This window comes from Diadema antillarum, unplaced genomic scaffold (genome assembly GCF_040938485.1).
Source record: "Diadema antillarum isolate AM-2024a unplaced genomic scaffold, OU_Dant_1.0 seq00000862_RagTag, whole genome shotgun sequence".
Taxonomy (NCBI): Eukaryota; Metazoa; Echinodermata; class Echinoidea; order Diadematoida; family Diadematidae; genus Diadema; species Diadema antillarum.
This window is the reverse complement of record NW_027271732.1, coordinates 424,329-553,328: the sequence shown is the minus strand read 5'-3', so window position 1 is coordinate 553,328 and position 129,000 is coordinate 424,329. Positions and strand designations below refer to the sequence as shown.

General features: G+C 38.5%; 1 protein-coding gene and 2 long non-coding RNA genes across 3 annotated transcripts; 2 read left to right on the top strand and 1 right to left on the bottom strand.

Annotated features, from left to right (window-relative positions):
• Positions 1–5,994: 5,994 nt before the first annotated feature.
• Positions 5,995–9,093, top strand: LOC139740603 (uncharacterized). The gene is made up of 3 exons (XR_011711568.1): positions 5,995–6,131; positions 8,417–8,514; positions 8,959–9,093. It is a non-coding gene; the product is annotated as an uncharacterized lncRNA (long non-coding RNA).
• A 49,059-nt stretch (positions 9,094–58,152) lies between these two features.
• LOC139740588 (fibronectin-like) lies at positions 58,153–116,935 on the bottom strand. The gene is made up of 21 exons (XM_071651175.1): positions 116,722–116,935; positions 99,191–99,382; positions 95,119–95,220; positions 94,118–94,393; positions 93,176–93,457; positions 91,859–92,140; positions 89,480–89,761; positions 87,169–87,441; positions 85,987–86,334; positions 85,039–85,311; positions 80,018–80,305; positions 79,386–79,697; positions 78,263–78,422; positions 74,238–74,383; positions 73,706–73,822; positions 68,563–68,778; positions 66,341–66,488; positions 64,287–64,366; positions 62,948–63,152; positions 59,711–59,791; positions 58,153–58,361 (listed from the first exon to the last, which is right to left on the bottom strand). The coding sequence occupies exons 1-21, from the start codon at positions 116,795–116,797 to the stop codon at positions 58,355–58,357; spliced, it is 4,146 nt and encodes a 1,381-aa protein (XP_071507276.1). The 5' UTR covers positions 116,798–116,935; the 3' UTR covers positions 58,153–58,354.
• On the top strand, positions 106,516–112,080 carry LOC139740602 (uncharacterized). Its single transcript, XR_011711567.1, has 3 exons — positions 106,516–106,716; positions 107,696–107,788; positions 110,977–112,080. It is a non-coding gene; the product is annotated as an uncharacterized lncRNA (long non-coding RNA).
• Positions 116,936–129,000: the final 12,065 nt, after the last annotated feature.

Sequence of the window (129,000 nt, the reverse complement as noted above, 5' to 3'; positions counted from 1 at the left end):
TCAACACAAATCTATGTCAGATCAGATTAATCTGATATGCCTTGTAGTGATGAGCACTTGTATGCACAAAGGTAAAATGATGTGTATTGAACAGCAATTGATATGGCAGATGTCATGTGGAAGTCAGAGCTACCAAGTCTCACGCATTCTGAGTGAGACTCAAGCATTTAGGGGTTGTCTCACGATCTCACGCACGACACCCATTTTTCTCACGCATCGGGCAAAGTCTGCAATTTGGGCCCATAATAAGGAGCATAGCTCAAAGGATTAAAGTGATAGTTACAAATGAAGGTATATTTTCCTTTTGTCTTTCAAAATAAGTAAAAAATAGTCACTTAAGTATGCACCTGATCGCACCATTAAGAGCTAAAAATTGAAAAAGGTCCCTACCGTGGGAGGCCATGGTGGTGTGGGGGGGCCTCTCCCACATCCTCGCTTGCGCGCACATTTGCTCGCCGAGATGCCGAGTCGTGAAAATCTCACTCATAAAAAATTTTTGAACTTGGCATCCCTGGGAAGTAAAAATCCACTCAGTGCTCAGATTGACTTTAATTCAGCAGAATAGAGTCAAAGATGACAACAGAGGTTTTATCAAAATGATGTGATTATGTAATCTTACCACAACTTAAGAAACTTAGCATTCCATAACTTGATTTCATGAAAGTTCCATTGTTCTGTGAATGTATGTGATTGTAATTTGAAATCTGAGTGGAACTGCATGGCTACAGCTGCAAATTCACAACCATCATGCATTGCACACTGAAGTACCAGTCTCTGAAAGATTTTGTTGCAGTGTGTAATCCCATCATTACGTTCAAGGTGCCCATATTGTGCTGGAAGTGTTTCAGGTTGAATCTACATAGGGGCAGGTACAGCCCACAAGTACACCCTTCTCTGTCATGTCCAATTTGTCCCTAATGAAAGAGTAGGAAGCATTTCAGAGGCAGTTGGCGATTCTCGCTGTTAATTTTGCAGGATAAAGATAAGCCCATAGTGTTGGTAACCATGAAAAAAAAGAGAAAAAAAAGAAAGATTTCAGAGTCTATTTGTTTCTTGATTATATGACCAAAAGCTTATAGAACATGTGTGCAAGTAGGATTAAACTTTGTGAATGTTGTAACAGTATCTGAGCTTTCAAAGACTAAATTTCAATACCTGTATAAGGTATTCAAATAAACAGCAAATATGGGAAAGTTTCACTTCTCCGTATCAGAAATGGCCGGTGTTTCCATGTCGTTCTTTTGCACAAATTATGAAGCCTGCAAGACATTCGACTTTGGTGCTTTTGCAGGCAGAATTGCTATACATGTACCAGCACTGGCACCAGCAATAATTATGAATTTGAAATCAGTCAGTGTTAGCAGGTTAACCCAAAACTTTGATAGTTTGATAATTGGTAATTATGATCATTGTCGCTTGCATTGATCAAACTGTGAATGTTTGAGCTTGATTTAATGCAGCCATTTTGGAGGCAACATCAGCACTAGCACTAGCACTGAACATGAAATCACCCATTTTAACTGTAGAGGCTTTCCATTTGGCTGTCTACTTGAATCCATTTTTGCATCAATACATGTACTCTATCTGAAAACCCAAAACAAATTTTAGTGAAGAGGAGAGCAGCATCACCGAGTGAGGGCTCACCATAAGAATGCATAGTAGGAGGCGCACATATTTTAGAAATGTAGCACGGCAATTCCTTTACAATGCTGCTTGCATAGCAAGGCCACCTGTGTAGAATATAAAATATGCATGCTTTCTTCTCTTGTTATGCTTCCTTGAATCCCCGCTCATGCGTTCTTATGGTGAAGCTGCAATGTCATCATCCTTGTTCATTGCGATTTGTTATAAATTTTGAAAACATTCTTATTCCTTAACTCAATCACTATAAATTCTGATACTCTCTACCCAGTATTACCAATTAATAGTTGTATTTTATTAATTGTATTTTATTATTCAAATTATTTAGATTACATCGTCAATTGTGGGTCATGGGGTCAAGGGTCAAAGCTCAGGTGAATATTTTCAAATTCCCAAATACTTGTTCTCTTAAACAAGTCAGCCATCCATCCAAATAAAACCTTGCTCAAGGAAAGTAAACACAAGTAAAACAAAGATGTCATTTCAGTTTTTGTTTTTTTTTTTTGCCAGTTATGAGAAATTGTCATCTCACGTTGTCGGGACGTACACCTACACTATACCTATAGGGAGAACCATGCATTTTGGCGAAGGCATACCAATTTAATGTGGAATGTAACTAATGCCTGCGATTATCACCTTGTCTTCTTTATTTAAAAAAAAAATGGTGTAATTTCTGTCTTAAACTGCATGTTTAAAATGGGGAGTAGCCAAAAATATAAAAATAGATTCTTACTATACAGGATGGGTAAAAAGAAAAAAACAACAAAAAGATACACACACACACATGCACATAGGGAAGACACACACATATGGAACACACTCACTAAACAGGCAGACACATTCTGTACCACTGTAAGTGCAGACTGACCAAGTATGTTGGAAGAAACAATTCGTGTTGTTAGTGCACCAGACTTAAATGATGGTACTGGTATTGTGATTTAATTTAAATTCTATTTATTTTTATGTTAGATGGGATATTCATAATTTTACAGACGCCTTTATTATGTAATGACTTTGTTTCAAGTAGGTAACCACAAAAATTATGTTGTCATGCACCGTCATGATACAAGACAGAGAGAATAGTCAGACATTGCCACATTTATTCCCATAAGAATGTCAGCTTTCAATAGGCTTTGTCCTTTTCAGTGAGCTTGTGATCCAAAGCCTTGCCTGACTTAGCAGGCATCACATAAGCACTGAACAGGCAAATGATTCACAAAGAATGGCACCTTTCAGTGGGCTTTTGTCCTTAGGTGCGAGCATGTACTTCAAACGCTTGTCTGACTTGGCAGGCATCCAGGCAGTCAACGATCAGCTAGGTGTGTGAGTACGTATGTGTGTGTGTGTGTGTGACTGGCTGAGTGTGACTGTGGATGTTTTGATATGTGTGGCATCATTCTGTTAGGGATGCTATTTGGATCTGGAAAGACCAAATGGATACCTAAATCCCAGTTCATGGGCGTCACAGGGGGGGGGGGGGGGGGGTGCGCTGTGTGCTGGACATCCCTCCCTCCCCCCCCCCCCCCCCCGAAAGTTACCATACACCCATTGTAATTTTTCCATAAGTTCATAACACCATATCAGAAGACTAAGCTCATGTAGGCCCTACATTAATGCACCTTTCTCTTACACTGTCATCATTTACTCTTTTGGCTTGTCATTTTCTATCATTATAACACATTAGACGATAAACATAAGAAAAGGAGAGTTGATTTCACTGCAATTCATATTCCCTTAACATTAGCGAGGGACCCTTCGATATATAAAGCCATAGTTTCTGATAGGATCCGGGCACGGTTTTATGAAAGTTATCAGTCCTGACAAGCTGTCAGTTCCACACAATTACCAATCGTTGTAGGTCGATCAAAGCAGGTCCATGGTAACAAGTCAGTGACTCGAGCTTATCAATCAAGCAGAACCCATGGTTTTATTGAAATTATTAGAGACTAACAAGATGTCATAACTGGCAACTTTTATCAAACGGTGCCCTAATCTGTCATTTGAGTAAAATTACAGCTTATTTTACATACAAGTAGAATTGTGCTAGTTTTCAAATTAAATGTTCTCGACACTTTAAGGGGAAATCCAGTTCAAATATAAGCTAGTCTGATTAGAAAGAGTGAAATATTACGAGTTTAACGGTATTTTTTTTAATTTTTTAAACAAAACACCCCTTGTTGTTAACGAAGTCTTTTGTCCTGCACCCTCTTTTTGAATAGATCTAGAGAGTTGTAGTTGACAATACTTTTTACATTAGGGCTGCTCAGCAGCTCTGTTTTATCCCGGCCATTTTAAGACTATTTTTTTTTCACAAAAACTTGAATCCTTCTTGGAATAACATGCTCTTTAATATTTCGTAAGGGGTTTCTAATTATCTCACCCAAAAGATGTTAAAAACTTGAAGTTAGGTCTCGATCAAAACCAGACGATATGAAAAATTGTTGTTTTTTTTTTCAATTCAAATAGCAAACGTTGTTCGAAAATGACAATGAGAGACGTAATTTTCTGGGGGGGGGGGGGGAGTTATTGTAAGATGGGTGATTGTTTGGAGCCTAATTTTAATAAGGAGTAATTGTCAAGGGAGGTAATGCTCTGCGGTGATCATTCCAAGGATATGACAATCTCTTCCCGCATCCTTGATATACTATTTGTTAATGCCCAATGATGCAGTAGGGCAATTCTGAAATGAGCGTTAACGGTATAATAGTAAAACAGTTACAAAATTGATGAAACAATGCAAAGAAAGCAAATTAAGACAGAGACGAAGTACACAAATAAAGTTACAGTGTACTCCCGTTACAACGAACACGGTTATAACGAAATTTCGTGATAACGAAGCAAAACTTCTGATCCCCAAATTATCGCCATTAAAGTCTATGGTACAAAATTCGCTTATAACGAAGACGGTTATAACAAAATTATCGTTATCACGAAGTCTTTTCTGAGCGCCACTATGACAAAGAAAAACAAAAGAAATGTGCTCCGTTACAACGAAATGCGGATCGCATTCGAAAATGCGTAGCGGAACAAGCATTTTTATAGCGTCTCTGCATGCATGAGCTAACGCTTCACATCATTGTATGTTCACTCCGTGTATCACGTAGTTTCCGAGGGGAACTTGCGTTATTGTAATACAGTAATCTGAATTCAGATAAGGTTTGTTTCATTGTTCCGAAGTCCTTTAATACAAAAACACACAGATTCTGATACAATTAAATGTCCGTAATAGTTCGGAAATGAAATATTAAGCACATTTTGGCGTTTTTCCAAAGGTTCGTTAATCCGATAATAAAATATTGATAATGGTTCTTATTCTTATTCTTATACGGTTCGTTAGTCCGAAAATGATAGGAATTCAAAACGTTCGTTAATCGGAACATTACAAAAAGAATCGTTAATCCATGGTGGAAAAAGGTGAGCACACTAACAAAACTTAAGAATTGCAATCCTTATAATCGTCTTAAGATAAATAAATCTTCGAAATAACTAACCTTTCTCATTTTTTTTTAATTAACAAACTTTCTTCGGAATAACGAACCTTATTTCATTTTCGGATGAAAAAGCCTTCGGAACAACGGACTTTCTGAATAGTGAACCTTTTTCATTTTTTGATTTATAATTAATATTCAGAATGACGAACCTCATTTCATTTTCAGATCAACGAGCCTTCGGAAAATGAACAATATATTATTTTAATCTAAATTATGAACTTTCGGAATAATGATTCTTCGGAAATGCGAACCTTCAGATAAACAAACCATCGGAATCCCGGGAATGGCGAAACTTCGGAATGAGGAGCCTTCGGAGTAACGTACTTAAGTAAGAAAAGAACCTTTGGAATGGCGAACTGTAACCAAATCCTACACCGTCATTTTCTACACATGTGTGACAACACAAACAACTTTATGCTCTTTTAAAAATGTAATATTTAAACGAAATTAAAAAGGTACTCTCCCATTTCACATAGCTTCCCAGCGTATGATGAGGATTCAACAAACAGATTTTTTTTTTTTTTTTAATGCGTAATTTCCTTCTTTTCGTTATACATTGCATATTATATTTCGTCGGCGTTTTCACGAACCGACGCTATTTCGATTTTGGTCAAAATTTTCAAAATCGAGATATTGGTACCAAATGAAAGTGCTTTCAAAACTCTACCAAATCCCAAAATTTTAGATCACAAAATTAATTATTCTTAATTTTATCAAAGAAAGAAAAAAACGACGGTACCCGAAATATCGAGAAATTGAGAAAAACGGGTCTCACGAACCGACGCAGTAAAGATACGCCGGTTCGTGAAACCCGAATTGCGAGGGTGAAGAGCAATGCGGGTTTTACGAACCGTCGCGGTTGCACTATTTTGAGCTTTGTTCAACTTACTGGCCTAGAATTAGGTTTTGGCCCTAATCCAGATCTCAGAGTGAGAACCAAACCTTCTGAAAGATGAATGACGACCTAAGCCAGCCCACTGTCCACTAGTGAAGTGAATGGTAAGCTATAATCCTATTAAAATCATGCTCAAAATAACAGTTTCAGTTGGACTACCATAACCGTTAACTGCGGTAGAGTGTAGTCCCATGTATTCAATCGCGTGATGCTTATGAAGCCTAGTCTGTAAACGCCATCCAATTTCAAATTAGATCCCAAATCATATTATTTATAGTTTCTTTTCGACTTATGTCGTTACTTCTGAGACTACTGAGTACTGTAGTCGTAACGTCTGTGTGCAAGACATGCAAGATGTCAAAGTCTCGAAGACACTCATTGCTATGCCTTGACTTGAGTTGAAAATGAAATCATGAGATTGACAAAGTACTGTAGGCCTACTAAACTAAAAAAAAAGTAAAAAGTCTAAAAGTAAAACTCAAAGGAAGAGTAAAGAATAAAGTTAGACATGTTAGACTTTAACTTTCAAGTTTAACTATTAAGTCTAAGTTAAGACTTTACTTGTAATACCAGTTACTAAAACTAAGATCAGCTGAAGTCTAAGACCAAGTCAAATTAACTAGCTCTAGATCTACATCTCTAGACTAGTGGTAATAGTAGGTAGAGTCCACCCATTTTCCCCCCAATTTTTACTGGTCCATTCCTGAAAAAGTTACTGGTCAGTGTCCAACAGTGATTTTTCCTGGTCAGGGACCGTCGGACCAGTGCCAGTGTGCAGCGTTGGTGTAGATGTCATCTATGACAGTATGCTAAACACTACAAGTAGTACTCTACAGGTTAGGTGGCTTTCCTGTACAGTGCAGTGTTATAGTATACTTGTGAATTCAGCCCTAGTACCGTACTGTGTGTAGATATGTGACGTTATGTCTAACGTTAGTTCGAGTGGAGTACCTTTGAAGCACAGCGGTGGGGCTTTTTTTCCCTAAAACTTGTGAATGCGGCCCAACCAAATGGCATTTACATATTTACGCGTGATTGATAGTGATACAGTAGCGCTGTCGTTATCCACAGCAGCCATACATAATCTTTTGTCCTTTCTTCTTTCCTTTTTTCCCTTTGTTCTTTCACCCTTTTTATTCTTGGAATCGAAGGACTTCTAAGAAATGTCCCTCGACTGATTTAACCAGGACTCTTGAGTCCTGGTAAATCTAACCTAACCGAGTAATCGTTAACGTTTGTTAGGCCTAACATAACAGTAACACTGACTTAGCCCTGTATTGACTTTGTCTTTGGCCGACTTACTGAGATGGCGAGTCTAACTCTTTAACGTTAGTCTAAACGTAGTCGTTTCTGTCAGTGTCAGTGTCACCGGTTATTGTATATGGTGCCATCGCTAACGTACGTTAACAAGTTGATGTTAGTTATCTATGTCAACTTACTGATTCAGTAATAGTGGTACTGTCATCCTGTTGGATATCGCCGCAATATCATCCGTGACGTTTTAATTTCGTGTCACAAAGACAAAAGTTGCCAAGATCTAATAGTATTAGATGTCTAGATCTAGATGTTGTCTAGATCTATAATATAAATTCTGTGTACCACTGGTAACTTAAAAGTGAAAGGTCTAGACTTCACTTAGTCTATAATTAGACCAGACATTCATGAGGCAAAGGCCTATTTAGTAGATCTATTCTTATTCTATTTTAACGTCAATTCCTAATAACTCGCCACGTGTTATTCCTAAGGCCAAGGACTTCCGGGTTAGTGATTTTTTTTCTTCATAAATACCAAACAGCAGACGTGTTTCATTTGCATTCTTGCACAGACTTCATGAAAATATGTGCAGTATCAAAGAAATATGATGCACATGACAATGCCAGTGCTTTATAGGTGAATGGTTAATACCTTTAAAAGCTGAATGATAATGTAGAGTCTAGGTCTAATTAAGATGTTACAGTCTCTGATAAGAAACAGGTTTGATTGTCATAGACTGTTTCCCAAATGCAGGTACAAGTAGTAATATTCAGCTATTTCAATGCAATGCCTTGTTTACAAATACAATATTTGTACATGTAGATTTATATTCATGTGAATGATAATTCAATTTCTACATGAGACTTACTAAGTGCTAAACATAATATCTTGCATCAGTAAAATGTGTAAATGACGAGAAAATTTGAATATGCATCAAATACGAACAGCAGCATTTTTTGACATTCTTTGATCCTGCATAGGCCTACCATTTTGTTTTATGTTTGATATAAATAGAGCAAAATAATTTCAACTTCAGTTTTGTTGGCTGATTTTTTTTTCTTCTAAAAATTAAAGTATCTTGTACCATGATGTTTGATTTTAATCAAAAGTTCTTAATTTCTTTCTTTTCTTTCAGATGACTGGTGCCATGTAGTAGCGAAGAACTGGACTGTCTCAGAAAAGAAAAGGAAAAGTACAGGGTCGTGTACATCACCAACGGATGTGAATACAATGGTAATGTAGAGTCTAGGTCTAATTAAGATGTTAAAGTCTCTGATAATAAACAAGTTTGATTGTCGTAGACTGTTTCCCAAATGCAGTTAGTATTATTCAGCTTTTTCAAAGCAATGCCTTGTTTACAAGGACATGTAGATTTATTCATGTGAATAATAATTTAAATTCTACATGAGACTTACTAAGTGCTAGACATAATATCTTGCATCATTAAAATATGTAAAAGGCGAGACAATTTGAATATGCATCAAAGACGAACAGCAGTATTTTTTTGACATTCTTTGATCCTGTATACCGTTTTGTTTTATGTTTAATATAAATAGAGCAAAATAATTTCAACTACAGTTTAGTTGGCTGATTTCTTTTTCTCAAAATGAAAGTTGTATCTTGTATCATGATGTTTGATTTTAATCGAAAGTTCTTAATTTCTGTCTTTTCTTTCAGATGACTGATGCCATGCAGTAGCGAAGAGCTGGACTGTTTCAGAGAAGAAAAAAGTACAGCATCGTGCTGATCATCAAGGAATGTGAATACAATGGCTTAGGAAAGAAGACAATCTACAGATAGGATAGAAGGGAGAAATTGGGATGAAGGGCGACAACTTAAGTACGGTATATCTACAGTGAAATGTGATTGTGAAGTGGAAACATGAAAGGAGAGCCTAAGATTGAAGGTGAAAACAATGCATTCCATTCTGTGATGTCGTAATTACAATTTTGCTACACTTTAATAACACTACAGAGAGACATTTATATCAAGGAAAGCTTCATGTGGATATGGAATGTTAGATTTTTTTAAGGGTTCATTGGTATGTATTTCATGATAATAAATCTTGAAGGTTTTGTGTGGTAATCATAACCTTGTGATAAATCTTGATAGATTTCTAAGTGCACATTGGCAATATTTAGATGATGCTGTAATCAGATTAAGTTCTATTCTCCTTTATTCTTTTATTTATTATTTTGTTGTCTTCAACCCACTTTGAATGTGTCACGTATGATTCTTATAAACATGGGAACATGCACTCCATGTAACTGATAGGACTTATAACAAATTGACATAATTATTCAACCATCACTAGACAGTTCTGTTATAAGATGTTCTTTATTTAACTAAAATTGTAAATTATGATACGTGTATGTTCCCATGCAAACACAACAAAATACAGAAATATGATTTCTTTTAATAATAATTCATTATGTCTCTAAATTTACAATTAAAGAAAGTGATTGCAATAAGGATGTCAAACATTGTATATTAAAATCATAGATTATTCATTTGTCTCCATCCGTAGTAACGCACGCAACTGCAGGGTGCAGTTTGTAGGCTGCTGTGAAAAAAAAAAAATCACAGGCAGCCCAAGCACAATTTGAACCCACGACCTCTGGATTACTAGACCAGCGTCATAACCACTAGACCACCGGAGTGCCCTGGCGCTACCTTTACACATGAATAATTAAGTATAGAAGGGCTTGGGGGCGCTTCAAAGTTTACTGCTCTTATTAAATGTGTACATGTCATTTGCAACTCAACTAAAGATGATTAAACACACTGAAATTCTTACTTTAAATGATATTCATAATCTTTTTTTTTTCTTTAATAGCTTGGGATGTATACTTTATACACTGTATCGGTCTACATTTCGCCTACAATATGGAATTCTTTACTTCGAGACGTTTGTTTTTAACAAACAAAAAATTAAGAGTCCTTTAAAGGTGCTGTAAAACAGTGGTGTTTGTTTGTTTGTTTTTTGGTGGGGGGGGGGGGGAGTCAAATTAGCCTTGGCCCCTCTCCGCCGTCTTTTTTTTTTCCTTTAGCTGCATTTTTTTTAGTCATCACATGAAAATTCGTCTGCATCCACCCCGTAGTTTTGCTGATGACCTTTCTTTTTAATTATTTTAGCCACACACAATTTTGGCCGAATTTCCCCACCCCTCTTGTGAAATTGCTAGTACATGTACTAAAACACATTCTCAGAATGTGTTTATAGTACTGGTGGATTAAGGATTCACGGGGGGGGGGGGGTCGGCCAAAATTTCTCTTTTCTCATATGTAACAAGCCTACGGGGCGAAAGGCTGATATTATGGGCTTTCTACACACATTTTTAGATGCTAATTATTGGTTAACATGAGCACGATCATTTATGTTGTGATTAATTTGTTTCCTTATATATGTATGACTTCTATTAGAGACTTAATTGGCTTGGCACTCCTTACATCGACCTATTTTAGACACCCATTTCCTTCTCTCTCTCTCGTGCTTTTTCTCTACTGTCCTGTGAATAGTGTAACTACATGTACATGCAGTACCTCTTCTCTTTTGTATGATATACATCAAGTTTTTATCTGAGCATATGGGTGTTGCAGCACTCTCAAGCTTCATGCATATGCAGCAACATCTTTGTGTGTTCATATACATAGTTATGCTTGATATATTAATTTGAGAATGTTATTCTTTCTCTTGTATATGTTCCGTCCGCACTCTATAGATGTAAATGTACGATGTAAGATTTGGTGTGCATGTTCGAACTGTGTTCCTCTTTTTGTGAACACACAAGAACTGATATAATAATGAACTTGAATTACACATATTCTTGAATCTTGATTCCATCTCCATTTGCCATTAGATATGTATTGATTTATGGAGCTCTTCCACAATTGTTATCCTTCCCATTGTCATTACTCATCTCTGAATAATTCAAATTTGATATTTTATTGAGGACCTATGTTTCTTCGATTACATAATGTACCTCTTCAATATATTGCTGCAAAAGGCATAATAAAACATGACCATTATTATATATTTAAAATGAAGCTTGAAATTCTGATAGTGTTGATATTTATGTATTTTTAGGAGTTTATCAGTTTCGAAGAGTGCATGCAGGATGAGTTTTATGTTTTTATATGATCAGGTGCAGCTATCATAGAATCTGTTGAGCAGGAAAGAGAAAGATGGAAAATGAGGAATTATGAGTGAATTCGCATGCGAGCCAAATGACAATAATGACACTGATAAAAATTGTGACAAAGTAAATGTCACAAATATGTGGAATAATAAGAAATAAAGAAATTAATAGATTATTTCAGAGAAAGAAATAACAGAGTGCATGCATGAGTATGAAAGATGAGTAAATACAAGTAATTATTACTGACTGGCACGTCTTTTTCCCAAGATTTAGCGGTATCCTTCATCTTAGAACAAACATTCATAATTATTATGAAAGAAGTGAACTGAATTTGAATTAAAAATAATGTGAAAAAATAAAAAAGTAAATTAAAAAAGTTATAAAAAAATAGTAAAAAGTAAAAAAAATATGAAACACAGTATACCGAGTACATGTATTACCAAATGATAGATGTCCACATGCAAAAGTGTTAAATAATAATATATCCACAAAAAAGGGGGGGGGGGGGCACAGAAATCTTTGGAACGATCAACCACAGCTATAATAACAATACATGCGTGAACTAAATGAAGATGAAAACAATGACAACACTCTTTTTAGAACAATTAAAGGACAAGTTCACCTTCATAAACATAAGGATTGAGAGAATGTAGCAATATTAGTAGAACACATCATTGAAAGTTTGAGGAAAATCAGACAATCCGTTCAAAAGTTATGAATTGTTGAAGTTTTTTTGCAGTACCCGCTGGATGAGAAGACTACTGCAGTGTATGAATAACTTAGATGTCACATGCGTACAACAATATAAGGAAAATATAAAGAGAATTTCACAAAATTCCATCTTTTGAAAAAAGTACACATTCCCCTACCTCGTTACCGATAAATGTTATGGGTAATATTATTCCCCCTGCCTTTAGAAAGAGGCAAGTCAATTGCTCTTTTATTATGCGAAAAAAGTGAAAATATGTTGAATTTTCTTTTATATTTTCTTTATACTGTTGTACGCATATGACTCACAAGCTGTAGTAGTCTCCTCATCCAGCGGTTCCAACACAAAAATTCAAAAAATTCATAACTTTTGCATCGATCGTCCAATTTTCCTCAAACTTTCACTGATGTGTTCTACTAATATTGTTGCATTTTCTCAATCCTTATGTTTATGAAGGTGAACTTGTCCTTTAAGAGAAACTGGCTTGTATTATCATCTTAATTATCACTAAATGTATTGTAATCATCACAACAATCATTACATGACAATTAATTTCAATTAATAAGGTTATTGTTGATAAGCAGGTATAGCCCTAATAGTATTTGTGTGTAAACACATACGAAAATGAAATAGCGACGGTTCGTAAATACACGCGTATTGCACGTTACCTATTGTACAGGCCCTACAGCGCGGGTCTCACGAACCGGCGTAATACAACTTACGTCGGTTCGTGAGACCCGCGCTTAAGTACATAACCTATGGTGCGCGCAAGAAACGATGGATTTACGAACCGACGCAGTGAGTTTGAAGACAGATATATCGTAAATTTTTTGAATTCACACTAAAATTACACTATGGATAGGAAGAACAACTTCCACTCTCATCACCCTGTCAAAATTTTCACACACAAGACAGGAAAAGTCATTGAAAACGTTGTCTAAAACTTGTGAGATCTTTAAACGCGATTTTCTCAGAATTGCATTTTCGCTCAAAAACGAAATAGCGTCGGTTCGTGAAAATGCCGACGATTTGTTCGGTTATAACGAAATTTCGTTAAAACGAAGAAAAAAATACAACAACAACTGCCGGTCCTGAGCATTTCGTCATAACGGGAGTGCACTGCACATGAACACACACGAGATAAATCCCTTGTAATGAGAGAAAGAGGAAAGGTGAGTAATGAATGACAGGAATAGACTACCTTCACGGTACATGGACAGAGAAAAGCGAGAGGGAAGAGGAAGATGATGGGTCAAAACCAGGGCACGTGAGGCATGAGATATAAGCTCCTCAAATTAAAGAAGTGTTACATGGAGTTGTGGTAAACGATAGACGATTGTGGTTAAAAAAAAATATTGCAAAAAGTGAAGTGTAACATTTCTTCAAAATGTCTTTAGTTCAATGGTAAAGGCAGTCAAACTTAAAACTTCTTTTATACTACTATCAAGAGAAATCCGAAATTTCGGAACAGTAAAAGAAAATACAGATTTAGCGAAAATAGTTTTGGTTAAAGGTATTGACATTTACTGGATTACCGGGTAGGACATGCAGGGACAGTTTCGTTTTTGATGAACATAGAGTCAAAATACAGAAGGGAGAAATTAAGCTTGTATACATAAATCGATAAAAACGATACAAATCGTAAATCCTTAAGATGTTGTTTTCATAAGATGAAGTATCAGTATGGCATCTCCGTGATTCCTGGCAAATGATACAAAGAACTTCGTTTCCTGTAGTAATAATATTCTTTTTATTAAAAGTAAGAGTGGGGGGGGGGGGGCAATGACCCGGGGGGTAGTTATCCAGGGGGTAATTGACGTGGTGCACGGTCCTGGGGGTAATTTTCCTTTTGATAGTTATATAGGGGAGGGGGAGTTGTAGGCCTACTTATCCGGGGTAATCATCCATGGGAAGTTATCGGAGGGGGTAGTTATCGGGTGGAAGTTATCTGGGGTCTAGTTATCGGAGGAGGGGGTAGTTATACATGGGGATAATTATCCTGGTGGTAATTATCTGGGGGGTAGTTACCCGGAGGGTAATTATCCGGGGGATAATTATCCGGGGGGTAATTATCCGGGGGGTAGTTATCCGGGGGGTAGTTACCCAGGGGGTAGTTCTCCGGGGGGTAGTTACCCAGGGGGTAGTTCTCCGGGGGATAGTTATCCAGAGGGTAGTTCTCCGGGGGGTAGTTACCCAAGGGGTAGTTCTCCGGGGGGTAGTTATCCAGGGGGTAGTTATCCGCGGGGGTAGTTATCCAGGGGTAGTTATCCGAGGGGTAGTTATCCAGGGGGTAGTTTTCCTAAGGGGGAATTGCCCGGGGGGGGGGGGGGTGATTGCCCTAGGAGGGTAGTTGTCCGGGGGGTAGTTGTCCTAGGGGGTAATTACCCTGGAGGGTAATTGCCCTTGGAGGGTAGTTGTCGGGGGGGGGGGGGGTAGTTGCCCTAGGGGGGAATTTTCCTAGGGGGTAATTATCCGGGTGGTAGTTATCCGGAGGGTGGTTTTCCAGGGGGTAGTGTTCCTAGACCCTGGCAGCACTGATACTATACATACAGTGTTTACTATATATCTATCGACCGTACTGTATACGTAAGGTTTATTGAATTCATTGTGCAACGGATTATCAATTCAGAAAGTGCAAAAGCTCCGTCGCATGGGACGGAGATACCCCGCCCACACCCTCCTCCCCCGTTATCGGTCTCCAATCAATGGCGTAACTGGGGGGGGGGGGGGGGTGCCCCCCCCCCCCATCCGCTGGTACCAAAAAAAAAATATCAAAATGGTAATTCAAGGATTAGTAAGCTGCTTTTGAAATTGACATTTAAAAGGGTGAGCAAGATTTTTTTTTTCTCTAAGATTTCTTTTAACCATAATTAAAGAGGCATCAATAGTGTGAAACATTGTTCAAAAAGCCCGGAGCCGACAAAAGATTATGATTCAGCGTAATTCCTGGTTGGCATTCTGAATGATAAAGAGGATGGAGCAGTGTACTCAGAACATCCGAACGGCAAAGAGTCGCTGCAATGTTGCGCAATGTGATGTAGAATGTACACCTCTGTACCTTCCACTTTGTTATATCAAAGCTAGATCACCGAGTGTTGCATTACATACTATAGTCTACATTAAAATGCCCTGCATTGCTAATAATAAGACTTGATCTGGGCTATTTCCCAATTTTTCCATGTATAAAAACACACACACACAAACACAAACAATAATTAGGGGATGCTCTAAAGTGCAGATTTTGGACATCCTTCCCCCGCTTGGTCATACCGCCCCCAATCATGAACATAAATCGACATCCTTGACTACCAGTGGCGCACCTTCCCACCTTAATTTCCAAAGCGAAAAAACAAAGCTACAAACGGCAGTTTTTGGACTGTAAAATGTCAAAATGTTCACGCTCGCTCGCTCCGCTCGCTCGTATTTAATCGCTGTGCCATTCTCCTGATGTTGCTGCCAGTATTAAATTGCAAGCAGTTGCACCCGGTGCGCCCCCCCCCCTCCTTAATTTCCAAAGCGAAAAGGAATAGCTACAGACGGCAGTTTTTAGACTGTAAAATGTCAAAATTTTCAAGCTCGCTCGCTCCGCTCGCTCGCATTTTAATCAATTCAATTCAATTCAATTCAATTCAAACTTTATTTCATTTTTCGAAAAGAACATAAACATTTCACTTTCTTTGGTAACATAGAATAAGGTTGCATAATCAAAACAAAGTAAATTGAGAAAACATAATTGTGGAACCTTGGGGTAACAAAAACGTTGTAAGGAAAATTGATTGACTGAAGTGATACGGACGATATTGTAATCGTTATGCCATTCTCCTGATGTTGCTGCCAGTAATTGCCAGCAGTTGCGCCCGGTGCGCCCCCCCCCCTTAATTTCGAAAACGAAAAAATATAGCTACAAACGGCAGTTTTTTGACTGTGTCAAAATTTTCAAGCTCGCTCGTTCCGCTCGCTCGCATTTAATTGTTTTGCCATTCTCCTGATGTTACTGACAGTAATTGCCAGCAGTTGCGCCCTACGCGCCCCCTTTAATTTCCAAAGCGAAGAAATATAGCTACAAACGGAAGTTTTTTTGCCAGTAAAATGTCAAATTTTTCAAGGTCACTCGCTCCGCTCGCTCGTATTTAATCGTTATTCCATTCTCCTGATGTTGTTGCCAGTAATTGCCAGCAGTTGCTCCCGGTGCGCCCTGCCTAATTTCCAAAGCGAAAAAATATAGCTACAAACGGTAATTTTTTTGCCTGTAATGGGTAATTATCCGGGTGTTAGTTATCCGGAGGGTGGTTTTCCAGGGGGTAGTGTTCCTAGACCCTGGCAGCACTGATACTATACATACAGTGTTTACTATATATCTATCGACCGTACTGTATACGTAAGGTTTATTGAATTCATTGTGCAACGGATTATCAATTCAGAAAGTGCAAAAGCTCCGTCGCATGGGACGGAGATACCCCGCCCACACCCTCCTCCCCCGTTATCGGTCTCCAATCAATGGCGTAACTGGGGGGGGGGGGGGGGTGCCCCCCCCCCCCATCCGCTGGTACCAAAAAAAAAATATCAAAATGGTAATTCAAGGATTAGTAAGCTGCTTTTGAAATTGACATTTAAAAGGGTGAGCAAGATTTTTTTTTTCTCTAAGATTTCTTTTAACCATAATTAAAGAGGCATCAATAGTGTGAAACATTGTTCAAAAAGCCCGGAGCCGACAAAAGATTATGATTCAGCGTAATTCCTGGTTGGCATTCTGAATGATAAAGAGGATGGAGCAGTGTACTCAGAACATCCGAACGGCAAAGAGTCGCTGCAATGTTGCGCAATGTGATGTAGAATGTACACCTCTGTACCTTCCACTTCGTTATATCAAAGCTAGATCACCGAGTGTTGCATTACATACTATAGTCTACATTAAAATGCCCTGCATTGCTAATAATAAGACTTGATCTGGGCTATTTCCCAATTTTTCCATGTATAAAAACACACACACACAAACACAAACAATAATTAGGGGATGCTCTAAAGTGCAGATTTTGGACATCCTTCCCCCGCTTGGTCATACCTCCCCCAATCATGAACATAAATCGACATCCTTGACTACCAGTGGCGCACCTTCCCACCTTAATTTCCAAAGCGAAAAAACAAAGCTACAAACGGCAGTTTTTGGACTGTAAAATGTCAAAATGTTCACGCTCGCTCGCTCCGCTCGCTCGTATTTAATCGCTGTGCCATTCTCCTGATGTTGCTGCCAGTATTAAATTGCAAGCAGTTGCACCCGGTGCGCCCCCCCCCCTCCTTAATTTCCAAAGCGAAAAGGAATAGCTACAGACGGCAGTTTTTAGACTGTAAAATGTCAAAATTTTCAAGCTCGCTCGCTCCGCTCGCTCGCATTTTAATCAATTCAATTCAATTCAATTCAATTCAAACTTTATTTCATTTTTCGAAAAGAACATAAACATTTCACCTTCTTTGGTAACATAGAATAAGGTTGCATAATCAAAACAAAGTAAATTGAGAAAACATAATTGTGGAACCTTGGGGTAACAAAAACGTTGTAAGGAAAATTGATTGACTGAAGTGATACGGACGATATTGTAATCGTTATGCCATTCTCCTGATGTTGCTGCCAGTAATTGCCAGCAGCTGCGCCCGGTGCGCCCCCCCCTTAATTTCGAAAACGAAAAAATATAGCTACAAACGGCAGTTTTTTGACTGTGTCAAAATTTTCAAGCTCGCTCGTTCCGCTCGCTCGCATTTAATTGTTTTGCCATTCTCCTGATGTTACTGACAGTAATTGCCAGCAGTTGCGCCCTACGCGCCCCCTTTAATTTCCAAAGCGAAGAAATATAGCTACAAACGGAAGTTTTTTTGCCAGTAAAATGTCAAATTTTTCAAGGTCACTCGCTCCGCTCGCTCGTATTTAATCGTTATTCCATTCTCCTGATGTTGTTGCCAGTAATTGCCAGCAGTTGCTCCCGGTGCGCCCTGCCTAATTTCCAAAGCGAAAAAATATAGCTACAAACGGTAATTTTTTTTGCCTGTAAAATGTCAAAATTTTCAAGCTCGCTCGCATTTAATCGCTTTGCCATTCTCCTGATGTTACTGCCAGTAATTGCCAGCAGTTGCGCCCGGTGCGCCCCCCCCCTTAATTTTCAAAGCGAAAAGATGTAGCTAAAATCGACATTTGTAGTTTACTGTAAAATGCCAAAATTTTCGAGCTCCCTCGCTTCGCTCTCTCGCATTTTATCGTTGTGCCATGCTCCTGACGTTGCTGCCAGTAATTGCCAGCAGTTGCGCCCGGTGCGCCACCCCCCCCCCCCCCTTTAATCTCCAAAGCGAAAAAATAGAGCTAAAAACGGCAGTTTTTGGACTGTAAAATGTAAAAATTGTCAAGCTCGCTCGCATTTAATTGTTACGCCATTATCCTCATGTTACTGCCAGTAATTGCCAGCAGTTGCGCCCGGTGCGCACCCCCCCCCCCTTAATTTCCAAAGCGAAAAAAATATAGCTACAAACAGCAGTTTGGGATTGTAAAATATCAAAATTTTCAAGCTCGCTTGCTCGCATTTAATTGTTGTGCAATTCTCTTTTTTTTTCTTTTCACAAAAAGTCCCTCCGTGGGAGGGGTGTCCCCCTCCGTGGGAGGGGTATCCCCCTCCTACACCCTCTCCCGCTCGGTTGCTTCGCTCCCTCGCCGAGGATCTCACACCACACCGTCACATAAAATGTACCCCCGTAATAGTCCTTCATAGTATATTTATTTTTACTATGCTCTATAAGCGCGACTTTTACACTCTTGTTTTTACAAAAAGTTCCTACCCTGGGAGGGGGGTATCCCCCTCCCACACCCTCCGCAATGAAGGAGCGGAATAGATCATCGCCGAGGATCTCACACCGTCACATAATGAACCCCCGTATTAATAGTCCTTCATAGCGAAAGATTCGTGTCTGTATACACACTCATGTATGATGTACAATATACAATTGTATAGAGTATGTGTAAATGTACATGATGACACAGGAGCCAATAAATCAAATTAAAAAAAAAATCTCACAGTTTACATTTACTGTCAAAACGCACCCCCTTGAAAAAAAGCTGGTGACACCCCTGCAGTGGGATTAATATTCAAACATCACATTAGCATTACCTCTTATTAAACAATGTCTCCTGTTCATCTAAGCGTGGACACATACCACACGAAAATGCTACCAAATAATTTCTGATGCGACACTCTTCAAAACATGTATGATATAAACCTTCTGTTCATTATTATTTTTTTTTTGTGTGTGTAAATGAATGACAATATTGTCTGTGTATTTTTTTTTTTTGACTCACCTTGCAGATATCCAGTGGGTGAAGATCATTGCTTTCCAGTACTATTTGACTGCCATAAATTCAGGGTCAAAGATCTGAATGTTTTGAAGGAACCTGACACAATAACAATGTCCTTGTCAATTGAAAACTAACTTTTGATCCAGATAATGTAGAATAAAGCTGATGTAAATTGTATGGTAGGCCTATGGCCATATGCTTTTAAACCCACCACAGAAGTACAGTATAACTGAATGAAGAGCAAAACATTTGAAAGCAAAGCATTGTCTGAAGTATGCTTTGTATGTAACTTTTGAATATGATTGTTGTCTTTATTTGAGAAAGGGCCTTTATATTTATATTTATTATATGTCTGATTAAATTGCTGTTCAAGCTCTATGCAGACAAAATTTTGCTGCTGTGTGTGTTTTTGTTTTTCAAGGTTGTATGATCATTGGAGAAAAATACATATTTACACATGGTCTTTGCTTGCTGACCAGTGTTCATAATCATGTAGTATCATGGCTTTCTGATACTTTTTTATGCCTCCGCCACGAAGTGGTGCCGGAGGCATTATGTTTTCGGGTTGTCCGTCCGTCCGTACGTCCGTCCGCTTTCGTTTACGCGATAATATTGACTAGAATTTTACCAAACTTGGTCCAAGTGTAAAGTATGATGGGGAAATTACTTAATTAGACTTTGGGTGAAATCGACCAGAGGTCAAAGGTCAAGGTCAAATCATGAAATTGTATCCGTTTACGCGATAACTCATGACTGGATTGAGCAAATTTCACCAAACTTTGTCGGAGGATGATGTATGATGGGACAATTACTTAGTTATTTTTTTAGTGAAATCGGACAGAGGTCAAAGGTCAAAGATCAAGGTCAAATCATGATATTTATCTGTTTACGTGATAACTCAAAACTGGATGAAGCAGCTTTCACCAAACTTATTCCAAGGATGATGTATGATGGGGCAATTAGTTGAGTAGATTTAAGTGACATTGTCAAAGGTCAAAAGGTCAAGGTCAAATGCTAAAAATGTTGCTATTTCCCCCATATCTATATGCAATGCCCAAAGGTATTTTCTTGAAACTTAGTGTAGACATGTACTACTGCGTAAAGATTCTCCAGAGAGAGTTTCATGTCATAAGGTCAAAGGTCAAAAGGTCAAAGGTTAGGTGAAAATGTTGCAATATCACTTATCTCGCAAATGGTTCAATGTATCTTCATGGAACTTGGTACATACGCACGTACTGACTGGCAGGGATTATCTAGGGAATTTAGGGGTCATGGGTCAATAGTCAGGGGGTCAACGGTCAAGGTCAACTCCTCAAAATTTTACTATTTCCCTCAAATACTAGTATATGCAATGCTTGCATTATTAGTTTTAAAATTTAATATGTACATGCATTACCTAATGGAGATTCTCCGGGAAATTTCCAGCCAGAAGGTCAAAGGTCAAAGGTTAAGGGTCAAAGGCCAGTTTTCAATGCCCCCCCCCAAAAAAAAAAATATATATATATATATATATCTATTTTGTACTGTAATTACACTTTCTTCATACCTTGGAAATTACTCAATGCATAAACTTATGAAAGGGTCCGTCAGAAGTCAAGTAAAAATTCTCAATTCCTAAAATATGTGTACCTGCACTCTTATTAGACAATTATAGCAAACCCAGTTCAAGGAAAGTGAACATTCAAGATATTTCTGACAAACCTGTCATTTCATTATTTTGCCAGTTATGTGAAACTGTCATCACACATTGTGAAGACATTGTACTATACACCTACTGGGAGAATCATGCATCATGGCGGAGGCATCAGTCGCCATAGCGACATTTCTAGTTTTTCTCAAGTAGCTCATTGGCACCAATCTATGGGGCTTATCAACTGAATCTTTCATTGACCACAAGCTGAATTCCTCTTAGAGTTATAAATTAAGATTGTATTGCTTACTTGATAATTTATCCAAACCAGAGTTGATATCATTATAATAATGTTGAAACTTACGTGATTCAAAGTTCCTTTAAATATTATGTACTCATGTAAGCGTGATGTATACATGTATTACTTTGTATTACTTTACATGGAAATAGAATCATTTTGAATTGAACTGAAATAATTTGTTCTTCGGTGATGTTTAGTGACACACAAACTTTAAGGTTCTCTAAAATACAAATGCATGTTGATATGTGTTGATTTATGATACCCTCAAGATCCCTTTTTGTCGAGCCCACCGGAGGTGCGGGGAGACTAAGGAATCCGTCTGTCCGTCCGTAACGCTACAAAAAATTTGAATAACTCTCTACTAAGGACTTCAATTTCAGTCAAACTTGGAGGGAAGAGTGGTTATGCAAAGTTACACATTTTACCAAACATGAAGTACACCTCAAGGTCAAAGGTCACAGGCAGTGGTCAATGAACTTTAGGGCCCAATGTTGTTTTTATGGCGCGTTTCGATTATGGCTCATAACTTTTGATATGTATGTCTGTTTGTGACCAAACTTGGATGGTAGATGTCCCTTGGGGAGTTGAAGGTCACCACAAGGTCAAAGGTCATAGGCGGGATCAATAAATTTCTGGGACTTAGAAAATATTAATTTCTTCTACGTGAATGGGCGAGACACATTTTGACACTTGCCTTGTGTGGTGAAACGAATATCTAGAAACATTCCATATATTTTTAATCAATTTTTCTTCTAATTTTCTTCAGATTACTTGGATACGCCCACAAAAACGCCTTCCAAACCAATATTCTTGTGACCTCATCTGTCAACCATTGCTAAAGACATTAGAATGCACCTTCCCCTCGACTCAGCATAACTTGCATGTTCCCTCGCCACGTCTTTTGTTAGTCACATTAATATCACAAAAACATGCAATTAACCTTATAGCATATAGAAACTATGCAATGCAAATGAATGCTGACTTAATTGTGTTGATTCATGATACCCTCTACATCCATCATATGGCCAAGTAAATATCTAAATAAATACGTGCCATATATTTCATAATTTTTTCTACTATTGTTCTTGAGATTACTTGGATACGCCCCCAACACTCATACACTTTCCAAACCAAGATTCTGCCAGTTACATATCTGTCAATCATTACTAAAGCACTAATATGTCTAAGTACTCAGTAATATAAGATTGCAACGCACCTTTCCCTAGACTCAGCAGAATTTGCATGCTTCCATGTTACTACGGGTGTAGATAAGATAAGATACTACAGGAAAACACGCAAGTTATGTTCGTTCGTTCTTGGAAATTTGACAAACTTTACAACGTTGAGTTGTACCAAATATTTTGACTCATGGGGAACAATGGAGATGATGTGCATATAACATATGATTTATGAAAATGATTACAATAAGGAATAGAATAAATGTCGATGGAGCATGATAAATGTCTCGCAGCATTTGTCGAGGAGAATTTGTCGCAATGTTCAGAGTTATTGTCGGCGGAGCATTTGTCGTGTCACAATTCCAGGAGAATATATTTTGTGGACCTACCTTGCAGTGGTTTCGATGGAAAAATTACAACAAGAATAAAACAATGCACAGAAAAGATGGCACCTTGCTAATCAAGGCAGGCATAGGCGCCGGAAGTGGGGGGGCAGGGGGGGCGGCCGCCCCCCCAATCCAAAAAGTGGGGGGGGGGGGGGCAAAACGCATTTTTGCCCCCCCAAAAAATAAAATAAAATAAATGAATAAACAAAGAAAATAAAATAAATATGTATATATATGAATAAAAGGGAAAAAACATGGCTACAAACGGCAGCTTTTGGACTGTAAAATGTCAAAATTTTCAAGCTCGCTCGCTTCGCTCGCTCGCATCCAGCAGTTGAGCCCGGTGCGCCTCCCCCTTAATTTCTAAAGCGAAAAACATAGCTACGACGGCAGTTGTTGGACTCTAGAATGTCAAAATTTTCAAGCTCGCTCGCTTCGCTCGCTCGCATTGAATCGTTATGCCATTCTCCTAATGTTGCTGACAGTAATTGCCAGTAGTTGCGCCCGATGCCCCCACCCCTTAATTTCCAAAGCGAAAGATAAATATAGCTACAAACGGGAGTTTGAGGACTGTAAAATGTCAAAATTTTCAAGCTCGCTCGCTTCGCTCGCTCGCATTGAATCGTTATGCCACTCTCCTAACGTTGCTGCCAGTAATTGCCAGCAGTTGCGCCCGATGCCCCCTTAATTTCCAAAGCGAAAGATATAGCTACAAACGGGAGTTTTGGGACTGTAAAATGTCAAAATTCTCAAGCTCGCTCGCTTTGCTCGCTCGCATTGAATCGTTATGCCATTCTCCTAATGTTGCTGCCAGTAATTGCCAGCAGTTGCGCCCGATGCGCCGCCCCATTAATTTCCAAAGTGAAAGATAAAGCTACAAACCCCAGTTTTGGGACTGTAGAATGTCAAAATATTCAAGCTTGCTCGCATTTTATTGTTATGCCATTCACCTTATGTTGCTGACAGTATACAATTTGTCGATCGTTTCACACCGTCATTCCATAATCCATGTATGGAAAACTTACAATGTTCCTCAATGACTGCGTTGTTGAATGTATCACATTCCCGTTATGTATTGTAGTCCCATTATTGCTCACGCACACACGCACAAGCATACAGACCGTCAAAATTACTTTATGGTTCCCACCATGTTTCGACCCACCGTACGCCACTTTACATATACATATATATATATATATATATATATATATATATATATATATAATATATGTGTGTGCGCGCGCGTGTGTGTATGTGTATATTGTGTAACATATGCATGGTCTAATCTTGAGCCCCCTCCAATGTTTGCCCCCCCAATCCAAAACTGCTTCCGGCGCGCCTGAAGGCAGGGTATTGTTTTCATGTTGCACGTTCTTCGTTTTCTCCAGGGTCCCGTTGCATAAAACTTTTTTAGCAACCTTAAAAAATTCAGGTTGGGATTTGCCCAACCTGAATTTTTTAAGGTTACTAACCTAAGAATGTAAAATCCGTTGCATAAAAACTCTGGTTGGGAGCTTCTAACCGGAATTTTGTGATTTCAACCGGAAAAAAAATCCGGTTGGAGTTTTATGCAACGGGCCCCAGGTGGTTCCAACAATGTTAGCGAAAGCAGCAGATTAACTTGCTGATTTTAACTGACACGCTGTCACATGACACTCATATGCTGACTTTGTGTTAGATTCCTGTTGAAATATAATAGACAAAAGTCGTGAACTAAACATTTTCAGCCCTGAGGAAAAAGGCAAGACGAAATAAGTCATGTTGAGTGCTTGCCATTGATCAGTTCTCACAATCATTCCAGCAACTCGCTGAAGTCGTTCAATTTCGCGGTACGATGGCATTGGCCAGGCGTTCTAGGATGATTATCGGAAACTACTTGTAAAGCAGGGAGGTGTTACAGAAGGAGAAGAAACAAGTACAATATTGTACATTGTATTGTACCTCTTCTTTGTACCCATCATGTTCCGTGCCGCCCAGAAGTTGTGCGGTATATTGCAGGTGTTAATGAATTGCTTCGAAAAGACATTTCTATTCAAGTTGCCCTTGACAACCACAAAGCTTGCCAGAGGTTTGCCCTATATACTTAGAAACAACTAAGTGAATTCCTGCCTGAGGAACTCAATGGGAGGGAAAATGTGAATTGAATACTTCGTTAAGGCTGCCGTAAAAGAAACATCTGTTTTACAAATGCAATACATTATAGAAACAGTCTATTTTTTTTTAACGTGACATTCTATCTTTGATAGAACAGCAGATCGTGTTTCTTACATATTAAAACCAAGGAGGTTCGAGAAATGGAGTCACAACAGTCTTATTCGCTTTGATCCCATGCTCGAAGCCGCCACTCAGTATGTGTCAAACTGGATCTACCGCTCAGATGCGAAGACAATTGACTCGTGTCTCATTGCGTAATCACCAGCCACTTTCCAAGGAAGATATGTTTTTGTGATGGTAATTACTTTTCGCTATCCCTACTTACAAACGATGGGCGATAGACAATGGTAAAGGCACGGGGGTGCGCGAATAGAAATTGCTCAAATATTGCTGAAATAGATATCAAATGTACTCGACTGTACGTGTCTCTACGATAATCTGACATATTAATTTATAGAGAACTATACTTGAAGATGATACCATATTAGTTTCATTTGGCGGAAATAAGGAAAAAAGTGATAAGACCGGCTTTCCATGAGGGTATAATTTCAAACACTTTCACAAAATACAGCTCAGATTTACACTTTTGCACATAATTTCGAATGGAATTGACTTTTGTTTTATATGCTTTATCATTAGGTGAAATTTCATTGCATTTGATATATAAACGAGCAGCATGTACCCAATATTATGTTAGCGTTAAAAATGAATCTTCAGATTGCTCAGAAAGATGGCGGCTTCAAGCATCGAACATCAAAGGCACAAATGCACCTGTGGAATTCTTTTGTCCATCCATATACAGCTGATTGAATAATTATAGTCAGTTGTAACTCCATCTCTCAAACCTCCTTGTTAAAACTAAGGAGGTTCCGAGAGCTGGCGTTCCAACTGGCTAGAATTGTTTAAAACGCTGTCAAGGTTTCTGGGGATACACAAAATTAATGCCACAGTCTCATTCGTGCCTTTGTTGATCTGGATTTGATGCCGCCATCTTCTTGAGCAATCTGAATCATTTTTTAACTAACATAATGCATTTCATATTTTGCGTGTTTCCTCATCAAATGAAATGAAATTTCACTTCACGATAAAGCATCTAAAACAAAAGTCAGTCCCGTCCACAACTACATGTGTATGTGCAAAAGTGTAAGTCAGGGCAGTATGTTGTGAAAGTGTTTCAAATGTAGGCCTACACTTCTTGAAAGCCGAATTTTCGTTAAATTTCCGCAAATCAAACCGAAATTATCATAAATATTCTAGAAGTATTTTTACGAATTTATACTATTGCATGCAGGAGACGTCGCGGAAACGCCCCGCGACCACTTTGCGAACAGCGAGACTCGAGTTGGCACTTATAATACTTACACATGTAATGAGGTAGGCCTACCTATTTCACTTAGCTCTATAAATTCTAGTTTTAAAAATGCCCCCCCCCCCTCCCCGACCCAAAGGGGACATGGTACTCATAAACAAACTGAGATCCTATCACCCTATTATAGAGATGCTTTATATACCTGAAAAGTTTGGTGCAATCCGTCATGAGGTTTTCAACAAGAAGCTGAAAATGGAACAAAATTTACTGATGCTAGGGGATTATTGATCGCAATAGCACATGTACCCATAATTATGCATCTTCTGAATGTATGACCTTCAGAAAGAAATGGTGTGTTTCGATGGCTAGCTAACCAAATGCCAACACCCATCGTTTTAATTTACATATATCGGGTACATGATAATTCCATGTATAGATTAATAACAGTTTGACAGTTTCAATAGGAGATACTTAAGAAAAAAATCGATCAGAAACGCCGTGAGAAACATACCTTAGTTACCCACTTCAAAACAAGATGGCAATGAGCCAATTGATAGCCCCCATACTTGGTTAAATTCGGTGTATGTGCTGCTATATGGCTATCATATGCCTGAAAAAAAAAACCAATAAGAAAGAAGCAAAGAAGCAAACAAACAAACAAAGTCAAAATTCCTTAAAGCGTCTTGTCAAAATCACAAAGAAACAGAACCTTTTCCAATGGTAATGTGTGCAGGTTGTGGAAATGAGTGCACGTCTTTCATACGAGCACATTGAAATCTTATTTCCATTTTCGTAAAATGTGGAAGCTCACAGGTAAATTTGTACCATGATAAATTATGAACTTGTTTTTACATCGGATATAGTTAGCGAGCTTCACTGCACTTGGAGATGAAAAATGCGAAATGCATAGCAACAGGAGACGTTGTGACAGTTTGTACATTGTAACACGCACTGTGTCATTTATTATGGACCTACACACATGGACTGATAACGAGTACATTCAAATGACGGATATTGGGTTTGCGGTTCACCATCACCATGTGGTAGTCCTGAAAAGGACTGTTCGTGTTGTAAGAGGAGATAGGAGATAATTGACGAGGAAAAAGCGAGAAAGAGAGTAAGTGACAGTAAAAGTATTCTTTCTTGAGAATGTGAGATGTTTGGACAATGGCGATTGAGTGTGCATTGTCACTGACAAAAGAACCGTTTCCCTTATTTCGGTCTTTATTTAACAGAGATGCCCTTTCAGACTCAACTGCCTTTTGATAAACACCGATAATGAGGAGCAGAAAACCTGATGACGTGACAATTTTCTGTCACAAAATTGGTTATTACTAAAGTGAACAGTGTCTTGTGGTCACGCTTGTAACGTTGCTTAATGATAAGACATATATCGTCTACGTTTACTGTCCATCTTTACTATAATGAAACGATTTGCAAAAAATGGGGGAGATAGATAAGCATTTGCTTATGCGAAATTCCTATGCGAATTCGTATGCGGAAGTGCGTGAGCAATGATTTTCCAAGGTACACTACGACCCCGTTTACAGTGCGAGGCTCGGCCGCGGCTCGGCCGCGCCCACCTTCATTTCAGTGTAAACGTGCAAAAGGCCAAATGCGAGGCCAAATTGGCCTCGCATTTGGCCACGCTCTGGAGGTGGTCTCGGCCGAGCCCGAGCCGCGGCTGAGCCCGGCTTTTTCTCAGTGTAAACGCAAACTGGGCCAAATGCGCGGCCAATTTTAGTCTGGCTTCCAAACCCTCTGCCTGTACTATTTTGTTGTTCAGGATATTAACCCCCTCAACGTCGAAAACTAGTACAGTTTAAGGTGGTTTTGTCCTGCAAAGGATTTTTTCCTTCGGCAAAGGCCTTTGCCCGAACGGCGACTTCGTCGCCACGGAATTCATTTGGCAAAGGGTCTGAAAACCAGACAATATCAAATTGCGTTTGTTTACAAGCAGAGCGCCACTACGACAAAATATTGAAAGGTTTGAATCAAAAGCGCGGCCGAGCCTAGCCTTTAAACAAGGCGACTCGCTCTGCGTGCCCCCGTATAGCGCGTTTACCCCACAAACCTGTTGGCCGGCGAGTGGAGCGAGCCGCCTTTATCCACTCGTTCAGGGATGTGTACTTTTGTCGTTGTTGTTGCTTTATATTCTTTGACAAATTTGCGTACAAATTTGACGCAGAAAATACACACGGCACCAAGGCAAGCCTCGTTAATATTAAGTAGAATAAGAATAGTTACTTAATATTAACGAGGCTTGCCTTGGTGCCGTGTGTATTTTCTGCGTCAAATTTGTACGCAAATTTGTCAAAGAATATAAAGCAACAACAACGACAAAAGTACACATCCCTGAACGAGTGGATAAAGGCGGCTCGCTCCACTCGCCGGCCAACAGGTTTGTGGGGTAAACGCGCTATACGGGGGCACGCAGAGCGAGTCGCCTTGTTTAAAGGCTAGGCCGAGCCCGGCAGTGTAAACGGACAAAATTGCGGGGCCCAGCCTCGCAATTGAGGCTGGGGTCGGCTGCGGCTCGGCCCAGGCCCGCACTTTAAACGGGGTCTACAACTGTATGCGCATGCATTTTTCTTGGTTCAAGAGTGTAACTAGTATCTTCTGCGCATGTAGATTTTAATTTCTCAAAGCGCCGTCTTGTTTTTCTCCAGGCTGGCTGTCGGCGGTAATATGAGATCAAAGTTAGAAAGCATGTTTAAAATGTTTTGTGACATTTCGACAGAAGCAGGTGCATGTAATCAATTAACGAGCGATAAATGTCTATGTGTAATAGGTCCATGGTTTGATGGTTTTCGTTCCTTTCTCGAGACGAATTCCGCCATTTCTGTCTTCTCGATTTGGAAGCATTCCCACTGCATTATGTTCGTCATGTTTTTGGCGCCTAGATTAGAGTAGAAATTCTTGGCGCGCGTATCCCACGCTGCAACGCTACACTGAAGTCTCCAACAATCCCTCAACAAGCATTCCTGCAAGAAAAGTTCAGGTTCCAATTTGTGATGAGTCAGCATTTACATTCATGCCCGTCAAGTCTTTCAACAGAGAATATTCTTAGGTATATAGGCACCATTACTTTCCCGCTTGGACATAGCTGACATGTAAATATCTGGGAAATCAGCGACATCTCTTTGACATGGCAATGACGAAAATTATCATATGAACAGTTTGCGACATTCTAACTGCATTTTCATAAAACAAAACAAAACAAGACAAAACAAAATAAAACAAAATGTACCCAATCAAAATGGTGTAACTTTCTAACGAAAATGTTTTGATAAAAATGATTTGGCAGGGGTGTTCCTACATTCATTGATTAACTGCAGTGTGAAAATGAGTGATCTACAGGGTCATGCACGCATGTGAGGCAAAATGGTCACTTTGTTTTGTCTAGGAGTTATAAGCACTGGTGTTTCAATCTTTATTTCGCCAGTATTCTAAGGGTGTACAAAATAATTCTACAGGTGCAGTTGTTCCTATGGTGTACATAGTTCGACACCGCAAAGTTTTGAATGAAGATGTAAGTTGTAAGTATTGGTTCATCACGCCAACATTATATCTGGTAAATCTTGTTTTATTTCTTCATAAAGTAAACTGGAAGTCTGCCTTATGATAAAACATGACAAGCAAATTATGTACAGAAAGCAAATTATGTACAGAAAATATGTGAGTACAAGCTTGAATTTGAAGAAAATGAAAATTATTGGTACTCAGCTGTTCACCTGTGGGTACTGAATTATGACATATCAACTTATATTGGCGATTAAACCAGTGTATACCTCATCAGTTTCATCTGTCGGAGGTAATCTGAAAAGTGATATACTCAGTATTGGCTTTCCATTAGGGTACAATTACAAACACTTTCACAACGTGTAGCTCAGATTTACACTTTTGCACATATTTTGGATGGAACTGACATTTGTTTGTATGCTTTAGGTAACGTTTCATTTCATTCAATAAATAAACAAGAAAGATATATGGGGTATGACTTTTCTTCAGTTTGTCTTTCTCTGTACATATGAAATTTTCCGACATGTTTGTTAGAAATGTAGATCAGCAGTTGCGATCTTACAAAAACTTTCACTTGTACAGAGAGACACAAACTGAAGAAAAATCATACCCCATGTCTTCAACCCTCTGCTTGATCTGCCATGAACAAACTAGAATCTACAGTCACCATGCAATCGACATGCTTTAGCACTAACTTAGCTCTTCGGGATCCATTGCCTCCCCACCTCCCCCCCCCCCCCCACCCCACCCCCCCCCCCCCCAAACCAGGGGCATTGTGCCCCTTGGAGCCCCCGATGGGAATTGGTGCTCAATTGCAGAAATACATATTCTGTCACCCTGTCAATGATTTTTGCCAAATTTGGTAAAAATCTAACCATGAATTTTCAAGAAGATGAAAATGTGAAGATTGGCCCCAATGTGGTCTCCCTTCCCCTCCCCGGCTCAGCCACTAATCTAAATTACACACAAAGCACAAAGCCTTCTTTCTAGCCAGACCCAAGTCTGTGGGCGTTTAATCATCCACTGATTATCGACTACACTAGGCCTACAGTAATATCAAAACAATCATAATATTCGAGAGAATCTTGAAATGTCTTACGTTTAGCACTGCATTCATCAGTTTTGTTCCGACTCCTTTTCCTGTTGCACAGTCAATTAAAAAAACAAGGAAAAATATCGTATGAGTACAGTCATAATGAAAACATGAAACGCCATGGAACACTAAATAGTGACCCAGACACTATCGCTAGAAACTCGAGTTTATTTTGAGATCAAACACGAATTGCCCGCAACTTTGCTGTAACAGATTTGTATTGTATGTACGTTTGGTTGCAATTTGCGTTCAATTATAAGAAACGCTGTCCTGCATTCATGTCGCAAGTGCATATACTTTTGTGGTTATCTTACCCAAATTCTGCAAATCTCACACGTATTTCATGTAATTGCAATATACTAAGTGTTTCAAAAAACATTTTCCACTTTTGATCATTAATAGTTCAACAACTATTCATCCGATAAAACTGTCATTGATATGAGCAATAGCTGAATAGTGTACAATTTTGTTGAAGGTGATTTGAATGTGAAAGCATAAATCAGTTTCATTAAATCTAATATTGATTTTGAAGTAAGGTTTCAGGTTTTGGTCAAATCTTAACCCTCTGTACAAAAATTGAACTTTGCACAGGAACCAATGATGTGTATGTGAGTGTGTGCTGACAATGGCCCTTAACAATGGACATGCTTGAACCACCTGTTGACTAGGCGTCATTCTCGCACTCCCAGGCACATGAAAGCTTGAAAATCAATAATTAGTAGTAATGTGGATTGCCCTGGGCACTGCTAGTCTGAATTCATGCACGGCAAAGGGTAAAAAAAATGTATGCACATGGAAAAGGTAAGCACATGTTTCCATGTGCTTGCAAACACCTCATTTCATTCCAGCTGGCATTCATTTTGAAATTTTGCTTCATATATCAATAAATTAGGGAGATAAATAAGCATAAATTATCTAAAGTTCTTCATTTTTATACAACTATCTACTAATTAAATAGTCTGACAAATTGCTTTTTCGATAAAAAGAGATCATTTTTGGTAAAGAGTTCAGCAGCATTTATCATTGGGGCGATTTGTTTCACAGTAGATTAATTTAAGGCTCCATGTACACAAGTGTATACTCTAATTGATTTTCTTTGCTTCCTGTCACCATGTTTACGATAGAACAGAAGGTAATCATTGTAATTTCGTTTTTCAGAAGTAATAGGGAGAGCACTGTCACGACTCAACGACAGTATCGGCAGGCGTTTGACTTTACACAGATACTGCCTGAGGCTGAATAAAGACTAGTTGTGATAGTGGAATTTCTCATGAATAAATAATTAAGCATTCAAACCCTGGCCATTGTTCAGGACCATTGTCAGGGTGTTAACCACACACTCCCATACACACCCATTGACCCCTGTGCAAAGTGAAATTTTGTACAGAGGGTTGAAAATAGAGCAAAATCTGGAACCAAACTGTGAAATTAATCATGGATTTCATGAAACTGATTTATGCTTTCATATTTAAACCACCTCCAACCAAATTGTACACTATTCAGCTATCACTCACATCAATGACAATGTTATCTGATATGTAGTTTTTGAATTATTAAGAATCAAAAGTGGGAAATGTTTTTTGAAACACCAAGTACTAGTAAAACATTTGGTGTCAGCTACAAATTATTCTGAATTCACGTGACCATCTTTGTGGTGTTGTATTAAATTATTTACTGACTTTCAAAGTAGTCATTGTTTTTCATATGATATTCGTTTTAGTGTGCATTATTATAGATCGATCCCTAGCTTTCGGTCCACTAATTCCTTCATTCCAAATTACTTTATCAGACGTTGGCCATAAAGAACTTGCCCTGTTATACCAAAAGGGGACTAATAGTGTACCAAGTCTATAGCGTTAAAGGGCCTTTTTGCATAACAGTGGAAGTGGTTTAAGGCCCTTTTGGCATAAGACCGACGATCTCGACTTTTTTTTCTCTCTGTAATAAACACGCTCTCACCTCTATGAGCCTCTTCAGTGAACAGTCCGCTGAGGTAAGCCCCTCTGCCTCGAGTGACGCTAAACGTGTAGTGCATACTGGCAAACCCTATAACGTCCTTTGCTTCCAATGCTCCGTCAGGGCAGTGTTCTCCGACGAAGAAGACGAAGGAAGGGTTTTGTCCGAAACCATTTTCTCGTAGATCTATTGAATAAATATAGAGCACGCAGATACAACCTTATAGATATCACCCTGACCATGCAAGTCATGCAAGTAATTATATTGCAATAATAAATCAGGTGGTCGATTTTATTAAATAACGTTTGATGGGATCAACCTTAATGATCATATGAAGTTGTAAAATTAGGTGTAAACGGGAAAAATATGCTTCTAATCTGTAAAACTGTTCTTCCCCTTCAAAGCAAGAGAATATTAATCAGAAGGGTGAAGGTTGAGGTGTGAATTTTCTTCAATTTTTTTCCCGCTACGAATGAAATTTGTAAAATAGCATCTGCTGGTCTCTGATTTAACAAACATGTTATAAAGGAACCACGGGACTCGACCAGTCATCTACTGCTTTCCGGGCAGCGACACTACCACCAGGCTATCCCAGGATGCTTATTGTTTCCTTTCAAGGCGAGCTGGCTTAATCAAAGATGACCGATGCAAATACTACAAGGCTTGTGTCTGGTCAATACTAGTTTTATCAGTAATAATGATAATAATAATAATAATGATACAGGATACTTATAATGCGCCTATTCCACATGACTAATGTGCTCAAGGCGCATGCTTTTTGTTTTTGTCTTTGTTTTCATTTTTTTTTTGCCTCTATAAGCTGTCTATAAGTGATTGCTCTAGGAGCAGGTAGTTACGCGAGACTATCAAGCCACCAGCGAGTGCTTAGCTTCGGCTATCAAGCTCTTGCTCATGACTGCATGTGCTGACTCTGTGCAGCGTTAGTGCCTTTGAAAAATGTTTGGATAGGTCAGTATACTGGTGTATGGATGTCAAGTCTTGCAGAGTCGTTGAAAATTGAAACAGAAACGAACCCCCAGAATAATTGCCCATGAGTTACCTGATTGCTTGAAATATAAAGAAGAATCTTTGCTGGTTCGCAGAGGAAATATGTCTACATTTATCAAGTCAAAGGCAAAACCCACAGCATAATCTGTATTACCTTCAGGATAAAAGACAGGTGATGTCCGAGTTATGTCGGTGCATAATGAGTTTTGTGTAAAATTCACAATGATTTCTTAGCATGCACCCGACAATCTGGAATGATATACCGACTTTTACCAACTCATGCATTATAGTTACTGCGAGTGCTATACTTTCGAATGTTCATGTCGAATACCTTGCACTCTTCCTCACCTCTTTGATTTTATTCTTTCGTCATCTAGTATTCATCTTTCTTTCTTCAGCAATTGTTTTAAAATTCTTCCTAAGGCTACGGTCACAACCCCCAAAATCAGCCAGCTCTGCGACCGGTCGGCGAGTTTGTAGCCAATTTCGGTTGGACAACGACCGGTGATCGACCAGTGACAGACCAGGCACCACTGATTTTTAGGGCATCGGTCGGTCGCCGCTGAAGTTTTAACGCGGCGTTAAAATTTCAGCGGCGGCCGACCAGTTTTCACGGGGTCATCCCACTAGACCGACACCCACGAATCATACAGCCCACGAGTTCGACATTGAAAACAGGTCCATGAGTCATACAGCTCACGAGTCATACAGCCCATGAGTTCGACACTACGCAAATAAAGCCCATGAGTTCGACACTAGGTAAAAACAGCCCACGAGTTCGACAGACACAACACGGCGCGTAATGTCTCGTGGGCCTTGTTGGCTTAGTGTCGAACTCATGGGCTGTATGACTTGTGAGCTGTATGACTTCTGAGCTGTATGACTCGTGGGTGTCGGTCTCGTGACGTGCACCCGTTTTCACTCGCTGCCCAAAATACGCTCGGTGTCCGAGCGGCAACCGCCCAGGCACTGACCTAATCGAGCGGTCGCCGCCGAGCGATTTAGGGAACAAAAATAATAGAGACAAAAATGACAAAAGCTCAGAAGAAAACCAAGTGAATAAATCGAGCGGTCGCCATCGAGCGAATTAAGGATTAAAAATGATAAAGAGAAAAATGACAGAAGCACTGGAGAAAACCAGGGACTAGATGGAGAAGAGAAGCCAGGGCAATGTGGAAGAAGCAGGGGGAGGGATAGAGGCATCGCAAGGAAACCCCACCAACACCTCACCATCTCAACATCTCGGCAACCAACATGAGGGACATGGAAGACAGGGACAACCACTTTGGGGTAAAAGAGATGAAAGCTAAAAGTATAGTGTTGATATGTAGACTTAATGGCTTGGTTATCTTATCATTTATTACAAGCCTATTAAATGAAGAAGTAATGAATGACAAGAGACAGGGAAAATAAAATATGAAATTAAATAGGAATAAAAAATAATGTAGAATTTAGAAGCAAATAAAGATATTTTGAAAAATTCTTATCTATTCTTATATTTGTTCCATCTTGGGTTTTCCTCCCTTTTGCTTGATTTCCTAATTTCTAGTTATCTGAGGTTTCACATAGCTGAAGTTTGGTAGTTGGTAATTTAACTCTTAAATATTTTGCCTCGAGTTTTATCTTAATTAATTAATCAATAGCTTGATTATCACGTCACAAATCACATAGGTACATGAATAAACTCAGGTAGCTCGTGAGAAATTTCCGGCAGAGACCAGCGGGCGGCCGCAGGTACGCCTACGGGACACCGGTAGATGACCTATCGATCACCTGTCGGTCGCTAAGCGATTTCGTAAAAATCGGCCGGTGGCCGGTGGGAGATCGTCCAGTTGCCAATGGGGCATCACTCGATGACTGCTAAGTCTTCGCGCGGAGAAGATCCCCATATTTCGCAAATTTTTTACCTAAAATCGACCGGTGACCGACAGGAAATCGACAGGGCATCGTTCGGGCACCGCTGGGGTTTATAGCCTGCTCGACATCTCCAAAGACTGCTGGGCGGTGCCAAAATTTCAGCGGCGACCGAGCAGGCTACAAATCTGTCGGTCGCCGCTCTGAATTGTGACCATAACCTTACTCTCACTTTCCCTCAACTTTCATTTTTCCTCACGAACCTTGTTGCACGTTATAGGTAAATAGGAATGGAATTGTATTCGTAATTTATAATAATGATAACGATAGATATATGTTGAAATGTGTAATCAAAGGAGAGTAAAAATTGCTCTCAATTCATTGGTTAGATAGTCTTGTAGACTAGATTGTGATATTTCTAAATTATTCATTTATTTCCGATCGTGTATTTTATTTTCGTCTTTCTTGCAATAATTTGAAAATGAATTAGAACCTGCTATCATCATCATAGCTCTCTTCTCCTCTCTTACATCCTTGTTCGGTTCTATATCAATGCTGGTATAGTGTTCGTCGCTTTGTTTATTCCATTTATAATTACTCGATCTCTTTCTCTTTCCCTGTTTTTTTTTTTTTTTTTTTTTTTTTTTTTGGTCACATTTCACAAAATCATCATTATTACTACTACTACCACCACTACTACTATTACTATTGCTATCATAATCTGGGGTAGGAATCATCGAACCAATAAGGTTTAGGTCCTATTGGTGCAGAAGTTCGCGTCATAGGCACAATTCGGTTCATTCGTTTATACTGTTTAGTGCTGTTTGAAGCTTAACTCGAGGGGATAAACAATTTCTAACACCCTTATTTAATATGTACATGTCCTTACCGTTTGCAGTCACAGACACAACTGGGAGTTTTTCATAGACTTGAAAGTGACGGACAAGACGGAAAAGATCCTCGCAGTCTCCCGCCTCCCCTCGTCGAACATTGTAAGAACACGTCATGAGAACCCTGGATTCTCTGCAAGACTAATGAAATAATCCAATGGAAAAACGTGTAAATCGTCGAACAAATTATAGCCTCGTGATGCACTTTGACAGACGACTTTGTATTTGTCTGCTGATATTAGTTCAAGACGTCTAAATGGGGTCATCCTACGAGATGGATCGGGACTTTGTAAACCGGATTATCTTTAACAATAGAAGTACAGGTATATGTTTCAACGGTAATTTGTTTTTATAGAGTTTTTATTGAAATAAAAGAATTTATATAAATACTGTACGAAGGTCATGTCAAGCCGGTCATTCTTTTTAATATGGATATGAATAGCACAGATTTGTTGACAATTATTGATATCTATGCATTACCAAATTAATGATTTTAAGAATGAGCGAAGGACCGTTTAAATTCAGCATAAAGATATGTGGTTAAGTTTAATTTAAAATCAAAGGTTTTGGACCAAAAAAAAAATCAAGGGATGTAAAATCACGAAAAATGTATGGTATTTGAATCAACAATTTGCAAAAAATTTTGTGATTTAACGATGAGAGAAGGCCAAAATAATTTTTAGCATACGGAAGATGATATTAATTGAATATCTACAACTCTCCTCAGTAAACTCAGACTTTCAATATAAGTTATTACATGGAGTTATTTATAATAATAATAATAATGATAATAATGATAAAAAACAACATTCCAAAGTTGTTTTTGTAGCAATTAGTTTGTGCTCATTTTGTAACAATTGCAATGTCAAAAAGTTAAAAGACATAATAGAAAGTGTGTTTCAGCTATTCCCTGATGTGCTTCCCTAAGATGGTTGGAGCAACCTCCTTGGTTGGAGAGACCCAAGGGCCATAGTGATTTTGATTGCCTTTTTCCAACCCGGCAACTTTGGGAAGCGCATCAGGGAAAGCCTGACGTCTTGTACCCTTGCATTACACTTGTTTTGTTTCTCTGTTGTTTAGTCATTCACCTGTATTGTCTTGGAAATGCTGACTAAATAACAATAATGATGATGATGATAATAATAATAATAATAATAATAATAATAATAATAACAATAACATTAAGAACAATAATAATTATGATAATAACAATAACATTATCAATAATAATAGTATAGTATCGCATTATGATCTCATGTAAATTCGAGATATGCACTGGGCAGACATATTTGTTGGATTGTTCGGTAGTTCAGTGAGAATGAAGTTTGTCAACTCCTTGATCATTGATGAAATATAATATTATTTTTAGATCAAGGAGTGCATGCAGGTACTCTAATACCCTTTACTACAATTCAGAAAATAAAAGTAGAAAGCATTGGAGAGGAAAAGAAACTGGCAATCACAAGGGGAAATTAGGTATGCATTTAGTGAAGTGGGAATATGTCAATTAAAATGTCTGAGTAGGTCAGTGAATGAAGTCTCGATTTTAAAGGGATGGTCTTGTTGGAGATAAGGATTGGGCTTTGAACTTTTTACGAGATACTGTACCAAGAAACCACCTGTATATGAAACAGTACAGACCATGCCCTTCTAACAGGAATTCGAAGTTTACTTGATGGAAATCAGTTTTGGATTGGCTGAGACATGCATTAAAAAACAAACTAAAACAATGCGATCATAATAAAAGGTGGGTCCCATCTTTTATTAGGATTGCTATGTTTTTGGATATCTCGGTCTTTTCAAAACCAATTGTCATCAAATAAACATTGATTTCCTTTTGAAATTACATGCTCTTTCACAAGAGGTTTCTCATTATCTCAACAAAAAATGTTAGAAACCTGAAGTTAGGTCTCAACCAAAACTACACAATCCCTTTAAAGTTGTTTTTTTTTTTCTTGATGGAGCGCTGTTGTGGTTTTTAAGGCTATAGATTAGTTTCATAATGGTTTAAATTTATACGTTTTTCTTCTGTTGCTCATTGTTGATGCCCAGTGACCTGTAATTTCATTCACCTTCTTCAATCCATTATCTGAGGGTAAATGTACTTGGCATACATTAGTATTGATTTGTAGGGTAAATCTCCTGCAAATTTCAGGGTTGTGGTGAGCAACCTTTGTGTACAAGGTATGAATACGTTATGGAACTCCCTTTTCCAATATGATCTATTGCAGTGGAGGAGTGGATGTGAGCGGGAACCCTGAGACTGCATGGGGGGGGGGGGGGGGTAAAAGGGGTAGGTAAGGGGGTATTTTTGTGTGTAAGTTTGTTTATAAGTTTAAGATAAATGATGTGATCTTCGGGTCTCCTCACTTAATTTATTATGTTTTGTTTCGATTGATTATTGCATGTTGTTTGCGTACATCTCCATAGATGCCAAGTTCAAAAAATTTTTATGAGTGAGATTTTCATGACTCAGCACTCTGCGCGCGTGCACATGCGCGTGAGCGAGGGAGCGAGGGGAGGGTGTGGCAGGGGGGTGTCCGCCCTCCCATGGTAGAGAGCTTTTTCAATTTGTAGCTCTTAATGATGCAAGCTGGTGCATACTTAAGTGACTATTTTTACTTATTTTGAAAGACAAAAGGAAGATAGGCCTTCAATTGCAACTCTCACTTTAATCCTTTAAGCTATGCCATACTATGCTCCCAATGCGTGAGAAAAATGGGTGTCATGCGTGAGATCGTGAGACAGACCCTAAATGCTTGAGTCTCACAATGCGTGAGACTTGGTAGCTCTGCATCTCGCATTCAAGATGAATGTTTTGTTATGTAAGAATTAAAGAAATCAAATAAAGATTATGGGGGGTGTCTGTGTGTGTGCGTACGTTAGGGTAGGGGTAGCAGCACCCCACCGCCCCTACTCACACACATGCATACGAATGGCCTACTATGAAAGTCATTTCTGCCTTTTATCTCGTAGCAGAACGACCGTTAAAATTTGTTAAATGGTTTTATATTTTCACTGAGATTAGAATCTTAGATTTGTTTCTCCTAAATGATCTGTTGAGACACCCTGACATTAACTGGGTCTGAAAGTTAAACCAAGGAGTTACCTCTCCTTGGTTAAAACCTATAGTTTGCAGGCGCAAACCCTCGTCGGTCATAAAGGAATCTGCGCCATAAAGAATATAATTATGCATCACTGGCACTGTCGTGCACTGGAAGGGGGCAGCTGCAGGGCACTCGGAGGGGTTGCATGTAAACACCGTGAAAGAGATGCTTTGATACAGACTCCTTTACGACCAGAAAGGGTTTGTGACTGCAAACTAAATTAAACCTTTGGACGTCTATTCACTGGAGTTTATGGTAGCCAAATGCGCCATTATTAGACCTACCTTTCCAACTTCAAATAAACTGGTGTAAAACTGTATACGAGAAGTGAGTCAATACATCATAATCGTGTTGACATGCGGGTAGTCGGAGTTACGTTAATAACATTATGTATGTTGCACTATTGAACATGAACACGCGAACATAATCCCAAAAGATTTGCATTGTAGTGAATACATTTCAATCCATCATCGAAGGGGAATAGGGGCCTACTTCCCTCCATGGTCACGATGCCGCTTAATTGTTAATTTTTTAAAACTAGATAGCGAACCCCTACATTTGAATATAATGTAGGCCCTATATGTTTTGTGTATATCCAATGTATACTGTATACGCAAAATATCAGGGTAAGCTCGTAGTGACGTCGGACGTCAATGGTAACACCTACCCGGTATCATTTTGGTAAGATCGGGGTCAAAAGTGAGAGGGGCTGCCGCCCCCTCCCCAGATTTACGGCCCTTAATGTATGTAAAAATATACATAGTTCAGATGCTACCATATAAAAAGCTTTCGTGTTGTTTTTGTTTTCATGTTAATAACTTTAATTCACGCTGCCAGCAGAGAACCGTCAAAGTACCTCATAAGCTTACCTTTGAATGCATATCATGTGCATGGAGTGTGTTGTGACTGTTTGTTGTAATGCGATGTTTAAAAACCTTATTTTGTTTTTGATATAGTTGGCTGTTCTCACGTGAATACATATTATTTTTTCAAGTATCTTTGAAAAGGATGTTAGTATATTAGTTTATCCTTGCAAAAGGCTAAAGGTGTTCTTTTAAATATTAATCGCATTACCCTACACACACACACACACACACACACACATATATATATATATATATAGTGTGATGATGCTGATATTCCTACCGCACGCCTCTGTCATCTTAAGTGAAATTATAGTTGAGACAATGTAGATAACAGAAGATGTCGCATGAAACCGGCAGAGTTGTGAAACTAGGGATAAGTGGCAAAACATCATCCCCTCCTTATCTGTACCCGGGTTTTATGTAAAATGAGACTGTATTTACGGAAAAGATAGAATGTTTGTAAAGGATTACAATTTTGTTATATCACGTGGGAATAGCATGAAGATTTTGTCAGCAATAATTTTGGCATATATTTTATTTCTATGTTGTGTACCTAGGGATAAGTGGCAAAACATCATCCCCTCCTTATCTGTACCCGGGTTTTATGTAAAATGAGACTGTATTTACGGAAAAGATAGAATGTTTGTAAAGGATTACAATTTTGTTATATCACGTGGGAATAGCATGAAGATTTTGTCAGCAATAATTTTGGCATATATTTTATTTCTATGTTGTGTACCTAGGGATAAGTGGCAAAACATCATTCCCTCCTTATCTGTACCCGGGTTTTATGTAAAATGAGACTGTATTTACGGAAAAGATAGAATGTTTGTAAAGGATTACAATTTTGTTATATCACGTGGGAATAGCATGAAGATTTTGTCAGCAATAATTTTGGCATATATTTTATTTCTATGTTGTGTACCTAGGGATTGGTGGCAAAACATCATCCCCTCCTTATCTGTACCCGGGTTTTATGTAAAATGAGACTGTATTTACGGAAAAGATAGAATGTTTGTAAAGGATTGCGATTTTTTGATGTTGTATTGGTTAACTGATAGGTATTGTTATATACTCAGTTATTGTATAATGTGGATAGAAGGAATTATATAATTATATATGTATATGTATGTGTGTATATGATATTTATGTGTATGTATGCATGCATATGTATATGGTAATGTATATATATACATATATATATACGATTTTAATATGAATATACATATATAAATATGAATTATGAATAGATTAATAGATTGATAGAGGTGTACACAGAAAAATTATACTGTGCGACACAAATTCGTTATACTATGTGGTAAGAGTATGAAGATTGTTTTAACAATAATTTTGGTACATAAAATAATGTGTATATTGTATATTTCTGTGTTATGTACCTAGGGATAAGTAGCAACACACTATCCACTCTCTATCCACACTCTATCTGTACCCGGGTTCCATGCCTGCTATATATTTTGATTGTTGGTAAATCAGCTGTAGGGGTTAATGACCACGAGAATGTTCATTGTATCGTAATTGTTAACAATTCTTTATCTGCACTGACACGACTGACACACTTGTAACACTGAACCTAATTCTTTATACTACCCCACTCCTGCCTGACATGCACCACCGCATACAAACCTTCCCCCAATATCACATGATCACTCACATCCCGCCACAAGACAGCCACAAGACATCCAGGCAACGCAAACGTCTGCTGAGCAGGTAATTATATTATTTAGTTTCTTTATGATATATGTTTGATAATTTTTATTGTATGATATATTTGTATGCTATATATACTCACTATACACTCATTTACAGTTATACATTGTTGAATGTGTTGCAAAGTGCCAAAAAATATTGCCAAGTATGTCATGTAACTATTAACTCATGCTCAACTTATATTTAATATATTGTGTTTATGACTTCAGATTTGTTATGCTCAAAAACATATATTTCGTTTCACAAACAGACATTAAAGCTGAGGAAGACCACGGTCGAAAGCTTCACAACTCTGCCGGTTTCATGCGACATCTTCTGTTATCTACATTGTCTCAACTATATATACATATATATATATTATATATATATATATTACAGGCGTACCTGCATGTGCTTTGGTGGTTTCACGCTGTGGCGATCTTCAGGCAGACTGACTTTCAAAGTGGGTTAAGGGTTAGATTTTGGGTAGAGTTTGGATTAGGGTTAGGATTAGGTTCATAATAAGGATTAGGGTAAGGGTCAGGGGAAGGATCTGGGATAATTGCCCAGGGAGACGATGATCAAGAGACAAGCAGGCAGTGTCAGAGAAACGGTACAATCACTTGGCCTGAAGAAGTCCACAGGAGTGGATGAAAGCTAGCCAGCAAGTCAATAAAGGTTGGTAGAAGCCTAAATCACCTATTGTGCCCAACGAATATTCATGAATAACCTCTTGCTTACCTACGGGGAAAAAAACGGCGCTGGGCAGGTGAAATTTGCTCCGCGGCGTTTTCTACAATCATGGACGTACTACACACATGGACTATGAACGGAGGAGGTCTTTCTTTGATCTGACCCCCATCGCTGCCATCTGATTATGTGCATCATTAATACATTCAAATGTTTGGACTAGAATGACGATTGTGTAATCGTTCATCGTCACTGACAAAATAACCGTTTTTCTCATTTCGGTTTGCCTTTTCAGACTTAAAAACTGCCTTTGGAAAACGCCGTCTTGTTTTTACTCCAGGCTGGCTGTCGGCGATGCATGATGAGCGATCAAAGCAGAAAAGCATCTTTAAAATGTTATTGTGACGCTTTTCACAGAAACAGGTGTTTGAATTAATAAATGAGCGATGTATGTCTATGGCTGCGTTTATGTTTAAACGACTTTCGAAAGCCCTTTCGATAGCCCTCTCGATAGCCCTTTCGAAAGCCCTCTCGATAGCCCTTTCGAAAGCCCTTTCCATAGCCCTTTCGAAAGCCCTGTCTACTCCCTGTACTATCAATGTGCCGCTTGTTTTCGTCGGCTGCGTTTATCAACTTTCCCCTGTTTAAACCTGCTTTCGATAGCCCTTTCGAAAGCCCTTTCCATAGCCCTTTCGAGAGCCCTTTCCAAAGACCTGACTGCCTGTACAATTAATGTGCCGCTTGTTTTCTAAGAAGGGACGGCGAAAAGCAATTACCATCATAAAGACATATCTTCCTTAGAGAGTGACGAGTCATACAATGCCACATGAATCAATATTGTCTTCCTATCTGTGAGGCAGCTCCAGTTTAGCACATACTTCAAATATTTCTGAGTGGCGGCATGAGACATGGGATCAAAGGGAATGAGGCTGTTGTTACTCTATTTCTCAAACCTTGTTGGTGAGAGAAACACCTCCTTGTTCCAAGCATATGCGTGCACTACACACAGCTGTATGTATACACCTGTGTACACGTACTCGTGTGCACGCGTCTTTTCAGAAACCGGAAACGCATGGTTGCGTAACCGCAGTAGGGCGACCTAAAGGGCTTTCAAAACAGTTTTGCGTTTATCAACTTCGAAAGGCTTTTACAAACAGGTTTCTGATAACCTGTTTAGGAAACCTGTTTGGATCGTCACAAATTTGGGGCACTCGAAAAGGCTTTCCTAAAGGGCTTTCAAAACAGCTTTGCGTTTATCAACTCGTGAAAATTCCTTGAAAGCTGTTTGGATAACCTGTTTCTGCCGAGAAAGGAGAGTTGATAAACGCACCCTTTCGTAAAAGGCTTTCCTAGAGGGCTTTCAAAACAGCTTTGCGTTCATCAACTCGTAAAAATTCCTTGAAAGCTGTTTGGATAACCTGTTTCTGCCGAGAAAAGGAGTTGATAAACGCAGCCTATGTGTGGTAGGTCCATGCTCCAATGACTTAGACCCCGTTTACAGTGCGGGGCTGGGCCGAGCCGCGGCCGAGCCCAGCCTCAATTGCGAGGCCGGGCCCCGCAATTTTGTCCGTTTACACTGCCGGGCTTGGCCGCGCTTTTGTTTCAAACCTTTCAATATTTTGTCGTAGTGGCGCTCTGCTTGTAAGCAAACGCAATTTGGTATTGTCTGGTCTTCAGACCCTTTGCCACCTGAATTCCGTGGCGACAAAGTCGCCGTTCGGGCAAAGGCCATTGTCGAAGGAAAAAAATCCTTTGCAGGACAAAACCACCTTAAACTATACCAGTTTTCGACGTTGAGGGAGTTAATATCCTGAATAGCGAAAAATACAGGCAGAGGGTTTGGAAGCCAGACTAAAATTGGCCGCGCATTTGGCCCAGTTTGCGTTTACACTGAGAAAAGGCCGGGCTGCGAAATTATTTTTCCCACATACTGTAAGTTCCGGACCCAAAGTCTACATGATATGAATATTCATGACTTACGTCTTCGGAATAAGAGTACGCATGCGCGTGGACTATTCTTCGGAATAAGAGTACGCATGCGCGTGGACTTGTTTTTTTATATCGCGGCGAGCTAGGAAAAGAGAAAATGAATAAAATGTCGACCTCCAACATTGAGTTGTGCTCGCATGTATCTTTGTTGCCCCAGCACAACTACAGTGATTTCTTACGCGCTGTATCGTGATATCGATCTCCTCAGAGCAGAGAAAGTGCGTGACGATATCTGTTTACCTGTGTGTCGAATTACGTTAGTGTGTGTCGTAACTTCTCTAGGTACGCTTCCCGTCCATTTCTCTCTTTTTTCTCTCTTTTGCTTTCGTATCATTCTATCTCTTTTATTCTCAGAGTACAATCGTACTTCTGAGAGTGTTTTGTTCATTTTTTTAAAGTGATTAATTCGTTTGCAACAATTTAGAGGTGAGTGTTTGTTCGAGTGTTTGTTGAGTTTTTTGATTGAACACGATGTAGATTATCTACGTGTGTGCGAGAACATCGTATGGTACCCACTCGTTTGTTTCCGTGTAAGCATTTTTACCGCAAAGTGTCTTTATCGTTCGTCTTCCAAGCATCGGGTTTTCACCCTAGTTTTCCTCATTGTAGTTTTTACCTCGATTTTTTCCGGTGCAAGATGTTCTGTGTATTTTTTTCTACGGTAAAATGCCATCGTTGATAGTCTTCGTGTATTCATTACTACATGTAGTTTCCCACTTCTGTTTCATTTTGTGTACAACTTCTGTCTAGCTAAGTCTGCGATGTCTGTATCGTTTGCTGATGTGTTTTGTGAGAGTGACTATGTCCATGATGGGAGTGATATTCAGGGTTTTGCTGTGGTTGAGATGATGTAGTGATGATGATGATAATGATTCTGGTGATGTTGATGTACGAACCCTTTATGATGATGCAATTTATGTTGTGTGACCATGACGTTGACGATGGCGAGTACGACACGATCTGCGAGTAGCCTAGGCCGATGACGAGAGTGACACTGAAACGAGGGCTGTTCTCGCTCGTGCACAGGAGGGGTCTAAAGACCTGCATTTTATCATTTTTTTTTGTCCTTTTGCTTGTTCACTCGGGTTTAGTGCTACCAAAATTCGTGTCTCTGAAGAAACTCAACCAAAAGCTTGACAATAAGTTTACATCAGGTCTATTCTGTTCTAGTAAATATTAGATCTAAATGCCATGGCGATGCTAATTTAGTTTTCATTTAGAACTCGATGAAATTCCATTTTCTTTGCTCATTTTTCAACTAATGAATTATTTAGAACTGTACTTAAATTCTGATGTACTGCGTTCACCATTGTGTTAAATCAATAAAAAAAAGAGCCTGCTGAGCAGGTGTTTCATTCTATCCTTTTCATTTCCTCCCTATCCTATTTGTTTCCTCTAGATTAAGAACTGTCTCTTTCTTCTTTGACCCTGGATGGAAAAAAAAATCCATCTTGCCATGTAAATACAGAACACATACCATCATGAAATATCATGAAAAAAAAATATGTCAGTGAAGAAATTTCTTGTTTGTGAAATAAAATCATAAATCAAAAGTGATTTCTTATGAAGCAGTTCTTTCAAATGTGCTGTATTGAGGTAACTAAGTGCACATTTGCATGAGTGTACACGCATCAACCCTCCTGCCTAGTGGGAATGGCAAACAGTCAGATTTTCAATGACGGATGAATGCTCTTCGCGTGTAGATCGCGCCGTAGGGAAGATAGCGCCCAAGTTCACTACCAACTTACTAGACAGGCACGAAATTACAGATTACATGGAGGCCCATACGTGGATGGGTTAAAAAATGAGCACAATATTAACCAATGCCTTTAATATCAATGTCATGCACATCATCACTGCGACCACCACCATCACCAAAACGTCAATGTCTTATGAATTGTCAATACCAAAAATGCCAGTGGCATACTGATTAAACCTAACAAGCTTTAAAAACTTAGTAAAAATCACTCCTGAATTAAATAAATCTTTAAATTAAAAATAGGTATTTTTATGTCAATAGTGTCTCAATACAATTGTAACAAGGAAAAGAAGAAATTACGCGGTGCGTAATATATGTCCCCGCCGAAGTAGCATTTAGTAGCAAAATGTACAATATAGGTAAAAAGATCAAGGTCAAAGGTCAAAGAAGTCAAAGGTCAAAATTCTATGTAGAAGTTTTGAAGCCCTCACCTAGTGCCATCACATAAAGCAAACGGAATCGAAATCGGGTTAGAAATGGCGGAGTAGCATTTTGTAGCCAATGTACAATATAGGTAAAAAATCAAGGTCAAAGGTCAAAGAAGTCAAAGGTCAAAATTCTGTGTAGAAGTTTTGAAGCCCTCACCTAGTGCCATCACATAAAGCAAACGGAATCGAAATCGGGTTAGAAATGGCGAATGAGTAGCATTTGGTAGCAAAATGTACAATACAGGTCAAAAATCATGGTCAGAGGTCAAAGAAGTCCAAGGTCAAAATTCTGTGTAGAAGTTTTGAAGCCCTCACCTAGTGCCATCACTTAAAGCAAACGGAATTGAAATCGGGTTAGAAATGGCGAAGGAGTAGCATTTTGTAGGCAATGTACAATATAGGTCAAAAATCAAGGTCAAAGGTCAAAGAAGTCAAAGGTCAAAATTCTGTGTAGAAGTTTTGAAGCCCTCACCTAGTGCCATCACATAAAGCAAACGGAATCAAAATCGGGTTAGAAATGGCGAAGGAGTAGCATTTTGTAGGCAATGTACAATATAGGTCAAAAATCAAGGTCAAAGGTCAAAGAAGTCAAAGGTCAAAATTCTGTGTAGAAGTTTTGAAGCCCTCACCTAGTGCCATCATATAAAGCAAACGGCATCAAAATCGGGTTAGAAATGGCGAAGGAGTAGCATTTTGAAGCAAAATGTACAATATAGGTCAAAGGTCAAGGTCAAAGGTCACAACTGAAATTCTGTATAGAAGTTTCAAAGCTCCCATGTAGTGCTATCATATAAAGCAAACAGAATCAAAATCGGGTTAGAAATGGCGAAGGAGTAGCATTTTGAACATTTTGATCACACACGGACGCACAGACGGACGGACAGACGGACAGACGGACAGACGGACGCACGGACACACATACGTACGGAGCCCGTTTCATAGTCCCCTGCTCGAACTCGTTCGGCGGGGACAATTACCCTTTACTCAAATTAGTTCGATAGCGAGCGACAAGATGAGCTCTGATTGACGGTATGCATCTGTACTCATGTATACTCTTATTCATTTTCTCTTTTCCTCGCCGCAATAAAAAAACGCGCATGCGTACTCTTATTCAGAAGACGTAAGTCATGAATATTCATATTATGTAGACTTGAGGTCCGGAACTTATGTGGAAAAAATAATTTCGCGGCCGGCGACGGCAGCGGCTCGGCCGCGGCCGAGACCATCTCCAGAGCGAGGCCAAATGCGAGGCCAATTTTGGCCTCGCATTTGGCCTTTTGCGCGTTTACACTGAAGGGAAGGTGGGCTCGGCCGCGGCCGTGCCTCGCACTGTAAACGGGGTCTATGGCTTAGGGTTGTGTTTCGGTTTTAGGTTTAGTTTAATGTGAGGATTAGGTTAACCGTTGAGGGTCATGTTTGTGGGTAGAATTCATATTTGGTTTGGCGTGCGGAAATTTCATGGAGCAATAAGGAAGTTCGGAGACAGCTCATGTGCACATGGGTACAAATGACCTTTCATTTTTCTCAGTTGGTTAGGCACTTCACTCAATATTCAAAGCGACATAATGCAGCAGCTTGCCCAACATAGCAATTTATGGAACTCGTATTCTAACAAAGAATGAACCTGTGTACATGAAGTGACCAGAATGATTCGTCAATCAACACTTTGGGAAGCATCTATTTCATTGTGCTGTTTTGAATACATTAACAAACTTTTTCTGTTGACATTGCCAAATACCAGGCTTGCTGTCAGGTGGATGTACTGGCAGGCACCATTTACAAGGACCATGAATAATATACAGATGCTTATCTCAGTGAAATTAAAAACCAACCTGTCTCTCGGTACAAATGACCTTTTTCTGCTCATGCTCAAACTGGAACCCCGAACTGGCTTATTGTCGCGGGAGCAAGCGTCATGGAGCCGTCCAAAGGAAGAGAGTCCTCATAGCAAATCAACACAATCATGCAATGATGCCTAAACGAATATTAGGAATTTCAGTGGAAGTACCTTGGACTACATAATTGGTATGTTGTCCGCAGGCAGCGTTGAGCGTGACTAATACTCTAACGGGACTACCTGAAATCTTGAATGAATGACCATTTTTGTATTGTAGAAGGGGGTGGGGCTCTTGAATGAAAAAAACACTGTACACTTGCATTACGATTGAGTTACTTACCTTAGCTTGGTCGAGAACCTAATAAAGAATGTTATGACAACAGTCACTGTATATCATTTGGCAGTACTTCAGGGCCTTTCTATGGCACGCCTACTCATGCATACAGGCACCCACTCCGCCGGGTTACTCCGCCGATGTGCCGGTGCATGGTCGCCTTGCCTTGCTGTACTATGAATACATGTATTATATAGGCTTCGTGCAAGGCTATTCGCTACATCCGTTTTCGCTTTTCTCGGGACCGAAAACCCCGGGGCAAAGGTGTTTATATCCATGGATATAAGAAGATTCGCTTCAGGGGACATAACAACACACAGCAGAAGAGGAACAACCCAAGAGTGATAAGTCTAATATGAAAACAAATGTGTACTATGTATACATATTCATGCGTATGACCTAAAATATTACAATCGGACTGTCTGCATTGATAACTGTCTTTTAAAGTAAAAAAAGAATTGAGCAATCACAAATTAATCTACAGAATCAGAGCGCCATATCCCTTCTGTCTTTCTAGTAATCTGCCAATCACAACATACATGTAGTATCCAGGGTCGATTAATGTTCTGGTGGTAGACTTCTGGCCTATTAAATCAGCCCGTGACAAAAATAGGTCAATATATTTTGTCAAGACTGCTATATTCTGATTATTGCGATGTTTTGCATGTGATAGCGGACTAGATGTCACGTAAGGCTGACAAAATCTCCCATGGGATGTAGCCTGGAATCCTCCCAATTTCTGCCTTACGTCTGTTTACACATTGTGGAGAGTTAGGGCCTATATACACCCGTTGTTTGACTGAACGCTCACTTTTTTTCTTTTTTTTTTTAAGAATCACCTTCTTCGAGCGTAACTTTGATTCCGATGCTAATCTATAATTATATAAATCGGTATATAAGTGAACATTGTTTTAAAACCAAAGCAGAAATCATTATACCTCGTAATCATAATATGATGAACATCTATAGTTTACGAGTCATAAGTTCGACAGTGAGTAACCAAATAAAGTCCGCAATAAATAGTGTAACGTTTGGCAATGTTCAACTTATTTAATTGTCAATCGGTTTCACCGGTGTTAGTTTTGAAAGTCATCCTAATGGTTTGGGTTTGTCTTCTTCTTTCGTATGACTTTATACTTAAGATAAACTAAACTAAAGATGCAGATCGCAGATTGGCCAGCCAGGTGAATACAATCCCCACGGTTGTCTCGTGGATTTCGCCTAAGACCATTGGGGAAGCGGCGGAGTGGACAATCGTTCACAATGTGCTCCACCTGCTGATCTTCGCGACCCGACTGAAGGTATATAATAATAGGGCTATCTTTTACCTTCAATTATGTGAAGGTATTATAGCAAGCCGATTTAACATGGCGTGTACAGATGCGATTTAGCGTGACCCATTGCTTCCTTGGAGAGATCAACGTAAGCCTGCCGCCTCGGTGATCGAGTCGGAGATCAGATCGTTGTTACGGTGTTTCATCACTCCATTGTTTGCGCCATGTCGGTTGTACAATTTCAAACTCAGATACACTTTTTAGGATGAATCAGGAAGGTTGGTGTGATTATACGCAGTTTAGGCTCATCATCAAGATCTTCATGGACTGACAAGTCGGGATCTGTGTCAATTTTGGTTCGTAATCCATCACAAAAAATAAATGGAATTGCTATTTCACGTGAATTCCATTCCATATCGCAACATGTCATGTATCTATCATGCTACTTACAAACATAATATATAAGTATGTGGTTCTTCCATGAATTGCCGTGATACTGTCGAGTCGGAAATAAAAACTACTTTAATGGAATCTACAAAATAGCCAAACGGATAGTTTCAAATACGTGTAGATTACATTCTGAATGCTTTTTATAATGTGAATTCAGCCGAATTCCATTTGTTCATAGGTTTGCCGCATGAAATTATACATCGCCTCGGTAATAACAAATGCCTGCATATGTGCGAAAGTACATGTCCTTTTTACGAAAGTTTTGATCTTGGGACTGGTTGGGTGAGGCTCGATCAGCCGTTACCCCCTCGCGGGTTCGAATCCCAGTGAGTCTTACCAAGTAATGCTGTGTGTTATTACATTGTACATGTATGTTGTCTCCTCTTGTAGAGGCGAAACACTCTGTCCCTCAGATAGGACATAAAATGGTGGTCCCGCGATTCTGCTTTATTCATTCATAGCGAAGAGCGGGGTGTATACACCTGCCCAAAGTAGGCCCTACATACAGCCGGACCCCATGGATGACCAGCTGGTACAGCTGAATATTGGCTATCCAGCCATTTTTTTTCTCGTAGCCTACAGAGTGCAGATGGAATATGAATCAAACAGACGATGACATCGTGTCTAGAATATGTATGTTATATGCCGTGTTCTACTTATACTCATTCCGGATACCATATTTTCTTTTCTTTCTTTCTTTTTTTTAAAGTCACTAACAGTAGTATAACATATTCTCGTAGTAACATTATTAGAGTTTGTAGATGCAATTTTTTTGTGGTTTCTTGTTTTGTTTGGTTTAACTTTTCGCTTTCATAATATCCCCCCCCCCCCCAATCGACACCCCTGTATAAGCCAGTTTACAGTTCCACTTTGCGCATGAGCAGAAAAAGGTCATTCGTACCAACAGGCATGTTGGTTTTTGAATTCACTGAGACAAGCATCCCTGATGTAATGATGATTCATGTAAACCTTGTAAATGGTGCTTACTATGGCAAATCCACCTGACAGCAAGCCTGGTATTTAGCAATGTTGGTAGAAAATGCATTCAACACAAAACAATAAAATACTTTAAAGAATGCCTGCTGAAGTGTCAATTGACAGACCATTCTCGTCACCTGCTCTGCGTAAGTTCAGTCTTTGTTTGAACGTCAATTCCATAAATTATGGGCGTGCTGACTATGCACCACGATGCTTTAACAACGAATGAAGTGCCTAACCAATATCATTGAGAAAAAAAAAATAAAGGTCATTTGTACCAATGTGTCCATGAGCTAACTGTGAACTGCAATGGTTTGTACATGTACTTGACAGTTACATACTGTTTAGTGTTTATATTGTTTGAGTCGACATTCATAAGTCGATAACTCGCGTAAGTCGAAATTTTTCAGTTCCAACTGAGCTGAAATACATTGTACGTGTTAATTCCCTCGCCGAAGTCGACATAATTTTTCACTCCCCATACTCTGAAAACAGTGGCGTATCTAGGGGGGGGGGGGGGGGAAGGGGGGCACGTGCCCCGGGCGCCACTCCTTGGGGGCGCAAAAAACGAAAAAAAAAAACGAAGAAGAAGAAAAAAAAAGAAAAAAATGAAGAAGAAAAAAAAAAGAAAAAAAGAAAAGAAAAGAAGAAGAAGAAAAAATCGCCCGGAAAGGGAGGGAGAATGGTTGGGGGGGGGGGGGGGGGGGCAGAAAACCAAATCAAACAAGATAAAAACAAAACATGATGATGACGCGTACAAAATGACAATGTTTATTGTGTTTACACAAGAATTCCATGTTCTGTAAGCTGAAATACAAACATTTTCGGCTCGCTCGCTGCGTGCGCTCGCCAAAATTTATATAAAAAAAGAAGGTAAGAACAAAACGTGATGATAACGTGGACAAAATGACAATGTCTATTGTGTTCATTCATGTCATTTTATATTTAGCAGGCAAAATGTTTCACGGAGCAGCGGCTGCAATTTCTTTCGTTCTGAAGCGATAGCCAATTGGATCAAAAGAAGGCGCCAACGGTTTCGAACATACGGGGGGGGGGCAAAAAAACAACAACAAATCAAACAAGATAATAACAAAACTTAATGATGACGTGGAAATATACAAACTTCGGCTCACTCGCTCGTACTAATTTAGAGTATTTTTTCAAGTCTTCAGTTTGTCGGTATAAATTGTCATCTATAAGGTCGTCACTATATCTTGATTAGAATTGTAAGATTTAATACGCAAAAAATGACAAGAGTTCCATGTTTTGTAAGCTGAAATAAAAAAATTTTCAGCTCGCTCGCTACGCTCGCTCGCCAAAATTTATCCAAAAAAAAAAAAAAAAAGGAAGAGAAAGATAAGAACAAAACGTGACGATGACGCGGAAAAAATGACAATGTCTATCGTGTTCACACGTGTCATTTTATATTTAGCAGGAAAAATGTTACACGGAGCAGCGGCTGCAATTTCATTCGTTCTGAAGCGATCGCCGATTGGATCAAAAGAGGACACCAACGGTTTCGAACATACGTGAGGGGGGGGGGGCGGAAAAAAAACCAAATAAAAACAGATAAGAACATAACGTAATGATGACGCGGAAATATACAAATTTCGGCTCACTCGCTCGTACTAATTTAGAGTATTTTTTCAAGTCCTCAGTTTGTTGGTATAAATCGTTATCTATAAGGTCGTCACGATAGCTTGATTAGAATTGTAAGATTTGATAAGCAAAAAATGACAAGAATTCCAAGTTTTGTAAGCTGAAATACAAAATTTTCCGGCTCGCTCGCTGCGCTCGCTCGCCAAAATTTACCCCCCCCCAAAAAAAAGAGAAAGAGATAATAACAAAACGTGATGATGACGCGGAAATATTGTAAGATATGATTAGCAAAAAATGACAAGAATTCCATGTTTTGTAAGCTGAAATGCAAAAATTTTTGGCTCGCTCGCTGCGCTCGCTCGCCACAATTTATCAAAATTCATTACATTTGAATCACCCTCAAAAGACCCCTTTTAAGTGCTTGAAAAAGCATATCATATGGACTTTGTTTAAAGCGTATTATATCGGGACCATGTGGAAGAACAGACATATTTTGAAATTATGACTGAACAGGCAATCCCCCGTTTCTTCTGTACGTATATGCAATTAATGTATATGTAACTTGTAATGTGTGTATTTTTATATGAAGACGGAAATAAAAACAAACAAACAAACAAACAAATAAAGTCCCTACCGGGATGGGTATATAATAGGGTTGAACACTTTTTCAGAAATTAGGGGCGCAATTTTCGCGCTTGCCCCGGGCGCCGTTTTCCCTAGATACGCCACTGTCTGAAAAAGAATTGCTTTCCCGCTCCGATTCGTAGCATTACCACTCGGTAATTCGCTAGTGTACGGCGCGGTACCGTTCGCGCCATGGATCCGTTTATACGTCTGAATATAACAGGCTTACACTCATTTACACTCGAGTACTACATCGTATAAGTAGAAAATTGTACGAAACTGACACTCAGTTCCGTTTAAACGCAACTCTAAAAATCAAATGCAGGTCCATCAAATCACACGCAACGCTAAACGCAAGAGCGTTGCAGAAAAGACTTGCGGTTTTTCGTACCAAACTAGAAACTGCGTTTGAACGCATCTCTAAAAATCAACGCAAATGCGTTTCTGAAAATACATGCATTTGATTTCGTACGCACAATCAAAATATCAAACGGAACTTTCGCCGTAACCGAATTTAGTAGGCCTAGCAGGGGAAAGACATTGCAACATTTACACGTTTCAAACTACCGAAACGCAATGCAGCTTCACGAAATATCAATGAAATATTATAACAAATTGTTACAGTTCGATATGCCGAAGGTTTAAATGTCAGTTCAAAGTTTAATTAGTCAGAAAATGGAATGAGGTTTGTTCTTACAAAGGTTAGTTAATCCGAAAATAAGATGTCGTTTTCGGATCAACAAACTTTTTTTTTTCAGACGGGACTAGCTGCGCCGTACAGAGCAGTAATAGGGAGCTTTAGATTTGCGGCGCGGACGTTTGAGACACGCTTGAGCTGGACGTTCTCCTCTTCCCTGCGTCGTGTTGAAAGTAGTTTTAGATTACGCCGAGACGCAACCTATAAAAAATAAAATGGCGCCCCCATATGATCGGTGCATGAAGTAGCTCTTTACGTCGTGAATGGAGCGGAAGTAAAAATATCACAGAACGCGTAGTAAAAAATCAGCCGACGCAAGTTATTTTAATAGATCGACTTTGATACGCAATTTTGCGCATGCTCAGAATAATTCTTTTTTTTTTCCCCTGTGAACGTTCCCGTCGCGAATATCTAAAGCTCCCTAATGTTGCGAATCGGAGCGCGAGAACAATTCTTCTCCACAGTGTATGACAATAGAAATTTAAGCAAAATTTAAGCAAAAGAAATTTAAGCCAAATTCCACTTTTGCCGTCAGGTGAACCACATGAATAATCATTACATAAGAGATGCTCATCCCAGTGAATTCAAAAACCAACATGCCTGTTGGTACGAATGACCTTTTTTCTGCTCATGCACAAAGTGGAACTGAGATCTGGCTTACAGGTCTAGAATACGTCTTGACAATGCAAGACAAGAGTTTCACATAATGAGCAAAAAATTAAAATGCGTTGAGTGGTTACTTCCTTAAACCAGGTTTCTTTGGCTGGATGACTAAATTGTTGAAGAGAGCAGATATCATGGGATTTGAGCATTTTGCTTAACCTTTGACCTTTGCCCTTAAACCCCATGGCCCACAATTCTTAAAATAATCGCTGACTGGTAACATTCATTTTTATGACAATACTTTGAGTTATTTTCAAAATAAGAGAAAAATTGTGACATTCAAACATTTTCCCTTGACCTTTGACCCCATGGCCAAAATCTTTCCCTACAGAATCATTGTGCAGTATGCATGTAATGCAATGTACCTACTTTTTAAGTTTACGCATTGTGTTACCTCCAAGGTATGGGGGAAAAGTGTAATTTCAGCATTAAAGAATAGTTTAGCATTTTTACTTGACCTTTGACCCTCTGGCCCAAATATTCCCAAGAGGATCACTATCAGGCAGTACATGCATATACATGTACTAAGTTTCATGATGATACCTTCATTCATTTCAGAGATGAGAAAAAACAAACAAAACAGAAATGAAATTCTCACTTGACCTTTGACTTCTGTGCCCATGGCCTAAAACTTTCACATAGAATCTCTATCTGGTGTATGTATTATACAATACACTGAGTTTAAAGAAAATACCCTCAGGCATTGCAATGATATGGAAAAAACTAAATTTTGATAATTTGACCTTGACCTTTGACCCCATGACCCACTTTAAGTCCTATGAAAATCAGTCAGGCAGTATATGCATACAGTTTCATGATGATACATGTACCTTTACCCACTTCCGAGAAATGGAGAACAAAAATGAAATTTAAGCATTTTTGCTTGACCTTTTACTTTTGACCCCACAACCTTCGATTTTTCCCTGGAGAAAATCCTGCTAAACCAATTAAACTAAGTTTCAAGAAAATACTTTCAGGCATTGCATAGATAACAGGGAAATAGCAGTATTTTGAGAATTTGACCTTGACATTTGACCTTCAGCATGTGCACCCGTAAGGTGATAGGCACAACGTAGTCCACTCTTACGTACATGTACATACATAATCATGCCAAGTTTCATTGCGATACCTCAAACAGTTTAAAAAAAAAAAAAATTGATTACGGACGGACGGACTGAAGGATGGACGGATGGAAAGATGAATGGACAACCCAAAATCATTATGCCTCCAGTGACACTTCCTGGCGGAGGCATAAAAATAACCAATTTTGTTCAATTAATATTCATTTATCATTAAAAAACAAGACAAAACATGGAATGGTCCTAACAACTCCACCTGCTCTTTGGCAAGTCTCACCAAATCTACAGAGACTCCAACTCTCCCATTTTCGACGGGAGATCTCCCGCCGAAAACCCATTTTTTGCACAATCTCCCGTTCTCCCGTTTGAGATTTGATTTCTCCCCCCCTGGCTCTGTGTCTCCCTGTGGAAAGGATTTCTTACTTATTTCTATTGTATGTTGAAAAAATAAGCCTTAGAGAACCAGAGAACATCTAGAATCCTAGGAACTTCGCGCTTCGCACACATCAACTTGGAGTCTCCCGTTTGCTCGGGGTTTCGGGCGGGAGAATCTCCAGATCAGAAGGTGCTTGGGGTTGGAGTCTCTGAATCTAACATAAATGCATCATGTGCATTTATTACATTTCCATACATACAGTAAAGCGTGAATGAAGTTCATGTAGTTCACAGATAAGGCAGGAAAACAAAGTTAAGACACAGATGTATTTTCTTTGCCAGATTTTATTAAAATCATGATAAAGCGTGGTTTACATCAGGTTAATTTCCCTAATTTCTACAACCACTACTATGAAAAGAAGAAATACAACTGATATTTCTTTCATACAGAACCAATGTAAAGTTCCTCTCGGACATGCTCAATCTAATGTGTCTGCAGGTGTGAGTCAGCAGCTTCGACATACAAAATGCAGACATCTCTTAACATGACAGCATCTTACACGTGGACGAGTAAGGAGAGAATACAGAGCAATAAAAATATACAGTTTTATTGTAATTGAGAAGGCACAGAATGAATACAATACTTTTATTAGAAAAATTCAAGGACCTGCTGTAATAATATGAAAATGCTTAGTTTCTGAAAATGAGAAGCACTTCAAAAAGTAAGTAACAGTTGAACTACTCAACTAACATAGGAAGAACTTTTGTAGGAATTTGAGTCACAGCCAAGTTCCAGATTTGGCAGTTGGTGCAGGCACAGTGAATGATCTTCATTTCACACTTTCACAGTAATAATCTTGTAAGTTTGCAATTCATTAATATCATTTCATTCACAACACATTTCCATTGTAGAGGAATGAGCAATGTTTAAAGTTGGAAGTTCAACTCCTGGACCAAACATAGGTAATCCACATGACAGAAGGAAAGATGGGTTTAGTGTGATGTCTGCTGCTCATGTTACACAATAGTTCAGTCACTGCCCTTGGGAAGCTATCTCATTGCAAACCTGGGTATGGGCATTGTCACTCCATATTGAGCATGTTCTCTTCTTGTCTACGAAAATCCATGCTGAACATCAATTGACAATCTGGCATTTTAGAGCCTGCAACAAAGAAAGAGATAAAAAAAAATATTAGCGACAAAATATCAGAAATAAGTTGCAGTCTGCTTTCTTGCAATTCCTACAATCTCACCACTGGTATCCCTTTTAAAGCCAGCTTTGCCACACAAGGGCATATTACAAGTTAACAAGCTATTGTCTAGTACTTTAACATCTCCATAACGTCCCTATAAAGTCCTTTCAATAGCAAAAGCAATAATAAACTTCTTGACATCAGCAGTAATAGGTATCCTTGTTTGTTTGTTTTTGTAATCATTATTCTGTTCACTTGTGTGAATATCCAAGATCTCCTTGAGATGCCTGAAAAGGCTCAACATTGAATTCACCAAAGAAATTACAGGGAACCTGAACCAAAGAGCAATGTGGATTGAGTGAAAGCAGCAACATTAGTAGGACACAGTGAAAGTTTGAGGAAAATCGGACAATCGATGCAAAAAATATGAATTTTTAAAGTTTTGGTGTTGGAACCGCTGTATGAGGAAACTACTAGAGGCTGTGATGTATGTGTGGACAACAATATAGAGAAAATATAAAGGGAATTACACAAAAATTCGCTTTTCTAGCATAATGAAAGAGCACTTGACTAACCGCTTTCAAAAAGCAGGGGGAATAATTGCTACCCTTAACATATGTCAGTATCAAGTTGATGGAATGTGTAATTTTCATGAAAAATGAATTTTTGTGGAATTCCCTTTATAATGAAAAAGCAGCTCTACAGTTGTAGATCATGTCACAGACAATGTTGTGCAGTGATTTTCGTCACAATTGTGCTGTCGATGGCTACAATCGGGAATCAAGAATTAATGAAATCATTTTCACACTTGGAACACCATTGCATACAAATTTCACTGAAAAAAAGAACTCTAAAAGCAAAAAGTTGAAAAACAAAGAAATTTAAAAGATATAAACAACAGAATACATGTTAGTTTATGTGGCAAAGTTTTTTCACTTTGATTTGCTAAGAGCACTAGAAAGAATATTTACACCAAAAACATGCCTTTTTGGAGCTTAATCTAATGATTCATATAAATCACCATCAACAAAAAAAAAAAACTCTACAGTTCTGTAGATGACATCGTAGGCAATGCGTGTGCCGATTTTCATTACAATTGTGTTGTCGACGGCCAAGATTCCCCCTGGCTCTATCATCTATCTAAATAGCCCGGCCTAGTTAAGGTCAAGATTATGCAAGGGGAAAATCTTATCGCGTGTATGAAATCTCCTTATATTGGTGTTTGTTTCAACTGATATTTCTTACAGTTACTCAATGAAAGCACGAAAACCCGATGGTAAGCGGTCTGATGAAAAAAAATAACAGGACTCATACATACTCATCGCAGTTAAGAGAGTTGACGTTCCAGATTTGTGTCATCTTGCCTGTAGGTTGACCAAGCTTGTCCACACACACACACCTGCAAAGGAGAGACAAAAGAGAGAGCTGAAGTGTCAAAGTGATGGAAGTATACAGTCACCTGCCGTAAACAACCACTAAACTCAATTCCCCATAGAAAAGTCATGTTAAAGATCCTGTCTATAGCCGCCACCTGTCTACAACGGCCACTTTTTTCATCTCCCCTGGGTGGCTGCTGTAGACAGGTTGAGTGTATCATGTATGATACTGCAGTTTGTATATAAAATCACAGTACTTGAGAAAGAGAAAAAAAGCAGGACATTAAACCTAAAGCAGCAAAATCATCATGTCTAGATCTAAAGGGGAATTCCAGACCAGTCGAAAGATAGTCTGATAAGAGTGAGTAAAATTGTAATCAGCACAACAGTGAAAATTAGATCAAAATTGGACAAAGATTAAGAAAATCAAGAAACCCTGAAATTTTACGGAGGTGATGTCATCGTCTCACAACTTGCCATAAAGTTTGTACACAAAATCTTGTAATAATTTCCTGTTGTTGTTTTTTGTTTCTTCAAATACCATTATGCCCCAATCTCAAATCCTAATATAAACTTATCATTAGTTTGAAGGAATTCAGCCAAGAATAATGTTAACACTTCTATACAGTGAAACCTCGTTATAACAAGGTCCGTAGGACCGGCGATATTACCTCGTTATTGAACCGGTATCTCGTTATAGCTGTACGCATCAAAAACACAGAAAAACATAAGCATGACGTCATATATCCGTCAATCAACTTAAGAACATCCTTTGCGTTGTTATTACACAATTATGGATCGTTATTATTGAGACAATAAAGGGAAATTATTTGTGAATCGATACATAAAAAGGGCGGAAGAAAAGTAGGGGTTGAAATATGTTAATTCTTTATTTTTCTTCCAAAAATCTCTTCGCATAATAGTTGCACATTATGTTCTTGAGAAGTAGGTCTACTCGACAGGATCATATTTGTGATTCTTTCTTCACCTATCTCTTCCTCTTGTATCGAACCATTCTGAAAGAATGTTTTTTCATTTGTGAAATACAGTGTACAGTGTAAAATGACAATGAGAACAAAATCAGATTGTATAAAATGCGTTTACGTGTTTACCAAACACCAGCGCAAATAGAGTAACATACATGCGTTGTTTATCGTAACTTGTGAGGTATATGTTACGCTGTTGGTGCCCAGCGGGAATGCAATGATTTCATGAATCATTTCGGCTGTAATCCTACACAATGTATGATTGTTGTGCCCGAAGGGATCAAAAATGCGTTCTTTATTTTTCTTCCGAAAATCTCTTCGCGTTTTGGACACCCGTTCTTAAAAAATATGCGACAGGGTTGCATTTGGAAGGTTGTGATCCTATGAATTTTTACGCAAATCTGTACCTCATTCTGAAAGAAAGAAAAATCTTCATAGTGAAATGCAGTGTTAAATGATAATGAACAAACCCAGATCTATTCTAGCTGTAAAATGCGTTTGTTTCTTTTCCTGAACACCAACTCAATTAAGCAGATTAACATGCGCTATTCAACTATTTTTATGCTACTGTTATCCAGCGGGATCACTATGATTTCATTAATTATTTCGGCTTTAATCATATACACTCATATTTACTAGCCAGCAAAACAACTGGAAGTCGGAACTAAAAATGGAAAGGATATAATGATGAGTTGCACACGCATTCCAATATTATTGTCCATTTTGGCCACGAGTGTCGCTACATGAAAAGTTTTTGAATGCATTGTATTTTTTTTTTCTCTCATTGCGGCGTGGTATGACCTAATATCACGCATGCATATCTCTCGAAAAGAAAATTGAATGACTTTATTCGATAACTTAGTAGGAACATCGGAAGGTATTTCTGTGTCTTATCACGTGGTTTAGAAGAAAACATGAACTACTCTGTATAACGGGAAAGAGACATGGATAGCATGAATTCGGTTTTCAAAGTTTCATTTGTCGCGTGTTTGAAAGCGGCACGTCAAGAAACGGAACCTTGCGAAAAAGAAAATGGAATGATTATGATTATGTTCTGTGATTTCAAAGAAAAAACGGAAGGAACGGTACTCGGTTATTCGTCATGGATAATGGGCGGTAAAGAAGGATAACGGTGGGACTGAAACATGTTTGTTTCCAAATCTTCCCGCTTCAGATAGTACATGCAGAGACTGAGATGGGACGGGCACTTGTGCAGTGTGTTACTGCGTTCAGCACAGACTCTGTAAAACAGGGATAGCATGAATTCGTTTTTCAATGTTTCGTTCATCGCGTGTTTGAAAGCGGCAGGTCAAGAAAGGGAACCTCTTTGTATCCGATCAAATTGCTTATGTTTTTCTTTATCGTGATGCACCAAAAATGTTCTTGTTATAACCAGAATCTTGTTATAACCAAACTCGTTATAACCGATTCGTTCTGCAATAGGTTTACACGTAAAGGAAAATGGACCGACGCAATCACCTCGTTATAAGCGGTTCCTCGTTATAACCGAACTCATTATAGCGGGGTTTCACAGTAGTAGAAAACTAAATTTTTGTCACCTTTTTGGATATTTCTAAAGAGCAATAGGAAATTGTGAGGTGATGACATCAGCTAACTCATTTACATATATGGCAAAAATTAGTGAAACTTCACACTTTTTACAACTTCCCCAATTTTCATCCAATTTTGATCAATTTGACACTGTTATGCTTGTAAAACTGTACTCTTTCTTCTCAGACTTATATCTTACTGGTCTGGAATTCCCCTTTAACTGTACAATTGAAGAAGATGCATATCAAATACATAATACACAAATAACAACAAAAGATGAGGGCATTGAGAAGCAGAAAGTAGCAACAGGGCACTGACAGATAGTCTAAACACTGGTAAGGAGCATAGAAACACATAGGAAGACAAGGATAGCTGAAATGTGTCTCACATATGCAATAAGTAGCATGATTTTACATGTTGAACATCAAATTTAAAATCCAAATTCAAGCTTTGTTCATGGGCAGAATCTTCTGGAGTGTATATGAAACAGATATCTTCAACACTACACAATCTGGCACCATCATTGCAGAGGCTGTATAAAACAAGTCTTTCTAAACATCTTGTTTTGAAACATCTGATAATTCCATGGATAGTACAGTAGTCTTCACATAATCGAGCGGTGTCTGGTTCATGCTAACTTACATGGATCCCATGCACTGGATGTCATCATAGTAACCATCCTCCCTGCAGTTAGGGAGGGCTGATGCCATAAGAGGTATGCTGTTTTTGTGGCTCTCTTTGATAGCTTCCAGTGTGGCATCAAAGATTTGTTGGCAGGGGGCGGGGCTTACTTCCCTCATAGGCTCGTCTCCATACATGTCAGGATCATCACGTTGAACGCTTGAACCTGGAAAGTGACAGAAAGCTGGGTTTTCATCTTGCGAAATCATAACTCAAACTCATCCCACAATTATTTCTGTTATGCATTCTGTGGACGGGTAGCAACTGGTTATGCACAGTGTGGTGCTGCTGTCTGTGTGTGACACTGAAATCACTGGTGTAGTGTGCAAGGAATAATTTTCTTGGTATCGCATTGCAATTTGCTATGCACTTTTACACCACTGCTACACAAACTATCTTTTGTGTAGCAGTTTTCTTCCATAGAAATGTACAGTATACCATGTGAAATATTGTTCATCAGCTGAAATTGGAAAATCATTCCCTGGTGTGTGTACAAGCATTGGTGTTATGACCCTGCTGCAATACTGAGCTTAATGTTGCAACTAAAGTTTGTTTCATAAAGCACTGAATATTACTTTCACCCATTTTTTGACAACCCCAGGGTACAGTGCAGAAAAAAAAAAATCATCAAAATGGCAGATTTCTATTGGGTACCCAAGGGTACCCTAAAACAGATAATCTAACTTTATTGTTCTGAAACAGCACCTGGTTTCAAGCTGTCATTTGAAAGTTACTACTCTTGCACTGAACAAATGAGGCACTGCTGAATGTACCATGGTATTCAGGAAAAGGCAACAAGCGATTGTTTGGGTGGGTACAAATATACTATGACAGTAGTGCTGAGTACATTGTCAAGTTTGGTGATAATATGTAATTGGGTCCGTCAAGAAGCTGAAAATGTAAAAATTTAGGCATGACGAATGATGGACGACAACTCACAACTGACGCCAGATGATAAATAACTGCATAGCTCACTAGAGTCTTTGACCACATACACAGACATGCACACAAGCAGACCCCCCCCCCCCCCCAACAAATCAACCTTTTTTGTGTAAAATGATGAAACAAGCAAGGGTGCTACCACCAGAGGAAGTTACAAGCAGCTAAATTTTTGATGATACACTTACATACCAATTCAAATAAAATCCACTCAGAAACAAGGCCAAGTAGGCCTACTGTGTACACAACTGTGATGCAGCAGTGGCAGCATAACATTGCCAAATCCATAGTATCCTCTGCTACACATACCAGGGGTATACAATGACACATTTGATCTCCACACGTTGGTCACCAAACTTACCACATCCTGCACCATCAGTTGGCCTGACTGAAGCTGGCAACGCTCCAAGGCTCCTAGTACCTCTTGGGATGCACATGCAACTACAAGGGGTGACAGATGAAGGGTTTACATCATATTACTTTTTGACTGGATAAATTGACTACAACACAGTCTATCATCGTCTACATCACCCTCCCAGTTGATTAAAGACAAGAAATGATTTTTAAGAAAATAAATAAATATATAATTGCTGAGAAATGGTCATATGCAACAGGTTGAATTCACCAACTGCATATTTACCACAACTGACCCCACTATATGGAATAGTTACTCACAAAGACAGTCACAATATGTACATTAATGTGTCTATGGACACATATATTTGTTTATGAATCTATGAATCTATGTATATATATATATACACACACACACACACACACACACACACACATAATAGAAACTTTAATATTTATGTTTGCTTCACTTTGCTTCTAGATATAATTGTCTTATTTTCAACACACTGAGTCACTTATTGATGATCTCCTGATTTGTAATACCTCTGGAAAGCATTTAGTCTCAATCAAAAAAAAAGAAGAAGAATATATGATCACAAATTAAATCAAGACAAATTGTGTTCGTAAGTTGTGTTATCAAAGATATCATGAGGACACTACATGTCTAGGCAAAGTTAGAATCACTGATTGAAAAACAAACAAACAAACAAAGAAATTCAGCTTTTATTCTGCACTGGGCTTAAGAGACAACCTCACTAACACAACCCATCCCAGACAACCCCCCTCCCCCCCCCCCCCCCCCCCCCCCCAAAAAAAGAAAAAAAAAGAAAAAGAAAACCAGAAATGTCACTACGGCGACTGGTGTATGCCTCCGCAATAATGCATGGTTCTCCTAATAGGTCTATAGTACAATGTCTTGACAATGTGTGATGACAGTTTCACACAATTGGCAAAATATAAAAAATGACTGGTTTGCCACAAATGTGCTGAATGTTCACTTTCCTAGAACTAGGTTCAATTGGATGAATGATTAAGACGTCAGAGTGCAGGTATTTGGGGGAACTGATGATTTTTACTTGACTTTTGACCCTTTTATAAATTTATGCATTGAGTAATTTTCAAGGTATTGAGAAAAAGTATAATTTCAGTATCAAATGGTAAAATAGTATTATCTAAACCTTGCCTTTGACCTTTGACCTCACAGTTCCAAAGAGAATCACTGTTAGGTAGAACATGCATAAATATGTAAGTTTCATGATAATACCTTGAGTTACTTATGAGATAAGGAGGAAGAAGTGCAATTTAGCACTTTCACTTGACCTTTTGACCTTTGACCTTTTGGCAAGAAACTTCCCACAGAATATATACTGGGTTATACATGCATACATCAAGTTAAAAAAAAAATCCTTCGGCCATGCATAAATATAAGGAAAGTATAGTGATATTTTGAGGAGTTGACCTTGACCTTTGACCCCTGACCTTTGACCCATGACCCCAACTTCCCTAGATAATCACTGCCCATCGGTACATGCATATATACTAAGTTCCATGAAGATACCTTGAACCATTTGCGAGATATGGAGAAAAACATGAAATTTCAACCTTTTTTCACAAAATAACCTGTGACCTGTGACCTTTGACCCGTGACCCTAAAATCTAAACAAAGTATTATCCCCCCAGGTTATACCCTCATACCAAGTTTGATGTAAAACCACCACACGGTTCTTGAGATATCGACAAAAACAAAACGGGACGGACGTACGGATGGACGGACGACCCGAAAACATAATGCCTCCGGCCACTTCGTTGGCGGAGGCATAAAAAATGTGTTCAAACCAATGTTGATATGAGAGCATATTAAGATATGATATGGAAGTGCTTTTAATCATTCAATGGAAACTAGAACAGCTATCCAACTTATAACAGCTGACTTATGAATTGCCCTACAACTACATAATGATGTCTTTCCTTCCTTATAAGACTGTAAGTGAACATATTACTATCTTTAGCTTATTGAACAATATCTTCACAGATCATGAGTAAGGAGAAAAAGGTACTTACACAGGTGACCACACACATGGAAAGTCATTGAAGTATTGGTCGCAGTATGGGACAGGCATACCAAGAGGGGGTACCACCCTTTCTGTGATCTGATTAATCCTCTGACGTGTCACATCTAAATGTGACTGACATGGTTCATCAGTGGGAGCTGAGAGGAGAAAGCAAAGTTGGAGTCAACTCTGTGGATATGCAGCTTGGTGGGAATTGCTCCCTTTGTATGGAAATAATACATATGTCATGAGCATTACTTGTTCCCAACCATGCAAGATGAAATCATCCTATTAAAGTAATTATCCAGAAAAAAAACAACTTACCTCTATACAAGGAAAAACATGGTTATGTAGATACCTCACATCAATTTTGGATAAACTACTCTTACCACTTGTTTTATCATTTATGACTATGACATTACACAATTGCACATGGTTGGAAAGAGCTGTTGAGGGAAGTATCATTTGTGTTCAATTAGTTTGTTTGTTTGGTTGTTTATCACTCATTCATTTGCACAACATAACCAAAAGAGACTGTACAGCATACATTTCTTGTCAAATATCATATTGGCAAAGCCTTTCAATTGCAATCATTGGAATTATTACCTTTCTCTTGCCTTGATCATTCTCATAATGCACATAATAAATCAGCCCTTCTCATTGCATCATTAACATACATGTCACGAACGAGAGATGTCATTTCAAAACATTTCCACTTTATATAGAATATCAACAAACTGAATATGATGGTTGCCATTTAATCAAGTATATCTACAATGTAACTGACTCATTCATTTTAAATTCAATGATGTTCTAATATCCTGAGTTTTTAATTCTTGGATGGGCAAGTCTGTATCTAGCAGCCATTAGGTCACTATTTACTTGGATTTTGTTAATGAATCAGAATGACTTTTTTTTGGTACTATTTCCTACTAACAAGTTTAGAAGTATCTCTTGCAAAACATGAACTTTGGGAGTGGGCTTCATGTTATGTTACATCCCCATGATGGTATGTTGTTCAATGAATTGCAACTAAGTTTGCAAATACCTCTAAAGAACTATATTGCATTATTCTTCTTACACTGTATAGTTTTGTACCATTCATGACCAAGAAAAGGTGTAAAACATGTGACCTTGCATCACAGTACAAACAACAATATGCAAGACAGTGTTCATTTGTGAGGATACAATTTTATAAGAGGGTATTCTCTGCTACAATCTATCTGCATTGGATGTTCAAAATTACCAGTACCAGCATAAATGCTACATAATCAAACATTGCTGGAATGCTACAATTGTACTTATGTAAATGGGGACTTCAAAATGACTGTTCAAATTTATTGAGTTTTCCTTTATTGTTTGTAAATAAACTTAAATTCCATGGTTATCACCCTGAAGTGATATTCAAATTAACTTCATACATGGTGCACTCATTAAAACATTCTATTCATTATTACTTCAAAATTTACTGCTCTTTTTAAAACTTGTCCAAAAGGTTTACAAGCATACTCTTAAAACCAAATTCAGGTGAAAAAAAAAAACAAATCCTTAAAGGCCAACTGGAAAATCAGCTGAGCAACTGTATGTGGCTTTTGAGATGCCAAGTTATATGTGTTATCAGTTTTAGCCATGGGTCTCTGACTCTGGGTCCTTGTTGAGACCACCTATGCCATGACAACAGCTCAGTATATCCTGGTCTTTAAAATGGCTCCTATCTGATAATGTATTATACATAAGATGACGAAAACATGTATTGCTAACCCATCAGCCAAACCCAAACTTCTTGACCCATTAGGGACTAGCTTGCAGAAGCAAGCCATATTCTAGGAGTATCTACATGTATGTTAATATTGATTTGGTTGTACTACACCTCATTCTGAAGACCTTTGACCTTTCAAGACTGGTGCAGTTTCAGTAATTCAATTCAAATACAATTCAGGTTCAGATACTTGCTCTACTATTCCTGACAAGTTTGATTGAAATCTGATTGTGCTTTTGTAAGAAGGAGAAAATGTTGAGTTAAATCATTAGGACCTTCTCCAACTTGTTACCACATATGGTGCCCAATCAGGCTACCACTGCCATTCTTAAGAACAATGTTTATCCTTTACATCAGTAAGTCAATGACAGCAACAATCAATCAGTGAAAGGTCACTTTTCTTTTAAACTTTAAAGCAACTAGTACAAGTCTGTGATCATTTCTTTTCCTCTCTTCAAATGACAAAAACCCACCTGGTCTCTCTGCAATGGGCGTACTAAATTGAGTGACAGGTGTGAAAGGTCCCTTTTCTCCATCCCGGTAAACTGGCTGCACCTTGAAGCTTACTGTGGCACTTGTTGGCAGGTTAGGGATTACCACTCCTAAGTCACGAGCAGGACCAGACACTGAGGCCCATGTAGTATTGTCAAGAGACGGATCTGCTGCTGTGGTGTACTCCACATTGTAAGCTGACAGGAAAAAAGAAAAAAAAAAAAGAAAGAAAGAAAGAAAGAGGGTATTGGTTTGTTTGTTTGTAAAGTATACAATAATAGATAGATATTTTGATAGACAGATAGATAAATGGTATTTTATTGAGAATTGAGATATTCATGTCTCGCAGTCATAGGACTGAATTGCACATAAAATTACATCATAAAAGAAATACATCGTAAAAGAGACAACAAGGATTACAAAACATGTTTTGTAATCTTGTTTACGTAATGCTGAGGAAACTTGCGTATAAACTGTATACTTTCTGCATCCTGTGCCCTATGCATTAAGACTTTGCCTGGTCCTACATCCTCCCGCCGTGTAGATAGTAAGCAAATAATCAACGTTGGTGAAGGTGATGGGTCAAACTATCACTTCCAAGGCGATCTGGATGTAGCTATCTTTCCGAAGCGCAGCTGAGGAAAGATAGCGTACACATTCAGATCGCCTCGGAAGTGATAGTTTGTCTCATTGCCTGAAACCATAAGCTGATTATTTGCTTTATATTCCACATCTAGGGTCCTAGTAATTCCCATTTTATTCCACATCTGAAACCGTTTTAGCTGTCTTTAGGTATCCTTAGGGCTTAGGCTACGTGTGCGCGTAGATGACAAAACAATGTGAATTTGCTGCGCGCACTGCGCGGCACTTAAAGAAGAAATCCAGGACTACATAAAGTCATGCTCAAATGAAAGAAAAAAAAAATGAAACGCTCAGATATGCTCTTAATTTCACAAATATTTGAGGAAAATATTTTTAATCATTTTGTTTAATATTTTCATTTTGTGAGACGCATTAAAAGTGAGCAAGACTGTTCTCTACCACAATGCAATTCCCGATGACGTACGACCCGCACTTCCGTTTTCTAAGATCGCTGCCCACAGAACTCTTCAGTTCTGTGTCGCTGCCTGCCCTTGCCACAGAAATTGTGTGTGTGTGCCACTTGTATAAAGTACTATGTGTGAGTGTGTGTGTATGTATGTGTGTTATCGCAGCGTTCAGCGTTCAGCTCACAGCGTGCGTCGCGTTCCACTACACCGTGAACCATATACATATACGTACAGCATACAGTTCATACATCTCTTGTTCTTTCATTTATAATTTTCTCTCCGCTCTTAAAGCGCCCATTTTGTTAATCTCCGTTTATTGCCGTACGTTCATTCTATGTGGTTTTACTACAAGTGTCATGTCGGGTCCACCTGGATATGCTTTCCAACCAGAGTGGAATCAAGAAGAACTGACCGAGAGGGCTGCCGCTGCCGGCAGTGCTGATGCACATATCCCATCACGCGCGCACGAATGTCATCCTGGAACCAGTGCGACTCAAAATGGTCTTCGCATACGACTCTATTTAGATTAAATTTGTATGTCTTCACATCAAATTTATCCGTTCCAATGTTGTTAAGCCATTTTGTACACCGTTCCCTTTCTATTTCTGGGTTGGGTATCTGAAAGCTCTTTTTCTTGCCTTTCCCAGGCTTATTCGTACACCTGTATGCCTGACACATCGGCATCTTCGCTCAATGTTATGATGCACGCACGATATCGAACAGCATGCATATCATGCATGCAGCTCAGTGTATACAACGCAGTTGCGCAAGGTACACTACATGTATTGAGCTCCTCCTAAGCTCCTCCGCAAATAAACTTCGCTCGAGCAATGTGAGGGTGAAATGCCATCGGGTCATGTGATTGATTTCGATTCCGTACAGCAATTTGAACTGTTCGGATGAAAACATTCTCAAATGTAAAAATCTTGTTTGCTGCAACGGTTATGAAGTGAGGTATATCATTAAGCTCATCGGAATCCTGGATTTCTTAACTATATTATGAATAATCTTTGTATAGGTCGTGGATTTCTTCTTGAAGTGAAAGTGCGTTGCACTGTGTACTATCAAGTGACCTAGTTAAATGATAGTCCACAGTGCAACGCACTTTTATATTTCCCCCCGTACTCATCTCGCGTTAAGACTGTATGGACTGCCAGAGATCAGCAAAACAGGCAGCTGTCTTTAAAGATGACAAAACAATGAATTTGCTGCGCGCACCACGCGACGCTGAAGGGAAAGTGCGTTGCACTGTGTACTATCAAGTGACCTAGTTCTTCTCAGGTGATGTGATGGGCAAAACTACGCTTTATCACGTGATCAGCTCTTGACCAATCCTATAGCATGATTCTTAGTATGTGGAATATAATAAAGTGTACGCCCACTGTAAGTGTTTTGGTATAGGCATGACTGTGCACTTAACTGAAATTTTTGCACGATCATGTGATAAATTCTAACCCATCACAATGCATATTATATTTTGGATCAAAAATTTGTCTTCCATTGATTGGTTAAAAGAGCTTCACGTGATTACAGGTATTTTGAACTATTTTAGAGTGTTGGTGTGTTTGACACTCCATGAAGTACTATTTGCAAAATGACGTCACTTTTATGACGACATTTTGCAAATAGTATACTATTTGCAAAATGATGTCACAATCACCCTTCTTTACAATCAAGTGTACCCGTCCGCGTCCGGTCCCGAATTCTAGTGTTGAGGTTTGCAGCGGCCATACGAGCGCTTAGATACATGCGACGGGCAACTCTGGCGGTGCCACGGCTACTACGTTTTTCAATTTCCGATCTCTCGCACTGTTGCGTATTGCAGGCGCTGTGCTGCCGCCGCAGTGCGGCTAAGCCTATAGACGGTCTATAATGATTTTCACTTTTTATTCAAATTTTTGATCCAAAATATAAAACAAATATACCTGGCCTAGTTTCGAGTTTCTTGTTAAAACTATGGGCCTCGGTGACTCCAAACTAGTACTATTCACTTCGGGGCTGCGCCCCTCAGTGAATAGTACTAGTTTGGAGTCACCTCTGCCCATAGTTTTAACAAGAAACTCTCAAGGCCAAGTATATTTGTATACTATACTTGACATATTTACTATTGTCTTATATGTCATACATAATACGGGAAAGGTGATATTAGGGACTCTGTTACTCTCTTGTAGCATAAATTCATGCTAATTTGTCTATTAGAGAATACAAAACATGTATTGATATCAGCATTTCAGAAAACTCAGCAAAAAGGCAATAAAAAATGCATAAACTGAACATGGGATTGTCATACAAAAAGCATATGAAAAGATGTTCAATAAAATGCATAATCAGTTAAGCACACAAAAAAGATCAAAGCTGCAAACTGATAAGAATGAACTGTGACTGGTGATATGCTATGAAGTGTACTACATGAAAGGCATGGAACGAAATCCATTATTGTGACTTTGCAGCAGCTGAAATGTACAACGAGGCAAGTGCCATAATGTGTCTCGCCCATTCGTGTACAAGAAATTGTATGCGAATGGGATATAACAGATAAAGAAAAAGAGATATAACAGATAAAAGGAGATATAAAAGGGTAAAAATTTATGGCAAAAAAGAAACGTGCCATAAAAACTTAACATTGAGCCCTTAAAGTTCATTGACCCCTGCCTGTGACCTTTGACCTTGTGGTGACCATCCACTCCCCAAGGGACATCTACCATCCAAGTTTGGTCACAAACGGACCTATGGATCAAAAGTTATGACCCACAATAGAAACGCGCCATAAAAACTTAACATTGGGCTCTAAAAGTTCGTTGACCCATGCTTGTGACCATTGACCTTGTGGTGACCATCCACTCCCCAAGGGACATCTACCATCCAAGTTTAGTCACAAATGGAGTTATGAACCAAAGTAATGACCAATAATAGAAACGCACCATAAAAACTTAACATTGGGCTGTAAAAGTTCGATGACCGCTGCTTGTAACCTTTGACCTTGTGGTGATTATCCGCTCCCCAAGGGACATCTACCATCCAAGTTTGGTCACAAACGGACCTATGGATCAAAAGTTATGACCCATAATAGAAATGCACCATAAAACTTAACATTGGGCTCTAAAAGTTCGTTGACCGCTGCTTGTAACCTTTGACCTTGTGGTGATTATCCGCTCCCCAAGGGACATCTACCATCCAAGTTTGGTCACAAATGGAGTTATGGATCAAAAGTTATGACCCATAATAGAAACGCGCCTTAAAAACTTAACATTGGGCCCTAAAGTTCATTGACCCCAGCCTGTGAGCTTGACCTTGAGGTGACCTTCATATATGGTATAATGTGAAATAATGTATGACCCCTCTTCCCTCAAAGTTTGATTGCAATTGAAGCCCAGAGCTATTGAAGTTTATGTAGCGTTACGGACAGACGACGGGCGGACGGACGATGGACGGACGGACAGACGCCGCAGGCGATCCCTTAGTCTCCCCACCTCCAGTGGGCTCGACAAAAATGCTGTGAGCAGTCACACTTCATGTCATCATATAAAAAAGACATGCATATTAACAATACCCTATGGACCAGCTGTGGTGAAGCTTGAAGAAAATTAACTTCATATTGTTATTCACGTCAATTCAACTGAATTCTTCAATTTTCTTCCACAAATCATAATAAAGAAAATTACAAATAACCTTGAGTATACATTGGTAGACTGCAAGATGAAAATTAGTGGTAATGAATGATTTCTCACAAATGTCTCAATTTTCCCAAATTCTTAGGGAATTATTCTGCCATCACTTTCAGTATTTTTTTTTTTTTTTTTTGGGGGGGGGCTAACTTTTATTTTTACTCTATTGAAATATAAGCATGTACTTTGTTCTCTTAAAAAAAAAAATTAATATACATAGGCCTACACATACAAGGAAATACACAATAAGGAATGTAGTAGTTTACTCGGCAGGAGCCACAAGCCACTTTTCACACTTTAAGTGACACCATACAAAAGTGCAATGCAGTTTTCACTGGTATCAGTAATTTCTCAACTTAAAAAGAAATTCATCCAATGAGCTTGTCACTCTGGATATGATCTAAACCAACCTCTGATCCTGTCTGCATCATCCCTTGGTGGAAGCCAATTGAGAGTGGAGTGAACATTCTCCGGTATCTCAAGCAGAACTTGGGTGACCATTGGGAACTGAGGTGACCGTGAATCAACTTTGAATTAAAAAATACATAATATGGGAGAGGAATTATCAAGAGGAAATCAAAATGAACAAATGAACGAACGCAACCATTCAGCTAAACACATAATAGTATCATATTGAATTCTTCTGAACATCTTGAAAAAGAATATAAAACATTGCTCACACATGGAACAAAATGGATGCCTCAATTGCTACTATTTCTATCAAAATTGTATTTTGTGTGCTCTTTACATTTAAATGGGATGAATATATGTATATGTATAAAGAGCTACTGGATTTTCAAAATTTGCATGCACATTTGACAAAATTACAACACTGGGCTATTTCTTTCATCAATTCAAACATTGTTTTACAGTTCAAATATATTAATGAAACCACACAATTTTAAGTTCTATGGTTCTGTGTAAACAAGAAGAGTGCTTTACCATTACTGAATGTCCTGACAGCAAATGGATCACTGTAATCACTCATTCGTCCATTAAAAACCATGGCAACTTGGATATTGTACATTGTATCTGGTTGCAAGCCTTCAACAACTGCTGTCATCTCCCTTGAATTGGCATACACATCCCTGACAAAATAAGAAACACATTTTAGAGTCATTACGAAAATGTGCATTTGTGCAGGACTTTTAAAGACAGGGTAATGTGGGGATACCATGCAATGGGAAGGCTGGTCCGACTCACATATATTCAGAAATCTCTGCAACGAATTGTGTACAGCTTTATCACTAATCTCAAGTAAGTACACATGCAACTGATGGAATCTTGACTAAAATTGAACATTACCTATGAGTGCACTTTGATGCACGTATTTCCTGACAAGCAATTTTATTCTGGCAAGCCTGTAATAGTTGTGGTTTTTGAATGCACTCCAGTGGGCAGTGAGTGAAGATAAATTTAATTGGGCTGCACCTTACTCTTCCCACACTATCGGGTCTGTAATTACATTTTCCTTGCCATACAGCCCTACAGTTTACGATAATAATGATGTATGCCTCTGCCTTCTCATGTTATCACTATTTTCTTCCAGGCTCTTTAACTTACATTTCGATGAAAGCTTACTGATCTGACAGATGACCTGAAATTCTGCCCAATTATCACTACCGTGTTCATGCAAACATTCTTTTTTTCTTTTCCCCTCCCCATCAAAATTACTTCACCACTGAACATTCCCAACTGACATAATAGCTAAGAGTGATGAAAGTACAGTGACTGAGGCTTTGATTATGACCTTTCTTAATTACACACCTATCATTTCATACAACTAATTTTTAATTTCTTTCTACTCTTCCTACCAAATTATGTCTCTACTGGACATTTCAAGATGAAGATACTGAAAAATGTAAACTTTAGCAAAAATTCAGTGACCTTTAATTCAGTGACCTTTGACCTGGTGGGATTATGCCCCAAATCAAATGGTGCACCAATACCTCATGTAGCATACCCAGCCAGTAGGTAGCAAGAAAATTCATTAACTGGTTTTTCTTACAACAGTGGTAATGATCTGTGGAAAAGATGGACAAAAGACCCTGGAAAAGAGAAGACCTCCAGTGCCTTCCAAGCAAATACCTTAACAACAATTTAGTTTTCGCTTAAGTGACATTCGGGCTTGGCATTTGACTGTTCAGGCCTGTCATTTCAGGCTGTGTTAATAATTGCCTAACCTTCTTCTCTTTTAAAATAAGTATTACCACTGAGCATTTCCAACTAAGGTTATGGCAGGAAAACTGCGCTTTTAAGCAAAGTACAGTGACTGCTGACCTTGACCATAATTACCTCTGCCAGAAAGTGAAACCTATGGCCCTCAGAGGTTACATTTTTGGTTCCATATGATTTTGTCTGGCTGTCTGTTTGTGTACAAGCTAAAAACTTGAGAACAGATAGAATTTTGGAGATATGAGGTCAAGAATCAAAGGTCACAAGGGTCATTTAACCCTATTCTAACGGGGGGGGGGGGGGGGGGGGGTCAAATTGACCCCCGCCTCGACATTTCGCGCCACGATTCCGCAACGCGCAAAGATTTTGTCGCGGCGTTTCATGACTTTTTTCATTGAAGTCTCCCGCATATTTTGAGACCAAATTTGCGACGTCCAGGTACACCGTTCTGAAGTTACGCAATGTTTTGCATATGCATGTCAACCCCAAAACAGCTCAAATTCATGATTTTGTGTGCAAATCCAATGCAAATTGTGTTTTTTTGTCTAATTGATAAAAATTAGATTATTTCAACTTTTAACCATTAAAATTAATCAATTCTGATGTAGATCAGCTTAGAAAAGTGCCTGCAACAAATTTTGGCAAAAAAACAATAGAAAACAAAAGGTCGAAAAAACAACAAAATACATAAGAAATTAACAAAATACAAAACAAAAGAAACTGATTTTGATTGCACTATTTTTTTATAAGAAAATTGTTCGATATGTCTTGAACTCTGACACAAAAATTTAGCAATCCTTCAATCTTTTTAATGGAGTTATAGGTGAAAATATGATTTCATGCGTAAATTTGCATAATTAATTTATATTAAAAAATATAAAATCAAATTTTTTCTATTGTATGACCATATAATCTTGTAGTTGACATCCGGCTCTATGTACAGGCAAAATTTTGCTTGGCGGCCGAGATCTGAAGGGGGGGGGGGGGGGGGGGGCAAAAACTTGGTCTCAAATAGCCCAGTTAGAATAGGGTTAAAGGACATTAAATAAGCTTAGTCTCAAAATAACTCAAGAACGGATGATTGGATTTTCACCAAACTCGAGGGGTGTGTTTACTAAGTGAGAAAACAATTAAGTTTAGGGTCCTGGGGTCAAAGGTCATAGGGGTGATAAAAGGAAAAAAAGAAGCTAATCTCCCAATAATTTAAAAATAGATGCTCAGATTTTCACTGAATATGTTGTGTGGATGTCCCTCTACCTCTACGCTTGTGTTGAAGACACTGCCTATGAGATAGTGATAATATATGTGACCCGCTACAACAAAATGATCCTAAAGTTGGGCGAGGTCGATTATTTGAAAATTGCATGATATAATCCCCTAATCTTTCTGCCTTGAATTGATATACAACACATTTTATACAAAATAATCGGCTGCGGAGATATCGAAGTTTAAAAGAGAGCATGTCGAGACGTCTGAAAATCACTGTTTCGAGAAAAGCGCCCTAAAAGTCTTCCTTTCGACGCAATCGCGATCAAGGGACACGCAAGTCAGTTTTCACCTCTGGACAATAGAAGGTAAGCCCTAGCAACCCCCGAAGAGTTCATTCAAGCACATCAGCGTCGGCGGTCTCCTCACCAACCAATCAGTGACCAGGATGTGAGAAGTGGCTGAGCATAACGCACCCCGCCAGCCCGCACCAGTCGACTGGGCAGTGTGCGAGCTTCACGCTTCGGTTAGCAGCAAGCAGCAAACTGACCAATGAGATCACTCTGGTCGTTGTTAGGGGCGGAGCCTATCTGTGGCGCTCAATCCAAATTTTCGAACCAGTTTCTGCTTCGTTGAAACGCCAAAAAACATGGCTCAGAAAAACACTATTTTTAAATCTTTCCTTTGATCATTTTGCTTCAAAATTTTGACAGATAATAGAAGACATGTTAGACTCCAATAATATATCAAAATCAGAAAATCGTAAGTTTTGACCAATTTTAATGCTCTGACTTCAAACTCGATTTTCACGGCTTCGACTGTGCGCGTATTTAGGACCTTTTTGTTGTAGCGGGTCACATATATTAATCATGGCTGCTTGGCAGAAGTCGTTCGGGTGATCACGCAACTCTCAAGAAGTCTTGTGCCGTGGACATTGTTTTCTTTGTTTGTTTTTTTTCTTTTTTACTTTTCGGCGTTTACATTTCTCCAATTCACAAATTGTCATTCCTTTAATTACATATACCAAGTAAGAAATAATCTCACATCCGCATCTGGGAATCTACACCCTACAAGCAGTGCTTCTATGTAGATTCCTCATATTTCACATGTTTTATTGTCTTATAAGCTGTACTTGACGATTCATCCATGCTTTTGTATTGTGATGTTTATGTTTTATGTATTTGTTGAAATGTGGAATATGGAACAATAAAAAACAAACAAAAACAAACAAACAAAAGTCTGCTCTCTCAGAGTGCTCAATCCTCTTGTTATCAATTCATTTCTACCCTGTCCACTAACTTTCATCACTCAACATTAATAGCTACATACATTAAATAAAATCATGATGAGCAGTTAGCAGCTCTGCATAAGTTACTACAGATTATCAACAGATTTATATGTTGACCTACTCTGAATGCAGCTTTAGTCAACAAATTCTGCATGAACAGTGATGAAAACAAACTCTTAATGCATATGTATCACATTATACAGCAGATTATTTGTGTCATATCCTTTTCCTTTTTACTTGCATGAATTTAGCTCCATTCTTTAACATATGGCTGAAAACAAATTGATAGCCTTCTCACCCAGCTGCTGGTGAACTGGCTCTGACAGTGTAGTAGATGTCTGGGCGTCGCCCACCAGAGGATTGCGGAGGTCCGGTGCGCACTGGGAAGTCCCAAGAGACGGACATGGTTGTTGGAGAAGTTGGGTCTGCCATAATGTTGATAGGTGGGATTGGCCCATCTGTACCAGCAAATGTTAAACAGGATTTCTGTTAAATTACTTGTTCAAGTTGAGGCAATATTCACCTGAAAAAATTTCAGAGGGTGGTGTGTGTGTATCCTCTCCCCCATTCCCACACCCGCCCATTACCACACACACGCACTAATTCAAATGGAATGTCACATATCGATCATTATATACTGCATAAATGATTCCTGTTCGTATACACATGAAACTCAGCAAGCCTACATCTTCTGAGAGTATCTATTAGAATATTCATGTTATCCCTGAAAAGGATCATTTAATTCTTACCCTGAAAGCAAGTAGTGTGCTGAATTTGCCTACCACAGGAAAAAAAAAAAAAAATTGCTAGAAATTTCACTTCTGATGCTGATCTGATGTCATATTTGAGCCCTAATCTTCACAATACATGTAAGAACAAATAACACTCTCAGAACATGTCAAACTGTGAACTACATTCCATGAATAACAGACTATAGAACAATTTATCGAGCTTGACTTTTACAGATTTCGCTAGAAAATGCATCGGTGAATCTGTCAATAATTGGCGATTAGTCAGCCATGTTTTTGCAAATTAGATTGTCAAGATCAATGAATTTCACTTGGGAAATGAATTTTTGGGACTCAGCATACCCAAAATGTTTTGACTCCCAACTTTTCCTAAATAATGCCGCTAGAACCTCTTGGTTGGTACGAAGCCTTTTTCATGAATCCTTCCAGATTAACATAATGACCAACCACGAAGCAACCAACTGCCTGCCCAACAGATCACCTGCTCAACCACACTCCAATTACTACAAATACATATCCCCTTCATACTTTATTTGGCAGGGGAAAAACTTCTCTGTCTGATCACGCCTTGGGATGAATCAAAATCTACACTGACTGTTTGAAAGAGAGTTACATGTCAATGCTTTGAATTGGTCTGGTGTCCAACTGCTACAGTAACCATAACATTCTCACCAATTGTTGTCATAACTTCTTGCACCACTGGTGTGCTGAGGGTACCATCATGGTTGGCTGCCACCGACACTCGGTAATTGGTGGCTGGCAGCAGATTGTAGAAGGTATGTTCCCTGGTGGAGTGGTGGAGAGTTATGCTCTCTCGTGGTCCAAGAGTTTCTCCGTTGTCATCCACGGCCTCCGCCACCACTACAAAGCTGTGAGGATGCTGGCCTCGTGCCATGACTGGGGGCTGCCATGAGACATCAATCTGAGTTCCCGTAGCAACAATTTCCACATTCTGAGGCTCCAGGCTGCCCTGTGGGAGTGGCTCTGCAAAAAATCATGCCGTTGCTTCAAATTTCTGTACAATCATTGCAATGCAAGATTTAGGTCTCTTTGTCCAATCACACTAGCATGAGATTGTATACAATACACTACTGGTCATCTTTCTTCTGAAGAAATTTTTGCTATTTCACATCATCATACTAATCTTAAATTTTCAATCATAAATCATGTTAGGCATATCATGGCATACACTTGAAAACCCTTCAGTGCAGAGGAAGAACAGTAATTTACAGGGTTTCAAATACCATGATTAGGAAGTGACAACTGGCCATGAAAGTGACAAGACGTGGTATGAATTGTCGTACCTGTCGAGACAGTGCTTTGTTGTGGGTCACTGTAACCATCCTCATTGAAGGCCTCAATGGTCACTTCATACTCCTTGCCTGGATCCAGGTCAGTGAAGGCATAATTTTGCTGGTATCTGTCCACTTCGACTGAGTTCACTACATCCCCAGTCTCTGGGTCAGTCAGGGTCAGACGATAGCCAGTGACAGGACCTTGGGCTTGAGCCCAGCGAATGTTGACCCGGCTTGGAGTTGAAGTCAGGTCTATTCTTTCTGGGGTTGGTGGTGTCCTCCTGGGTGGGGCGGGCTCTGGTGGGAGAGGAGCATGTTATGTCAGGAAAATTCTGTCTGCTGTTCTATGCTAATAATGGACAGAGCATTATCTATTATCAGACCAGGGTCCTGTTTCATATAAAAAAGTCAATCATATCTGTAAGCAAGGGCTGTTGAGCACCAAACACGCAATCTTTTATAACTCCAGGTTGTCTGTGTTTTGACGTTGCAATCATTGTTTTTAACATTACTTTGGACATGTATGATTTCATGCATTTTTGTACACATCATGATGTACAGCGTGTCCCAGAAAAAACGAAATTGGGTTTCCATGCAACTTTTTACTATCGAAATCATATATTTTCTTTATGAGATATAAATCAATGGAAAGATAAACTTTTCTTCTTTCATTTGATGTACAACTTAATGTTCATCATTCATGCATGACTGAGTTAGAACAATGAACAGCGGTGCTACCAAATTTTCATTTGCATGCGCAAATTGTGACTTTAAATGAGTTTTTCAGACTTTTAATGTTACGTTTTTGAAAAACAAAGTTCATTAGCCAAATATTCATATTTTCTTCTTTCATATGAGACCTAACGCTTCAAATATGAATAATGCATGCTTGAGAAAAATTTGCATGAAAACATGCTTCATTTCTACCGATTCTACGGATAGTCGAAAAACAAGCATTCAGCTCTCCCAAACTTAGCATTAGACAATGGGCTCATCTGCACCATTGAATTCACACAAAACAACCGCAGTGCTACAGTGAATGTTATTCGGGGGGGGGGGGGGGGGGGGGGGGAGGTATTTACAGAGAATGCTGTATGAGACGGAAAGCCCTTTGTTGTCATTTATTTAGAATAAGCTATGAGACATAACCAAAATTATTGAAGACTAATATTGTGAGTATGCTCAGGCTGCACGCAGTCCAATGGCTAAGGGAAATCAACATTACAACAATGATACACATTTTGATCGATTTTGTACCTCAAACTTATTTCACTGTTTTCATTCCTCTCTACATTTCCCTCACGCGTGGTTAGTCCTTCATCACTGATAGGGTTTTGAAGTTTTTGAAGGGGGAGGTGAAGTAGAAAGAGAGGGTACATCACTTTATTCATCACTGAACTTGCGCTTCTAACATTTCAAAGGTGGAAGTGCAGGGCAGAAAGTCATCTTTTTTTTGGGGGGGGGGGGGGGGCTCGGAAGGTTTTTTTTTGGTCCGTTTCTCCCACCCCACTTTCCCAAACATTCCGCTGATGAACACCCTTTGCTCTGTAGTTAGCTGCATGGTCAGGCAAGCTCATGATCATGTGCTAATTTAAGACCCTATTCACAACCGAACGGTCAGTAACAATCTCTTTTACCCCCTACCTTTATGTTTGTGTAAATTCATTGAAGCATGAAGAACATTGTTATCGGCCAAGTTGGGCATGTCAGAAAGCTAACTGGCTCCTTATTTACTATCTATCCATCTGGGTAAAATAGAAGCATATTTTCAAATTCAGCTTTCTCCAGCAGGCGTTAATCATTTTTGACGCATGGGATATCATATGAAAGGAAAAAGAATGGATATTAACCCTATTCTAACCTTGACATTTCGCGCCACGATTCCGCAACGCGCAAAGATTTTGCTGCAGCGTTTCATGAATTTTTTCATTGAAGTCTCCTGCATATTTTGAGACCAAATTTGCGACGTACGGTTACACCGTTCTGAAGTTACGCAATGTTTCGCATATGCATGTCAACCAAAAAACAGCTCAAATTCATGATTTTGTGTGCAAATCCACGATGCAAATTGTGCCTTTTTGTCTAATTGATATAAATTAGATTATTTCAACTTTTAACCATTGAAATTAATCAATTCTAATGTAGATCAGCTTGGAAAAGTGCCTGCAACAAATTTTGGCAAAAAAAACAATAGAAACCAAAAGGTCGAAAAAACAATGAAATACATAAGAAATTAACAAAACAAAAGAAACTGATTTTGATTGCGCTATCTTTTTATAAGAAAATTGTTCGACTTAAGGAACTCTGACACAAAAATTTAGCAATCCTTCAATATTTTTAATGGAGTTGTAGGTGAAAATATGATTTCATGCATAAATTTGCATAATTAATTTATTAAAAATATAAAATCAAATTTTTTCTATTGTATGACCATATAATCTTGAATTTGACATCCGGCTCTATGTACAGGCAAAATTTTGCGGCAATCGCGCAATCGGCGGCCGAGATCTGAAGGGGGGGGGGGGGGGTCAAATTGACCCCCCCCCAGTAAAAACTTGGTCTCAAATAGCCCAGTTACAATAGGGTTAAGGCTTTGATTTTATTGTTTGCAAAAGATTGCTGAAATAAGTCTGAAAAACTCAAAGTCGACATTAGCTAGTGCAAATGAAAATTTAGTAGCACTACTGTCTATTGTTCTAACACAGTCATGCACGAATTTTGAACAATGGGTTGTGCATCAACCAGGTGGGGCATGGTGCCCATTTGATGGAGTTGAGATTCTATCCCCCTAGGGATGCTACCTACCAAGTTTGGTGAAAATTTGTGATAGGGTTTTCAAGAAAAAGATGAAAATTTACAATTTCTGCCCAACTTTAGGCCCCCTGGGGCCCCCCAGGTGGGGCATGGTGCCCATTTGATAAGAATGAGATTCTTTACCCCTAGGGATGCTACCTGCTAACTTTGGTGAAAATTTATAATGGCATATTCAAGAAAAAGATGAAAATGTACCATTTGGGCCCCATTAGGACCCCTCCCCACCACCTCCCCTGGGTCCTAAGGGGGGCATCCCTGATTCCGCCATGAACAAACTTGAAACCACAGTCATCAATGTACTAATTCATAGTATTAACTTAGCTCTATCACTTCTGGTTCTAGAGAAGAAGATTTTCTAAGATTCCTTAATTTTGGGGGTTTGGTATTGGTAACCTATCCCCCTAGGGATGCTACCTGCCAAGTTTGGTGAAAATCGGTCGAGGGGTTCTCAAGAAGATGAAAATGTAAGAAGTTCAGTATGACGGACGACGAACGACGGATGACGGAAGACGGACGAAGAGCGATCGCAATAGCTCACTTGAACCTTAGGCTCAGGTGAGCTAAAAATGAGAAAGGATTTAATTCCAATCAAAACATTTTTGGGAATTTCGATTTGTATTTCTGCATGTTTTAGAAAATCTTTGCTTGTTTGTTAAATTAATTTTTACAGGAAAGAGCCAAATGATGTAAGTTCAGTATCAGGGTTTTGAAGAATTATGTGTATATGCAAAATCTTGTTAAGTCTAACTTGAGAATAAAGCTTGTATGAAAAACAGCATACACGTTTGTGTTTCTTTCACAGATGCCTTTGTAGCTTGATATACAATAGTCAAGTATTGTGTGAAATAGCCCTTATTGCACAATGTATGTAGGGCACGTTTGTTTGTTTGTTTGTTCATTTCCATCTGAGAAGATGGCTGGACAGCCATCATATTCAGCTATGAAGCTGGTCTTCTATGGGGTCCAGTTGGATGTGAGGTGGGATCACTTCACTGGGTTAAGAACTCTGCTCTTTGCGATGAATGAATGAAGTGGGATCTTTGACGTGCACGAGTTGTGACTCTCTCATACATGGGAACTCCATTTTATGTCCTATGTGAGGGACAGAGAGTTTTGCCTCTTACTAGAGGGGACAGTATGATAACACACAACACAGCTCAGTCCAGACTCGGCTTCCTACCCGGGCCCTTAGGATCGTGAGGCAGATGTGCTACCAACCGAACCAACTGTTGTACTGCAATCACTTTATTTATTTATTTATTTATTTATTTATCAAGATTTCATGCGTGTTCACAAAATAGGAGTGCATACAAAATGTATGCAAGTACATCTCATATAGCCAAGACAGAATATATATACGATAAGTACACATTGATAAGAAGCAGTTACAGAAAAAGTATACAACTCTAAGAGAGCTACATTATTCAAGGTAACGAACACGCAAAGGAATTGCAACATAAGCTTAAAGCTTGAAAATCGTTGCAACCCCCGTGCACACAATCTATATGCTTGCCAATATTTAAATGATGAGTTGAGGGGGGGGGGGGTATTTACAAAGAGAGGAACATGAGGGGGGGAAGAAGAAATGCATGTGTGGTGCCTATTTGTCCTGTCGGACATTGACAAGAGAGAATAAAAAAAGAAGATTAAAGTGTCAAGTCATTATAAGCGAATTATACTGATTAAATTTCTCATAAATCCCATTCAAATGTCGATTTCAGGGGAAATATATGATCATTGCAAGATTAATAGTTAATAGTACCCAGGAGTTCAGCGTGAAGCTGATAATAGAATATGTTTTTTCTGCAGTAACTTCCTTGTTTGTGCTGTGCTTTGTGTTACATGACTTTGTTTAATCTCTCCAAATTGGCACGGAAACAACCACCACATTTAAGTAGGTAATGACAAAAACAAGTCGTCACTCCATTGCAAAATGTAGCATTGTCTGTAAAATTGATTAATTCATTGGATGAAATTGGGTTGCTCATTGGCACATTGCATCGTGTAGTATGTGATAAATAGTGGTCGTTAAACAGGCCACTTACTGATTTGGAAAGGCCATGATTTTGTGGAGTTGACACATAGGCCACAAAAAGCTTACCGCTTTATTCCCTTCAGAAGAGTGAAGCCAAATTGCTGGGGAATACAGTCCACAAACCTGTTCATTTATTTTTCCCTTTTTCACATTTCCGAAATCTGAAGTTGGAAAAACTAACCTGTTCTAAGCTTGGATGAAATGGGCTGTGAGCTCCCAACATCATTATAGCTCTGCAATTCTGCCTGATAGATGGTGTCTGGTTCCAGATCTTCAAAGGTGAAAGAAGTCGTTCTTGGGCTGAGGTTTTCTGAGTACTGCCTTGGGTAAGTGGCAGTGCCGAGAGACAGGGTGTAACCATCAATCGGAGTGCTCGGAGCTCGCCATGTCAGTGTGGCAGAGTTTGAGGTGGTGGAAGCTGCGAGCCCCTCTGGCCTTCCAGGAAGTGGACGCTCTACCACAAGTTTTAATGACCATCGAAACAGCACATTAAACACATGCTCAGAACTGATATTCAACATCCACATGACATGAACCCAACGGCAACCCCCTCCCCCATCTAACCAGTGAGCTCTCATTCCCACTCTCATTCCCATAGCCTATCTCAAGACAAACATTCCTTCACCTCATCTTACGTAAGTTGTCTTACAACACCTTTGAAAAGATTTTGTGTGTTCAAAATGAGATGTCAGAACTCAGTACAAAGAAAAATGAAAATCTTAAGATAGAAAAGTTTGTTTAATGGTAACAAATCAGATTTCAGGATTTGATCAATTTTTCTACAATTTTAAGATGTTTTATCAAAACCCCTTTAGATTTCTCAGGAGTCTGAAGAAAAAGAAAGTGAGAGAGAAAAAAACAACAAACAACCCTTTTTAAAGAGAAATCTCCAGTAAAATACATCCCCTTTTTCTAAACAGAAAAACACCTTGCGGCAGAGTCATAAATACAATGTTCTGTTTTAATTCTATTCACACAGATGTCCTGGGACAGTATCACTACATGCGTTACCATTAGCAGCTCATTATAAGGGTTCTACATCACCAATAGTTGCACAGGTGCAAATGTATGAAAACATGCTTAACATGGGATATAACAACAATTGTGCATGAATGCTATCCTGACAAACCTGTTCTTCCAGTAGCCATGGTAGGTGTGCTCTCTCCCATGTCATTAACAGCACTGACAGACACGAGATATTCCGTATCAGGTTCTAGATTCCTCAAGAGATACTGGGTCTTGGTGGACCGGACAGTCTGCTCAATCTCGTCGGAGCTGCCCGACCTTGCTCTCCCAGCCCGCACGATGTACCTGGACAGATCCTCGTTGGATGGGTTCCAGCTCACCCTCAGGTTGTTACCCTCTGTGTTTACAGACACCCCTGTTGGAGAGCGGGGAACACCCTGACCTTGGCCTCCTGTTCCACCTCCTGTTCCACCACCTGTTCCACCACCTGACCCACCACCTCTCTGATCTCCTGGATGGGCATCCATTTAGGGAGTGACAAGAGCACAAGCCATCATATGAGAATCAATAATAATAGTACATCTACAAATGTACTTATATAGCAATTCTCCCCATCACATATAGCTCTCCGAATCTGAATGCATGAGGCGCTCTCATTTTTTATCTTTAATTCTTGGGATATACCTTCCCGTTAAGAATGCACGATGTGTAAATGTACTCTTTTATACACATTGAATGCCGAAGTACTAGTATTCACAGGTGGTATAAAATTCTGTCTTATAATCTGTTGAATAATCCGTAACTTTACATTTGATGAATGGGATTCTTCTGCATAGTGAAACCCAATGCTGGACCGATGATGCAAAACAACGAAATTATGGAAAATATCCACAGATGAAGGACGTGACGTGGGTAAACCACAAAACCGGAAGTGTATGTCCCAAGAGCTATCGATCAGATATCAGTATTGCTAGTTGATATCGCTTGATAACGTCCATATGCGATAGGGAGAATTCACAGCAATTGAAATCGCAGTGCTTGACCAGTAAAAGTGGTCAGGAAGTTACTGTAGGTGTCTCATAAAAGTTGCTATAGTGAGAGTTGAGTATGGATGCTTGATGAAAGCAGATTCCAGCATACATGATGCCTAAAATTGGAAAGCATTGTCATTTGAAACTGAATTCTATTGAAACCATGTGTGTATTCAACCAAGGCAATATTGACTGTTATCTACAGTCTGAACTTGTTTCAGTCTTTCTGCTATAAGTGTATTGCAAAACATACAAACATAATTGATTTCGACCAACTTCAATCATTAATATTGTCAGAAATCTAGCAAACATACTTGTTCTGATGGTTTGTTGTATGGGCGGGCTTGTGGCATCACCCTTGTACGAGGTAAGCGACACCGTATAATCTGTTCCAGGATCCATGTTTTCAAATGTGTAAGAGTCATCAACGGGCGACAATGTTTCCTTTGCAACAACATTGGCAGGGCTACCAGCTGGTGCAACCTGAATGTTGTAGCCATCAACATTTTCTTGACTTGCAGGCCACCTAACTTCAATTGTGCTGTCCGAGGCACGCAGGTTCATGGAAGATGGTGGTGAGATATTCACTGTTAGCCAGGTAAGTTACCGCAAAGAAATCAACAAACAGAAAGAAAGAGGGAGAAAAGAGAGACACAGACAGAAATAAGAACTTTGTTTGTGTCAGTGCTTCATAACGCCCTACTATTTTGAAACGGAATTCTACAACTTTTTTTCTGTGATCCTTCCTGTACAGACATATTACACGCAAATAGGTTGAAAAAATAAAGAAATACATAAGATAATTTCAAAGAATAAATACAAATGAAATAAAAATCACAACCTATCATGTTCATTGAGGAATTGCTAACTTATAAAAGACATTTGTATCCAAAAATTACTATTCCTCAAAGGAAACCCAAACCCAAAGAGAATGTGGCTTGAGTGAAAGCAGCAACATTAGTACAACACATCAGTCAAGGTTTGAGGAGAATCAGACAATCGAAAAAGTTATGAATTTCTTAAGTTTTGGTGTTGGAACCGCTGGATGAGGAGGCTACTAGAGGTTGAGGCATCATGTGTGGACAACAATATAAGGAAAATATAAAGGGAATTCTACAAAAATTAATTTTTCTTGAAAATTACATATTCCATTAACTTGATACTGACATATGTTCCGGGTAGCAAATATTCCCCCTGCTTTCTAAAGCGGTTAGTCAAGTGCTCTTTTATAATGCTAGAAAAGTGAATTTTGGTGGAATTTTCTTTACATTTTCTTTATATTGTTGTCCACACATGCGTCATAACCTCTAGTAGTATATGCTCACTTGCGTTTTTGGCTCATGAGCTAACTAGAAATATCGCTACGGCGACTGATATGCCTCCACCATAATGCATGGTTCTCCTAATAGGTCTATAGTACAATGTCTTGACAATGTGTGATGACAGTTTCACACAATTATCAAAATATTAAAATGACAGGTTTGCCACAAATGTGCTAGATGTTCACTTTCCTAGAACTAGGTTCAATTGGATGAATGATTAAAACGTCAGAGTGCAGGTATATGGGGAACTGATAATTTTTACTTGACTTTTGATCCTTTTATAAGTTTATGCATTGAGTAATTTTCAAGGTATTGAGAAAAAGTATAATTTCAGTATCAAATGGTAAAAGAGCATTATCTAAACCTGGCCTTTGACCTTTGACCTCACAGTTCCAAAGAGAATCACTGTTAGGCTGAACATGCATAAATATGTAAGTTTCATGATGATACCTTGAGTTACTTTCAAGATATGGAGGAAAAGGTGCAATTTAGCACTTTCACTTGACCTTAGACCTTTTGGCAAGAAACTTCCCACAGAATATATATTGGGTAATACATGCATACATCAAGTTTAAAAAAAAAACAACCTTCAGGCATTGCATAAATACAAGGAAAGTAGTGATATTTTGAGGAGTTGACCTTGACCTTTGACCCCCTGACCTTTGAACCATGACCCCAACTTCCCTAGATAATCACTGCCCATTGGAACAAGCATATATACTAAGTTCCATGAAGATACCTTGAACCATTTGCGAGATATGGAGAAAAACATGAATTTTTAAACTTTTTTTCACAAAATAACCTGTGACCTTTGACCTTTGACCCCATGACCCTAAAATCCAAACAAAGTATTATCCCCCCAGGATATACCCTCATACCAAGTTTGATGTAAAACCATCACACGGTTCTTGAGATATCGACAAAAAACAAAACGGACGGACGTACGGACGGACGTACGGACGGACGACCTGAAAACATAATGCCTCCGGCCACTTCGTTGGTGGGAGGCAGTAAAAAGTGTTAGAACCTGAGAATCAAAACTGCTATGTCAGGGAGATAATAACTGTCTTCGTTTTAGAATTATCACCTCCACAATTAGCATTTCAAACCCCTCTGATAGCTGATGGAAGATTCCCCTCCGCTAATAGTCATTATCTCTATGGTGACATTTTCACACGCTTTAGTGTACATTGAATACTGAAAAGAACTGGTGGTGTGAGGAAATGGTGGGCTCACTCTGAAAAGCTCCTGGGTTTACAATATTCTATCGGAGACAACAATTTTTTTCTTCTGAAAAACTCACTTGTTCTAATAACCTGTCTAAGAGGCTGGCTCTCCACACCATTTTGCCCCAAGGAGAACAAGCTGACCTGGTACTCTGTGTTTGGAGTCGAGGTCAGGTACAGTAAAGCTGGTGACATCTGGTCTGAATGACTGAGAGAAAACTTGTTGGGTTCTGTGGCTGAGGCAACATTAAGTCTGTAGCCATTAATGTTACCGCGAGCTGCTCCCCACTCTACATCGATGGCATCAGAGCGACTTGTCATCCTAACTCCTGATGGTGGATTGGGGCCTTGAGCCGCCGCTGCACCATGTCAAAAGAGAGGGAGAGGAAAAAAAAAATAGAAACATTTATCATTATAAGATTTTTTTTAATTGATTAAAAAGCTTTTCCAGCAATACAGCACACACACAGATACTCAGGAGTCCTCTAGAGCAAACTAGAAATGTCACTATGGCAACTGGTACGCCTCCCTACATGGTTTGCATTACCGGTCTCTAGTATGCCTTCTACAACACGAGACGACAGTGTCATATAACTGGCAAAAATTGTAATGACACTTTGTCACAAATATGTTGAGTGTTTTACTTTCCTTAAACTAGGTTTCTTTTGGTGGATGGATAGATTGTTAAGAGAACAAGTATTTAGGAATTTGAGCAGTTACATATGTACACTTGACCTTACAACAACCACTGCCCTTTGACCCCATGGCAGACAATTCTTAATATAATCACTGGTGAAAATCCATTTTCCTGACAATTCTTTGAGCTATTTTCAAAATATGGGGAAAAATTGACATTTTAACATTTCACTTGACCTTTGACCCCATGGCCAAAATCTTTAAAACGAAATCATTGTGCAGTACAGTAATGCATGCGCACACTGTAAAACTAGAAATGTTTGCAAGCATTCAAATTTTGTGAATTTCGCAAGAGCATATAAATTTGCAAAATTAAAATACATACGAATGTTCTTGTCTACACAATGCATTGAATGCCAATGGCAAATCACACACACACAAAAAAGAGCCATCGGCACCAATTTGTGACAATTTCATGCTGGGAAAATATCTTGGTTTACAGTACCTAGTTTTAAAACGAGGAATGTTCGCGTGCATTTTAATTTCATGAATTTCATGAGAGCTAAAATTCGCGGATTAAAATGCACGCAAAAGTTCTTTTCTACAACTATATGCATTAAATGTCAGAGGCAGCTCGCGAAAATTTCATGTGGCAAAACAGGCTGTCAGCTCCACTTCGCAAAAATATCGTATTTTAGAGTATATCTATGTGATGAGTAATCTAGAACTTATGGAGGATTTTAATATAATTCAATGCAATTCTAATGTAATTTCAGCATTAAACGGTAGAATTTTACCATTTTAACCTAACTTCTGGCTGTTGACCTTGACCTCATAACCCCAAATTCCAAAGAGAATCATTGTCAGGCTGTACATGATGCAAATTTCATGAAGATACCTTGAGCCATTTCCGAGATATGGAGAAAATATAACATTTTACCATTTTCACTTGACCTTTGACTTTGTGAGCTTTGAGCCGATGGCCAAAAACTTCCCCTAGAGAATCTTAATCTGGATATGCATGTACACACTACCCAGTAAGTTTCAACAAAATACCTTCAGGCAATGCATAGATATGGGGAATAAATAGCAAAAGTGAAATTGCACAAAAATGAATGAAAGGCATAAAAATTTCCACTTTCACAGTATGTGATGTCATGATCTGTAGTAGTCTTCTGATCCAGCAGTCTTGTTACCAAAACTTCAAAAATTCATAACTTTTGAACGGCCTGTCCAATTTTATTGTTGAGTTCATTAAATTACATGCATGTTTGAGTTTTATTTCCCTTTAACTTTTCTTTCTATTTGACTATGACCTTACTTAACAGGCAAAAAACAAAAAACAAAAACAAACTGAAAATTGGATTCATCTCTTTTCGCATTCAAGCTCTTCAATGGATAGGAAAAGTTAAAAACTTGCAATTGGCCAATATTTGAGATACATAGTTCTTGCAAATTCCTCCATAGCATGAAATGTCATGAAGAGGTAATTTGTCTTTGCAAGCTAAACTGCAAATCCTACAATGTCTTTATATTGAGTGCAAGTCTAGCGAGTTATTCTGTACCCTTTCCATATAAACAGGAAGCACGGTAGGAGTGAATCAAAGACTCCACAATTCATCCATTGCTCATGTTTTATCCTGTTCATATCTAGCTTTGCATATTTGATATAAGAAAAAGGAAACAAGAGGCAACTACTCTAATGAGTTTGGGAATGCTCACTTAATACTGGCATTACTGCACCTGTGACCATATGGTCACACACAAACACACATGCAAACCACTCTCACTAGTTCACATAAATATAACAGCATACTTACTTGTCCGCACATTTGACTGCACGGGCTGGCTTTGTCCGTTTCTGTTGACTGAACGGATAGACACAGTGTACTCAGTAGATGGGTTGAGGTTATCCACTCTGAAGAAATTGGTACCCCGGGGGATCTCCTCAGTAATCTGATTGGGATTACTCACTGGTCCAACATTGAGGATGTAGCTAGTGACATCACCCTCTGGTTCTCCCCATGCCACCTCAATGTTGTCTGGTCCTGAACTTGACTGCATACCAGTGGGAGGGGGTGGCCCCTGCACTCTAGCTGCCTCTGGGTTAGATGTCAGAAAAAAGTATCACGAGTCTCTTCGTACAGTTGTTTTTCAGACAAAATGTTAATGTAAAAGCAATTATGAAAGAGGAAAGTACAGGAGAGTATGATACACTTTCAGCAATGAGCTAGATGTAAAATGTTCACCACTATGTTTTACACAAAAACAAACTTGAATGTAGCAGGGGTATCAAGCTCCTCCCCTGCAAATGTACAGACTGAAATATTTTTGTCAGCCTGCTGCTCTCAAGGATTAATAAGACCATAACACCAATAGTTCTTGAACATCAAGATAAAGTTTAAGAGTATATCAAATTAATTGTAACTTCAGGGGCCCTTCGTACAATCAATATTCTTACGTGCACAGGTACAATCAACAATTACAGTTACATATGATGCACTTCACGATGATGAGAGGATGATGTACAAATATTCATTGTTTTGGCTCTCCTGAGCCCTGCCTCCTTAATGACCTACATGCACATGCACCTTTTGAATAATTGTGTCTTCTGCTCCTACAAATATGATGCTTAACAAGGCTTGATTAATTTGATCCTGCACTATGCAGAAACTCATGACAAGTTTCCTTTGGGTCTCTATCGAGGACCTACTGATACAATCCTTGGCCATTTTATGTATGAGCAATGTTTGTCTTGTCTGATGTAGATATCCACATAAGTACAGGGCATGACTTCTTATAATCTGTAGTATGCTTCAAATGGCTATGCTTTGAGGCCTGCTTCTGATCCCTTGTGATATGTGTACATTTTGATTTTTGTAAATTATTCATCAAGTCTCTTCCTGCATTGTTAAAAAAATGACAATTAAACCTTTGACTACTGAATATAGCTCACCCTAGCCTTTGGTATTGATGAATGAAAAAGGGAACTTGGACCAAAAATCTAGAATGATATCACTCTTCTTACTTTAGAGTCCTTTGTGCCCTAATCCCTGAAGAGACCCTTTGGAGCCAAGGGCTGATCAAACTGTATGACAAAACAAAAGGAGTGAAAAACACCTCCCTGTCTGACTTACGAGTACTGATCTTGTCAGAGATGGGCTGGCTGAATCCATATTGATTCATGGCCTTGACAGAAACAACATACACTTGCTCTGGCTGCAGTCCAGTCACTGTGGTGTAACGGTCGTTGCTTTCCAAAGAGATAGCCTGCTCTGTGGGATTGGAGTCAGGTCCTACCGTCAGTTCAAAGCCAGTGACACCTTGCTCATCTATCGCGTTATGGGACCACTCCACATCGATGCTGTCAGTGGTGGAGCGGAGGCGAATACTGTCTGGTGGGGAGGGCACAGGAACACCTACAACAGCCAGCAAAGAGAGGAAAGCAAAGTGAGACATGAATTCCCCTCTTGCTCTGCCATATTTAATCAGATTGTAAACAAATGAAATCCTCACTTGTTGCCTAGTTTTGTTACTGTCAACTTTTACTTCACTTCAAACTATAAAAGTGCAGTAATGCAATTGTAACAGGTATCAGTATCTTCCTGAAACCAGAGAACACCCCTCACTGACATGCAATTTTTTTCCTATGTAACACCAGGGGCGGATCCAGGAATGTCATTAAGGGGGGAGGGGGTGCAAAGAATATTTTTGGTGCTACTTCCGGGTTTCATCTAATTTTTTTCTTTTTATTTCTTTTGTTTTAACAAAAAATAAAGAGGGAGGTGCACGCTCATTTCTTCGTTATACAGTTCAGTGGTGCATGCCACCCAAGGCATCCCCGCCTCGCAATGTCAATCAAACCCTAAATCAAATGCCGTATTTTCATTTCCTTTTGCCATCAGATTAGTAGTTAATCTAAATTGTATTCTTATTTCTATTTAAAATCTATTTCTGACATTTTTATTACTATAATATTTCTTGGAGTACTAAATTCATTATTACCATTACCAATAAGAATACAACTAGCAAAGCAAATCAATGTATTCTTTATTTCACTTTCCATACCTGTGACCCACCTGTTTCTATATTGATGTTGAGGGCTGGACTCTGGACTCCACCTCTCACAGACTGAAGGGAGATCTGGTATGTGGTTCCAGCCTGAAGACCAGTTAGAGTGGTTCCCAACTCCTCCTGACTAACCTCTATCATGTTCTCATCTGGGGAGTTTATTCCATAGCCAACAATGTACCCATCAAATGATCCCTGGGGTGGGACCCAGTCCATGGTGATGCTAGTTCCTGATGCACTTGCTCTCACATTTTGCGGGGGATTTGGGGGAGGAGCTGCTTGCTCTTTTGTAAGAACAAAGAGATTAGAATAAACAATTAAACAAAGAACACAAAGAAAGAATATGGTAGAATAGAACAATAAATTGTATCTCCTACTATTGCTGTCATCTTCCAAAACACATCCTATTTTCCTCGTAATTAATGAAAAAATCCAACTTGAATAGACTATCATTCCGAAATCAAACATGGAGTAAATAGAATACCAGGGGCGGATCTAGCTTTTTATAAAGGGGGGAGGGTGTGGGAGGGGGGTGTCCCCCCTGCCACAGTAGGGAGAATTTTTGAAAATCTGTGTGTGAAAATGGCGTTTTCTTGCATCTAAAACACCACTATTTTTGGTATAGAGGTCAAAAAACATAAATAGAAAAAAATAAAATTACAAGTTTTAAAAAAAAGATAAGATTAAAAAAAAAATGGTCCCTGGATTTTTTTTTTTTTTTTTTTTTTTTGGGGGGGGGGGGGGGGTTGGGGTAGGGGGGGTTGGGGGGGTTGCAACCCCCCAACCCCCTCCCCCCCCCCCCCCCAGATCCGCTTCTGAATACTCATATTGACGAACGTTGTGTACATGTAATTCCCACACTATCAAATGATACAATGTGTGACAAGCTGACTCAGAAGAGTGCCAATGCAAGTGGAATAATCCCTGAGCCAGAATGCTAAACAAAAAGAAAAAGAAAAAAAAAGGCCCAGGGTTATCACTAACTTCTGCACTTTACACTGTTTGTTACCTTGCCCAGTGGTGGTCTCTAGCCAATTTGTGAATCCTCCAACTTTTCCATTGCTGGTGATGGTAGCCATCTTTACCTCATACACAGACCCAGCTGCAAGATCTGCATTACCATAGAGACACACAACTGGCAGTTAAACCTTTGGCAAACTGTATGATAGGTTGAACATGTTTAAAAGTAGATCTGGAATAACATGTATTGCAGAGAATTATTGAATTTTAAAAAAAAATGTAGAATTTACTTTTTCTCATCTTAACTCTTCATGTGCCACGTTCGCACGTCCAACTCAGTTGATGGCGTGCCAACTTCGCATATTCTGCTCAAACGCACAAACCCGCCCAAACTGATCAATAAATCGTCAAATGCTGCAGAACAATGAAAGCGTTTCTCGCATCTCCATTCCTCTCATATATAGCTTGCATTTTATGTTGTGATTGACCCTTATGTGATGTTCCCTGCTGAATTTGCTTGTAAACTCTAAGTTTCTGTCACTTTTTTGTGTGCAAAAGTCATGCCTTTACAATAATATTTAGCTTTAAGTCATTTGATAGAAAAACAATCATAAATTTGTCATACAATTAACAACGAAGCAAAGCTTGGCATTTTCTCGACATCTTTACTCACTATATGTGACCCTGCACCACAAAACAAACATAAAGTCACCAGACATGAAATTTCAGTTCAGAGCATATTCTGAAAGTGCAGACTTTAAGCTTTAAAATGATGTATAACTCAAAGCAAATAGACTCTCCTAACCTATGTTAGTATTGGAAAGAAGGCACACACTCGGGAAAAGTGTGAACTACGGAAAGAGTGTCTGAAGTACAAAGGAGCTTCAAAAGCTCCTTGGAAGTACAGTGTCCATTCAAGCGCTTAATCTTTACCAAGCTGTGCTGGCTGTGTGATGAATGGGACAAAAAACAGGATGTTAACCACTGGAGTAACAACAATGAAGGAATTATCAGATTAAACTGAAATTGAGCATGCCTTATCAACACATTCTGTCCTTAATTAATGCCAACTTTCAAAGCAGTACCATCATCCTTTCAAAAGTTACAGGAGTTGAAAGCGAAGAGAGTGAGCAAGATTTTAAGACAAATGAAAAGGGTACTCTAAAGACACACTTAAACTACAGTCTGCCAAAAAATGTTCGAGATAAACTGCTGAAAAACACACTTTCCTGCCCGTTTTATGATCCCAAATTTTAGCATAGTGTAGAAGAAGATCTGCAATTTAAAAAAATATGAAAAAGTCAAGATCGGCTCGGTTGACCCATTTCACCTATTTTCAGTCCTCACACAAAATCACTGTGTGTGACTTTTTGTTCGTTTTGCGATGCACGGTCACATATGTCCAGCTTAACAGAAATCTATAGAAGTAACAAAGATTTGAAAAACAGAATGTTTTCTCAAAGCATGACAACTTGGTGTCTCAGAATAATGTGGCGCTCTGGGGTTTTATACCATGGCACATAAAGAGTTAATGTCAAAATAATTCAAACATCAAGCAGGGCTGACAAATCAATACAAACAATTGTAAATGCATAACACAAGACTATAGAGTGATGAAGAACAAAGATCCATACATATGTCAGTTTTGAAATGGCTGAGAATTAAAAAAAAGTAAAACAAAGTGGTCCCTAACAAAAAGTTGGACCCACCTTTCATCAGGACCAATCAGTTTTTTGATATCTCAGTCATTTCAAAACCAATTTTCATCGAACAAACTTCATTCCTCTTAGAATTGTGTGCTCTTAAATGTTTCATATAAATGGTTCATAATTATCTCACCATCGGTTGAAGCCTGAAGCCCCATTCCCATTGCACTTCATAAGCTTTTGGTTAATCTTAAACTTCCAGTACAGAAACAGGTATGTTGATACTCTAATAAGCACTTGTGGATGTCACATAATGTTGTTGGCATTAAAGTGAATATGTTTACAATTTATAATGGACAGCTTTATTACGTATCTTAGGTATGGCAGGTTAGAGTGATGTTGGTCTGTAATTCCTAAATTTCCACCTTCTCTGATTTTTGTTTTCATACAAAAGAATGTGACATCAGGACAGTGTCCTTTCATGTTTAAAAGATACCTAGTGCTAATCTCTCTCAAGATTGTTTGATTCACTAAACTGAGTGCATTAGTTGAAAGTTCATCATTTCTTTTTCACAAAATCTGTTCTTTTGCTGAAAGTTCATCCAAGGTATGCTCTAACTTCCTTTCTAATTTTCACATAAGGAGTGCATGCTTATCACACGTGTGAACTTCGAAAAAGATAACACACTCCTTTCATTGTTCTTTAAATCCTCTGTAAATCATTCTTCTCATAAACTCTTGTATTATCTATATGAACTTGCTTTGGCCAAGATTCTGCTGAAATGGCCTAAAGAACAAAACAAATTAGACAATAGTCACTTAAAGGTCCTGTTTACATTTGGGAGCAATGATTTAAAAAATGTTCAAGATATCACATTTGATGCATTTGTGTAGGTCTGCTGTACATATCACAAAACATCCCTCCATATAATTGTTTTTTTTTTAACAATATTTCAAGTCTAAAATGTAAGCAGATATCACTATTCTTCTCATTACACAGTAACTGTAGATGGTCTAGTCTGGAAACATTTTTATTATAACTATTGTTCACATTTTGTATATGTAACAATTCTTACATTGGTCATAAAACTATAACATTCCTACTTTGCTATCAATCTCTTTACGGCTGATAAAGGCGATTTTTAATACCGCTATCATTGTGCCATCAAGCATCCAGGACTTTTTTTTAATTTACCATGAGATCTGCACAATGACAATGACATGTCTCTTTCACTAGCTGGCTTTGTGTATGAAGATATCAATGCCTTTTAGCTTTGGTCTTGCATTGTAGATGTCTTGCCACATGAAATATCTCAAGAACTTGCAGATGATCCGCCTTGACTAGCGTTGTTCTATGTTCTGTGATCCTGGGATGACGTTTTCAGGGTCAAGTGTAGGCCTGATACCGAGGTGCCAATGGACCACATCAATGATCAGGTGGTTGGTGTTTTCATCTTTGCACTCCGCGATTCTACATGGAAATTAAGGCATTGTCTTTGGGAGTACTATTTCTGCTCATCGCACAATCACTGCATTTCATTCAGCTGAACAATGTGATATTATCCGCACTAAGGACTTCAGCATCATAATTTCTCATAGTGTATTGGTGAAAATCAATTTGGATGGCTTCTTACATTTGTCGCATCACTTCCCCTTTGACTACATGAACTATAGCTTCAATAAGTCATGAATGGGTCTCTTCATTGATGGCTTTGTTGACACATCCAAATGGTATTGATCAGTTGGTGGTCAACCAAGGAGTCATACATCGTAGATTAACTGACCAGCTGGACATGGAGGTGATTTGCTGATAGAGACTGGTTTGCCCACTCCTGGTACGCGCTGTTGATCTTCTTCTTCCTCTTCTTCTTGCTATGGCACAATGTGCCTGGTTGATATCACTTGCTGACTATTGCTAATCTCATAAGGCGAATGAGGGGTTGATGCTTCCTTCCGATGGGATTCCCACTTCCTCGAGAAGTCCTGATCCTCAGAATGTTTATCAATTTCCTTTAAGATCGAGCATGTTTTCATCCTGAAGGCAGACGCTTGAAAAACATGATATGATGATTTAATTGTTGTTATTAAGATTGTTGTCGTATTTATCTGCTGCAGTGATCACTCAAACAGAACAACGATAGAAACATACAAAGACAGTTTGGCAGATTTTTATACAGAATGGAATGCCCTGTTCTATTTATCCGTTTTGCTCTAAAGCCACCATGAAAATGGTATAAACTTTACTCTGTAATTCACAGACTCTACATACCTCTCACACTGCAAATAGAGATAACCCTAAATATGCTATTCTGCAACTGAAATACTTCCTATCAAATCGAGGAAGTATTTGTATAGTTTGGATTTAGAATTCATGGGGAAAATGACATAAATTATGGAGAACATAGAGGAGAGAGCATGTGGTGTGGTGTAAGAACAGTATCTTAACAAGTTGACTGGAAAATATTAGAGGCATACCTGTGATGGTGTAAGTGCCTGCATCAGGAATGTCCAATTTCTTTTGGCTGCCATCTCCCTGCAATCTGTAGAGTATCTTATATCCACTGATGGTGAATCCACGGGGGACCTTCTTTGGTGGCTGCCATGACAATGTGACACTGGACGTGGTGACTGAATCGACACTTACACGCTGAGGTGGCCCTGCCTTTTCTGTGCAATGCATAGTGAGAAATGAAGAGAAACAAAATGTTCTGGCTAATCCACTGGAGAGTTCAGATTCTAGAAGCTGTCACTTTCAAAACAAAGCCAAGAGTCTCCAATAGACTTCAAAGTAATTGCTTACCAAAGATACTACTGTTACAGATCAGTGACTTAATCATGCACTTGTCAATGTATTAAACGTCCCACCTTGACCGAAAGGTCGGTCTGTTTCTGGTCATAGGGGAAATGTTCCGAGGAGACTGCGTCTGGCTTCATGGATCCTCCGGAGAGCAATAACGTCGACAAAATAAAAGACTCCTCCAGACAGACGGATCTTTCTGTCTACGTCCCACCCTGCTACCCCCGGACATGCATGGGTGTAACTGCGACCAGCCCCAACACGCAGTGTTGGGGGGCTCCCACAGTGTGTAACTGTATACGGAGCGTCCCGGGGTTAGCATGGGTGCATCATTTCCTGATTTGGTCAGTCAAATTTGTGACCCAGGGGTGCATCATTTAACAAGGTTCGTCTATCAGATTTGAGACCGTGGGGTGCATCTTACCCCTGTCCATGTCAGTCAAAAAAATGACAGAGGGTCAGTCATTGGTACGTCATTTGGCTTTAAACAAAAAAACAAACAAACAACCCTTACAAAAAAAAATTGTATGGTACATGTATGGTATGGCTCTATGGTGTATGGTAAATCTATGGTACAACTCTATGGTAGATGATTGCTCTATGGTATACCATATAGTGTAAACATATGGTGGGAATATTGCATATATGGTACATCTGTATGGTAGATGCTTGGTCTATGGTATACCATATGGTGTAGGTACATGGTGAGTAGACTGCATATGGTACATCTCTATGGTAGATGCATGTTCTATGGTATACCACATGGTGCAAATTTATGGTGAATAAAGTGCATATGGTACATCTGTATGGTACATGCTTGTTCTATGGTATACCATATGGTGTAGATACAAGGTGAGTAGACTGCATATGGTACATCTCTATATATGGTAGATGCATGTTCTATGGTATACCACATGGTGCAAATTTATGGTGAATAAAGTGCATATGGTACATCTGTATGGTACATGCTTGTTCTATGGTATACCATATGGTGTAGATACAAGGTGAGTAGACTGCATATGGTACATCTCTATGGTAGATGCATGTTCTATGGTATACCACATGGTGCAAATTTATGGTGAATGAAGTGCATAATGGTACATCTGTATGGTAGATATGCGTCCTATGGTATACCATATGGTGTAGATACAAGGTGAGTAGACTGCATATGGTACATCTCTATGGTAGATGCATGTTCTATGGTATACCACATGGTGCAAATTTATGGTTAATAAAGTGCATATGGTACATCTGTATGGTAGATATGCGTTCTATGGTATACCATATGGTGTAGATACAAGGTGAGTAGACTGCATATGGTACATCTCTATGGTAGATGCATGTTCTATGGTATACCACATGGTGCAAATTTATGGTGAATAAAGTGCATATGGTACATCTGTATGGGAGATATGCGTTCTATGGTATACCAAATGGTGTAAATATATGGTGAGTAGAATGAATATCGTAGATGCTTGTTCTATGGTATACCACATGGTGTAAATTTATAGTGTATCATAGAATGCATATATGGTACATCTGTATGGTAGATGCTTGTTCTATGGTATACCACATGGTGTAAATGATGGCGAGTAGAATTATAGAATGAATATGGTACATCTGTATGGTAGATGCCTGTTCTATGGTATACCACATAGTGTTAATCATGCTGAGTAGAATAAATATGGTACATTTGTATGACAGGTGCTTGTTCTATGTTGATATCACATATGGTGTTCGCTTGTATATATTATGGTGAGTAGATCGCGTATGGAACATCTGTATGGTAGATGCTTGTTCTACAATATACCGTATGGTGTAGAATATGGTGAATAGATTGTATATGGTACATACAGACATTTCTGTTATCTAATACTTCTCTATGCAGCTCATATATTAAGATATTTTTTATTGTGTTACATTTTTTATGACTCGGTTTTTGTTTTCATACAGGTAATTAACCATGTGAACAAAATATGGCTGTTAAGTATAGTGTTGGTTCTATGATGGTAATAGATGCATTGTAGTTATATGGTAGATATCAGGTGCTAACATGGAACATTGTATGGTGACTGTGGTAGATATCTGTGGCAGATTAATGCGTCATTTGTGTTAGCTGTTTTGGTTTATGGTAGATATATGGTAATTATATGAACGAAGTATGATTTATGTATGGTGTTTATGGTGTATGCATAGTGGTTCTATAACTTCTATGGTGGGTAAATGGTGCAACCATACCACCATATGCCTACCATATAACCATCATACACCATATATAAGCACCATACATATATCATACTAGTATCATACATCTACCAAATACTACCATACTTCTACCATATAATCACCACACATAAAACTACCCCAGAAGCACCATACAGCTACCATCATGACCGCCATGATACCTATACACCATACCACCACTCATCTACCACAAAAGTACCATATATCTACCATTTATACACCATATAACCACCATACATACACCATATAGCGACCATACATACCCCATATTACCACCATTACATTTGCATGTTCTACAATGACGACCATACATACACCATCCCTGATACTGTTGTTTAGTGATAGCAGACACTCGTCGCAAAAACGTCTTTTATTGGTCATAAACTGGTCAACTGGTCATACGTCGTGTTACGACAAAATTACGACGTCTTTATGACGACTTTCAACGACGAATGAATTGCACAGCTAGAATATGCTGTGACGTTTACGTCAGTTATTGACCAATAAATGACCAGTGTTTTTCTCCTGCTTTCATGTCGGGATTAAGACGTCAGTTTTACGTCGCTTTTTGACCAGATCTAGTGCATTCCCGCAACCAGATAAAGACGCTTTATTTCACGTCATTTAACCTAATCTAGACGTGTTATATAAAAGGGTTAAGTTTACTGTATGTACATATTTCACTCTAAATCTTTTACCAAACCTTAGTAAAACTAAAATACGTGTCAAAATGGAGAATTGTTACATGCCATAGCCAGATCTCAACACTAACGGTGGCCCGGGGCCACCAAAAACGCGCGTCGGGCCACCAAAATGTCGGATAATTGCCTTTACTTTTGTAGATGGACAGCGGTAACAATCGGCTCCGTAAGAAGCTAAAATGAATGTCAGATGTTTGCTTTTTATTTTGGAAATGAATAACGGTAATATTCGGCTCCGTATGATACTAAAATAAGTGTTGGATGTTTGATTTTGCGTTCGGAAATGAATAAGGATAACATTCGGCTCCAGAAGATGATGAAATAAATGTGGAATGTTATAGCTCTGACGTTCGGAAATGAATACTAATAACATTCAACTCCGTACGATGAGAAAATAAATGCCTGATGTTTGCATTTTATTTTGGAAATGAATAACGGTAATATTCGGCTCCGTATGATACTAAAAGAAGTGTCGGATGTTTGGTTTTGCGTTCGGAATTGAATAAGGATAACATTCCGCTCCAGAAGATGCTGAAAAAATGTGGAATTTAGCTTTGACGTTCGGAAATGAATACTAATAATATTCAACTCCGTACGATGTGAAAATAAATGCCGGATGTTTGCTTTTACGTTGGAAAGTAAATAACAACAACATTCAGCTCAAGAAGATGCTAAAGTGAGTGTCGAATGATCCCTTTGACGTTCGGAAATGAATAAACATGATATTCAACTCCATATAGATAGGAAAATAAATACCGGATGTTCACGTTCAGGTGAATGATAAGAATAATGTCTCATGTTTGCTTTTATGTTCGAATGTATATAGCAACAACATTCAGCTCCGGATGATGCTAAAATAGATGTCGGATATTAATTTTGCTCTGACGTTCGGAAATGAACAACAATAATATTCAACTCCATAGATCACTGTGATAGTAAAATAAATACCGGATGTTCACGTTCAGGTTTGAAGTAAATAGCAATAACAGATCAGCTGCGGAAGATGCTAAAATAAATGTCGAATAATCCCTTGCCCTTTGACGTTCGGAAATGAATAACAATGATATTCAACCCCGAATGATGATTAAATAAATGTCAGATGTTTGCTTTTACTTTCGAAAGTAAATAGCAATAACATTCGGCTATATAAGGAAGATGCTAAAATAAATGTCAGATGATTGCTTTTGCGTTCGGAAGTGAATAGCAGTAATATTCTGTTCCATACGATGCTAAAATGAATGTCGGATATTTGCTATTACATTTCGAAATGAATAACAGTAACTTTCAGCTGCGTTTGATGGTAAAATATTTAAAGTCTGATGTCTGCCTTGACGTTCAAAAATGAAAAACAGTAAAATTCGGCTCCGTACAATGTAAATTGTCAGATAATTCATTTCACTTTCGGAAGTGGACGGCAACAACATTCGGCTCCGTACGATAATAAAACAAATGTTGGATGTTTGCTTTTTTAATTTTAAAATGAACAACGGTAATATTCTGCTCCGTACGATGCTAAAATGAATAACAGATTATTGCTTTCACATTAAAATGATTAACGGTATCAATCGGCTCAGTTAGATGCTAAAATAAATCGGGGATGTATATGCTTTCACGTTCAGAAATGAATAAGGATAACATTGAGCTCCGTAAGATGCTAAAATGAATGTCAGTTCTTTGCTTTTACATTTGAAAAAAAAAAACAATTAATAGTAACATTCGGCTCCGTATGGTGTTAAAATACTAGTAAATGTTGGATAATTGCTTTTACAATCAGAAATTAATAACGGTAACTTCCAGCTCTTTATGATGCCAAAACAGATGTCGGATGTTCACAAATGTCTGCAAATGCTCCCACTCTATCGTTTCAAACGTAAGTTTTGACCACCTGAATAGGCATCAACTTTTATGATAATCTATAAGCCTATTTGCTAAATCTTAGAACTCAGAATAACGGTAAGATGATTGAATTTTCTCTTCATTTATTTTAGACATGGGTACATGTACAATGTATCACTTCAGTAATGCTTAATATTTCATTTTCTATGTTCAGTAGGACCGATTTAGTATTCATGTTTTTCTTGATTTTTTTTTCGGGCCACCAGATTTTACTTTCGGGCCACCAAAAAATAAAAATTAATGATTTTGGTGGCCCGATCGGGCCACCAAAAATAAAAGTTAGTGTCGAGCCCATATACCAATACTAAGTAGTCCCCTTCGCTATGCCATCCCCTGGCCGTGCGCGCCAAAAGCAGAGCTCGTACGTTAACCGCCAGCGCGCGGTATGCGCAGTCGTGCAGTGCCCGCCAGCGTTCGAATTGTAACCGTTAGATGTGGCCAACGCAAGCGAAGGACACGTCTCGAAAGATCGGAGATTGAATGCCAAATTTGGAGACTGGAAGTGGAAAGGTGAACTGCATAAAAGCATCTGTTCGCTGAAGAGGCCGGTTTCGTCAAAGAACTAACAATTCCACGTCAAATTCGGTAAGAATTTATTTGATGCCTGTTCTCCATCCACTCGCACTCTGCAAATATTCTTTTTACTCCCACAGTCCCATAGATAATTTTCTGTGTTGGTGCTTAACTGCGACCAGCAGCCCCATGCATACACTATGCGTATGGGGCTGCTGGTCGCAGTTAGTGCTTAAATTAACCAATATAGATGTGGAGGCAGTTTCTGTCAAAATGAAATCACATCCTGCAGTAATATACAGTGCAACCGCAAGTTTATAAGCCCGCTTACGCAGAAATAATCGACTTAAAAGTGATCAAGATCGGTGTGTTGAATTTTGTATGCAGATAGACCTACATGTACAGCTGTAGCTTGTTAGCTGGGTAGAAGAAAATGCAACCTTATAGGAAACAATATTCTAACTGGAATTGGCTCAGGACTGTGCTTGACAGGATTGTGCTTGTTAGGACTTGCAAGATTCTTCCTAAATTTTGCCGTAATAATCAAGATCTACTGTGGCATTACAAAATACAAAGACGGAACTTGCAACTACATAACGTGTAACTTAACCCGTTGAGGACGAGTCCCGAGTATACTCGTGCAGGTGGGAAATGCGTGTTGTAGCGTCCTCAACGGGTTAAACAGAAATCCAAGTTCAACATAATTAAGGCTTCACCGAAGGTTTATAGTACTGGCAGGATATTATTCATTGTCACAATTAATCTATTGTCGTTGACACTGTCAATGACAATGTTACAATTCTTACAGACAAGGACAAGGTCAGAGCCCACGGCCCATATGGAACACGAAACAGTCTAACCCATGCATATTAGTGTGTTACAGCCTGTGAGTATGAGGCTGTGTGTACTCAAGAAGATTGCATGTTCATGTATCAGTTGTCAGTGATAATGATAAATGAGTGACATTGCGATTGCGAAATAAATACATTATCCTGCTACATGTTTTGTCTAAATGAAGCCTTTACATTGTTCATTGTTAAAATCTATTTTAAAAATGAATTCTCTTTAACTTTGTTGTCATGCAAGTATGTGGTGATGTTTCATGGATAAAAAGGAGGAACTGGAAACATAACACCCTAGAAATGTCGAATGCAAATTTAATACTAATTAAACATAATGCTACTACTATTTATGTGCAGAATACTGTCAAATTTGCATTTGGATTTTGGAAGAGGCCTATTGTCACATTGCTGATTCAAAATGTTTTCGTTAATATAGGTTCTCTATAAGAAATCTTGCAATCTGCATTGATTTATATAATGAAACTTTAGATTAGTACAATTCAACAATTTTGGATTGAACAATGTTAGACACTGCCTTCCAATGTTGATTGAGGCTTTTAAAAAATTTATGGAGAACATGCAACTTTATAAAAATACAGCACATGAAACAAATTTACTTTTGCTGATGTGGCAATTTAAATGCAGGAAGTGGCTTTTTTTTTCAAAACTCATACTTTCCAGTGAAGTAATGAAATCGTTTTTGTCAATTTGTTTGTTTTAATTTCATATTTAAAGGTATGGCTGCTAGCAGCGAGCATGAAAAGTGCTTGTAGGAATGGAGAGCGACTGGAGGAGCCATGACATGAACTACACTTGTCGGCAACATATGGGAGCTTCGTACATGTACGTAGGGCAGAACTGATGCGAGACACATGTACCAGCCTGCCCTACCACTCATGTTGAGAAAGGCACATTGTATGATGATGATGACCAATGCTCCCTCTGAGCCCCTGACCCTGAGTCCTGGAGGCTGGACATCATGGCTTGTTTGGGTTTTGTACATCACAGGTATGATACCACACGAGCACCCATAATTCATCACCAATTACAATTCCGGGGGCGGGGGGCAACTGCCATTGCAACGTGGACACCATGCTCGTTTATGAACTTCCAAAATGGACCCTAAATGGTAATGACCCTTCGATTTTTTCCACTGAATGAAGTATTTGTATTCAGATTTTCATGAGTTGTAAAATATATTCCCTGAACACATATCGAGCTATTGAAAAGCAAACCCTTTTTTCAAAATTTCTGTGATTTTGATACCCTTTCCACTGTTCGCGCATGCATTGCCTGACCGTGAAAAAAAAAACCTTTTACATGTTTTGTTGAATGAGCATGGTGTCCACCTTTCAGTGGCAGTTGCCCCCCCCCCCCCCCCCCCCCCCCGCAAATTTGCATTTGATTTGACCATCAAGAGGCAAATAAGTGCACTTATGACTCTGTATTTTGCAATATGTTAGGATTCACATCATTTTCAGTGAAAGAGCATTTGAGTTCAATTAATATTCAACAAAAATATGTGCAGAATAGATTAATTCATTTTTTTTTTTTGTCATACATGATGTACAATGTATTCATATGATGGAAATGTGTTATGTGAAGCTTGCTTTCAACTTGCTTGATTTTCCCCACTTTTATACTCCAAAAAGTGTGCCTATAATTTGATTTAAAGAGACTGTAGATATGAATTTTAGACTGATATTTGTAATAGAAAATGTATTGTTTTCTGTAACTTGCTTTTTATTGCTTAATGAATACATGGATCTTTGAATCGTTAGGTTTTTTTTTATTGAATAGAAAGGGAAAAATATAAGCCTCTAAAGCTTAATTCATCTTCCAATATTTCTTGGAAAATGATCCATAGCCCATGAATTACCTCCCATTGCTCACAAGAAATATTGGTAGATGAATGGCACTTGTGTACTGTCTTGTGTGGTCTCAGTCACAATTTGGATCACCTTTTTCACTTTTATCTCTGGCACAGAAAATCATGAAATAGCCACCAGGAGGTGTCAAAAGGCAACAGATTAGGTGTGGATTCCATGTTGGAGGCAACCATCAGCAATAGAAGAATCAGGTGATTATCACATTACTGATTCTAAAGCACAAAGATAGTTTGGGTAAATCTGAAAATTTTTCACAAATATTTTTTTTAAACAAAAATTCGAGTATTTCATCCTGATTATGAATGCAAGGCATCAAGCAGTAATGGTTTACTCTGAATCTCTTTTATTTATTTTTGTATAATTTATATAATTATTTGAATTATTTTTTTGGATTGTTCGGAGGGCCTCCGATCAAATCTATACACCTTATCAATGCACTTTGCAAGATGTATTTTTTATCAAATTGTTAATCTTACTTCGGTTCAAAGTGTGAAAGTTGTTCAGAAATACTTAGGATTGTGTCTGATCAACTGCAGAGCAAGTTATATTTTTAAAAGTTTTCTTTACCAAAACTATCTTTGTGCTTTAAATATTGGATTTGTTTGCGACAATAATCATTTATTTTCTACATCACAACAGTGGTTATATAACATAGTGACCAACCAGAAAGATGGAAAACACTACTCTAACCTCGCACATGTGACAATGCTGAGATGGACCAGCATTATTTTTTAAATAACCATGGGAATTATCATACAGCTCCATGAATGTTATACCCTTGACCTTGAAGTGCTTCTAAAAATAGCTGTAAATTTGTTAACTACAAATTACACACATGACAGGTATTTTATGGCATGACATACTCGTGATTCTTTCACAAACACAAAAGCTTTTTATAGTGTAAATGTTTATACTGGAATTAATCTATAGGTTCTTGCAAGTATGTTACAATAAATTACTTTGTTCTGACAATGACCCTCAATTTCAATCACGAAAGGGGACAGTAATATTTTGTGATTTTGTGTGCATTTCCTATGGAAAACAGTGCTGTGTGGTGAAACTCATAAAAACTTGACCATTTTTACTACCTATCACTTTGATTGATTAATTCTATTCAAATTATGGTAGATAAAGTGGGCTGTGACAATTTCCAATTAAAAAAAAACACAGATGCTGTAGAAAATAAAAAAACAAAGAAATACATAACAAATTTTCAAAAAACAAGAAAATACATAAGAATGGAAATGATTTTGGAAGTTGTCATAAGTTACAGAACAAATCCCCCCCTCTCAGTGCTTTTAATGTGCATTTCACAGGCTAGAATAAGAATCTTATGTGTTTGGCGCAATGTCCATAATATCAACTATTATTATGTACTTAAATACAGGTCTTTATGGGCAGGAATAGGCATTTCTCCTGATTTTGAAGGTCATAAAGTCAGGGCCATTGTCAGAACAAAGTAATTAATTGTAACATATCTTGCAAGAACCTATAGATTTATTCCAGTATATAACATTTACACCATAAAAACTTTTGCGTCTGTGAAAGAATCACTAGTATGTTATGCCATAAAACACCTCTCGTGTGTGTAATTTGTAGTTAACAAATTTACAGCTATTTTTAGAAGCACTTCAAGGTCAAGGATATAACATTCATGATCAAATTGACACTAAATCTGAAAGAAGAGCACAAATAGTTTAAAACTTTAATATGGTAGGCTGTCAGCTTTCATAATTCTTGAAAGATTGCTCTGTGAAAAGTCTTTCAAAACACATATTACACGCAGTGCAATGAGGAAAATGGAGCGACTAATTGTTTTTATCAAAGTTTGGGTTAAATTTCAAGGTCATTATTATGTAATAAAAGTGTTTTGTGGTATATATTACTAAAATATGTATAACAGACTATCCCTACAGCAAATATCACAGGGCTAGGGCTTTTCATCTTGAAAGCATGGACATTTGAAATGTCCTCTAAACCCAATATGTGATATTTCATTGGAATTTGGCCGTTTACGACCATTTTCAGTGGGGTAAATTTACCATTGAACATTTCGGTAGCAAAATTTCTTTGGTAACCCAAGATAATATAGGTAAATGTCTATCAATACACAAAAATTGATGCCATTCCTAGGTGGGACGAAGGGTGATCCGTGACCTTGAATTTGGCACATTTTTCATTTTTGTCAACTTTGAGGGCGCTCTCCGTAAAAACTGTGGGCACGAATCCGCTGATTTTTTTCAAAATTACTGAGCAAGTCAAAGCCTTCAACAGCATAATATTTTAGAACCTAAGGTGATGAAATGTGGAAGATATTAGCCTCTAAATATGCACTAAAATTTTCAAAATTAACATTTAACACCATTTTCGGTGACCTCGTGCACGTTAACGAAAAGTCAATTTCGCGTCACAGTCAGTTTTTCTCGCAAAGACTATAAAGTTCTCTCAATTTCCAGATAATGAACACTTTTGCATAAATATCCATGCTACCACAATCAATCAAAAATGCATAATTTTCTTTTAACTAATATTCTGGAATGCGCATTGGTTGCTATGTGAGGCTGTATCTTAGCAACCAATTGACCTTGGGGCAAAATATTTTGGGATTTTCCGTCAGACACTTTGGGGAACATTTGGTGCAATTTTAAAGAAAATCGGAGGGGTCGGGTGACAAGCACTGGATGATTTGACATGGATTGACCCATGAATTGGTTGCTAGCTGTCATAAGAATGATTGCTTAAAAGTCAGTACAGTGTATAATGTGATGAATTGCACATCCACACCTACACACTAACAAGAAATCTTGAAATCAATTTAAAAAACTTAGTCTTTTAAAGACCAGTCTTCACTGCCTGAGTTCTACTTGAATTTCCTCTCCTTGCAAAGTCAGATCATTATGAAGAGTATAAGCCAATGAAAACATATACTTTTGTGTGAAGTTTGTAGTAACTGGAGAGTACCAAGTCATCCATTTGGATGATCAGTTTGTCCTACCTTGATAGGATCAAATTCATTAACTGCATAATGGCATTTGAGGAATATTAAGAAAAAAAAAATCCACCTTACTTTGAGAATTTTCCTTGCCTGATTTGAGCAATCAGTTTTTGCCTTTGCTCCACAACACTTGCCCGACTTTGACTTGCCCAGGGCAAGCGGGCACATGCTTACCTAGCACTTGCCCTAGAAAATTAGCAATGATGGGTAAGAAGTGTAATGAATATGTTAACTTAGATGAGCATTAATTTTGTGACTCATGTTAAATTGACCCAAAACTCTTGTGTTGATACTCAGTATATGGCTAAGATGTAATTTATAGTAGCAAAAAGAAGTTTCCACCAGTATTTCAAATCTTCATTTCACATCCCCTTCTTTTCCCAGCACTCTAAGTCCAGCAACCAGCTGTGGCATCCCAACATGACTGGTCATTTCAGGATCCAGAGCAAGCCCTGTAACAAAATTCGCAAGTAGCAAGCTAGCTTTACTCAGCACCCTGTACTAGCTGTATCTTGTCTCCAAGGAAGCACCCAATGGAAATTACTACGTCAGTGTGGAATAAACAATTTTGCAAAAAGGCTGGAACACCCACAACCTATTGTAGTTAGCACGTCTACTTGTGTGTGGTTTCCCAATAGGGAGTTTAAGATTTCAGTGAACATGCACTAGTGGACGGAGTCGAGATCATGTCTGCCTGCAACAAAAGGGCTACTGCGCATGTGCCTCGCTCTCAACAGTACGTCAATGTGTTCACTACCCATACTTAGAACTCCTAACCTGCCAATTTCACGTCATCTCAGACGGGTGAACGTCGTCCACTGCACCATGTAAACGTAGCCTTAAATGACGCCATCGGTTCATGTCGACTATGTCAAGGTGCAATCTTAACTCCCTAATATACAGTCAGTGAAATGCGGACTTCTACGCCTGTCATATGGCTCTCACACGCCACATCGCAGCAGGTATACAACCAACACAGAGCAGTTGAGACTGCACTTCTGTGCTCTTGCTTGCAGCAGCTCAGCCGCTGCCCCGGCGAATTGCCAATGTTACAGTGTGAAAATGCGGACATCTACAGATTGTCAATCGTATGATAAGCTTTTTATGAGAGGCTTTCAAAATGTTTGATACACGTGGATATTTTATCAAGCCAAAAATTGGAAGTTTGTATCAGAGCTTTGGAAGGTGAAATAGTAACAGACTATATCAGCAATGTGGCCAATAACATGAATTCTATGCTCAGTCTTGTGGAGAACCGCCATTTCATGTTCTGAAATTGTGGGTAATTACCCCCCTTCAGTGACATTGGGGGCAAGGGGGGTATACAGTTTTTAAAATTATATTTTATTATTGTCTAAAGTAAGCATGGCTAGATTTTCCCTTATCATTTTTAAAAAGCAGAAAATTCTGTAAAAACAAAGGAAAATAGGAAATGTGCAAAATTTTTATGAATTTGTGTCATGGATATCAATTACATCATTTGGAAGATTTTTTTTTGTACAGAAAACCTAAAGGAGTTCTATTTTTCATTGATTTTAGATGAAATTCCAACTTTCCCTAAAATTCATTCGAAATTTGCATATTGAAATCCAAATGTTGAAAATACTGGTCTTTTTTTTGGAGGGGGGTGGTTAAATTATTCTACTCAGTATGTGTGAATTTTCAGGTCTTTCAGTTGATTCTAGTAAGCAATATACTAGTTAGACCTTCAATACGTGTGCTTGGAAACTGCTATGTTAACAGCAAAGTGTATTTTTTAAAATGTTTTCCTTTTTTCAAGATATAGAATGTATGTGTTTTTCTTGTGTTCATGATTGAATTATGTAAATACGTTTCTAATCAACTTGTGTGTATTTAATTTTTTGATGCAGTATTGTAGTCTTTGTCTTGTGTTAGTGATTGAGTGTTAGTTTATGAGGTGGTTTTGACAGGTGTAGTTGTAAGACAAGTATGGGCATTACACTGAGTACAGTACTACTGTAAATTATACATTGATATACTGTAACCATAGAACAATCTGTCTTTTTGATGCATTAATGCTGTCCTACTCATTTTACATGATAAATAGAATTTAAAATAAAACAATTATTGACACCGTAATGATATCACACAGACATCTTTGTGAACATTTATACATTCTAAAATGTTTTCAGAGTATTACGACTTATTTTGACCAGTAACACATCTTAATGTAGTCTTTTCATGACCAGTAACATGTCCAAAATATGCCGTAAAGACGTCTTGTCATGACTTGTAACAGGTCTTAAATACGTCTTAATGACGTCTTTTCATGCCCATTTAAATGTGTGAATTACGTTTTAAACATGTCATACAATGTATTATGGTCAGTAACTGGTCTTAACTCTTTATGTGCCACGTTCGCACGTCCGACTCAGTCGACGGCGTGCCAACTTCGCATATTCTGCTCAACAAACAAAGCCGCCAAAACCGATCGATAAATCGGCTAATCATTGCTAATCCCGCGGCACAATGAAAGCGTTTCTCGTGCTTTTGTTCCTCTCATATACGGCTTGCATTCTATGTGGTGATTGACTATCAAGCGGTGTTCCCAACTAGATTTGCTCATACATTCTAAGTTTCTGTCACGGTTTCATGTGCAAAGGTCATGCCTTTACAATAATGTAGCAAGTGGTCATTCAAAAGAAAAAACTGAAACCAGATTCGTCATACAATTTATATCTAGACAAATCTTGGCATTCCTCTTTAACTTTGCCTGCTATTATGCCCATCTTAACAGAAATTTGTAGAAGTTTTACAAATTGGAAAAATAGAATTCTTTCTCAAAGCATGACTGCCTTCCTGTCTCACAATAACGTGGCACACAGGGGGTTTCCACCGTGGCACATAAAGAGTTAAAGACGCCTTGTCATGACCAGTGACAGCTAAGAATTACGTCTTTAAGACGTCATATTATGGTCAGTTACTGGTCTTAATAACGTCTCAAATGTCATTTCATGACCAGTAAGACATCGTAATGACGTAAAAATATGACGTCATCACGACGTCTCGCGTTGGTGCAAGTTTTCGTCTTATTTGCGCCATTATATGACGTCTTTAAGACAACTTACTGGTCAGGAAAAGACGTCTTTAAGACGTTTTTAAGATGTGTCTCTGCTATTAGGGATATAACCACCATGCACCATATAACCACCATACATCTACCACAAAATCACCATGCTTTTACCACACAGTGCTTCTATGGTAGATGTATGATGGCTACAACTACAACGTTTGTATATGATAGATATATGGTGGTTATATGGTAGATGTATGGCTGTTATATGGTGCTTTTCGGGATATGGTGGTTATATGGTACATGTATGATACCGCCATGATAGATTTATGGTGGGTATATGTTGCTTCTGAGGTAAATGTATGGTGGCTATATGATAGATATATGGTGGTTATATGGTAGATGTATGGCTGTTATATGGTGCTTTTCAGTATGTGTATGGTGGTTATATGGTACATGATACCGCTACGGTAGATTTATGGTGGGTGTATGGTGCTTCTTGGTATATGTATGGTGGTAATATGGTACATGTATGATACCGCTATGGTATATATATGGTTCTCCTATGGTAGATGTATGATGTTTTTGTGGTAGATTTATGGTGGGTATATGGTGCTTCTGTGGTAGCTATATGGTAGATATATGGTGCTTTGCTGGATGGTGTATGGTGGTTGTATGGTATATACGTGGTGCTTCTGTGGTAGCTGTATGGTGGTTATATGGTGCTTTGCTGGTTGCTGTATGGTGGTTATATGGTAGGTATCTGGTGCTTCGGTGGTAGGTGTATGGTGGTTTTATGGTAGGTACATGGTCTACTGTGGTAGTTATATGGTAGGTATATGGTGCTTTGCTGGATGGTGTATGGTGGTTGTATGGTAACTATATGGTGCTTCTGTGGTAGCTGTATGGTGGTTATATGGTAGGTATATGGTGCTTTGCTGGTTGGTGTATGGTGGTTATATGGTAGGTATCTGGTGCTTTGGTGGTAGGTGTATGGTGGTTATATGGTAGGTACATGGTGCTACTGTGGTAGTTATATGGTAGGTATATGGTGCTTTGCTGGATTGTGTATGGTGGTTGTATGGTAACTATATGGTGCTTCTGTGGTAGCTATATGATGGTATATGGTGCTTCTGTGGTAGCTGTATGGTGGTTATATGGTAGGTATATGGTGCTTCTATGGTTGCTGTATGGTGGTTATATGGTAGGTATCTGGTGCTTCGGTGGTAGGTGTATGGTGGTTATATGGTAGGTGTATGGTGGTTTTATGGTAGGTACATGGTGCTACTGTGGTAGTTATATGGTAGGTATATGGTGCTTTGCTGGATTGTGTATGGTGGTTGTATGGTAACTATATGGTGCTTCTGTGGTAGCTATATGATGGTATATGGTGCTTCTGTGGTAGCTGTATGGTGGTTATATGGTAGGTATATGGTGCTTCTATGGTTGCTGTATGGTGGTTATATGGTAGGTATCTGGTGCTTCGGTGGTAGGTGTATGGTGGTTATATGGTAGGTACATGGTGCTACTGTGGTAGTTATATGGTAGGTATATGGTGCTTTGCTGGATGGTGTATGGTAGCTGTATGGTAACTATATGGTGCTTGTGTGGTAGCTATATGATGGTATATAGTGCTTTGGTGGTGGTGTATGGTGGTAATATGGTAACTGTATGGTATTTTTTATGGTAGATGTGTGGTATTTTTTATGGTAGATGTATGGTAGCATAAATTTGCATAAATTTGTCCCAAAAATGTAAATGAGATGTATGGTATTTGTATGGTATATGTATGGTATATGGATGGTACATGTGTTATGGTATGTGTATGGTATATGTATGGTACATGTGTATGGTATATGTATGGTATCTGGTATTTGTATGGTATTTGTGCTATGGTATTTGTGATGTATTCATATGGTATTTGAATGGTATAAGTCTATGATACCATACAATACCATAGTATGGTATGGTACCATACATTGTATGGTATTTTTATGGTATACCATAGCAATTTTTTTTGTAAGGGAAACAAAACAAAAAAACAAAACAAAAACAGTGATGAATTGCAAGCATTAAAGTATAGGCCTACCGAGTAAGGCATCCAGCCTATGTAGTACTAGTAGATCACTTCTAATAGGATGCCTAATAAAGTAAAATAGTATTATACTAATTCGCTCTGCCTCTGCTGCTAGTCTGGGAATTAGATCTAATTATAGAATGGGTAGCGAGAATCCTGCGATCTGATTGGTCGAGAGCTATGTGTTCATTTTTACTGGCCGCACGCTGAGTCACAGTGGTAAACATGTTATCGCGCACTTAGCAAGAGTACGCGTACTTGTAACAAAGGTTCGCGCACTAAAGCAAGCGTTCGCGCACTCAGCTTGGCCATGCATCCAGTAAAAACTTATGCATGGCTGGCCATGCATCCAGTAAAAACGGTAAGTACGGGTATGCATGCCCTTTACGGAAAGCCAAAACGAAATGCATCCAGTAATTTTGTCATCGGGTAACACGATAGAAAACTGGGTTTTTGACAAGAAAATTACCCATTCTATAAATCAAATGACGCACATGTCTTTTCGTGCGTCAGTCGGAATATAGTGTGCATGCGGTAACTATGGAATTTAGCCTAAACCCACTCGGCTTCGCCTCGTGGGTTAAGCATTCCATAGTTACCTTATGCACACAATTCCGACTGACGCACTCAGACCTGTGCGTCATTTGTATAATATTAAATTTAAATTTCGAAGAAGGGTCTATCATCCATTGCCCACAAGAAAATCATTGACAGCATCTACACTAGGTCTTTCGATGGGTGTAATGCCATTTAGTAATCTACATCAACGCCGTCGTGAAGCGAAATGATAGTCCATACTCCAAACCACTGTGTCGTGTCTGAGTGCATTAGATTCTCAAGACATCCTACCTTGTGTTTCAATAATCACTGTTAGTAGACCTAGCTGTTAGCTAGCTGTTAGAGACATGACATACTACAGTAGTAACATGGTTAGTATATTGTCGATTTTGACGATAGTATGAAGAACAAAGGATACATCACAAAAAAATACATCGTGTCGTTCAAGCAATCCACTTACTTTTCTGCGCCTGCACAGAAACTATGAGCAGCGTCACAACAGTTACGAACAATAATCTCCGAGATGTAGGAACCATCTTCACAAGTTCTGGTAAAAATAGTTCGACGGTACTAGTATTTGCATTCCCTTCCTCTCTGAGAGATAGAACTGATCACATCATCACAGCACACGCGAAAAGTGTGACGATTGAGATTGATGCGGTGCTCCGCTTACTTACACGTATGGCTTTCATCGCGAGTTGGAGTTTCGTCTGGCTACGTTCCCGAGAACAAAAATGACAGGTCAACAAGTTTTGGACGCCTACATAGATTAACGAAGGGGGTAGTAATTCAAATACCATTCATGGCAACTTGTGAGGTTACATATCATCATATGGAAAATAACTACAAGTACTGTTCTTTGAATTGTAATTAATGTTATCACAAAGAATAAATGCGTACCCGCACATGAAAGGGTTAACTCTTTTGTAATATTATTGATGTGTTTCCTACTGTGTCTTCTATGGTCTGGTTTTTCACGATTTTGAAAATGGAACGGTCCATTCCCAGGGCACTGTGTTTTCCCCAAAGTGAGATAGGCGTTGTTGTTATTGTGTGGTATAAAAGCCTCTTGGGTAGTCGTTGTGTACACCGTGTATACAACGACATCGATTTACCAGAAAATGACGTTATGTGCTTAATTTTCGTAGAATATCCGCCCGGTGATAAAATTGCTGAGAATATTATGTTGATTAGATGGCCTGCCAATACGTTTGCGTTTGCCTCCGTCTTTTCAGATAACCATCCCCCACCTCCACCCCCACCCCAGTCAAATTCTGTCCCCGCGTGCCATAACATTTTCCAGATATTTATTTCACCTTTTCCTCCAAATCATAATGATGTGCCTTTTATTTAGGCCTAGAAGTTAGATAAGTTAGCTGTTCACAAATTTGACATTTGAAGACATAGAGGAGTGTCTTGCAGGGAGAATTGACCAATTCGCCATGATTTCGATAGCAGTTAGTTGGGTATGTCGAGATCACCAAGATGAACAAATAAAGAATAAAAATGGAAGCAGTTGCCTTGTAGATGTTTCTGATTAAACTGTTTTGTTTAGCGGAGGCCTCCCACACAGCTAATTATGTCCCCATAAACTTCAGGGCCGGCGGAGGAGGGGGGGGGGGGAGGTTGGGGGTGAGGGGGTTTGCACCATACAAAGGAATACATAAGGTGTCACCACTTTGAGACCCCTCCCATCTTTTTTTTTTTTTTTTTTTTAACCCCGGAAGTGCATAAGTGTCACTAGGCAGAAATAGATATAACAGGGACGCCAAGTTAAAAAAAAAATAATGAGTGAGATTTTCATGATTCGGCATCTCGGCATGCTAATGTGCGTGCCAGCGATGGTGTGGGAGGGGTTTTTCGCCCCTGTGGCCTCCCACGGTAGGGAGCTTTTTCAGTTTTTAGCTCTTAATGGTGCGATCAGGTGCATACTACAAGTGACTATTTTTTACTTATTTTGAAAGACAAAAGGGAAATATACCTTCATTTGCAACTATCACTTTAATCTTTTGAGCTATGCTCATTATTATAAGCCCAAGTCGTAGACTTCGCCAGATGCGTGAGAAAAATGGGTGCCATGCGTGAGATCGTGAGATGGCCCCTAAATGCTTGAGTCTCACGCAGAATGCGTGAGACTTGGTAGCTCTGATATAAACCTTACATGTTTTGTTTTGTTTTGTTTTTGTTTGTTTGTTTGTTTTTTTGTTGCTTGTTAGCTGATGAAACCCAGAAGTGCCCCCCCCCCCCACTTTTGAAAATGTGGCGTCGGCCATGAACTTTGACGTGAAATGTAGGTGAAGTGTTCCGCTGAAGGATTCTAATAACTTGCTAGCTATTTTTTGTTCATCTCCCTGGTTTAAGTGAATAAAGGATATATTGATATGATTATGTACAGCCATAGCTGTGCAGTAGATGTGAAATGCTACAATGCATTCACCTCCCCATAAATCCATTACGATATTCATAATAACAATTCATCAATCTTGACATGCAGCTGGATCAAGCGTGTTGCATGTCAATGCCCTGGTGATATAAAGAAATACAAAAACACTTTGTTTTGTTCCATGCAAGTACAGAATTCGTTTGTTATTGTAAAACGTACAGGCTGAAACCTCACACACAGTGGCGTATCTAGGGAAAACGGCGCCCGGGGCAAGCGCGAAAATTGCGCCCCTAATTTCTGAAAAAGTGTTCAACCCCAAGCCCATCCCGGTAGGGACTTTAAAAAAGTCTACATGATATGCTTTTTCAAGCACTTAAAAGGGGTCTTTTGAGGGTGATTTAAATGTAATAAATTTAGATAAATTTTGGCGAGCGAGCGCAGCGAGCGAGCCGAAAATTTTTGTATATTTCCGCGTCATCATCACGTTTTGTTCTTATCTTTTTTTGTGTGATAAATTTTGGCGAGCGAGCGCAGCGAGCGAGCCGAAAATTTTTGTATTTCAGGTTACAAAACATGGAATTCTTGTCATTTTTTGCTTATTAAATCTTACAATTCTAATCAAGAAAATTAATGGTAACGGCCTTATAGATAACGATTTATACCAACAAACTGAGGACTTGAAAAAAATACTCCAAATTAGTACGCGCGTGTGAGCTGAAATTTGTATAATATTTCCGCGCCATCATCACGTTTTGTTCTTATCTCTTTTTTTTTTTGGAGAAATTTTAGCGAGCGAGCGCAGCGAGCGAGCCGAAAATTTCTGTATATCAGCTTACAAAACATGGAATTGTTGTCATTTTTTGCTTATTAAATCTTACAATTCTAATAAAGATATAGCGACGGTCTTATAGATGAGGGTGATTTAAATGTAATAAATGTAGATCGATTTTGGCGAAGCGAGCGCAGCGAGCGAGCCGAAAATTTTTGTATATTTCCGCGTCATCATCACGTTTTGTTCTTAGTTTTTTTTTGTGATAAATTTTGACGAGCGAGCGCAGCGAGCGAGCAGAAAATTTTTGTATTTCAGCTTACAAAACATGGAATTCTTGTCATTTTTTTGCTTGTTAAATCTTACAATTCTAATCAAGAAAATTAATGGTGACGGCCTTATAGATAACGATTTATACCAACAAACTGAGGACTTGAAAAAAATACTCTAAATTAGTACGCGCGAGTGAGCCGAAATTTGTATATTTCCGCGTTTTGTTCTTATCTTGTTTGATTTGGTTTTTTGCGCCCCCCCCCCCCTTATGTTCGACACCTTTGGCGCCCTCGTTTGATCCAATAGGCGATCGCTTAAGAACGAAAGAAATAAAATTGCAGCCGCTGCTCCGTGTAACATTTTGCCTTCTAACGATGGCATGTGTGAACACAATATACATTGTCATTTTGTCCGCGTCATCATCACGTTTTGTTCTTATCTTCTTTTTTCTCTTTATATGAATTTTGGCGAGCGAGCGCAACGAGCGAGCCAAAATTTCAGCTTACAAAACATGGAATTCCTGTGTGAACACAATAAACATTGTCATTTTTTGTTTTCATCTTGTTTGATTTGGTTTTCTCCCCCCCCCCCCCCCCCCCCCCACCCCCGTTCTCCCTCCTTCCCGGTCCGGGCGAGTTTTTTTTTTTTTCTTCTTCTTCTTTTTTTTTCCCTTCTTTTTTTCTTTTTCTTCTTCGGTTTTTTTTCTTTTTTTTTCTTTTTTTCGTTTTCGGCGCCCCCAAAAAGTGGCGCCCGGGGCACGTGCCCCCCTTGCCCCCCCCCCCCCTAGATACGCCACTGCTCACACACCAAAAAATTAATCAGCAAGAAACACACAATCCTGTAGGGCTGCTAAGATCAGTTAATATGTTATGATATGGAAGTAATTTAGATCAGCCATCCAGTATCATCTGCAACTTTGATTTTGGAAAGAAGATTGATTCATTGGTGCCTAAGAAAATGAAACATAAAACAGAAGAGAGAAAAAAGACCAACTTGCTATGTCATGGCCATAGATGGGGATGAATTAGATGAGTAATCACAAGAGTAATGGATCTGACCTGATGGCAACACATTATATCAATTCAGTCAGATATGAATATTCAGTTTTATCAATGGCACCAGAATTGCTTTAACTATTATCTTTAAAACCGACTCTTATCTTTAAAATGGTACCCCCCCCCCCCACACACACACACATGGATTTAGCCATCTACTAGTACTTGCTCTTGGCCTTGAGAGGAACAGGTAAATGCATGGATGGGTCCAATTAAAAGTTATGCAACATGTGCTGGCAATGGACAGTTCTGTACTGCCTTTGATCTTTGTGGTTATGTACACAGTGTATTTCCTAAATATATTGTCCACTCGAGCAATCCCAAAGGATGAGCCACAAAACCCATTCAAGGCATCAATAAATAATTGCAGTACATGCCAGAATAAATTACCTCATTAGAACTGCCCCTGTTTTGATCGACTGTTTAGAATCTGTATTCAAGGCTACAGGGTTGTAGAGTCTACAAGGTAGTACTGCAGTAGTGAAATGCAATGGCAACTTGCGTGGGAAGGTTTATGAAATGGCCCATCAGGCCAAAGGTTTTGTTGCGTAAAATTTGTGTTTGTTCAGTAAATTACTTATTTAAAAAAGTTTCAGTGCCTCCCACTCCCCTTTCTCAGTTTAGCTTAAGAAGATGATGCTTCAGAGATTATTTAATCATGTGACTTCTTGAAAAGTCACAGGCAGCTTACTCAATTTTGACTGCATGATACATGTAGGCCCTACACACATAGTAAACAAAATGTACACGTAACAAAAAAGAGGAAAAATGTATGCTATGGTTTCCATTCAAAACCTTTACGTAAAATATAATGTACAAATATATAATCTTAAAAAGATCGGAACAAAAAAAAAAAAGAGAGAAAATATGTTATAATGCAACCGATGTGTACACCTATATCCCTGGTTGTAACACTGTGTTACTGTCTGTATGGGTTAAAGGACAATTCCAGACCACTTAAATGTTAGTCTGAAAGAAAAGCACAGCAGTGAAAGTTTGAAGGAGGTCTGTGAAGTGAGTTTCACATTTATTCCCAATATCAAACTTGGTCATTTTTGGTTAGCAATCCGTTAATCTAAACAGATGGGCTGAACCGATTTTCTGATTGTAAAAAAAAAAAAAAAGAGCTAAAAAAGAGCTAAACAAAAACTCAATTGGAATCTTCCCTGTAGTTCTCTTCTCTGTACTTTTCCTATTCAGGTACCCCCTTATTCTTGTCCCTAATTCTCCTCTTTTTTTTTTCTATTTGTCCTTTTGTATCATTCCACCTTGTGTTGTCCCTTTCAGTCAAACTACATTTAAAATATACTTGAAAGTTTTACATTATATCTTCTATATGTGCATGCATACTGTTTTCTCAGATTTAAAAAAAAAGAAAAAAGAATTGTTCCAAGCTGTAATGCTTTAAGAGGCCACTGTCCAAGTCAAGCGATTTGCTTAATGACAAACGGTCTCCTCCAGCTGTATACTTACAGATTTGTTGTCATGAAATATACATATTATTTACATGGTTATGTACTGAGAACTCCTGTTTATATGTCCATGACTGGTAAATGTTCGATATTGTCATACTTATTTTTGTTTTATACAGGTGGAGAAATAAAACTTACTGAAACTGAAAAAAAAAACCCCAAAATAAACCATTAGTAAATAAACCATATACAACTGCACGCATTTATCAATTAATGGTAGGGCCTACAATTCAGCATTTCTTGCTTCACATTAATGGTACAATTAATGGTGCAATTTAGCATATTTCTTGCTTCATATTGAAAGTGTGCATAATGCCAAAACAATTACCTGCTATGTTCCCGCATGTACCATTACATGTTGGCACAGTACTCTCCGCTAATGGGGTAGTGTCCAGCAGAGCATCTTACCCGAGTAACCGGAGAGCATGTTAATTCATTCACAATGCAGATGCCACATAGTAATCACACACCTCTCTGCGTCAGACACACAGCACGGTATGTCACCTACAGCCACTGCGGTTACAGCTCGTTATTCCGAAGGTTCGTTATTCCGAAGGCTCTTTATTCCTAAGATTCGTTATTCCGAAGGTTCATTGTTCCGAATTTCATTTTCCAATTAACCAATCTTCGGAATAACGAACCTTCGGAATAATGCCACAAATTTTCGGATCAACGAACCCTTTTTCATTTTCAGATTAACGTACCTCTGGGTATAGGGAATTTGCGCGTTTCGGATAAACGACCCTTCGGAATAAACGACCCTTCGGAATAACGAACCTTCGGAATAGCGAACCTTCGGAATAACGAACAGCACCCGCCACTGCTCATCTAAAGTCACACAACAGCCTTAGTTTAAGTGTCTTCAGCGTAATTTTGCGAACCAATCTGCTTCAGCTCCAAGTCCTCATCAAGCCACATGCATGCTTCTAATCATCAGTCATTTTGAAACTAGATTCCTATATATGCATATACAGCTAAATGCTGCAACAAATTCTGCTGTGTCCCCATGTTTCATGGGAACTGTAAGTTGCTTTGTCTTTTTCAATTAATGGCCTGAATAAAGGTTAGAGTCTCAATGGAGTTAGTTTATTATGTTTTTCTCGCGAGCTAGCTAAAGCTCAATAGGCATGTCTACTTGTACCAGTAACACAGTGAATCAGTTGTACACTACACATGATTAGAACATCAACCTAAAGATTGGGTTAATTTGGAGAATTTCAACCTGTTTATCCGGAATGCCTACCCGATTATCCGGTAAATAAAACACACATTGAGAACTGTTTTTCAATTTTTTAGTCAATTAAGCGGAGAGTACTGTGCACGTAAAAATATGTAATATCAATTCTTTCAATAAACTAAATGGATCTTGCTAATTTTAAGAGGGATGAAAATAGTCACTTATTTTCATATAATTGTGCTCATCCAACAACAAAAAAGAGGGAAGCATAATGATAGGTGTAAGGGGGATAATTGATGGATGGTTAAGCAACAGTACTTGACATACTCAAGACACAAAATTTGTCAAAATTTTGTTCCACATCCCCCCCCCCAAAAAAAAAAATGACTCGTATGACTTTTGAGAAGTGACCATTTCATCTTTGATATGTGCTCACTCATGCATCACTCAAACATATCTTTCTCATTTTTCACTCTGATGTTAGGCAATGAGTGTTAAAAACCATTTTGTTTACCGGTAAAAGTTTTGCCAATCTGATTGGGGGGGGGGGGGGGGGGGTACTTTTTTGCATATAGATTTTAACCCAGTCTTGATAGGAGTGGAAGATAGACAGTATGTGGATGTTTTATACAACCATGACTTGTGAAGAACTTAAGTCTAATTTGTGCTACATTGAAAGGGTTCACACAACTCTATCCCAGATGCAGTAAGACTTTTCAGTTTATTGGAAATGCCATAGTTTATTGAAGTGCCATGACACTTGTGGATGGAAGTGCTGATTTTATTTGCAATTATTCAGCATGCTCACTTCATAGCAATAAATGATACAGATAACATGCACTAATCATTATCTGAAGTACATAGACTTGATTGTAACATTTGGAATTCAGTAGTTATAAATAGGACATTTCTGGTATTGATAACATACATCAACAAACTCAGCACTGACCCAAGTAAATAACAACAAAATAATAGTACACTGTACACAGTAATTGTTGGATGTACATGTAGTATGAGAAAAAGAACATTCAGACAAGATGTCCAGTAAGATGAATCACAAATAGCATAACATGAAAATCATAGGAATTTCAAGAGCAAACAAATACAATGCACAATAAAATAGGAGCAGAATGTCAAAGTTAATCAACTTTTGTTTATTGTGCAATTTAGAACAAAACTTGCACCATGTACATACAAAAAATGAATTTGTTTCCCATGCCACTTTTCACTGGTTATATGTAATCTCTTCCTATTATGATCATTATCATCATTATCTTTTTGGGAAAGGGGGGGGGGGGGGGGGGTTGGAGAGGGTGTTTTCCCCCTCTGAGCATCAAGCAGCATAGCATTTGCACTACAATCATCATCATACATAGGCAGTCCTCTGTGTAGAGCCCTAACCAATAAACTTTGTCTCCTAATGACAATTTGCATCAGACTATCATCTGTTAAGTTCAGTTTGAGTGCCATCACTTCATCATCATCAAATGAATATTTTTCTTTGTTTATTAAGGACAACCTAGAGATATTCGTCTACGCTTTTCACTGATTACTGGAATATGTCCATTTGAGGAGTTATTATTATTTCATAACAACAAGCACTTTTCTGTTCAGATTCAGCTATATTTTGCAAGTACAATGTAGGATACACTATAACTTATCCCCATGACAGCCATACAAAATCACCAAATATTAATTTCCTAGTTTTGGCATCTTCTAGATTTAGGCTTTCCAATGATACGTAACTTTAGAATGGAAAAGGTTGATCATCGTGGTGTAGAATGATAAGAGAGTACACTTGATCAGCAGTGACACGATGAAGCAAAAAGGAGTACATGTACTGCAATTACTCTTCATTGCTACGGTCTGTGACAACTGATTAAGTGCACTTTTTTATTGATATTACATCAACTTGTCAGATTTTATTGAAAAACCTATCACAGAAACAGCACAAAAGCTGGCTACCACACTCATCTTTGAGGTTTATGATGTAGTTAAGCATGCAGGCGATCTGGCATGCAACACAATAGATTAATTCATAATTACCTCAGTCACGTGCCCTATAAACAATACAGAGCTTCATATTTCAATTACTTCAAAATTAGAACAGGAGGCAGGATATGATATCAAACTTTTAATTTTTCACATATTTCAAACTTGCGTGTGTCTGTTTTTCTTTAATCAAATCATATATCATGTAAAAGTATACGGTACCTCTACTCCTCACTGTATTAGACAATCCTTTAAGAATGGGTGGCAATACAACACCACAATACCAGTAATTGGACAACAAGACTTATCACAAAGACATTGAAATATACAAGTCCGTCCTGTCAATTAAGATATCAATGAATAATCATGCCACTACCAGTGCATTATCCTGAATCAAATCTCAAACTAATTATTGTAAACATGTGGGAACCTGAGCAAACCACATGTATGCCCAAGTCTGAAGTACATTATTTCAACACTCACACAATACCATGATGATAGTTAAAGGACAAGTTCACCTTCATAGACATGTGGGTTGAGTGAATGCAGCAATATTAGTAGAACACATCAGTGAGAGTTTGAGCAAAATCGGACAATCCGTGGAAAAGTTATGAATTTTTGAAGTTTCTGCTCAGTCACGGCCGGATGAAAAGACTACTATAGCTTGTGATGTCACATGAGTACAACGATATAAAGAAAGAATGAATAAAATTCAACATATTTCCATTTTCTCGCATAACAAAAGAACACTTGACTTCTCTCTTTCAGAAGGCAGGGGGAATAATATTACCCTTAACATACATAAGTAGCAAGTCGAAGAACTGTGCACTTTATTCAAAAAGTAAAGTTTTGTGAAATTCTCTTTTTATTTTCCTTATATAGTTGTATGCATGTGACATCATACACTGTAGTAGTCTTCTCTTCCCGCAGTGACTGCGCAGATATTTAAAATATTCGTAACTTTTGAACAGATTGTCCAATTTTCCTCAAACATTCACTGATGTGTTCTACTAATATTGCTGCATTCTCACAATCCTTATAATATGTATATGAAGGTGGACTTGTCCTATAATGGTGCATTGATAACAAGACTTGTGACTGGTTGAAGTAGTACCACATGACATTAATTCACAGCCTGAACTATACTTTTTGATTCTTGCTTAGAGAATCTGGTGTTACAGTGTATTTAAATTTGGATGACACCTGTATGTGGATATAATTTATACCCTTTTTGGAGGGAATAAGTTAATTCTCCACGGGTGTTGCATTAAAATGTTCAGTCAACCAGAAAGTTATAGTGTGTATGCTAGGATTTTTATTTTTCCATTTGTGCAAAAACTAAAATGGTCCTAGCCAAGGCCATATCAAGCCCAAACAAATCAATGCCAAGAATACACTTTATTAGTATTTAGAACTACAGGTGCATGCTCTTCCATGCACAATTCTAGCTAATATACACTTCAAGTGCATAATTAGCCCTCATGTAATTCTATTTCAACTCATCATTTGACCTCAGTGAAATAAACCTGCACTTGGGCTAATTAAGCATTTGTCATGCATATAATCTAGTATAGTGCATTCAAGATCATGTACTCCTTTATATTATTGCATATTTCCACAATCACAACATACACAAACATTAAGTGGGTGATTATCAATATTGAGTGCTTCCATAAAATATGTTTTGAATCTGTATTTATCAAACTACATTTTTTTTTTCAAAATGTGGGTAACAGTTAGTCGCATATTTTAATGTATTCTTTTCAATGGCAAATTAAATTTTGAGATACTTGACATGTTCCCTTGAATCACAGTAACATAGTAGTGGCACAGATGGGTAACACATATAATCACATAAATGTGAAAACAGAGCACATATCTCATGGATCTGGTGCACCCAACTAATTGCATTTTTGTGCAACCTTTATGTCAACCTGAAAAACAGACTTTAGCAAACAAACAAACAAACAAATAAACCAACGACAAATGATCAACGTGATTGACAGTTGTCACACTCCTGAACATTTTCTGATTCCTCTTTTGTGCGTGACAAACTGAAATTTTGCAAACTGCAGTTACGTCACATTAATATCAATAAGATTTGTATGATGAGAGAGTCCTTTACAGGTCACTAGTTGGTCTTGATAGTGTCCGCCAAACAACTGCACAATAGGTGATGTAACAGAGTGTACACAATCACACTATTTGAAGTTATCCTGGTTAACATAATTAGCATAAATAATATGGTCAATGAAACAAGTATCTACCCTTTGAGCAATGGAAACTAAAACAAATATAGAGTGTACAAAATGCCTCAATTTCAAACATCAGCCACACACATGTCCTTGAAGTATTTTAAGTGTTTCACAAATCAGCAAGTTATTCAAGGTTTTCATTTATGTGACACAATCACAAAATAACATCATTGCTTTATATACAAGAATGCAGACATGCCTTGCATGACTAACATAGTGGTCAACCTCCATAGTTGACTTGATATCTTAATTATGTCCTCACATTAGCGTCATACTCTTGAATGGTATCATATCTCATGCTCAGACTCTGTGAGTGATCATCATTTATTTCTTGTGAATTTCCTTCCTGTAATCCCCCTGCAAGAAAAACAGTATTGATTCTATATGCTTTACATATAATTTTTTTCTTTCTTCATTGAACCAATACGAGAAAAGAGTTTACTATGCTTATAGAAACACTCAGCAATTGCCTGATGATTATGTATATATGTGGGCAATGGTGAGAAAGGTTATGGAACACAATGAAATGAAGTGACAACAGCTATAGCATATAACACAAGGCAAGTAAGTAAAGAAGTATTCTATTTCGTATGAAGATCTGTGATCCTTCCAAATTAAAATACATTTTGAATGTTCTTAATAAGACCCTTCCCTCCCCCCCCCCCCAAAAAAAAAGTTGTATTGGCGTAACGAGACCGATCCTAGAGATTTCCCCCCAAGAAAGATTCTTCGCTATTGCAATCAAAATAGCACAATAATTTGAATATCGATACTGCAATTGTTATTACTTCAGCACAGTCCCCATCTTTTCCCGTATTTCACCACTTCTCATTTGAGTTTCCCAACGTTCATTTTTTTTGTGTGCAATTTATCTGCTTGTTTTTATTCAATCTGTGTGTATAGTCGCATTATTTTTTTTAGGTTGTTTTCACAAGTTTTTTTTTTTTTTTTTTTTTTTTTACTTCACCATGTGGAGTCATACAGTGTTCACTTCACTGCACAATGCCGCGTAAAAAAAAATATCAACCTATCTTCCCTATTTTCACATCAACCGGTACGCCTAAACAACTTTTTTTTTTTTTTTTGGCTAATTGTCCTGCATGTATTCCTACCACTGAAAGGGGTTACATCTGGAAAGATATTAAAACTGAACAATATTTCATGACTAGCAAATGAAACAATGCACAAAATTGATCAAATTGTACACATGCTGATTATTTGAACATCAGTTAGTCACTGGCACTGCATTTTTAAAGAATCTCAACAGAGTTTTGTCAATCATATGAATGTGTCATTAACAATGTTACACTTATCAACAATTTCATGCTTCAAATGTTCTAAAATTTCCAGCTTCCTAAAGTGA

Coding starts and splice junctions, on each gene's coding strand:
- LOC139740588 (XM_071651175.1), bottom strand. CDS start 116,797: ATGGTTCCTACATCTCGGAGATTATTGTTCGTAACTGTTGTGACGCTG. Junction 79,698..80,017: donor ACAAAGCACTGTCTCGACAG/GTACGACAATTC, acceptor GATTTTTTGCAG/AGCCACTCCCACAGGGCAGC. Junction 63,153..64,286: donor AACTGATGGTGCAGGATGTG/GTAAGTTTGGTG, acceptor GTCACTTTCCAG/GTTCAAGCGTTCAACGTGAT.